The sequence below is a fragment of the Ovis aries genome, chromosome 2 (genome assembly GCF_016772045.2).
Source record: "Ovis aries strain OAR_USU_Benz2616 breed Rambouillet chromosome 2, ARS-UI_Ramb_v3.0, whole genome shotgun sequence".
Classification (NCBI taxonomy): domain Eukaryota; kingdom Metazoa; phylum Chordata; class Mammalia; order Artiodactyla; family Bovidae; genus Ovis; species Ovis aries.
The window spans coordinates 111,151,416-111,295,009 of NC_056055.1; the positions used below are offsets into that span (position 1 = coordinate 111,151,416).

The following is a 143,594-nucleotide window of genomic DNA, read 5'->3' on the forward strand; positions in this document are numbered from 1 at the left end:
AACTTTGAATATAATAAGGTCTTTACTGCCCACTGAGCTCATGTGCAAAATATTAAGGTTGCATCCAATAACCTCCCAGGACCCTACTGGTTCTAAGCCTCCGTAAGCAGACACTCTTCATGCCAATCACAGTTATGTGTGGAACTGTGTCCCCCAAATTCATACACTGAAGTCCTGAAGGACCCCTTCCCGGAGGGACAATGGTCCTGCTGACTTACACCTTGATCTTGGGTTTCTAGCCTCCAGAACTAAGAGACAAGTTTCCCTTTAAGGCACTCAGTTTGTGAAACTTTGTTACCACAACCCTAGCAAACTACTAACACTCATCACCTAAATTTCACTACCTTTATCTCAATATATTTGGTTATGTATAAATACACACAGTGAGACCCAGCAGAAGTAAGCAGAAGGAGTCAGCCATTAGAACTGCAGATGGTGGGCGGGGGAGGGGGTAACTGTTTGTGAAGAGGCTAGATCAATTCAGACTCTGGGTGAGCCTCGTTCGCTGTCTTAAAACCTAGCCTGGCTGCCTGTGGAGACCAGTGAAACAGTCGAGAGGTTGGATGAGCTCACAGATGGGAATAACCTGGAAATTTTTCTTTTTTAATTTTTATTAACAAATTTTAAGGTTTTTAAAAATTTAATAATTTTAACAAATGATTTTGCAAGAAAATTTTAAAAGAAAAACTCAGAATCCAAGAGTTTCAGTGTGAACAAATAAATTATACACCTCTTCTGTAAGAGAGCTTTTGAATTACCGTAAAGCCTTCCCTGGTAGTTCAGATGGTAAAGAACCTAACTGCCAATGCAGGAGACCTGGGTTCGATCCCTGGGTCAGGCAGATCCCCTGGAGAAGGGAAAGGCTACCCACTCCAGTATTCTTGCCTGCAGAATCCCATGGACAGAGCAGCCTGGCAGGCTGGAGTCAATGGGAAGACAAAGAGCTGGGCATGACTGAGTGACTGACAGTGTCTCAAAATGAGCAAGATCCAGAACCAGTTCAGAAGTTGGATCTAAGGCCCCTGCACTGGAGTCACAGGCCCATAAACACCAAGTGCAAACAACCCCACAGCAGCGTCTGTGCTAAGGGCGACCCGAACGCTGCCACCCCCATAGCTGGCCTCCCAGTGGCCCTGCTGTGAGCTGACGGAAAGACCATGTTCGAGACAAACGTCCCCTGGAAACCATCTTATCAGCCTAAGCTGCTGTCACAGTTCCCCGGGCTGGGAGCTTAAACAACAGACATTACTGTCACAGTCTGGGGGCTGGGAGTCCGCGGGTCAGCTTCTGGCAGGGCTGGGGGCAGTGTTCCCAGCCTGCACAGCCGCCTCTGCTGCGTCCCCATGTGAGGAGGGCCCTCTCTGACTCTGCTCACAGGAGTACCAGTCCAGGAGAGCTCACCCCCAGCACCCATCCACCCTTCCTAAGACCAGCCCGATGGGAGTTAGGCTCCCACGTGGGAAACTCGGGGGGAACAGGACTCCATCCATGGCACAGGGAAGGATGGACCCAGCCTGCCAGCCTGTGCGGACCAGCCCATGGCGCACAGTTGGCACAAGCCCAGCAGGACTTGTTAGGGGAAGCACTCTGACTGAAGCCGCCCACCCTGGCCAGGCACCATAGTAACCATCTGCATGAGTTGTTTTACAACAGGAGCTCCTGGTAAGGAACTCGGAACTAATAAGCCACCACCAACCGGAAGAGTTCGGGAAAGGTCAAAAGGAGACACCACATGTCCAACCACCTCCCAGAATCCTTCTCTCTGGCATCAATCTTGGCTGAGCAAGGTGTGCACCACCAGGAAGGACTCTGAGTCAGAATGACTGGGTAAGAACAACCCGGAAACTAATTCTATCACCATAAAACCCAAGACTGCAAACCATATGGCAGAGCTGTTCTCCTGGGTTTCCTTACCCTACTGTTCTCTGCCCGGGTGCCCTTTCCCAATAAAATCTCTTGCTTTGTCAGCACATGTGTCTCCTCAGACAATTCATTTCAGAGTGTTAGACAAGAGCCCGGTTTCAGGCCCTGGAAGGGGTCCTCCTTCCTGCAACAGACTCACTCCAATGAGCCTGGGGTCTGCCCCCCCCCCCGGGTGCTAGGACCCAGGGACACAGTACATAGGGCCAAGCAGGGCACACCCCTGGACACAACATCACAGCACGTCAGGGAAGGGCCAGCTGCCCTGGTCAACGCAGGCAGCTCGGATGGCAGGACTGCATGTGCTGGAGAGAGACCCCATCTGCAGGCCGGCCAGGGGCCACCGGCTGGACAGGCAGGACATGGAGCATCCGATGTCTAGGGAACTGAGTGCATGGACCCAAGCTGCTTGGCCCCCAGGGGACACCAGGCTGCTGGGAAGTGTTCGTTATGGGAAATATTAAACACTGCTGTTGCTGTTTAGTCCCTAAGTCAGGTCCTACTCTTTTGCAGCCCCATGGACCGTAGCCTGCCAAGCTCCTCTGTCCATGGGATCCTCCAGGCAAGAATACTGGAGTGGGTTGTCATTTCCTTCTCCAGGGGATCTTTCCAACCCAGAGATTGAACACGTGTCTCCTGCTTAGCAGGCAGATTCTTTAGCCATCTGGGAAGGCCACTATTAGATGCAATTGTTATTAAGTTGAATGTAATTACTAATAAAAATGAAATTTAACTGACAAAAACTAAATGTACTTATTCAAGATTAAATGTACTTTAATGAGAAGACAACCAAGTCATAGAGCTCCTGGAATGCACAGCCTCCGTGTGCAGTTCTTACTAGGTATGGGGGCGCCCTCAGGGCGGTGGCCCCAGGGAAGCTTCCTGCATGTGGTACCCTCACGGCACTGTCAGCAGGCATCTCACTGTAAGATAAGCCATCATGGTCCCTGGTCCTGGAGCATAAACTGAACTGAAATCCCTGGCGTTTAGACCATCAGGTTGTTTCAGGATGAATCTCACACTGGCTGTGATCCCCCAGACTCCTTAACAGATTACAAACAGGACTCTGACGGCAGTGAGATTAGCAAGGTCCCTATTAAAGGAAAGGTCAAGAAACAAAGGGCAGATGGAGAAACGCAGTCACACAGCTAGAACAGAAATACTGTACCTTTGGTCCAAAGACAATATTGATGAACTTCAGACCATTCGTCAGATCTTACAGGTCATCTCTGCCTTAAGCAACCTCCTGTGATGGTCTTAAACCCAAAACAGAGTGAGACTAAATTCTAATCATAAATAATACTCTGGTTTTACTGTCACATGTCCTGTGATCTGAGAGCAGTAGCCAATCAAGCAGGCCTCCCTTGAAAAGTTCAAGCTAGATCAAAACCTCTGTGCATGGTCAGGCTGCTGAATGGCTGCCCCTCAAATGACACACCTCAATGAAAGATCTGCTGTGATCTCCAGTCTCCTTCACATCACAGAAACCCTCCTTAGAGGACAAAAGGGAGTGTGGTCTCCAACTCCTGCATCTGACCCTTTCTTGCATGAGATGCAGAAAATGTGACTTAAGTCTAATCCTTATAGTAAAATGCATTGAAGCATAAACGTTTTGGTTGTTTGTTTTTTTTTTTTCTTTTGGCCACTTCGCATGGCATGTGCGGATCCCACTTCCCTAATCAAGGACTGACCCTGTGCCTCCTGCATTTGAAGCCTGGTCTCCTAACCACTGGACCACCAGTGAAGTTCCTAAAGGTTTAATACTAAGGCAGAACAGATTATATCCTGTGGGTGAGCAGGGGCCCTGGGCTGTCTCCCGAGCCACCAGCCACCTAGGAATTTGAGAGATTTCTTCAATACAGTGCTGTGGATCTTACTGCCCAGACATGAGCGGGTAACAGGCAGGAAGGCCAGGGGTCTCCAAACGGAGGAAGCTGGCTGCAAGTGTCAGACATTTTTTTCTCTCTCTCTTTAGCTGCAGGAGGAAATAAACAACAAGTCCTAGATTTTTCCTTTTTCTACACAAATTTAAAAAGAGGTTTCTTTTAAAGTTCCGTGTTGCCATGACAATACCTGGCTCCACCTGAACATAATTATTCTCAAACCTGGACCTGACCAATGCATTTTCCTTATGGAAATGTTTGTCTTAAGCTATGTTAATGAACTATATATTTACCAAAGACTCTCTTCAAGTCCATTCCACCCAAGACTCAGAAGCAACTTGACAAACCAGTACTTTTTACTCATGCAAATGTTCAGTCACTCAGTAGTGTCCAGCTCTCTGTGGCCCCATGGACAGCAGCCCACCAGGCCTCCCTGCCCATCACCGACTCCCAGAGCTTACTCAAACTCATGTCCATTGAGTTGGTGATACCATCCAACGACCTCATCCTGTCATCCCCTTCTCCTCCTGCCTTCAATCTTTCCCAGCCTCAGGGTCTTTTCCAATGAGTCACTTCTTCACATCAGGTGGCCAAAGTATTGGAGTTTCAGCTTCAACATCAGTCCTTCCAATGAATACTCAGCACTGATTTCCTTTAGGATGGACTGATTGGATCTCCTTGCTGTCCAAGGGGCTCTCAAGAGTCTTCTCCAACACCACAGTTCAAAAGCATCAATTCTTTCGTGCTCGGCTTTCTTTCTTTATAGTCCAACTCTCACATCCATACATCACTACTGGAAAAACCATAGCCTTGACTAGACGGACCTTTGTTGGCAAAGTAATGTCCCTGCTTTTTAATATGCTGTCTAGGTTGGTCTTAACTTCTCTCCCAAGGAGTAATCATCTTTTAATTTCATGGCTGCAGTCACCATATACAGTGATTTTGGAGCCCAGAAAAATAAAGTCTGCCACTGTTTCCACTGTTTCCCCATCTACTTGCCATGAAGTGATGGGACTGGATGCCATGATCTTCATTTTCTGAATGTTGAGTTTTAAGCCAACTTTTTCACTCTCCTCTTTCACTTTCATCAAGAGGCTTTTTAGTTCCTCTTCACTTTCTGCCATAAGGGTGGTGTCATGTGCATATCTGAGGTTATTGATATTTCTCCTGGCAATCTTGATTCCAGCTTGTGTTTCTTCCAGTCCAGCATTTCTCATTATGTACTCTGCATAGAAGTTAAATAAGCAGGGTGACAATATACAGCCTCGATATACTCCTTTTCCTATTTGGAACCAGTCTGTTGTTCCATGTCCAGTTCTAACTGTTGCTTCCTGACCTGCATACAGATCTCTCAGGAGGCAAGTCAGGTGGTCTGGTATTTCCATCTCTTTCAGAATTTTCCACAGTTTGTGGTGATTCACATAGTCAAAGGCTTTGGCATAGTCATAGAAATAGATGTTTTTCTGGAACTCTCTTGCTTTTTCAATGATCCAACAGATGTTGGCAATTTGTTCTCTGGTTCCTTTGCCTTTTCTAAATTCAGCTTGAACATCTGGAAGTTCATGGTTCATGTACTGTAATTTTGAGCATTACTTTGCCAGCATATGAAAGAAAGAAAGTGAAGTCACTCAGTCGTGTCCTACTCTTTGCAACCCTGTGGACTGTAGCCCACCAGGCTCCTCCATCCATGGGATTCTCCAGGCAAAAATACTGGAGTGGGTTGCCATTTCCTTGTTAGCGTGTGAGATGAGTGTAATTGTGTGGTTTGAGCATTATTTGGCATTGCCTTTCTTTGGGATTGGAATGAAAACTGCCATTTTCCAGTCCTGTGGCCACTGCTGAGTTTTCCAAATTTGCTGGCATACTGAGTGCAGAACTTTCACAGGATCGTCTTTTAGCGCTTGAAATGGCTCAGCTGGAATTCCATCACCTCCGCTAGCTTTGTTCGTAGTGATGCTTCCTAAGGCCCACTTCACTTTGCACTCCAGGAAGTTTGGCTCTAGGTGAGTGATCACACCATCATGATTATCTGGGTCATGAAGATCTTTTTTGTACAGTTCTTCTGTGTATTCTTGCCACCTCTTCTTAATATCTTCTGCTTCTGTTAGGTCCATACCATTTCTGTCCTTTATTGTGCCCATCTTTGCATGAAATATTCCCTTGGTGTCTCTAATTTTCTTGAAGAGATCTCCAGTCTTTCCCATTCTGTTGTTTTCCTCTATTTCTTTGCATTGATCGCTGAGGAAGGCTTTCTTATCTCTCCTTGCTATTCTTTGGAACTCTCCATTCAAATGGGTATCTTTCCTTTTCTCCTTTGCTTTTCATTTCTCTTCTTTCCACAGCTATTTGTAAGGCCTCCTCAAACAGCCGATTTGCTCTTTTGCATTTCTTTCTCATGGGGATGGTCTCAATCACTGTCTCCTGTACAGTGTCATGAACCTCAGTCCATAGTTCATCAGGCACTCTATCAGCTCTAGTCCCTTAAATCTATTTCTCACTTCCACTGTATAATCATAAGGGATTTGATTTAGGTCATACCTGAATGATTTAATGGTTTTCCCTACTTTCTTCAATTTAAGTCTGAATTTGGTAATAAGGAGTTCATGATCTGAGCCACAGTCAGCTCCCGGTCTTGTTTTTGTTGACTGTATAGAGCTTCTCCATCTTTGGCTGCAAAGAATATAATCAATCTGATTTCAGTGTTGACCATCTGGTGAGGTCCTTGTGTAGAGTCTTCTCTAGTGTTGTTGGAAGAGGGTGTTTGCTATGACCAGTGCATTCTCTTGGCAAAATTCTGTTAGCCTTTGCCCTGCTTCATTCTGTATTCCAAGGCCAAATTTGCCTGTTACTCCAGGTGTTTCTTGACTTCCTACTTTTGCATTCCAGTCCCCTATAATGAAAAGGACATCTTTTTGGGGTGTTCAACTTCAGCTTCTTCAGCGTTACTGGCTGGAGCATAGACTTGGATTACCGTGATATTGAATGCTTTGCCTTGGAAATGAACAGAGATCATTCTGTCATTTTTGAGATTGCATCCAAGTACTGCATTTCAGACTCTCTTGTTGACCATGATGGCTACTGCATTTCTTCTGAGGGATTCCTGCCCGCAGTAGTAGATATAATGGTCATCTGAGTTAAATTCACCCATTCCAGTCCATTTTAGTTCACTGATTCCTAAAATGTTGACATTCACCCTTGCCATCTCCTGTTTGACCACTTCTAATTTGCCTTGATTCATGGACCTGACATTCCAGGTTCCTATGCAGTATTGCTCTTTACAGCATCGGAACTTGCTTCTATCACCAGTCACATCCACAACTGGGTACTGTTTTTGCTTTCACTCTGTCTCTTCATTCTTTCTGGAATTATTTGTCCACTGATCTCCAGTAGCATACTGGCGACCTACCGACCTAGGGAGTTCATCTTTTAATGCCCTATCTTTTTTGCCTTCTCATACTGTTCATGGGGTTCTCAAGGCAAGAATACTGAAGTGGTTTGCCATTCCCTTCTCCAGTGGACCACATTTTGTCAGACCTCTCCATGACCCATCTGTCTTGGGTGGCCCTACATGGCATGGCTCATAGCTTCATTGAGTTAGACAAGGCTGTGGTCCATGTGATTAGATTGGTTAGTTTTCTGTGATTGTGGTTTTCAGTTGTCTGCCCTCTGATGGAGAAGGATAAGAGGCTTATGGAAACTTCCTTATGGGAGAGACTGACTGAGGGGGAAACTGGGTCTTGTTCTGCTGGGTGGGACCATGCTCAATAAATCTTTAACCCAATTTATTGCCTGGAGAATCCGGACAGAAGAGTCTGGAGGGCTATAATCCATGAGATCGCACAGAGTCAGACACAACTGAGTACACACGAGCACATGTGTGTGTGTAAGTGTACATATATATATAGATGATTCACTTTGCTAATATATATACACACACACACATATATATACATATATATACATATCAGCAGCAGACACCAATACATAATTGTAAATCAACTATAGTCCAAAATAAAAAAACCTTACATTCAGGTTTGACCCAGCAGACACTGAGCCAGTACCAATCACACACAGAGTAAGACTCTGGATGCAGAGGCTGCATAAACCAGAGACAGGCTTCTGTCCCCAAGGAGTTTCAACTCGTTTGGGAGGACAGGCAATGTGTGTTCAATGCAGTTTGCTTGATAAAACAATTTTAATGTTGTGCCAGATAAAAACAAAATTAATTAGCTGTGTAGTAAAATTCCTTAGACTGATTAAAAATGTAAAATTTGTTGCTATTTATTGTGATATTTATTCCTGCTATAATCCTGTCATTGCAAGTACATTCATTATGCTTAATGTTTTTATTAATCTTCTGCCATAAATCACTCATGGGATAAGAGTCACTCTCCACTTTGTTTTATGACTTAAAAAAAAAAAAGATATCCTAATTCTTTCGTAAATGAACTGTCACTATAAATTATGCAATGTCTCTAAACTGTTAGACAAATTTGGCATATTTATTTTGTAATAAATTAAAATGCATACATTAGACTCTATTTCCCCACTTATGTGCAATATTACTTTCACTGGCCCAAAATATTGCATCTAATCCTTTCTAAAAGTCACAAGTTCTGTGACTAATCTCTTGTGCTGACATTAAGAGCAAATTGTCGTGATGCTCATATATCACTGCCCTGACTGTTTGCAACCTCATGGACTGTAGCCTGCCAGGCTCCTCTGCCCATGGGATTCTCCAGGCAAGAACACTGGAGTGGTTTGCCAATTCCTTCTCCAGGGGATCTTCCCAGCTGAGGGGTCAAACCTGCATCTTTCATGTTTCCTGCACTGCAGGTGGATTATTTACCGCTGAGCCACCAGGGAAGCCCAGGTGTTTAGGAGGATGTAGCTTGACTCCTGGTGCAGCAAACAAAAAATACTCTCCCTCTAAAAGTATAAACATGCGCTTATAGATATTAGACATACAGAGTCCATAAAAACATCGTACTCCACTGACAAGAACATGAAGTTCAGACACACATCCCCTCCTTAACTCCTGTTTCCTGTCTCTCCACCTCTAAACCCTCAAGGAGCCATGGTCCTTACCGTGACTCTAGGTCCAGCTGCAGCTCAGACAGGCTGCTGGCTCTGAGGGGCTAGAGGAAACCCCAGGGGGACTTAGAGGATGCCAGAATCTTCCACAGGGCTGGGTCAGGGTTCCAAAGTCCAGTCCCAGAAAGCGGCAGGGGACCAGCTGTGCTGGGGGAGGGCGGGCAGAGGTGACAGGAGGGTAGCGGGAAGGTCATCCAGCACCAACGCCGGCCTCCAGTGGGTGCCGCTGCAGGGGGTGGAAGGGTGGGGTGCTGAAGGCAAAGGACCACCACCTTCCTCCATCACCCCCAACCCTGAGGTGCCCCCCAGGAGGTGCCCATCACCCTGAGCTTTCGGCCTTCAGCCTCCTGGCCCCCAGGCCCTGCAGCAGAGGCCCACGTAGACACAGGCTACTCCCAGAGGAGGTGAGGCCCAGGCAGACCCAGCAACGGGAGGGCTTTCGGTGAAGCTGGGGCTGCAGTCCCGCGATCCTAACCGTTTCCTGACAATCCAACACAGCAGATCGCACACCCCGACAAAGGTATATTTCCAGGGGGTCTGAAAGCTGGCAGGGCTTGAATTGTATAATTCAATGCTCTTGACTGGCCTGTCAGGTCACATTCTGAATCCTCCAAGTTAGGTAACAACTACTATTCAAGGGAAACCTGAGCCAGAATCTCATTAGAGATAAATCAATTCAGCACGCCCTGCATGCAGTCTTGGGAGCTGTCCTGGATGAGAGGCCAGGGAGACGGCCGTTGGGGGCTGCAGCCTGGCCTCCCCCCATCCAGGGGGTCTCAGCACTGATGTGGCTCCTCCTTTTCCGGCAAGTCTTCTCAGGAGTCATCCCACAACAGGACAAAAGGAAAGAGATGACACCCTCAAGGAGAATGAGAGGGGTGAGAGTCAATACACGCGAAAACGAGAGACAGAAAACCAGGCCGGACCTTCAGAGCCAAAGCCCCGCAGGCTGGGAGGCAGATGTTGACCCTGCCCACGGAAACGACTCCAGGCTGCAGCTGGGCTAGTCCGAGGCTCAGGACACCTTCAGAGCTGCCTGGCTCTCCCACTTCTCTGGCGCCAGAGGACTGCAGGCCCAGTGGCAGGTGAGTTACACATCGATAAGAGGCCAGCAGATGACAGGCCATCATCTCCTCTGTCTCTTACGGGGAATAAGCGACATATTCGCTTTTAACATAATTAAATGCTATATTCATGTACCAGCCAGAGGTTCCTGAAGACCGGCTGGTTAGCTCAGCCCATTTGCAGTCATTAGGACTACAGGCCAAGCACAGACACATGGACTTGTAAATCACTGAAGTCAGCCACGTGGACCCAGCCTTGCAGAGCACTCTCCTAGCTCCACTCAGATGGCTCTGGACATCACCAGCCACTGTCACTGGGTGTGTCAGCAACTTTTGACTGCCTTTCTCCCTGATCCTACAGCCCATCATTTCCATTCAACATAAGCAAACTGGCGCATTCGTCAGTTCATACGCACAGTCACAACATTCCCCAAGGAAGGGCTGATTCCAAGACATTTTAGGATTCCTATTAAAGCAAAAGGAAAGGTTCATTGAAATTAATAGCGGAAATGCTGATCTATCACAATAGAGGGCCCTTGAACCATGATGCTGAAAAACCAGCCACTTAGTAGTCTTTTGCAAAAATTTACATGAATTCCGTCCCACGCTCATCCAGGATTTATTTGCAGCTCTGCCTTTTTGCCAGCTGCCCCAAATAAGGGAGAAACACGCTGGTAACAGATCTAAAACACTTCACCAGAGAGAAAAACCAAATCAACATGACATAGACGGAGCCCAAAGCCTGGATGGCATTTCTCACTAACCAACTGAATGACAGATTTTGTATTTTTACACGCCTGCCTCCAAGATCCTCCAACATGTAGTTCTAACACCAATTCCAATATGTTATTCAGCAAAATTTATTGGCCTGGCTTACATGCCAGAATCTATATGCGATGAGATTGAAATGCCTGCTGAAGAGAAGGTGCAGAGTTTGTGTCTGCCTGAAACTCGGGTGTGGTCCCGCCAGGAGGAGACTCTTCTGTATTGGGTCGGATGATTCGGCGGGGTCAACCCCTGCATGGCTGCAAGCAGTGAAGAATGATTCACAAGCACACTTGCCCACCATGGAGAACACACCCCACAACTGTTCCTGTAGCAATGGTAGACGCTGCACTTGTTAGGGAGATGGGGCAGGGATCAGAGTGAAGCCTGGCACACTTGGGTGTGTCTCCTGTGATGGGGAAGGAGTTTCAATCTATTGGGAAACTTAATTTCCTTGACAAGGCTCAAGTTACAGTGGTACCAGCATCAGAAGTAAGTTCAGCCGCATCCCATCACTGTGGTGATAATCCCTGTGTAGCTGTCCAATGCCCCCATGCTGCTGACTGCAGAACCTGACCCCCCCAACCCCCACCACCCACCCTCGCCGCCCCAGGGCAAGACCTGGACTGCCAGCTCCCTTGACTGGAACCTGGCAGAGGGAAAGGCCCAAGAGGAAGCCAGTACCCATGGAAAGCAGGGCCTCTGGGCCTCCCAGTCCTCCAGTTCTCCTAGACCAGCTCTTTTCGCCTTTTGCAGGGCCAACACCTATTCTCCCCACTCCCTTTGTTCCTCCTCACCAGGCTCCTCTCCCCTGCCGTCCACCTGGGCCGCTGCCCACCAGGTTCAGCTGCACCTGGGGGCTCCCCTCAGCCTTCGTCCCAGCTGGAGCCACTTGTTATCATAAGCACCCACAAGATAAACAGAGGACAGAATTCCTTTCCTTCCTTCCTGTGTGTGCTTAGTCGCTTCAGTCATGTCTGACTCTCTGGGCTCCCATGGGCTGGAGCCCACCAGCTTCCCCTGTCCATGGGATTCTCCAGGCAGGAATACAGGAGTGGGTTGCCATGCCCTCCTCCAGGGGTTCTTCCCAACCCAGGGGTCTAATTGGAGTCTCTTATGTCTCCCGCATCAGCAGGGGAGTTCTTTACCACTAGCACCACCTGGGAAGCCCCTTCCTCCTTAGTTCTAGCACATAATTGCTAAAAAATGAGCGAAGCGTGGAAATCACCAGCACAAAAACCACACCCCGACTCTCTCGCTTCCCCTTGGAGTTCTCAGGTGCGGGGTCCACGGTCCCTGCCACCCAGGTCTGCAGGCTGCAGGTGCCCCTCTAGGCAAAGTCCAGGGCAGAGTGGCACTCGACAGGGGCACAGGGTCTCCCGACTGGAGCTCCCGGGGCACCTCTCTGCGTCTCTGTTTCTCACTTGCCGATCAGCGACATGGTTGTCAGTTTCATTACACGGGTCACCCAACTTTGACCCACGGTGGGGAAGGGGATGTCTTCCCTTCCTCCTTCCAGAGGTGACTGTAAACTCAAAGACCAGAACAAAGGCTACACACAAGAGATCACTTTCTCAGAATCCACGGGAAACACGGCTCTGAAGTCCAGTTTTAGAAAGCCCCCACCACCACCCACCTTCCTGAGATGCCCTCCCCGACCTTCCTGCACCAACACCTTTCCTCTGGGGAAGACCCTGTACACAGAGGCGACTCCTGGATTCATCCCTCTCCTGCCCATAAACCACGTCCCTAATCCGAGTCACAGTCCGGAATGAAATCCCGGGGCAGCAGGCTCAGCTGGAAGGTGACCAGGGCTTTGCCATGGCCTCAGAGGGCAGCTGGAGAGGGTGTGAGGCCCAGCGGGGTCACCAGTCCTGCAAGAGTCACAGGCAGCCCCTTGCCCTGCCGGTGTCCGGCTGGCTGGTCCAACCACATACGTGCACACACCCCTCAGAGAACCAGCATCAGTGCTCCGTCTCCATCCAGAACAAGGAAGGGAATGCTTCCTAACACTGACTCAGGCTTCCCCCACCTGCCCCATGCCTGTTCAGGCTCCCAGGAACAAGGACACTGCCTAATGAGAGTCACGCTGCACCTCCCAGACTCTTCCAGGAAGGGGTCAGGTCAGAGCACCCACAGCCCCCAACCCCCTTCAAGGGGGGCTTCCCTGAGGACATGAGTGCTGGGGACTCACACGTGGCCTAACAGCCACCAAGTAAAGCACACAGAGGAGCAAGCAGCTGCCTTATCTTGTGCTGGTGAGGACCCCCAGACTCCCCAACACAAGCCCTGGTTGATCAACAAGCATACACACGGGTAACACTTCTGAGACAGCTGACCGGACACGCTTCCCGCCCACATGCAGCTCTCCATCTGAGAAAACCATGACAGGGGCAACCTGAAGTTCTGGGAGTCAGTGTTTTTCTTTTACCCATATGACATACAACTGTGTTTCTCAAATGAACCCAGGTGTCACCTGGACGGCCTGTTGGACTTGCCGGCTCTGGTCCACTCTGCCCAGGAGGTCTGGGCATGCCAACCAGCCCCAGCTAATCTGAAGCAGGGGGCCAGTCCCACCACAGTCAGCTCCAAGCGCTAGTCCTGCCAGGTAAGCGACGAGATCCAGGAGAGACTCAAAAAAGTACGTTCCTTCTAAATGGTTAATCTGCCCTCCCTGGTGCCACACTCCCAACAGGAAAAAAACAAACACAATCTATCCTAAGAGTAACCTGTAATTAGAAGGCTACGACTACGCTGTAGAAGGAAACGAGGGGAGAGGACAAAGGAGTTTGCGGATTAATGAGCAATACCACGCGGAACTCTGCAGCCACAGACTGATAAACAAGGACCTGGGACTGGCTCAGCAGACACGCCCTGACCTCTGAAGCTGAAAAAAATCCACTGGGCCAAAGGTCAGATCTGAGGTCTCACTGACATCACTCGGAGGAGCACAGCCATTCAGCAAATTGCATATGATGTAACTTTGTTCTAGTATTTTTCCTTACAATTCTCAGAAAGGATATTTTTTTGGCAGCATTATTTTTTTACTGTCATTTTTTTAAAATTATGAACATATGACAACACATTTCCAGGAGGCTTAGAAAACACAGAACAAAGTCACATATAGTTCCACCATATATTACAATTATTTTTAAGTAGATAAATTAAGATTTTTAGTTGGAGTTTCAATATAAAAATCTCAAAAATTAAGAATGAAAATATAGAAAAGTAGAAGGATACAGTAGACCTGAAAAGTACCATGAACCAATTCAATATAATAAAGATTTATGCAATTTTCACACAACAGTGTAATACAAATTCTATTCAAGTTCCCATAGACTGTAAACTAGGAGACACTGGAACACATCCAGGGACGTAAAACCAGGTGCAAAAATTTCACGGGCTAAAGGTATTGAAATCATACAGAATCTGTTCTATCACTGTGGAGTTATGCTAGAAATCAATGTCAAAAGATACTTGAAAATAACTCACATGCTTTCAAGTGCAATGTGACAAGGAGAGATCTTTGACTTAATCATCAAAAGCCTCAATAAAATTAGAAGACTGAAAAAAACACAGAGGGTGATTACAGAGAAGAAAGCATTTAAAGGAGAAATTAATATTAAACATACTTTAAAATCCCCATGTATTTGGAAATTAAATGTCCACTTTTAAATGATGAGTGTATTTAAGGAGCTGTATTTATGGGCTTCACAGGTGTCACAGCGGCAAAGAATCTGCCTGCCACTGCAGAAGATGCAGGTCCCATCCCTGGGTTGGGATGATCGCCTGGAGGAGGAAATAGCAGCCAGCTCCAGTATTCTTCCCTAGGAAATCCCATGGACAGAGGAGCCTGGTGGGCCACAGTCTCTGGTGCCACAGTCAACTGAGCACATACAAGACCAAGAAGCTGTAACAAGGAAAATTAGAAAATATTTGTACCAGAATTTGTTGCATGCAGCTGAAGCTGCTCAATGCAACTGAACACAATGTGGAATCTGGAAAAGAATTTTTTAAGTTAATGAAGTTGAAATATTATAGAGGTGCATAAATTTATCATTCACTTATTAAGCATAGTCTTAATGAGGACAGAGAGTGTCCACAGGAGCTTGCACAGCCATGCTGCCTGGGTTCAGTGGAGATGAAGGAAAATAAATCAAGGTCAGGTGTGTCAGATGGAGACACAGCATATGGAACAGGCAAGGTGCCCACAAGGAAGCGCTGAGAAAGTCAGAGAACATCCAACCTGCAATGGGTGTTGAAGAAGTAAGTCTGTAAAGGGGTGAGCAAGACGAAAGGAGGCACAGGAAAGCTACAGGAACACAGAGGTGTGACTCTGCATGGTAAGTCACTGGGATGGGGGACACGCTAATTCAGAGAGGGAGCTGGGGGCCAGTTCATGCTTAAACTCAGACTTTATCCTGAAGGCACTGGGAATCCATGTAAGAATTTTTAGCAGACATATTGAAATACAGTTTGCTTAGAAAGAAGAGTGTGTGGAGACAGGATGGATTGAAGAGATCACTAACGGAGTATCCCTCTAGAAGGTCATTACTCTGGTTGATGGCCAAGATCATGTGACTGAAGAGGGTGGGGCAGGTGGTGGGTCTGCCCCAGCGAGGTCTACCGGCAGGTGAGTGGGCCAGCAACTAGCTAGACAACAGGGGAAAGTGGATGAGGGACTCCTGGACGACGTCTGTAAGGGTGTACAGCCGAGAAGAAGCGTACTGGTCACTGAGCTAGGACATGCGGCTGAGGGGCAACCACAGTTCAGTTTTGCTGGGGACAGGCCGGTGCAAATTCTCACCCATCCTCTCCCAGGCTAAACTCTTCGCGCTGAGGACCGCCAAGGAGCCTGGGCAAGCTCAAGAGCGGGGCTCAGGAGGCAGGGACATTGACGGGAGAGAGAGGCGGGGACCCCAGCACAAGGCAGGGCTCTGAGAAGTACCAGAGTAAGCTTTCCAGGAAGTTCTTTGCCTGTGTGACCTTCCACGACAGGTGGTGTCCCCCAGCACGCTGGCGCTGCCCTGGGACCAGACGAGGGGAAAGTGATGCCACCCCATGTAGGGGATCCCACCATAGCGTAGAATCTGGTGGGCCAGCGCTCCCCGCATCCCACCCCAGACGGGAAACAGGCCTCACCCCACTGATCTGAAGGCATCTCTCTGGGGTCTTTAGTTGACGCCTCTCCAGCCTGCAGACTCTCCTTGCTGGAAGCTCTCCATTCCCGTCCTCTCCTCGGTGACCGTGACCCAAGAAGTTCCCACGCCCACTTCAAGTTCGTCCAAGGTGGCCGAGCGCAGTCCTGCAGGGCTCTGGAGAGTGTGGGGTCTCAGAGGAAGCCCTGTTTGAAGACAAAGAGGACTATCATATTGCAAAATGACCTGAGAGTGAGGACAAGGCCTTAAGGTTTGAAAAACCAGGTGACAATGTCGTGTCCTCGTGCGGTTGTCAAAGATGCTTCCTACCCTGGAGACGGGAATGAAGGGTTCAGGCTTCCTGAAAGAAGAAAACAGCTGAAAGTTCCTGAGCTCATGAAAGTAATGTTAAAATAGGGTTTCTAGGTCTACTCGCTCGTGAGCCAGACCCCCTCCACGCCCGACGCGGCCGCTTCCCGCGCACCTGCGCCCGGACCGCGCACCTGCGCCGCCCCTGCGCGGCCCGACCCAGAGGCCCGGCTGCGTCCAGACGCGGCGGCGAGCGGGCGAGCATGCTCAGTCGGGTCCTGACCCGCTTCTGCGGCCGGGCCGGCGGCGGGGGTCGGCACGCTCGCCCGCGAGGTTCACAGAGGACGGGGAGAGAGCGGCGTGGGGAGAGCCGAGCAGGGTCAGCCTGCCCTCGTGCGGCTCCAGCCCGGCGAACGACGGCCCCCGCGGCGCCGCGAGAAGTCCGCCGCGCCGGGTTTTCGCCGCAGCCCTGGGGGCGGGACCCGGGAGCTGGTGTGGGCGTGTCTGGGCGTGGCCGCCGCGGTGGGGGCGGCCCTAGAAAGAGCCGGGTGCGGGTCCCCGCACCGCGGGGTCCGGCGGGTCTGCAAAGAGGCTCGCTTGCAGAGCGAGGCCGGGCCGCTCAACTTCTGCAGGCGCCTGGGAAAATGTCTTTTCTTACTGAAAAAGCCCCGCAGCGGTCTCTAGAGAAAACTTGGAAACTACAGGTAGTCTAGAAGGAGCTCTAGAATCCCGAGGGCCGGCTCAGAAGCCGCCGGCTGACGTCCCGCTCCTGCGGCTCCTCGCGGCCGCACTGGGTCCCTGCAAGGGTAGGTGCGGGAGCGGTGCAGCGTCGCGAGTCCAGAGCGGGTCCCCAGCCTTGAGGGCGGGAGCCCGGGACTCCCCCGGCACTGCCAAGGCCGCACGGAGCGGGCGCTGGCTGGGGACAGCCGGGCGCGGGGTCCCGCCGCGGGGCCGCTAGGACCGAGGGGCCGCGCCCCACCTCCCGGCCCTGGTCCCACCCCCGCGGGCCGGCCCACCGCCCCCAGCCCCGCCGCTCGCCCCGCCCCGCCGCGCTGCAGCGAAGACCCGGCGGCGCCGCGGCGCGCGCACTGGGCATGCTCCGCCCGGCCGCTCGTCTCCGCTCTGCTCTGCTCGGGGAGGCTGGGCTCCGGGAGGCTCCGCAGCCCGCACATCAGCCGGCGCGGGGGCAGGGACAGCCGCCGAGAGGCTGCGGGCGTCGGCACGGCGCGGCTCCCGGGCTGGCCATGGCGAGGAGCGCACGGCAGCCGCCGGAGTGGCGAGGCGGCGTCAGGTTAGCCGGGTTAGCTGGGCGCCGGCGGGTGGGGCGCGGGCGGTGGGGAGCCCTGCACCGCGTGGTGGCCGAGTCGCCCCGGTCGCGGCCGCGCAACTTTGGGGCGCTGGGGCTGGAGGAGCCCGCGGCTGGGGCTGCGCTCTGGGAGGCGCCCGTGTCCCCGCAGTGGGCTCCAGGGTCGCAAGATGTTACGGGATCCCAGAGCAGCGGTTTGGGGACACCGCATCCCAGGCTCGTGTCTTAGCCCTCCCACGGCGAGGAGCACGGTGTGCACCGCGCGCAGCCGAGGAGCCGGCAGGTCTCGGAGGAAAGGGGACGTCAAGCCACCGCGGGGCCTTCGCCGATTCCGGGCCGCCCGGGTCACCGGACCTTAGTGACCGGGATGAGGGGTGTGCACTGTCCTGGGCCCCGCAGGCCCCGAGTGCTGGCGGCTCATCCTGGTGCCGCAGGAAAGCGGGGAGCTATGTGCTCAGGGAGCCGCCGCCTCCGCTGGAGCTCCCGGAGTTTGTCGCATTTGACTCCATAGCAAGTTGACATCGAATTGCTTCATGGCGTGGAATGAGAAAACGTTTCATCGGCTTAACAAACAGTAATTGCAAAGCCGATTTATTTTAAGCTCGACCATTAACCCGCCTTCCCGTCCAAAAAAAAAAACAAAAAACAAAAAACTTGAGCCTGCAAGAGTTATAAAGAAAACTAGCAAAAAGGAAAAAAAAAAATGTTTGTAGGTGCATTATCTGCTCACGGTGTAGAAAAGAATCTGTTATGGTTGAATTGTCATTGTTTTTCAGAAGTTGGGTTACTGTAACCATCTTTATTGTACGGTATTTTATATGTATAAGAATTTGGAAATACCGTGTGGCAGAAGCGCAGTGTTTTTTTGATGAAGTTTTCTCACTTTTGCTTCTAAATGAAACATTTTTTCTCAGTTGCTACTATGCTGAACATAGTAAAATTGTTCAGGATGAAATGGAAGATGGAAAAAAAAAATGTTTTCAGAAAGGAGTAAGTTAGAACAATGCAGTTCTATTGGGCTTATAACTTTCATGACAAATGCAGTTTGTAGATCCCACCACAGTTTTTGCTGGTTCTTGAAACATTTAGCACCATTACCACCCTTATGATTACTGGATTTCGGGAGCAAGGGAAACAATCCTTATTCCAGCGGGGAATAGTTAGTTCTAATTCTCAAGCTGGTGTCCAAAAGCACCACTTAGTGGATACAGTTGTTTTATTTATTAAGTGTGTTATAAAACATCTGCTTTGTGCTCTTTATAGACTCTAATAGACTTTTGAGGTATATTTGCTTTTCATTGGGTTGTGAATAGCTTTTAATGTTTGTTCGTGGGTGAGATGGTGCCAGCTCTCATTCCAAATGCTCTAAACCACTTCCCCATGTGGGCTGTGTGCCCTGCCTGTAGGTGACTGAGGTTTAATAACAAGAGCATTTGACTCCATAGCAAGTTGACATCGAATTGCTTGCTTCCTGGAATGGAATGGGAAGAATGGGAAAACAGGTTGCACGTGTCCAGACAACAAGAACAGCAACATGCTGACTCTTTCTGAAAATTAGACCTGCAATTCTTCATTTTAGTCAAAAAGTTTGGTTGGTGGTGTTCATTGCTCCTAAACATTTTTCTTAATGTATTTATAGAAAATTTTAGAAGTCTGAGAAAGAACCAAGTCAAATATTGAGAAAATGGGTTTCCCCTTTCTGTAGAAGTGCATCCAGTTCAAAATCTCCTGTGTATACTACATACATGTAAAGCTTATCTGGTATGGTGGGACTCGTGTTCTCAGACTGCTTCCTAATACCAAATAGTTACTGTGGCGAAGTTGCTTTTAACCCACAGCACAGTAGTCAGCTGTGGTCAAGAATCATTTCTTAGAATTCAGAAGTAGTGCATGCACCCAGTCACTAACTCGTGTCCGACTCTTTGTGACCCTGTGGACTGTAGTTCACCAGGCTCCTCCTCTGTCCATGGGATTTCTCAGGCAAGAATACTGGAGTGGGTTGCCATTTCCTTCTCCTGGGGCAGAAATAGTGCAGATAATAATTCCCCAATGCAGCATCTAACCAAGCATTTGGTGTGTGGCTCGCCCTTTTCTAGCCAAGCCCAGGAGGACATTTGACAGCACTTTGTGATCTATGGCAAATCACAGAAAAGTTAGAAAAGGGTTTCCCTGGTAGCTCACTGGTAAACAGTCTGCTTGCCAATGCAGGAGACACGGTTCGATCCCTGATCTGGGAGAATCACATGTGCCGTGCGGCAACTGAACCTGTGCTCCACAACTGCTGAAACCCACGTGCCCTAGAGCCTGTGCTTTGCAACACGAGAAACCTCTGCAATGAGAAGCCTGTTCGCTGCAACTACAGAAAAGCTTGTGCAGCATGAAGACCCACCAGAGCCAAAAAATAAATGAATAAAATTATAAAGTTAGAAACAGCCTTAGATGCAAATGGTTGATTTTAAGTTCGCTGAAAAACCTCCCTGGAATGGTTACAGGATTAAAGGGCTTGGTTGATGATGTGATAAGGACCAGAGAAAAGCTGTCAGAACTAGTTTCTAAGTTATACTCAGCACAGAAGCCCTGTGTGTTTATTGGTCTTGCCTCTGCCTGAGGTCTTTACTCATTAAAACATCACATTCATTTTTCCTCCCCACCATCTTTATAGTCAAGCCCCTAAGGCTGCAGAAATGAGTAAGACATGGTGATTCACAATCTAGTCAGAGAGACAGGCTTGAGCACAAATAACAAGGTAAGTGCCGCCCAAGAGGCATCTGTACCAGGAACGGAAAACCTGCAAGAAGGCCCTTGGGGTGGGAGGGAAGGGGGCCTCATGATAATAGTGATAATAATAGGAATGCCTGAGGAATTGGATAGGCGTCTTCTGACAGGAAGTGGGCTCTCCAGACGGACCACCATGATGGTAGTTAAGCTAATAATGCCCTCGCTCCCTGCCCAAGATGTCCACTTCTGGACTTTGCAGATGTGATTAGATGGAGGGTCTGGAGATGGAGAGATTGTTCTGAGTTATCCAGTGGGCCTCACGTCATCACAAGCGGGCTTACAAGTGGAAGAGAGAAGCAGAGTGTGTGTGTGTGTGCGTGCTCAGTCACGTTCAACTTTTCTGTGACGCCCATGGACCTGGTGGCTCAGAGGGTAAAGCGTCTGCCTGCGATGCAGGAGACCCGGTTCAATCCTGGGTCGGGAAGATCCCCTGAAGAAGGAAGTGGCAACCCACTCCAGTATTCTTGCCTGGAGAATCCCGTGGACAGAGGAGCCTGGTGGGCTGCAGTCCACAGGGTTGCAAAGAGTCAGACACGAGTGACTTCACTTTCACTTTTCACTTTCATACATTGGAGAAGGAAATGGCAGCCCACTCCAGTATTCTTGCCTAGAGAATCCCAGGGATGGGGAAGTCTGGTGGGCTGCTGTCTATGGGGTCACGGAGAGTCAGACACGACTGAAGCGACTTAGCAGCAGCAGCCTTAGGAGGGAGCCTGAGAAAGGTCATCCGACCGTACACAAGGAAAGGTCTGGTGTGATGGGATCGGGAGCTGGGGCAGAGGAGTTTGGATTTCATCATATTCTTGATAAATAATGGAACATCACCTAAGGACTTTTACACAAGAGCCTGTGATAGACAAACTGCAGCTGTTTTATCTCCCTAAACCCCAGGATTCACCAGGCAGTTTGACAAAGGGTGTGTACCCTGAGGTGGTCCGTGGCAATGGGGAATCTGGAACCAGCGTGTCGTATAACTCAGTTCTCCTCTTTAATCTGAAATGACCTTCTTCTGCATGTGTGAAATTAACAGCTTAAGACAGGACTTCCATGGTGGGCCAGTGGCTGAGACTCCTTGCTCCCGACGTGGGAGGGCCTTAGCTTCACTCTCTTGTCCAGGGAACTAGATCCCACACGTCACAGCTGAGAGTCGACATGCTCCGACTGAAGATCCCGAGTGCAGCACAGAAGATGGAAGATGCCATGGGCTGCAGCTAAGACCCAGTGCAGCCAAAGAACTAATTTTTAAAAAGAGCTTAAGAAAACTTGCATTCTCAGTTCATCAGTACAGGAAGAGCGGAGATAGTAAAGCAGTGGAGTGGTCACATTTTGACTATTTTGCTTCTGTTCGTTGTCCTCTTTTTTTATTAAAGTATAGTTGTACACTATTATATAAATTACAGGTATACAGTACAGTGATTCACACCTTTTTTTAAGGTTGTACTTCATCTGTAGTTATTGTGAAATTTGATTGTGTTCCCGTATTTTACAGTATATCCTTGTAGCTTATTTTGTTATTTAATTTTTACAGTGTTGTGTCTCTGCTTAGAACAATGCAAATCAGCCATAATGATACATATTAATACATCCACTCCCTCCTGAGCCTCCCTCCCCTCCCCGCTCCACCCCTCTAGTCTGTCACAGAGCGCCAGACTGAGTTTCCTGTCACTGTCCTCCTAACAGACAGCTGCTCTGCTGAATATGCACGGAGCGCAGCAGACGTGAACACGGGGCGAGTCTGTGGGCAAGTCAGGTTGCACGTGCTACCTTGAGGCGATGCCAGGTCACTGGGCCAACTCTGACCGGTGGGCAGGAGCTGTCTGTCGTGTCATGGGCTCACAGGGACTCAACTGAGAAACTGCCACCCCCATCAGCAGCGTTTGCTGTAGGCTCCGTATTTGCTGGGGGGCAAGTGACAGTTACCATACCAGGCACCCTAACTTACGGGTTTAAATGTTAAGAAATCCAAGCATTCTTTCCAGTCTCTTTGACGTACAAGGGCTTAATATCAGTCCTGTAAAAACCTGTAGTTGGGGTAAGTTTACATCTCTGTGTGTCTGGAAAACCAAATCTGAAGAAATCTTCTACCTTAGGTGTGACAAGAGTAGCTCCAAGCTGAAATGGAACTACATGTAGAAAGATTAGTAAGGGAGAACAGGTTTTTCCAACAACATGGTAAAGGAAGCCCTGTGCTGAAAAATCCAATCCTAGGAACAGCACTGAGACGTGATCAAAACTTACCTCAATGAAAACACAGCTGTGAATCTACAGTTTAGCTTCCGTCTACATAACTTTGGAAGGTTTATACCTAGACTTCCTTAATTGAGTATGAAAATGCAATAACTATTATTTTACACTGTACAGGACAAGCTCAGTATAAGCCGTTCCATCTTGAAGCTCCTCTCCCTTAGGCTCTGGGATACAGGTTTGCCGCACTCTAAGGGTTTATCTTTCCTTTCCTGGTTTCTAACCTTACTCCTCTCATCATGAGGTCCATTGTGTTCCTTCTGGGTGATCCCTTTCTCCATGACCATACCAGTCACCCACACACCAGTGTCCCCAAATCTCTGCCTTCAGATAAGCCTGTCTCATCCATTCACTGATTCATTTCAGCAAATATTGATAACCTGAGAGCTTATAATCAAGGGGAAGGACAGCTGTGCACAAAGACGATTACAGTGAAACTGTGAGGTTCTGGGTGAAGCTTAGTGAGTGGAGGAGTGTCTGGGGCTATCTGGGAGGTCCTGGTTGGCTTTGAACCACGACTTGAGGTGTGAGACTGTGGAAGGCAGCATGTCTAGAGGACAGGGGTGCTGCGAGAGCTCTGGAATGAGGCTCTAGAGGCTGGCGGGCAGGAGTCCGAACGGAGTGTGTCCTGCCATGGACTTCAGTTTTATGCTGGTGGCAGGGTGAGGAGCTGGAGAACGTCTGAGTCGGATCTCTCAGAGTCAGCCCGCTTCAGCAGCCCCTCAGCGTGGGGGCTGCAGGCGGGCCGGCAGGGCGGGACCCGCGGGCAGTGCTAGTCAGGAGTTAGCACTAAACCAGGCAGAGCCCTGCCTGCGACAGCCGCAGGGGCGAGGAGGGGAGAGGAGGCGCCTCTGTCAGGTGTGTGGCGGCCGCTTCTAGAGGGACCCTGGGCCTCGAGACCGGCCTAACCAGAGGGAACTGAAGCTGACGGGGGCGGAGCAGGAAAGCCCGGGTTAGTCAGTGTCGCTCCGTCATGCCCCACTCTTCACAACACCAGGGACTGGAGCCCACCAGGCTCCTCTGTCCCTGGGAATCTCCAGGCAAGAATACTGGAGTGGGTTGCCATTCCCTTCTCCAGGGATGGAACCCTGGTCTCCTGCATTATAAGCAGATTGTTTACCATCTGAGCCACCAGGGAAGCCCCAGGGCTGTAGTCAGAACTGCACTGCTGCAGGGCACAGACTTCCTAAGCCAGGCAAGGGAGAAAGAAAGAAGGGATTAATTCTCTGGTGATTATCCAGCTTGGTTGGTCAGTTTTCATTCCACTGCCAAAGAATGCTCGAACTCCTGCACAATTGCATTCATCTCACACGCTAGCAAAGTAATGTTCAAAATTCTCCAAGCCAGGCTTCAACAGTATGTGAACAGTGAACTTCCAGATGTTCAAGCTGGATTTAGAAAAGGCAGAGGAACCAGAGATCAGATTGCCAACATCCGCTGGATCATCGAAAAAGCAAGGAAATTCCAGAGAAAAATCTACTTCTGCTTTATTGACTACACCAAAGCCTTTGAGTGTGTGGATCACAACAAACTATGGAAAATTCTGAAAGAGATGGGAATACCAGACCACCTGACCTGCCTCCTGAGAAATCTGTATGCAGGTCAAGAAACAACAGTTAGAACTGGACAGGGAACAACAAACTGGTTCCAAATTGGGAAAGGAGTATGTCAAGGCTGGATATTGTCACCCTGCTTATTTAACTTATATAAACAGTACATCATGAGAAATGCTAGACTGGATGAAGCACAAGCTGGAATCAAGATTGCTGGGAGAAATATCAATAACCTCAGATATGCAGATGATACCACCCTTACGGCAGAAAGTGAAGAGGAACTAAAGAGCCTCTTGATGAAAGTGAAAGATGACAGTCAAAAAGTTGGCTTAAACCTCAACACTGAGAAAACTTAAATCATGGCATCCAGTCCCATCACTTCATGGCAAATAGATGGGGAAACACTGGAAACAGTGACAGACTTTATTTTGGGGAGCTCCAAAATCACCACAGATGGTGATTGCAGCCGTGAAATTAAAAGACGCTTACTCCTTGAAAGAAAAGTTATGACCAACCTAGAGAGCATATTAAAAAGCAGAGACATTACTTTGCCAACAAAGGTCCATCTAGTCAAAGCTATGGTTTTTCCAGTAGTTGTGTATGGATGTGAGAGTTGGACTATAAAGAAAGCTGAGAGCTGAAAAAAATGATACTTTTGAACTGTAGTGTTAGAAAAGACTCTTGAGAGTCCCATGGACAGCAAGCAGATCCAACCAGTCCATCTTAAAGGAAATCAGTCCTGAATATTCATTGGCAGGACTGATGCTGAAGCTGAAACTCCAGTGCTTTGGCCACCTGATGTGAAGAAGTGACTCATTGGAAAAGACCCTGATGCTGGGAAAGATTGAAGGTGGGAGGAGAAGGGGACGACAGAGGATGAGATGGTTGGATAGCATTATGGACTCAATGGACATGAGTTTGAGCAAGCTCCAGGAGTTGGTGATGGACAGGGAGGCCTGACATGCTGTGGTCCATAGGATTGCAAAGATTCAGACAGGACTGAGTGACTGTACTGAACTGAACCGATTATCCAGCTTCTGGTCAGAAGTCTGGTGCTTGCCAGGGAGACTGAAAGGAAATCAGTGTGGGTAGAATTCCTAATTCTAGATTTAGAAGGTGACTCTTTTAGAAACTGGGAAAAGGAAATGCCAACCCACTCCAGTATGCTTGCCTGGAGAATCCCATGGACAGAGTCTGGCAGGCTGCCGCCCACTGGGTCGCAGAGCGTTGGACACGACTGAAACGAGTGCGCACTGTGCTCTGTTAGACCCTGGGCTGAAGTTGCTTCTTTGTCATCAGTGGGAAAGAGGAAGCTTGCTGGGCAGATATTTAAATAGCGGCCCAACCCTTTCCTTCCACTGAGGATTTGAGGTGGTTGATGGTTTGAGGAAGAGTGTAAGGGAATCGTTTGCTCCTTAAAAAAAAAAAAAAAATCAATGAATTGGGGTCGGTACCCATTGACAGAGCTGGAGGTGGCAGACTGGGGTTCCTTAAAGCAGTAAGTCTCCTGTACAAGACGGGACATGATTATTTCCATGCCTGTCCCTTTACAGAGGAGCCTGGTGGGCTACAGTCCACAGGGTCACAGAGAGACATGACTGAGCAGCTAACACTAACCTGGGCTTTCCAGCCCCCACCTCCCCCTCCCGCCTGCCGCTTCCATCTCTCTGGTTAAACGTGTGTGGTGGACAGTCTCTCAGCCCTCAGTCCCTCTGGAAGGGGTCGTCACACAGCTGTCAGGTGCTCCAGCCACGCAGGAGTTGTGATGCCTCTTCTCCCTTCTGCCCACGTGGCTGCTGTGTCCAGGGCTGTGTCTGATTTAAGTGTTTTTCCCCTTTGATTAGCACTTTCCCCCTACTTTCTTGAATGTGCCAAGAGCTCTGTGATATTTGTAGCAGTGGGGGCCATCCACGTTGGCCCACTGACTCCTGTGTCCACTCTAAAGGGGTAGTTAGGTATATAGGCCCTGTGCTTTCTTAAAGGTAAAGAGCCCACTTTCTGTGGCCCTCGGCAGGAGAAGGCATTGGAGTGAAGACGGCCATAGGGTTTGGCTCCAAGCTTCACCCAGGTCTTCACTCTGGGTCTGCACACCCCAGGATGGCCGTGAAATGGCTTAAACTTCCAGCAGCTGTGGAGCTTTCTCGCTTCTCAGATGCTGTTGTTAGTTTCATCCTATAGATTTCTGTTCCTGGACTGGGTGGAAGGAAGGTTTTTGTCCTTCAGGGTTTGGACAGCCCTAGATGTTGGTCTCTGAGTGAGTCTAGCTCTCATTAGACATCCCAAGATAACCTGGCTTTCGAAATCCATTTTAAAATGATTTTGAGGAACTTGAAATTAATTTCCAGAAAATGCTCGAATATTACTAATCCTTTGCTCTACTGGGGACTGGGCTTTCCCCCCTGTACGTCTGACCCCAGGACTTCTGGTAGGCTTGGTCCTTCTGCCTCTGTAGCGGATCCATCTCTTCCTTTCTCTGGGTTCTGGCTATCTCCTCTTCCTCCACTGGAGTAATAGATCTCTGTCCTGAAATCCTCTTTTATCATTGCGCCTAAGAAGCCCTGGACTGAAGGAGTGCCCGGATTCGCTGGCATTCTCAAGATGAGCACACACAGCAAATGCATTGCATGCTGTTGGTGCTGGTTCAGTGGCTAAGTGGTGTCCGACTCTGTGACCCCATGGACTGCAGCTTGCCAGGATCCCTGTCCTTCACTTTCTTGGGGAATTTGCTCAAACTCATGTCAGTTGAGTTGTGATGCCATCCAACCATCTCATCCTCTGTGTCTGCTTCTCCTACCGTCAATCTTTCCCAGTATCAGAGTCTCTTCCAATGACTTGGTTCTTGCTGCCTGAGTCCTGCTAAAATGTACTGTGAGGAAGATTTTTGTTTTTAATGGGTGGGCCATGCCCTCCTGGCTAAACCAAGCCATTGCTCCTGCTGGAAAACTCTTCCTGTCTCCTTTTCTTGCCCTTCAAGTCCCGGCTAACCCCAGTGAACATTCTGGGACCTTTTCAGCTGGCCTTCCTCTAAATTTCTGCTGTATTTACTCAGTTTAGTGCTTAATTATGTATTGCTCTGTATACAGGTATCACCAAGAATATAAGCGCCTTGAGTGTAAAGATCTGGTCTTAAGAAATTTCCTAAGCCCCAGAGCAATATGAACTAAACTGATAATAGTGGGCCTCCTAAATACTTTGAGTTCCAATTAATTGAGATGACTGAGTCTTAATTGTTTTTATCACTGAGAGGAATCTAACTGCCCACCTGAGAAATCATCGGGAACACCTGGAGAGTGTGCTCAGCCTAGCAGGGCCTTCTCCCGTTAGAGCCTGGAGAGAGGCAAAGCTTCCTTCAGAGAGTGCACTGTTGCTGTTCAGTTGCTCAGTCGTGTCTGACTCTGCAACGCCAGGCTTCTGTGTCCTTCACCAGCTCCCAGAGCCTGCTCACACTCATGTCCATTGAGTCGGTGGTGCCGCCCAACCATCTCATCCTCTGTCGTCCCTTCTCCTCCTGCCTTCAATCCTTCCCAGCATCAGGGTCTTTTCAAATGAGTCAGCTCTTCGCATTAGATGGCCAAAATATTGGAGTTTCAGCTTCAGCATCAGTCCTTCCAATGAACACCCAGGGCTGATCTCCTTTAGGATGGACTGGTTGGATCTCCTTGCACTCCAAGGGACTCTCAGGAGTCTTCTCCAACACCAGGGTTCGAAAGCCTCAGCTCCTCGGCACTCAGCGTTCTTTATGGTCCAATTCTCATATCCATACAAGACTACTGGAAAAACCTTTGTTAGCAAAGTAATGTCTCTGCTTTTTAATATGCTCTATAGATTGGTCATAGCTTTTCTTCCAAGGAAGAAAAGCATTTTTTAATTTCATGGCTGCAGTCACCATCTGCAGTGATTTTGGAGCCCAGAAAAATAAAGTCTGTCACTGCTTCCATTTTTTTTCCTTATCTATTTGCCATGAAGTGATGGAACTGGATGCTGTGATCTTAGTTTTTTGAATGTTGAGTTTTAAGCCAGCTTTTTCACTCTCCTCTTTCACCTTCATCAAGAGGCTCTGTAGTTCCTCTTCACTTTCTGCCATAAGGGTGGTGTCATCTGCATGTCTGAGGCTATTGATATTTCTCTGGGAAATCTTAATTCCAGCTTGTGCCTCATCCAGCCTGGCATTTCTCATGATGTTCTCTGCATATAAGTTAAATAAGCAGGGTGACAACATACAGCCTTGACAAACTCCTTTCCCAATCTGGAACCAGTCTGTTGTTCCATGTCTGATTCCAACTGTTGCTTCTTGACCTGCATACAGGTTTCTCAGGAGGCTGGTAACGTGGTCTGGTGTTCCCATCTCTGGAAGAATTTTCCAGTTTGTTGTGATGGAAAACACTAAATCCACGTTTTCAACTTTCTTCTGGTGTTTTTGCGAAGATAATTTTCCACAGTGTCACATTGAAACACACTTAAACTTTACGGAAGATTGACCTTAAGATATATGCATTGAACTCAGCTAGAAGGTTATTCTGGTTCAGTCACATTTTGGAAATTATTGCTCTATATCCAAAATTTTAAAACAATAACTTAAAAAATATGAAAATTTTTAAAAATCGCCATCTGAAAATGGCAGTTACGGCAGTTTGGCCGTTAGTGGCATTAGCCAGTTTGCCCTGGCCGTGACATCCAACCCCCAGTCACTGTGGCCAGGTGACAGGATCCCCAGCCAGGGTCACAGGGTCCTGTGGGGCCTCCCTGGTATGGGCGGGCAGCTTGGGCTTGGTCTCTTTCGTTGTCAGTGTAGACAGATCTACACGGTCCTTCCCATGTCATAGGGTTGTGGCAAGGCTCTGAGAGGTAGTATCCCCGGGTGTGTCTTGTAAATCATAAATGCCGGATGAGTATAAGGGATGTTGTTTTCGTGCTGTGAACAAGAATTGAATCTAGTAGAGTTGGAATTACAGGATCTCTCCTGTCTTTGTTAAGATCTGGTTCTTAGAGAGAGCCTGTTAAGAGCACTCATGTGACCACTTTGTGACAGCGGGGCTGGTAAGGAGAACAAAAGCTTTCTAACTGCTCTCTGCAGTTATGAGCATATTTTCTCAAATAGATGAGATTTTATTCTGATGAAGGAAGACTCCCCAGGTGCTCCAGTGCCTCTGCAGTAACTCTCAATGGCACTAATCAGACACCAGGGAGACCAGGAGTGAGGGATGGTTTCGACTCTGTGAAATATAAATGCCATTTCCGCAATCATAGGTACGTACCAGAGTCCCATAAACCTCACTCAGCTCGCAGGCCTGAGTCCTTGGCCCTGCCCACGCCCTGGCCTCTTTGCCCAGGGGCTCGTGGGCAGTGCCCTGCCTCTCCTGCAAGGATATGTCGACGGCTGAGCCCTAGGGAAACCGCAGTTTATGTTTTAAACTGAGATTTGTGGTAAAGAATGGACACAGTTACCTAGAATTCCTAAGAAATTGATAGAATTTGGAGGAAAGCAGGGTCTGCGTGGATGACCAGTAAGGTGTGTGTGTGTGTATACTTACTTGTGTGTGACCCTTTGCAACCCTACCCCATGGACGGTAGCCCACCAGGCTCCTCTGTCCATGGGATTTCCCAAGCAAGACTGCTGGAGTGGGTTGCCATTTTCTATTCCAGGGATCTTCCCAACCCAGGGATCGAACCCGCATCTCCTGCATTGCAAGCAGATTCTTTACCACCGAGCCATTTGGGAAGCCAGTAAGGTAGTCTATGTAAAGAAAGAGCTCAGAAGCAGCTGGCAATCTGGTCTTCCGTCCCGCTTAATTTCCTGCAGGAGGACCTTCGTCTGCAGGCTGACACCTCCCAGCTCCCTCCCGCCATAGCACAGCCACACCCCTGCTTGTTGTGGTCACAGAATGGTGAGTTTGGAGAAGAAGTAACCAGCCATGCACCCCAGTCAGTGGAGAAACCGCCCCCCACCCCAGCCAGTCCACACGGGGCGTCACCATTGACCAGAGGGAGGTCGTCCATGTACAGGTAGATTGGGGTGAGAAAGGGGCTTTCTCTGCCACGGCCTTAAGTGCTTACCATGTGTGCCAGAATCTGAGAAAATCTAAGTGCACAATCGCTTCCAGCCTGAACATCATATTTAGGAAGCAGGTTAAGAACGTTGGTCTCTGGTTTATGCAGCCTGTGGGGGGAGAGGCTACCCCTCCCATCGAGACAGAGCACCAGCCTCGTGGGCAGGGCTCAAGATCAGCACATCCATCACGCATCACTCCAGAACGTGGGCGCCTCTGCCTGCTGTTCCAGGCGGGAAGGCAGTGCTGGTCTGTGGAGACGTCGGGGCTCCCAGGTGCACCCCAGCTCCTGCCCGGTCTCACTTTGCACGGAGGAGCTTGTTTACCAAATACATCATGAGCGTCTTGGAAATGGACTCACAGTGAAATTAACAAGGAAGAATGGAAGGTCAGCTGAAGCTATGCTGTAGATTAGCCAGTAAGAGAAAATTAATTGCTCTAGAATGAAAATTTGACTCTCCCTATAGCAGCATGCATGCATGCTGAGTCATGTCTGACTCTGTGCTACCCCATGGACTGTTGCCCCCCAGGCTTTTCTGTCCATGGGATTCTCCAGGCAAGAATACTGGAGTGGGTAACCATTTCCTTCTCTAGGAGAACTTCCCACCCAGGGATCAAACTGACGTTTGATCGAATCTCCCTATATACACTCTCCAAAGAATAGGGAGAATGTTTTGAAAGGACGTAATTTAGTTTCAGTTGCTTTTTTTTCCTTACTAAATGGAAGGAGAATCTGGAAAAACACCTAGTGATAGAGACAGGAACAGAAAGTGAGAAACAGCTCAAGGTGCTTCTGTACCAGCTTTAAGTCTGATACATAATCTGATCATCACAGGGTCAGAGCTGAGAGAAAAATGCCAACACAGCATCCTCACCTTCTGTCTGCCTCCTGCCGTGCTTCGAGATCAGGTTTGGCAGCACAAAGGTACCCCTTCACCAGTGGTTGCATCCCATTTGTATTCAGTCTCCAGGGTTGGTTTATTCCCTGAACTGTCAGATTTCTGAGGAAGTATCTCTCTGATCAAGTAAGGACTTTCATTAATTGGGCCCCAAACTGTTTTAGCCTGTTCATTTAAAATGAGAATTCAAAGATGTAAAATACAGGCCAAAACGTCAATAAACTCTTCTGAAAGGTACTCTTGTGATTAGAACAGCCCTCAGTGTCTGTCTCAGCTGCCAGAACAATGAAAAACTGCCTTTGTGGAGCCAAGAGGTTTTAATATGATATCAGATCTGAAATGGGCATGACTTTTTACCCTGGTTTGAAGCCACTGAACTGTGTGTCCCCAGGCACTCTGTTACCTTCTTTGTTCTCTCTGTCTTCAGTTCAGTTCAGTCGCTCAGTCGTGTCCGACTCTTTGCGACCCCATGAATCGCAGCACGCCAGGCCTCCCTGTCCATCACCAACTCCTGGCAAACTCATGTCCATCAAGTCAGTGATGCCATCCAGCCATCTCATCCTCTGTCGTCCCCTTCTCTTCCTGCCCCCAATCCCTCCCAGCATCAGAGTCTTTTCCAATGAGTCAGCTCTTCGCATGAGGTGGCCAAAGTATTGGAGTTTCAGCTTCAGCATCAGTGCTTCCAATGAACACCCAGGACTGATCTCCTTTAGAATGGACTGGTTGGATCTCCTTGCAGTCCAAGGGACTCTCAAGAGTCTTCTCCAACACCACAGTTCAAAAGCATTAATTCTTCGGTGCTCGGCTTTCTTCACAGTCCAACTCTCACATCCATACATGACCACTGGAAAAACCATAGCCTTGACTAGACGGACCTTTGTTGGCAAAGTAATATCTCTGCTTTTGAATATGATATCTAGGTTGGTCATAACTTTCCTTCCAAGGAGTAAGCATCTTTTAATTTCATGGCTGCAATCACCATCTGCACTGATTTGAGAGCCCCAAAAATAAATTCTGACACTGTTTCCACTGTTTCCCCATCTATTTCCCATGAAGTGATGGGATCAGATGCCATGTCTTAGTTTTCTGAATGTTGAGCTTTAAGCCAACTTTTTCACTCTCCTCTTTCACTTTCATCACGAGGCTTTTTAGTTCCTCTTCACTTTCTGCCATAAGGGTGGTGTCATCTGCATATCTCAGGTTATTGATATTTCTCCCATTAATCTTGATTCCAGCTTGTGCTTCTTCCAGCCCAGCGTTTCTCATGATGTACTCTGCATGTAAGTTAAATAAGCAGGGTGACAATATACAGCCTTGACGTACTCCTTTTCCTATTTGGAACCAGTCTGTTGTTCCAGGTCCAGTTCAAACTGTTGCTTCCTGACCTGCATACAGGTTTCTCAAGAGGCAGGTCAGGTGGTCTGGTATTCCCATCTCTTTCAGAATTTTCCACAGTTTATTGTGATTCACACAGTCAAAGGCTTTGGCATAGTCAAGAAAGCAGAAATAGATGTTTTTCTGGAACTCTCGTGCTTTTTCCATGATCTCACGGATGTTGGCAGTTTGATCTCTGGTTCCTCTGCCTTTTCTAAAACCAGCTTGAACATCTGGAAGTTCATGGTTCACGTATTGCTGAAGCCTGGCTTGGAGAATGTTGAGCATTACTTTACTAGCGTGTGAGATGAGTGCAGTTGTGCAGTAGTTTGAGCATTCTTTGGCATTGCCTTTCTTTGGGATTGGAATGAAAACTGACCTTTTCCAGTCCTGTGGCCACTGCTGAGTTTTCCAAATTTGCTGGCATATTGAGTGCAGTACTTTCACAGCAGCATCTTTCAGGATTTGAAACAGCTCAACTGGAATTCCATCACCTCTACTAGCTTTGTTCACAGTGATGCTCCCTAAGGCCTACTTGACTTCAGATTCCAAGATGTCTGGCTCTAGGTGAGTGATCACACTATCATGATTACCTTGTTTTAAAAAGCCAAAACAAGCAGAAAACCCCACCAAAAACAAAACAAAACAAAACAAAACAAAAACACCTTTGAGAAGAGACGCCCAGGGTTTTCCAGACCTAACATTCTTGTTCTGTGAACAGATACATGCAGTAGACCTGTTTTTATCTTGCCTGACAATAGTCTTAGGTGAAGATCCCTGGAGAAGGGAATGGCAGCCCACTCCAGTATTCTTGCCTGGAGAATCCCATGGACAGAGGAGCCTGGTGGGCGACAGTCCACGGGGTCGCAAAGAGTTGGACACGACTGAGCGATTAACACGAGCAGAAAACCTTTTAATACTGTTCCTTTTCTCTTTCTCCTTTTCTAAACATTATATTTATAAGTTTTATTTTATATGATTCCTACTGTATTCCTCTTTTTAAAATATGTATTTATTTTAAATGTATTTGTTTTTTAATTGAAGGATAATTGGTTTACAGAATTTTGTTGTTGTCTGTCAAACATCAACAGGAATCAGCCATAGGTATGCTTGTGTCCCCTCCGTCTGGTACCCACCTGCCACCCTGCAGGTCCAGCTCGAGTTCCCTGAGTCACGCAGCAAGTTTCCATGGGCTCTGCTTTACGTGTGCTTCCATGCCACTCTCCATGGAAAAGGGGAAGAAGGTGGCAGAGGAGTAAGATGCTTCTTACTTTTAATCAGGAAAGGCACAGCATGTGGAAAAAAATGAAGATCCAAGAAGGGTTTCTTTCTATGCTGGATCCATTAAAAAAATTATTACAGAGATGACATCTTGGCGCCTCTCATTCGTTGTTAGGTTTGAGAAACAGTGATTTAAAACATCCATTTTTGAAAAGTTTGGTGCCTTTTGTGTTTCACAAAAATAACCAAGCGTACAGTGCTGTAGAGGCCTGAACGTCAGTGTCGTTCATTGTGTAGAATGAGACCTTTTGCTCTAGCTCCTTCTGAATTGTTCAGTGACCTTGCCAACCTCATCTGGGGGTCACTCCCCCGTTACCTGTGTGCAACTCATCCTCGATGTACAAATTTGTATAATGTTGGGGCTTCCCTGGTCGCTCAGTGGTTTAAAAAAAAAAAAAAATCTCACCTGCCAATGCAGGAGACACAGGTTCGTTCACTGGGTGTGGAAGATCCCCTGTCCCCTGGAGGCGGAAATGACACCACACTCCAGTACTCTTGCCTGGAGCATCCATCGGACAGAGGAGCCTGAGTGCATGGGGCTACAGTGCATGGGGTCACAAGAGTCAGACACGACTTAGTGACTCAGCCACCCATCACCGTCATATACATTTCCCCACGTGCCAGGTCCTGTCCGATCACTGTGGTCTCTTTGGCCCCTGGCCCCCTTGGCGAACTCCTTTGTCATTGGATCCCAGGGTCACTTCCTGTAGCAGGTTCTTCCTGGACCCTGAACCACTGCAGCCTCCTGTCTGGGACCACGTGGCTCTTTGACCGCTGTCTGATGGGGCGGTTGTCCCACTGTCCTGTGACTGGAGCTTTACCCTCTGTGTCCTCCTTCTCGAGTCTGGAGGACTAGGGTAAGGACCTGTCCTCCCCGTGTGCTCCACACCCCAGCAGTGCGCCTGGCATAGGGAATCTCCTCAGTTACTGCGCAGCTGTGTGGACGGATGCTGGGTGCTTCCAAAGATGCTCTTCCTCCTTTCAGGTAACCTTCACATCTCTGTCTGGGTGGGGAGTTAGCTTTGTGTGAGGAGAGGCGTCAGGATCTCTGCACAAGCAGATTCCAGAGTGCATGTCAGGAAGAAAGAAGGACCACATGACCCTCTTTCTCTAACATGACTTTGGACATCGAGACAGAACTCTGCTGATTGAGGACTTAAATGCTGGGGCTGGGCTGCAGTTACCCATGCAGGAACATGCCTGCTCCACGAAACTCTTCGTCTTGGCTTTAGACGCCCTTAGCTTGTGTTCGGGCATCTCCCTTGTAGCTCAGTCAGTCAAGAATCTGCCTGACCTGCCTGCAGTGCAGAAGACCCAGGTTTGATTGCTGAGTTGGGAAGATCCCCTGGAGAAGGAAATGACAACGCACTTTAGTATTCTTGCCTGGGAAATCCCATGGACAGAGGAGCCTGCCCGGCTGCAGTCCATGGGGTCACAAAGAGTCAGACATGACTGAGCAGCTAAGCACAGCACACAGCACAGCCCGTGTCCAGACGTCACCCTCACTACCTGAATACTCGAGTGATTGGAGAAAGAATGGACTGGTAGAATTTTGTCATTTTTCTTTAAAATTGCAAAGGAAAGTCATTTTTAAACCATGTTTGTAAAAGAAGGCTTGTTTTTGTTTAGTTGCTCAGTTGTGTCCTACTGTTGGGACCCCATGGCCCACCAGGCTCCTCTGTCCGTGGGACTTCCCAGGCAAGGATACTGGAAGTGGTTGCCATTTCCTTCTCCAGGAGATCGTCCCAACCCAGGGATCGAACCTGCATCTCCGGCACTGGCAGGTGGGTTCTTTACTGCTGAGCCACCAGGGAAGCCCAGGTTAAAAAGGTTAGTGTGGGTGTTTTTCACTGATTATAAGACACAGGAAAGGAAGTTCCAGGAAGATAGCCAAACTAGGGTGGTGGCAGCTGGCTGTCAGTTGTTTTGTGTTTTTTTATTTTGTAGGTTTTTTAAAATTCAGTCTACTCTTTTTTTAAAAGTCTTTATTGAATTTGTTACAATCTTGCTTCTGTTTTACAGGTTTTTCGGGGGGAGGTGGCGGGTGGCTGTAAGGCATGTGGGATTCTAAGCTCCCCAACCAGGGACTCAACCTGCCCCGCTTGCCTGGAAGGCAGAGTCTTCACCGCTGGACTGCCAGGGAAGTCCCAAGGCTGTCAGTTTTCAATGTTAGCATCTACGACGTACTGAGTTGTGTCAGGACCTCTCCATTCCACAGGAAGCTGAGATTTCCCACCATACCTGAGGAGTAGGGACCGATCAAGAATGTGTCTTATCTAAAGGGTGGCCTCTGTGCTGCTTACATCACTTATGCACAAGTGAGAGCCAGTGAGAACTCTTTGTAGATGCTGTAACAAAACGCCGTTGTATGAAGTATAAAATTATTCATCACAGTTGATGGGGAAATGCCAGCATGGACCCTGCCAAGAAAAAAACAATCATGTACATTCATGTAGTTCAGAACACCCTGACACAAGAGGCCCTTTCCCTTCCAACTCCAGAGCTTCATGCTCAATAGTCATGTTTTATTATAGGTGAAGAGACAGCAAATACGACTCCACAAAGCATTTTATTAAAATGCATTTAGATAAAATGCGGTTGTTTGGAAGTAGGGGAAGGGCCAAGCTGAAGAAAGGACCTTTGATGCTTGCTAACTCTTTTCTCTTTTGTTGCATTTATTTTTAAAGTCAAGTATTCTGTGAAAGTTTTCCGAGCACACCCATGAACCTCAACAATTTGTCCATTGTGGCCATGGGTAAGCCTGGTTTGGGGATCTGTGGCCTTCCTTGTTGTATTCTGAAGGACTGTGTTTTAAGCTGGTGGATTTCAGCCCTCATGGTTTATCCTTCAGAGGCTGCAATGTCTTTCCAAATGTGATAGTGATATTAACTGAACTCCTCACGATGCCATGTGCAAAGTCTGACAAGCTGAACAAAGTCCGTTTGTGGAACGTTTTCCCAGCGTGCAAAGGGACGTGATGTCTTTCTGTTCTTTTGGCAACTCCTGCCTCTTGAGCAGCTGCCTGGGGCTTCCACCCCAGTGTGGCTGCAGAGCAGGTGTGGAAGGAAGGAGGCAGGACCTTGGGTGCTGGGGAGGGAGGAGACTCTGCTGAGCTGCCCCGCGTCCCTGGGAAGCCAAGGTCTTGTGTGGGAGGGGTGTCAGCGAGTCTGGAACAAGCTGTACCTGCCCTGGGACAATTAGGACCTGCGTCTGCACCACCACGGGACTCCCAGGGTGGGGGCAGAGCTGGAGTGGGGCGGGGTACTGGGGAGGCCAACAGCAAATACCGATTCCCAGTGTCGCCAGCCCACCCCCATGCCCCGGCACCGGCAGAGCACGCTGAACTAACTGCTGGCTCTCACCACAGGCCGCTGTGCGTAGACGCGGCCCATAACTGCATTCTATGGCGTGTTGACCCTGCAAGTCTGTGGCAGTGCACCTGGCACAGAATAGATACTTTTGTAAAAATCTGAACTTGAAAGGACATGGCATGAAATAGGGTGAATTCTTAATTAAAAACTGTTAACTCATTCACATGCATTAAATGCTTTCTTTTCAAAAATAAACGTTCACAGACAGTTTTAGAGTAAAAACTCCTGGTTACAAACAGCCCATCAATGGTACATTCTGTTCTCTAAGTGCCTCAGTGACTTTTCAGATGGGGAAGGAGGGGAGGGATGAGTCGGCTCCCTACTTGGCCTGCGTGGGAGTGGGGGGATGCCTCAGCCCCTTACCTGGTAAGGTCTCTGAGGGAACCAGATGCCAGTCCAGAACAGTTATGTGTTTCTAGCACGGAACACTGATGGACATGATTGGAAGATGATTGGACAGTAGTCTCCTCTTTGTCCTCGCCGGCACAGTGTGTTGGAAAGTAGAAACCAGGTGGCCAGCCTTTGTTTGAAAGTACCTCTGATTTATGTATCTTAAAGCCTAGTGCGGTCTCCCATTTACTGTATTCTCCCTAATTGCAGGGGAGAAAAAAAAATGTCAGTGTGCTTACTACACATATGCATGAAAACCTCTCTCCTATTATGTCTTCTTTCTGTTTCTCTCTGAGGTCCTTGGTCACCGTCTGCACAGGCCTCCCCACACTCCAGGAAGTCAGAGCGACCCCAGGCTCTGTCCATGGTGCTCCTGCTTCTCAGACCCGTGGTTGGTCATTTGCTAAGTCTTGTCCAACTCTTTGCAACCCCATGCACTGCAGCATGCCAGGCTCCCCTGTCCTTCCCTGTCTGCCAGAGCTTGCTCAAATTGGTGTCCATTGAGTTGGCAGTGCTATCCAACCATCTCATCCTCTGCTGCCCCCTTCTCCTTTGCCCTTGGTCTTTCCCAGCATCAGGGTCTTTTCCAGTGAGTCAGCTCTTCATGTCAAGTGACCAAAGTATCGGAGCTTCAGCTTCAGCATCAGTCCTTCCAATGAATATTCAGGGTTAATTTCTTTTTGGATTGACTGGTTTAATTTTCTTGCAGTTCAAGGGACCCTGAAGAGTCTTCTCCTGCACTGCAATTTGAAAGCATCAGTTCTTTAGTGCTCAGCGTTCTTTATGGCCCAGCTCTCACACCTGTACATGACTATTGAAAAAACCATAGCTTTGACTATATTTAAAGACTGCATTTACTGCATTCTCTCTAATTGCAAAAAAAAAAAAGTCGTGGTGTATTTACAGCACATTCATGAGAACCTGTCTCCTGCTATGACTTCTTTCTCATTCGCCCTGAGGTCCTTGTCAGCATCTGCCCTCGCCTCCCTCTAGGGAGTTAGAGTGACCCCAGGTGCTGTCCACGGTGCTCGCACTTCTCAGATCTGAGCCCCTTCAAAGGAATCATAGCTGGAAATCATGATCATGATTTCCAGTGGTGGGATGGTAGTCACAATGTGTTCAACAGAACTGAAAACAAGATGTGATATAACTTGGAGTAAACTCAAGAAGCATTAATTTCAGTGAAGGATTCTTTGTACATTGTATTAGTAATTTTTATTTATCGAGCCAAGCAGTGCATGTTTGACATACATGTGATCATAAATCCTTCTAAGTCTTAACTAATAAGTCTGTTACCAGTAGTAACAGACAGCCTGGTTGTCAGGGGGGTTAGACCTGGGATCCTCGCCTAGTTGCTCTCAAACCTGGCCCATGTCTTAACTGTTGTGTAAGGAGCAGGTCAGCTTGATAACTCCTGCTGAAAGAAAACCACAAGATGAGCCACGTAGAGAAAACCGTAGTCTCAGGGGGTAACGTGTCATGATCCTGGGCCCCCTAGTTGCTGCTGGAGAGTCACGTGTGGGCTGTCCAGGACAGGAAGGCACCCAGCCCTGTGGGGAGTGTGTGTGTCTTTCCTACTGAAGAAATCTGTGACCTGAAGCTGCCTTATCATCCCCGGTACCTCTTCAGTGTTTTTATCCACACAGTTAGAATGATAATTTCTGCTTTTGAAGACAGATTCATCCATTCAGCAATTCACTGGGCATCTAAAGTGTCGGGGAACATGTCAGACTCCGCAGAGACACAGATGAGGTTGACAGTACGGTCTGGAAGGTATTGGCCTCAGGAAAGACATCAGCCCTAGTGGAGCAGAAAGAGTGTAGAAACAGACTCATTGTGTTTGACAAGGGGGCAAGGCCAGCCACTGAAAAAGGAGGGTATTTTCTATAGATGGTGCAAACACGGCCGGATGCCCCTATGGGGAAGAAATGAACCTTGGTCCTTCCTCACACTGCGTACAAAGTAACCAAAGTGGGTCTGTGGAAAAGCTAAAACTGGAAGGGGCGTGAGAGTGCTTCTGGTCATGATGGAAGCATTCCGCATCTCGTGTATTGTGGTGGTTACATGGCTGTGTAAATCTGCCCAAACCTATTAAAATGCATACCCCATTTTGTTAAATTTGTCAATTGCAGCGCAGTAGAGTTGATTTCTGGCTTCCCCGGAGGCTGAGCAGTAAAGAGTCTGCCTGTCAGCGCAGTATACGCAGGAGATGTGAGTTTGATTCCTGAGTTGCAAAGACCCCTGGAGGAGAAAATAGCAACCCTCTCCAGTATTCTTGCCTGGAGAATCCCATGGACAGAGGAGCCTGGCAGGCTACGGTCCAGGGGTCACAAAGAGTCAGACGTGGCTGAGCACGGGCAAAGTTGATTTTTAAAGAGAAATCGCATCCTCTGTCTCCCCTGCTTAACGTTTTTCGGTGAACGTCTGATGAAATCCAGGTTCCTTACTCTGTCCCCTAGAGCCCTAGGAGGTCTGGACCCGTCCAGTTCCTTGACACACCTGGCAGTACCCCGTTCGCTTGAGTTGTTGGCTCTTCCTGGAATGCCCTTTTCTGGGGCCTGGGTGATTCCCAAAGAGCTCCAAGGCCACCCCCTCAGGGAAGTTCTCCAGGATTGCTTCATCTGGCACTCAGGTGCATCATGGTGTGTTTTTCAAAGCACGTGTGGTTATCCGAAGTTCTTACACGCACGGGATTTACTCTGCTTTTCCCCATGAGGATGTCATCTCCATAGGAAAGATCTGTATTGTCTGTTCGTCTGTCTCGGGGACCTAGAATAATGTCTGCCCATAGTAGGTATTTCCTGGCGGCTCAGAAGGTGAAGAATCTGCCTGCAGTGCAGGAGATGTGAGTTCAATCCTGCGGAGAAGGAAACGGCAGCCCACTCCAGTATTCTTGCCTGGGAAACCGCACAGACAGAGGGGCCTGGGGGCCTGCCGTCCATGAGTCACAAAGAGCCGGAGCCGACTGACCCACCAACACCTTCACTTTCGTAGTAGATGTTCAGTAATTCTTTTTGAATAGAAGGGATAAGGAATCCAGATTGTATAGCACAGCAGTGCAAAGATGCAGATTCTTACTACAGAAAGCAGGGGTGCCGTGTGGCTCGTGTTTAGAGCGGCTCGAGGGGTCGGCCTGGAACCTGGACCAAGACTGAAGGCCGGCGGTCAGCCCAGAAGGCTCCCTCCCGGCTCCTAGGGGAGGGACACGGAGGCCCCCAGGGAGGGCCCTCAGAGGACACAGACACGGGGGGCCCGCCCAAGCAGTATTCAGCAGGTGGAGTTCACGGTGTGGTGTTAGGGTCGTTCAGAGGGGAAGAGGATGGTGGTGGGGTTGAGAACTGTCCCTGAGCCTTCCTGCATAGACGGTGCCGCAGCCTGTTTGGCAGATTGACCAGCTGGTCTGAGGGCACTGACACCAGTCCCCGTAGGGCATCCTGGTGAGGAAGTGCATGGGCTGTGGGTAGTGCTGGTCGCAGGGTGGGGGTCAGAACCAGGAATCTGGCCCAGAGGGTGCTCGGGTGGGAGGTGGCAGGACCGGCTGCAGGGGGAGGAGAGGGACTGGGGGAGAACGGGGAGCACCGTCCGTGCAGGCTGGGGCACAGAGACCCCACAGGAGGAGAGGATGGGGAGAGCCGCTGTCACAGGGACAGCTGCCACGGGTCTGTTAAGGAAGAGACTGGCGATGTGAGCAGGATCCGCTTCAACAGAGAGCAGGGGGACACCGAGGGTCCCCATTAGAGGAGCTGATGGCAGCTGACGGCTTGCGGCTGAGAGGCAGGAGGCCTCCCCAGTGGGTGGGGGGCGGACGAGGGGACTCAGCCCTGCACCCTGTGGGGGGCAGGCCGTACCACCACTGGGCCACAGTGTTGGTTCTGTAGCTGGAGAGACTGTGGAGGGAAGAGGGTGGTGGACCCGCAAGCTGGGATCCTGGCTGGGCCGGCGACGCGCCGTGTTTCTGCGAGCATGCCGTGGGTGCAGTTCATCCCCAGTTCTGTGCGGGCCTCTGCGGTGGGGGCCAGGACGTCCCGGGCGGGTTGCATCCCGCTGGATGCTGGCAGGAGGACGCGGTCTTGTGGGGGGCAGCGGGTCCTGTGTGCCCGGGTGCTGGCCGGGGCAGTGGGGGCAGCCTGAGGGGAGTCGGGAGACCAGGAGCCCCAGAGGGGCACTGAGCAGGTGGGGTGCAGGGCAGGACGGCTACTGAGAACCTCAGAATGACCTGGAACTTCAGAATTCAGAATGTGGAGAGGAGAAAGGCCCCGGGGTGTGGCCATGTGCTTAGTGGGTGAGATGCAGGGGAGGGCAGTAGGCGGGGGTTAGATCTTGGGTGAACAAGTGCAGCCACCCACCATGTCACACCCTACATCCCAGGAGGCACGTGAAGATGGAGACCAAGGAGCTCAGTGAGTGACATGGGCCGGAGGGGAGGGTCGCAGGGGCAGAGGGCCTGGAGCGGTTGCCTGAAAGGGGGAGGGTGTCCCAGTCGGGGGAGGGGCACGCCAGCGGATGCTGGGGGAGACCTTCCACTGTGGCAGACCCCGGGGTGCGCTGCAGCAGGCAGAGGGCCTGTCCAGCGGCAGAGAGAGATTCTGAGCACCCAGTGGACCCCAGGGCCCACGAGGGGGCAGGTGGGAGGAGGCCTCGCGGTGCTGACTGAGGGGCCCTTTGAGCCCTGTAAGGTCGTGTGATATAAAATTACGCTGTTCTTGCTAGGAGTCTTATGTTTCAGTAGCAGAAGTAACAAACTCGTATATCCTGATTTCCATGAACATTTGAAACAACTTCATATTGGGTGTGCTATTTAAAAATTAGCCAGATGTGTGTTCTAACTGGGCTTCTAACATATTATAAATAATCATTTTAAAGTATGAATGCTAGTATTTATGCATTTTTTTTTTCTAAACAGGGTTTTAATCAGGAGCCAGCTCCATGGAGCCAGGCCAGGTTTGGCCCCTGGCCTGCTGTGAACAGAGTGCCACCCACTAGAGGATCCCCCCGGCCGGCTGGCTCTGCCGCCTTAAAGAACAAGCGAAGAAGATGGACGGAGTGAAGAGACATCTGCCTGTGTGCTTCCTGCCTCCTGTGCCCTTGTTAATCCTAGTGTCCACGCTGGCAACCGCCAGCAGTGTGACCAGCAGCACTTTAAACGGCACCGACGTGGCGGTGGGCTCCGCGCCCGTGGTGGTTGCCAGAACCGACCATATCATCGTCAAGGAAGGGAACAGTGCCTTGATCAACTGCAGTGTCTACGGCCTTCCCGAACCCCAGCTCAAGTGGTACAATTCGGCGGGCAAACTGCTGAAGGAGAACGAGGAGGATCGAGGGGGAGGTAGGCCATCCCGCTACTCCAGAGAGGTCGGGTGGGTGCCCCGGACGTCTCTGGTTCTTGCTCACATTGTTTCAGGATCTTCTTGAGCCTTGTTCTTTTCAGGCAACAGAGAGAAATAGATACCCTTAAGGATTCACAGCAGTAATGAATTCATTTTTTTCACTCTTGCCTCAGAAAACGAAAGGCAAGCATTAGTGTCTTTTAAAAAGCCTCTTAAAATCTCACAGTATAACGCATACTAATTGCTGTCGGGGTGGATGTAAAGTGGGTTTTCCTTACGTGTCTCATTCATAAGGGAGTCTTCCTTTGTTTCATGGGATGTAGCAGTTGTCTATCGTTAAGCGAGTTTAAAGGCCATGCTTTTTTAAAGCATTTTACTTATTTATTTGAGTTGTGCTGGGTGTCTTGCTGTGCGGCATTTCTCTGGTTGCACAAGCAGGGGCTGCTCTAGTTGCAGTGTGCACTCCTCGCTGTGGTGACTTCTCTTGCTCTGGAGCACAGGCTCAGGGCCCACGGGCTTCAGTAGTTGAGGCACGTGGGCTCTAGAGCTCAGGCTCAGTAGCTGAGGTGCACAGGCTTGGTTGCTGCGATGTATGTGGGATCTCCCTGGACCGGCGACTGAACCCATATCCTCTGCATCGGCAGGTGGATTCTTAACCACTGGACCCCCAGGGAAGACCCTCAAGGTCACGCTTTTTGAACGCAGGCTCTATGCAGCTTCTCGCTAGCAGCCAGAGATCATCTGTTTCCTGGCAGCCTGGCTGAAGTTTCTAGACTGTTGGCCAGGAGCTGGGGGGGAGGCTGCAAGAGGGAGCAGCAATGATGGGGCCACAGATCTTGCCCACTAGAAGGAGCCCTGGAGACTGCACAGGCCAAGCCCCTCTCTTACGTGGCTTTTCCCTGGGCCCGTGGTCGTTAGCTGTGACCAGAACCTTCCAAGCTGATACTACTCTGGTCACAGAGCTGATCCATACTGACGGTGGGCAGACGGAACAGCCCAGCCCCTTCCTCTCACCGCAGGTCAGGAGGAAGTGACGTCACACCTGTGAGGGGACGGTAACCATGGCAACGTGCACATATTCAAGTCCTGGACCCCAAGGGTTTTTCTTCAGGGCTAGGGATTCCAAGGACACTGAAGTGACCAGGGACTCCAGACTGAGTCTGCTGCCCCCTTAAGCCTGGAGCAGAGGTGGTCCCCAGTATAGAGGGCCATGGCGGGGACTCTGAGCCCTGTGTCCTGGTGAGAGGAGAGTATGGGCACAGAGTGGGCCTGGACTTCAGCAGCGATGTTTCAAGGTCTGTCTTGGAGTCGTACTGACCACTCCAAGGAGATCTCGATGGTGTCCAGTCGGTCTCGGCAAGCGGACCTGTGCCTCATGTCTCTGTGCTTTGGGTGGTTGAATGCCCTGGAGTCACCTGGGGTCACTTCCCTTCCATCTGTGGGCACCGGGGGTGGAAGGAGCAGACACCGGTGGCCTGGAGACAGAGGCTAGGTTCAAGGCTCGTCTTCCAGAGCCCTCCAGTCCTATTTGTAGCTGCGTTCGTGCTGACAAATCCCTTGGCTATTCTAAAGCCTCATGAGGAAAAACACTAGATTTTTTAGAAGAACTTGTGATGTTGGTACTTAACGTGCCAGCTCAGCTCTAGTGATTACCTCACATAATAACAGTCATTTCAGGACACAAGTAACACGGGGTAATATTCGGAACTGCCGAGCAAGACAGAGGAAGTGGAACGTCTGTCCTCGGCATCAAATTTGAGCATCATCGGTGTGCCAGTCGAGGAGCCAGGGTCTTGAAGTCTTCATTTATGACAGGAAGACGTCCACCTTCTGACCAGGATGTAGACTTCAGTTTCTGGGCCGATCAGCGAGGAGTTTACATGGAGTGGTATTTCATTAATAACCCAGCAGAGGTGGTTGCCACAGCGTGGGAACAGCACTAACAGCCTACAACGTTAGTTATGTGCCTGCACTGCACTGCTGCCTGGCGCTGTGCTCAGTACCCAGTCGTGTCCGACTGTTTGTGACCCCAAGGACCCTGCAGCCTACCAGGCTGCTCTGTCCATGGGATTCTCCAGGCAAGATTACTGCAGTGGGTTGCCATTCCCTTCTCCAGGGAATCGTCCCAACGCAGGGACTGAACCCCATTTCTTGCATCTCCTGCAGGCAGGTTCTTTACCACTGAGCCACACACACACCACTGCTGAAATCAAACAAGATGAGCGTAACTCCCATTAACAACCACGCCTTTTGACTAAGGCCCTGTACGTGTTGCCCAGTTTGTTTCTGGTCCTTACAGTGGGCGTGAGGTTTCGTGGCCTTGATCCTCACGGGTCTGGATTGAGAAGCAGGGGGATGGAGGAGACAGTACTCAGCAGGGTGTGCCCAGGTTGGGCTTCATTCTCCCTCTGTGCCTCTCTCCTCTCTCCCATGCCTACCAGCACCTGCTTCTCCTCCAGGTCTCGGCAGGCAAGGGGTGGTGAAAGCCCCTGACCAGACAGAACAGATGAGAGGCTGGATGGTCGGCGCACCAGCCCCATCACCGTCACCAAGAGGCAGTGCTAGGGCCCCACCGTGATGCACATGTGAAGCATGCATACACCCAGGTGTGTTCAGAACCATTTGATGAGTTGCCCACCATGCGTGCTTTGGGATTCCAGGAGTATTTAATACTTCCATTTCTTGCTGGTGCTGAGAAGGTGACATAGCTGTTCCTGGTGCCAGCCCTGCGGGTCCTAGAAGGAACGGGTTGTTGCCCCTTGCTGGTGGGAGCAGCAGCTGGCTTGCTTTGTGTCCCTCGTGTTGTCACTTCAATCCCACAGATCCGGAGAGGCCACTCTATGATCTGTTTCTGGAGGACTCCTTTTTTTTTTTGGGAGTTCACCGAAGGACACATTGGGGCTTCCCAGGTGGAGCTAGTCACCTGCCAACACAGGAGACGTAAGAGACCCAGGTTCAATCAGGACAATTCCCTGAAGGAGGAAATGGCAACCCACTCCAGTATTCTTGCCTAGAAAATCCCATTGACAGAGGAGCCTGGTAGGCTACAGTCCATGGGGTCACAAAGAGTCAGATATGACTGAAGCAACTTAGCAGGCATGCAAAGGACATGTTTGAGGTGATCCACCATTTTACAAAAATAACCCAGAGCTCCAATAATGTGAGCAAGCACAAATGGCCACAAAATGTCCTTTTTTCTCAGTTTTTCTTTCGCTACAGGTGAGTAGCCATATATAAGTGCCAGAAAGTGTTATAAAAATGCCCCTGTTATTTCAGGTATGAATTATCCAGTGTATTTTTGCTGTAGTTTCTTACTCTGACTTTAAACCATGAAAATGCACATTGGCACCTTTATCAGATGATAAATAACAAGCATTTCAAGAAAGTTGGCTCCGGTAAAGGTATAAGCCTGGCAATCATGCCTGGCGCAATTATGTTGGAAATTCTTACTTCAAGTGAGGTTTTAGGTTTCCCCATGGATTTGTTCTCCATTCTTTTGTAGCATTCTGTCACCAAAAATAATTAAGAATTATCTCTGAAAATAAACACGCCCAGAGTTATCTGAGCTGAGTTATATGAAGCTCACAGCTCTTTCATGGCTGCCCCACCTTTGAAGAATTCATCGTTATGAATTTTGGTTTAGTTTACATAGCTCTGGTGTTTTTATCCTCTGCGCCTGCAGATGTTTTTAGTAGCCTATGAGATGCTTTGGAAGGAATGATGCTAAAGCTGAAGCTCCAGTACTTTGGGCACCTCATGCGAAGAGTTGACTCTTTGGAAAAGACTCTGATGCTGGGAGGGACTGGGGGCAGGAGGAGAAGGGGATGACAGAGGATGAGATGGCTGGATGGCATCACCGACTCGATGGACATGAGTCTGAGTCTGAGTGAGTTGGTGATGGACAGGGAGGCCTGGCGTGCTGCGATTCATGGGGTCGCAAAGAGTCGGACACGACTGAGCAACTGAACTGAGCTGAACTGAACTGAGATGAGATGCTTTTACCTCCTCCTGCCAAGGGACCATAGGAAACTGTGCTGGTCACGTCTTCAGACCTGAGTGAATCTCCCCCACCCCAGCGTATCCAGGAGGGAGCCAGTGCCCAGCAGCAAGTGTACATCATTGTTTGCCTCTCTGATGAAGCGTGGAATAGTGTGTGAACCCATAAAAGTGCTACACTAAATTCTTCTTGAAGTAAGTTAAATATTTGAGATTTTAAAAGTTGATTCCTCAAAATTAGACAAAATTTGTGTAATTGTGAATATACCACTGGAAATTCAGCAGAACCAAACAATGACGGCTCTTTGAGCAAGTTCCTCCACTTTTTGGAGTCAGTTTTCCCATCTGTAAAGCAGAGATAATCCTCTTTTACCTCTAGGCAGGGTTGTGAGCCTTCTATGATGTATTAGATGCTCAGTATGGTACCTGGAGAGGCTTCCCAGGTGGCTCAGTGGTAAAGAATCTGCCTGCAATGCTGGAGATGCAGATTCGATCCCTGGGTCAGGAAGATCTCCTGGAGAAGGAAATGGCCACCCACCAGTATTCTTGCCTGGAAAATTCCACGGACCAGGGAGCCTGGCGGGCTACCGCCATGGGGTCGCAAAGAGTCGGACATGACTTAACAGCTGAACAACAACAGTGGTACCTAGAACACACCACGACATCGGCAAATGGCAGCTGTGTCACTGTTACCGGTCACTTCACCCTTGTTCTGTACAGTCAAGATCCCGAGTGTTTCTATCTCTGCTTCATAGGACAGTGTGTTTTGTAAAGAAAGGAAATAATTTTCTGAGCAATTTCTTATTCACTCTCTCAAGTTCTCAACCTAAAAATAAAAAATAAAAAGCATGTCTATCCCTGAAGTGTCATTTAAAATCTTGAGATGACACCGTAATGGCAAGGGAGGCACCTTCTCTTCCATCAGCCATCTCCCCCCTCCCGGCACGTTCCCTCTGTGTGCAGAGGCCCACTGACCCCCATGTGGTCCGGCCGTGGAGAAAGCAGTGCGTGTGGATGCTTTAGGGGATGTTCTGCACACAGTATTTCTTTTGGCCAGAGCCAGTGATTGTCTCACCCAGAGGGTACCAGCCAAGTCTGAAGGCATTGTTGGTAGTCGTGGACAGGGCAAGAGAGGAGGGAGGGCGAGATGACGCTACTGGTATCTAGTGGGTGGAAACCAGGAATATTCTCAACATCCCACAACACACAGGACAGCCCCCTACAGAGAAGTGGTGTTGCTCAGTCAGGTAGTCATGCTGACACTTTGAGACCCCAGGAACTATGTAGCCCGCTAGGCTCCTCTGTCCATGGCATTTCCCAGACAAGAATACTGGAGTGGGTTGCAATTTCCTTCTCCAGGGGATCTTCCTGACCCAGGGGTTTGATCCCGTGTCTCCTCCATTGACAGGCGGGTTCTTTACCCCTGAGTCACCAGCGAAGCCCTCCAAAGAATTATCTGACGCAACATGCCAGCCCAAGTGGAGAAACCCTTAGTTCAGTTCAGTTCAGTTCAGTTGCTCAGTCATGTCCAGCTCTTTGCAGCCCCGTGTACACCAGGCTTCTCTGTCCATCATCAACTGGAGAAACCCTGGTCCCACCTAAAGAAGCCTCTTAGCCAGCTAAAGAATCATTCCACAGTCAGTTAAGTCATCTGTGAGAACCCGTAATATAGTTTCCCGTAAGAGCAGTACTTTGGTTCGTTTTCCAGAAGGAATCATGTCAGAGGCCAGCCTGCTAACGGGCCACCGTTTGTAGTGTTTCTTCAGAGTGGTGCTCCCTCTGAGCAGTGGGAAGACCCTTCCCTATCACTCTCAGATAAGGATAGCCGAGATACCAAAACGGGAAGTTATTTCTCTCCACCCAGTGCTGGGCACTCTCAGAAGAGACTCTTGCCAGCCTGCATGCAGTGGTGTGTGGGCACTTTTTTAAAAATGAAGATTATCAGGTTGAATTAGCTGGCGAGTCAGATGTTTCCTTTGACAGGAAATGAAAAGATGGCTTCCTTTCAGGTATTCTTGATTCTTTAAAGCAGAGCACAACAGCAGGCTGTGTATACCCTGAGCCTTCCCCTGTTCCCCCCCTTCCTGAGCAGAGAGCTGAACTAAGCCGGGATGATCCCAGGCTCCTCAGCCCCACGTGATGTAGGAAGCAGCTTGTTAGCAGCCCCAGGACTGGCTGAAGAGGCCGCTCAGGAGGATGGGACCCTGGGGCACGGGGGCCTGGCTGCTGCGGTGTCTATGCCCTCGGTCTCTGCAGTGGCTGGGCTCTGGAGAGGTGGGAAGGGTGGCTCACACCTGTTGCAGAAGCCCCGTGACAGTCATGTGGGGCTCCGTTCACATTCAGTTCTGTTTTGTAGAAAGGCTGGATGCCTTCCCTGAGTCTCCTCTATTTCACAAACTAGAGAACAGGCCCCACACTTACAGATAAGTGTGGACTCAGTGTGGCGTCATTTGACTGAGTGTTTGCACTTCCTTTCTCTCTGTGTAAATGTTATCAGGACCCTCACCTCCTGGAATGTCTCAGTTGATTTCATGAAAATAACCTTGTTTGGACAGATCCCCCATGTCTAAATGAGGTTGTGAGCAGAAACTTAATCTTCTTGTACCACCTATCAGTGGTAAAGAATCTGCCTGCAGTGCAGGAGACGCGGGTGATGTAGGTTCAGTCCCCAGGTCAGGAAGATCCCCTGGAGCAGGAAATGGCAACCCACTCCAGTATTCTTGCCTGGAGAATCCCATGGACAGAGGAGCCTGGCGGGCTATAGTCCATGGAGTCACTAAAGAGATGGACCTGATATGCAGAGTACATCATGAGAAACACTGGGCTGGAAGAAACACAAGCTGGAATCAAGATTGCCAGGAAAAATATCAATAACCTCAGATATGCAGATGACACCACCCTTATGGCAGAAAGTGAAGAGGAACTAAAAAGCCTCTTGATTAAAGTGAAAGAGGAGAGTGAAAAAGTTGGCTTAAAGCTCAACATTCAGAAAATGAAGATCATGGCATCTAGTCCCATCACTTCATGGGAAATAGATGGGGAAACAGTGGAAGCAGTGTCAGACTTTATTTTAGGGGGGCTCCAAAATCACTGCAGATGGTGACTGCAGCCATGAAATTAAAAGACGCTTACTCCTTGGGAGAAAAGTTATGACCAACCTAGATAGCATATTCAAAAGCAGAGACGTTACTTTGCCGACTAAGGTCTGTCTAATCAAGGCTATGGTTTTTCCTGTGGTCATGTATGGATGTGAGAGTGGACTATGAAGAAAGCTGAGCACTGAAGAATTGATGCTTTTGAACTGTGGTGTTGGAGAAGACTCTTGAGAGTCCCTTGGACTGCAAGGAGATCCAACCAGTCCATTCTGAAGGAGATCAGCCCTGGGTATTCATTGGAAGGACTGATGCTGAAGCTGAAACTCCAATACTTTGGCCACCTCATGCGAAGAGTCAACTCATTGGAAAAGACTGTGATGCTGGGAGGGATTGGGGGCAAGAGGAGAAGGGGACGACAGAGGATGAGATGGCTGGATGGCATCACTGACTTGATGGATATGAGTTTGAGTAAACTCCGAGAGTTGGTAATGGACAGGGAGGCCTGGCATGCTGCAGTTCATGCGGTCGCAAAGAGTCAGACATGACCGAGTGACTGGACTGAACTGAACTGAGCTAAGGACTAAACCACATCTACTCCTATCCATGAGTAGATGAACCATACATTAGTGGTTTACCCTTTCACAGAAAGACCTCTCCAAGGAAAAAGAGAAATCCTTTCCTTCTAAGAAATAATTTAAGGGAACTTCTAAGAGCTTTGTATTTTGTCATGATGTTAATTTTTTTAATTTATTTTTAACTGAAAGATAGTTGCTTTACAATATTGCTTGATTTCTGCTGTGCATCAACATGAATTAACCATAGGTGTACATCTGTCCCCTCCCTCTTGAACCTCCCTCCCTCCTCCCCCTTTCCCACCCCTGTAGGATGTTACAGAGCCCTGCTTTGAGTGACCAGAGTCAAAACAGCAAATTTCCATTGGCTCTCTGTTTTATACATGCTAGTGTGTATGCTTTTCATGTCAGTATACGTCAAGGCTGTATATTGTCACCCTGCTTATTTAACTTATACACAGAGTACATCATGAGAAATGCTGGGCTGGAGGAAGCACAAACTGGAATCAAGATTGCCAGGAGAAATATCAATCACCTCAGACATGCAGATGACACCACCCTGATGGCAGAAAGCGAAGAATAACTAAAGAGCTCTTGATGAAAGTGAAAGAGGAGAATGAAAAAATTGGCTTAAAACTCAACATTCAGAAAACTAAGATCATGGCATCTGGTCCCATCACTTCATGGCAAATAGATGGGGAAGCAGTGTCAGACTTTATTTTCTTGGGCTCCAAAATCACTGCAGATGGTGACTGCAGCCATGAAATTAACAGACGCTTGCTCCTTGGAAGAAAAGTTATGACCAACCCAGACAGCATATTAAAAAGCAGAGACATTACTTTGCCAACAACCATCTAGTCAAGGCTATGGTTTTTCCAGTAGTCATGTATGGATGTGAGAGTTGGGACTATAAAGACAGCTGAGCACCGAAGAATTGATGCTTGTGAACTGTGGTGTTGGAGAAGACTCTTTAGAGTCCCTTGGACTGCAAGGAGATCCAACCAGTCCATCCCAAAGGAGATCAGTCCTGGGTGTTATTTGAAGGACTGATGCTGAAGCTGAAACTCCAATACTTTGGCCACTTCATGTGAAGAACTAACTCATTAGAAAAGACCCTGATGCTGGGAAAGATTGAAGGCAGGAGGAAAAGGGGATGACAGAGGATGAGACGGTTGGATAGCGTCACCAACTCAATGGACATGAGTTTGAGTAAGCTCCAGGAGTTTGTGATGCACCGGGAGGCCTGGTGTGCTGCAGTCCGTGGGGTTGCAAAGAGTCGGACACAACTGAGCTACTGAACTGAACGCTTTCCTGGGCATGATAATTTTTGATGCTGAGTGGTCCTCAGGATGGCTGGACAGATGGGGGTTCTGGCAGGCATGGGTTTGGAGGAGAACTGTGCTTGCAGCATCTCCGTGGCTGTACTGTCACCTTTCTCAAGCTGCTTCACTTCCGGGAGAGGCTGGTACTCTGGTTCTGTCCAGCGGTCACTTGACTGGGAGGTGCTGGCATGGGTATTGTCCCTGACCTGTCTTGCCGAATCATGGTATCCCGTGTACTGTGGCATTTCTTGGGTTTAGCTGTCGCCACACGTTGCTTTGACCTGCTTCTCTAGTTGCTGGACTGGTCCCCTGACGCAGTTCTGTGGATGTGAGCTTGTGCCACCCTGAGTGACTCGCCCTCTGTGTGCCCAGGCCCCAAGGTGACTAGCAATACAAAGTCAGCCACTTTCCCGGCCTGGGACCCAGATGTCGGCTTTGCCCAGAGGGTGTCAGCTGGGAGGAAGTTTCCAGAACTGTGTCCCCAAGGAGACAGACGCTAAAAAGATGTTTCCACGCCCTTGATTTTCTTACATTCAGTAATATTTTCCTGATCAGATCTAGGCCTGCCTGATTTGAAGCATTTCAAGAATCCTAGAAGTGGGTAACAGATACATTCATCTTGAACTTTGGTAGATTCCAGAAACCAGCCTTGCAGCAGCGTCCCCACGGCAGCCCCATCTGTGGGCAGTGTGTCTTTCTCATCCTCCCGTGACCCGCCCCCCCGCAAGGTGGAAAAGTTACCTGTTTTAAAAGTTACTCGAACTTCTTTAAATTTTGCTATGATTTAACCACAAGTGATTTTGTGTACTTAGGCGCTACCTGCATTCCATTTTTTGGTGACTTATTCATCCAAGTCCTTTCCCCCCACCTCTTTTTTTTTTTTTTTTTTTTCCTTCTGGGTTATTGCCTTGATTTTTAGGCATTCTTCGGGCTTACCAGGTGGTTCAGTGGTAACGAACTCACCTCCAGTGCAGGAGGCACAGGAGATTTGTTGGATCCCCGTGTTGGGAAGATCCCCTGGAGGAGGGACTGACTACCCACTCCAGTGTTCTTGCTTGGAGAATCCCATGGACAGAGGAGCCTGAAGGAGCCTAACGGTCTGCAATCCATGGGGTCACAAAGAGTCAGACATGACTGAGGCAACTGAGCACACACACTCGGAGTTCTTCATGGTCTCTAGTTACTAAGCAATTGTCAGATATTCTAGAAGTTTCTCCTGCTCTATCATTTGCTTATAACTTTAGTATAACATATATCATAGTGTGGAACTTTTAACTGGGGAGAAGTCTGATCCATCAGGGTTGTCTGTTGGCAGTTTCTGGGATTCTTGAAATGCTGAAAAAGGCTTACCTGTCCCAAGGCCATGGAAATATTTTCATGTCTTCTTGTTATGTTTTACATTTGGATCTTCAGAGTACTTGGGATTTATTTTCATGTGTCACTAAACTAGGAGTTTAACTTTATTTTTTTTTTTGAACAAGCCATCAGTTGTCCCACTGTTGTTTGCCTCCTGATCTGAAATGACATCTCCCTTAATTTAACCCCCCCCCCCATGTGCCGCCATCTGCATCTGGACCGCGAGGTCTTCTCCGCTGATTGAACCAGGGCTCAGAGCCAGGGAAGAGGTGGGGCGGCCGGGCCTCTGCCCGCAGTTCTCTGCCCCTGCAGCAATGGGCTCCCCTCCTTTTCTCACATGTCCCATCATCCCCTCTGGCCTTGGAGGGCTTTCTCCTCCTGTTCCTCTCCCCACAGCCCCAGCCCCACCCAGGACCGCACCCTCCCGTCCAGCAGCATCCACTCAGGGCACGTGCCACGCACCCCGGTTTGGCAGGGAGTCTGCGTCCCTCTCGCCATATGACTGGTCTCTGCAGCCAGGGGTCGTGTCTGATTCATCCTTGCATCTGCATTCTCTGTCAGGGAGCCTGGTGACAGACGATGTGTAAACTAAGGCTTGTTGATGGAATGCATGAACAAGATAAAAAAGACAGCTGTCCTTCTAAAGACGTCAACTTTATCACACAGTGAGGCTTCAGCCTTCAAGAATAAATGAAGTTCATTATTGGATAAAGTCTACAATAGGTGTTATTCTAAGGACCCATTGTTCTGGGCTAAGAAGCAGAATATACACGAAACTAACAATTTATGCACTGACTATCCCACTGGTTTCCCCCAAACGAACCACAAGTGTCACCTAATTGTGTTTACTGCAGACAGGGCCTGTTTTGACCTGTGACTAGGAACTTCTGACATGTTTGAGTCTGTATCTGCATTGAATCTGTTGGGCCCAAGCTAGATAAATACATGTCTGTGGACAGTTTCCAGGCAGAGCTGTGGTTTTTCCAGCGGTCATGTATGGATGTGAGAGTTGGACTATAAAGAAAGCTGAGCACCGAAGACTTGGTGCTTTTGAACTGTGGTGTTGGGGAAGACTCTTGAGAGTCCCTTTGGACTGCAAGGAGATCCAACAAGTCTATCCTAAAGTCCTGAGTGTTCATTGGAAGGACTGATGCTGAAGCTGAAACTCCAAAATACTTTGGCCCCCTGATAAGAAGAACTGACTCATTAGAAAAGACCCTGATGCTGAGAAAGATTGAAGGTGGGAGGAAAAGGGGACGACAGAGGATGAGATGGCTGGGTGGCATCACCGACTCAATGGACATGAATTTGAGTAAGCTCCAGGAGTTGGTGATGGACAGGGAAGCCTGGTGTGTTGCTGTCCGTGGGGTCGCAAAGAGTCGGACATGACTAAGCGACTGAGCTGAACTGAACTAGACAGTTGAACACATCCCTGAAGATAACTATGAAATCCAAGTTCGGAAACGCTTTGAATAGTCAATAAAGTGTTGGTGTCTTGTAACTAGTATGCATTTCTGTGCTTCACTTTTCTATGACAGAATACAGCCATCTCTAAAAGCATAGCTGAGATATTTCGAGAAAGCCATTTATGTTCCCGTCAGGCGCCTGCCTCCTGACTTCAACACTCTCTTCTGCTCCTCCTCTTCTACACCCAGGTTCCTCCTTCTCTGACCTTGAACTCGTAGATAATTCCTCCACGGATGGAGTGGGGATGAAAGGGTAGGAGGTGAACAGACTGATCCCAAGTGTTCCCCATGCAAATAACCTCACCTTCTCCCGTCCTGCTGCTGTACTTCCTACCAAAGTGAGAGCGGTCAGTGTGAGAAGTTCCCACAGATAGATTCTGTAGTTCTCTTGAGCTCAGCACCTTCCCTGTCTGTCATAAACCTTCAGTCAATGAGACATGTTCTCTTTTGCTGTGCCTGCTGTGGTCTGGTGTGATCCCAGGCGGTACAGTTGGTAAAGAATCTACCTGCCAGTGCAGGGGGACACAGGAGATGTGGGTTTGATCCCTGGGTCAGAAAGATCAAATTGATCATTTCCCTTGCTCAGATGATTTTATATTTGGATAAATCTGCTGTATCACATCTGAAGCCTGATATTCAAGGAGTGAACAGACAGGGTAGGAGGCTGGCCCCTGCCCACGTGGACAAGGGGAGGCTTCACAGAGGGGGTACAGGTTGGTCTGTCCACTCACGCTCACAGGAGACTGAAATCCACCAGATTTCCCGCATCTTCTACTCTCAGAGAGAGGACACTGGCTAAGTTGTTAGAAGCTGGGTGCTCAGGGACACCAAGAGCCCCTCTCCACAGATGTTGCTCCAGAAAATGTGACAGCGCCTTCTATGGCAGGCTTCCCGCCAGGTTCCCCAGGCCGACGAGGGGTGGGGGTGCTGCAGGCCCCCACGACTCCAGCCAGCTTCCCTGAGGACGGTCCCTGAGGCAGAGGACCTGGAGTGATGCAGGCTGTCTCCTGTCTCACACTCCCTGGGGACCCTCATCACTTTAATGCTCACAGATTGTTTTTTTTTTTTTTTTAACAGTTTCTAGTTGCTTTGGGGAAATATCAGACTTCTCATTAGGCTTAAGTTTATGCCAGAGGGGGATGAAACAAACAAAAATGCAATGTGATAAGACACTTGGAAGGAAACTATAGTTAAGTTGCCCCATCTCTCAGGAGAGCTTCTCTGGCTCACTTGGGGACATGAGTGCTTTTACGGAAATATCCGCCAGCTCTCAGAACTCCCCCAGGGCCAGGCCCAGCCTTGTGTCTCTCAGGGCCCCTCTTGGGGAGATGGCGTGGGCTGCAGAAGGCTCAGACCCGAAACCTGAAAGGCAGACATAGGGTCATGTGTCCCGGGGCTCTGGGGTCAGGTCTTTTGACCGGCGGGTACACAGGCAGATTAAGGATGAACCCCTGCTGCTGCTGCGGCTAAGTCGCTTCAGTCGTGTCCAACCCCGCGCAACCCCATAGACGGCAGCCCACCAGGCTCCCCCATCCCTGGGGTTCTCCAGGCAAGAACTCCAGAGTGGGTTGCCATTTCCTTCTCCAGTGCATGAAAGTGAAAAGTGAAAGTGAAGTCGCTCAGTTGTGTCCGACTCTTCGTGACCCCATGGACTGCAGCCTACCTGACTCCTCCGTCCATGGGGTTCTCCAGGCAAGAGTACTGGAGTGGGGTGCCATTGCCTTCTCCTAGCAAAGATTAATTCAGATTAAGAACCTGATTCCCAGGGCAGTGCTGGATCCTTTCCGGGCCAGACAGGGAAGAGTTCGTCTCTGTTACAGCATTCTCCATGGGGTGAGGCCTGCTTTCAACCTGATTTGTTGTTCAGTTGCTCAGTCGTGCCTGACTCTGCAACCCCATGGACTGTAACCCACCGGGCTCTTCTGTCCATGGGATGTTCCAGGCAGGAATACTGGAGTGGGTTGCCATTTCCTTCTCCATTCAACCTGATGGGTCTATTGTTTATTTGCAAAGCCAAACCAAATTGATATTTATTCACACCCAGCTTCTGGATCTCCACAATGTAGCTCATTGTAGAGTCTAAATGAATAAGTCATGTTTCCATCAACTGAGGATAACTTCAATCTCAAATATGAGAAACCCAGGTAAACAATTATAATTTAACTGATTTACTTCCCTGGTAGCTCAGATGGTAAAGAGTCTGCCTGCAGTTCAGGAGACCTGGGTTCAATCCCTGGGTTGGGAAGATCCCCTGAAGGAAGGCATGGCAAGCAGTATTCTTGCCTGGAGAATTTCATGGACAGAGGAGCCTGGGAGGCTACAGTCCATGGGGTCACAAAGAGGCGGACAGGACTGAGTGACTAACGCTTTCACTCTAGTTCTCAGGTTGATCCCAAAGTACTTTATATTCTTTATACTTTATAAACAAGAACTTTCCAGTGAACGTATATTCTGCAGTGCCTGCGGTGCCTTGCTCACAGGCAGGTGAGAAAATCAGATGCCACATTAAGGAATTCCCTAGCGATAATAGCACAGTGCTTTTCCAGACTGTCTGTGTTTCTAATTTTTCTCTAGAGTGTGGAATTGCACGGTATGATTTGGTGTTCAGAGTCCAACGTGTTGGGCTTGAACTCTCGCATCTAGCCCAACTGATTCCTAACTGGTGCCCTTGAGAGGGGGTTAGAGGGCCCCTCCCTCAGTTTCTCCATCCTATAAAATGGGCTGGTGCTCATGACTCTTTCCTAAGTCTGTGGATTAAGTGGGCTCTTCCTCTCCCCATGTGTCGAGGTCACCATTCACTGTCCCCATCGTCAGCCGCAGCAGATCTGGTGGTGGGAGGTGTGCTCAGAGCTCACCGTGCACACCATCAGTGGTGGAGGGAGGTGTTCTCTGTTCACCGCCAGCCTCGGGAGTGGTGTGAGGCGCACACGGTGCCATGTGGAGCGGTCACTGTGCGGAGCAGAGGGCCCGGCTGACCCTGTCCTCCTTCTCCTGCAGGAAAGTGGCAGATGCATGACGGCCTCCTGAACATCACCAAGGTGTCCTTCTCGGACCGAGGGAGATACACGTGCGTGGCCTCCAACGTGCACGGCACCGTGAACAACACGGTGACGCTGCGGGTGGTCTTCACGTCGGGCGACATGGGCGTGTACTACATGGTGGTGTGCCTGGTGGCCTTCGCCGTGGTGCTGGTGCTCAATGTCACCCGCCTCTGCATGATGAGCAGCCACCTGAAGAAGACCGAGAAGGCCATCAACGAGTTCTTCCGCACGGAGGGCGCCGAGAAGCTGCAGAAGGCCTTCGAGATCGCTAAGCGCATCCCGATCATCACGTCAGCCAAGACGCTGGAGCTGGCCAAGGTCACGCAGTTCAAGACCATGGAGTTCGCCCGCTACATCGAGGAGCTGGCACGCAGTGTGCCGCTGCCCCCGCTCATCATGAACTGCAGGACCATCGTGGAGGAGCTCATGGAGGTGGTGGGCCTGGATGAGCATGGCCACCAGAACTTCGTGCGCCACACGCCCGAGGGCCAGGAGGCCGCAGCCGTCGACGGGGACGAGGTCTACACCATCCCCGACGCTGACTCTGATGCCTCGTCGCTGCACGAGCAGCCCCAGCAGATCGCCATTGAGGTGTCTGTGCACCCCCCAGCCCACCGGGAGCCCTCGGACGACCAGGCCGCCGGGTCCCTGGAGGCCGGAGACGAGGAGGAGGACACCGAGCCATCGGCCGAGCGCTCCCCGGAGTCCGCGGCGCCCTCCACCGAGGTCACGTCGGCGGCGCTGACCTCCGAGGAACCAACGCCCGTTGAGGTGCCGGACTGCGTCCTGCCGCCTGGTCTGCTGGAGGCCGCGGAGCCAGCCAGGCCGCGGGACGGGAGCACCCATGTCGTCTATGAAAGCCATGTCTAACAGTGTAACCCCACCCCCACCCCGAAGCTATGCACACCCCGAGATTCAGGGCCACCCCTCGGGACAGATGCAGGCCGCCCTCGCCGCTAAGCCTTACCGGAGACGCAGGTCGTAGGTAGGAGTCTGGCCCCCGCACGCACGCACGAGTCAGGCCCCTGCACGCATGCCCCGGTCGACCCCCAGCCAAGGGGGATGCGAGCACCATCTGGGGAGCGGGGGTGGTGACCTTGGGCAGGTGTCTGTTCACGTGACACGAACCTCAGAGGCTCTTCTCCGCCAGATGACCTTAACCGCTGCTGCCCCTTTGGCAGAGAACACTGACTGTCAGAGACTCTGAGTTCACAGCCCTGTCCGGGGCACAGGGCGCTGCTCTTCTGTTGAAAAAGGGGTCTGCCAAGGGAGCAGCTGTAGTCCATCCCTCCGCGGCTCTGTTGCACTTTCTTCTCAGTTTTGCCCCATCACTGTCGCTTTATAACCCAGGCGTTGTGACTGGAATGCTGACTGTTCCTGCGGGTCCGCTCCCTTGACCACTCTGTCCTTGTTCTCCCCCCTCCCCCGCACGCCCCAGACTTTTACCTCGCAGGCTTTGGTGTCAGGGCCGATTCCCACGAGTCATCTTAACATTCCAAAGCAGCTAGCTACCAGCCTCCTGATGTTTGTCGTTTCCCAGGCCTGTCTCCATCGGTTGCTTTTTTTGTGACTTCATTTCCAGTGAAGCTGCTCTTGTGAAACTGAGAGAAGAAAAAAAAAAAAAAAAACCTTGCCCAGGAATAGCACTTTAATAGCCAAATAAAAATAGGTTTACCCGTCCCATTCTGAGAGCCTTTGGGTGAGCTCAGCTGAGGTTGGAGGGAGACCATGAACTTGAATCTGCCCAGACTGCCCGTGGAAAGCCCTGTTCTTATGTCTAAACAGTGTCCCCCTCCAAGCCAGCTGCTGCTTCGTCTGGAAGGCATGTCACCTGCGGAGACAGAGGTGCCTGAGGAATCTGTTTAGGTGGGGAGCGGGGGGCTCCTGCCGTGGCTGCCATGGACCATGGACGTCAGGGGGCCCCAGTGCTTGTGTTAGGGCAGCAAGCATGAGGGTCGTGGGGGTCGCCCCACCAGGCCCACTCCTGCTAATTGCATGGCTGACTTGTCCATCCTTGAAGGGGGCAGAGACGGGTTAGGATAACGGCATCATCATGCCAGCATTCTTGAATTCATTTTCAGCCCCCACTAGAAGGCGGCTGTATGTGAGGCCAGAGTGATGTTCTTAGAAGCCGAAGCTCGTTGCCTCAGGCCCGCCCCTCATTGGCCTGTGCTGGTAACCACTGTGGGCTTTGTGCCAGTGGGGCACCCCACGCACTCCCTGGCCCCGTCTCAGTGCTTTCCTTGCCCACATAAGCCAGCCAGCATCATCACCCTGCCCTTCTCCACAATCGCTTGCAGGGTTTCACTGTCCTCGCTGGTTCATCTAACACTTTTTACGCTGAAAATCGGCACTGTTGCAAATTCAAGGAACCAGCTTACAAAACTCAGAGCTTTTTAAGACAGTTGTGGATCTTCCACCCCCAAAAGCATTAGAGCAACGTCCGCAGTTTAGATGTAACCATGAAAAGAAGAGGTATAATTTCCTTGCCATTTACGAGCAGGAGTGCCATAACCTTGAGGTCGTCATGAGTGTCACAGCCACGTCATGGGTCCACAAAGGTCCCTTGGGCTGCACGTTTGGTGAAGAGACCCAAGGCTTAGTCCTCAAGTCCTGACTGTCTGCGTGAGTGAGCCTTCACCACGTCCCTGGGTTGAATCTTTCTCATCTGCCAAACACGGAGGTGGTACTTGGGTCCCCAGATCCTACCTGGTTCTGACATTTAGAGTTTTGTAGAAAGTTTGTCATCTCCCATGATGCCCCCCCTTACACGAAACAAGGAGTCTTGGGAGCAGAAATGGGCCCATGATGTTATTACATGCTTTTGCTGCCAACTTCTTCAGAAAATTCATCTGGGTCTGGAGCTGAGAACGGAGGGCTTGGAGTCAGTGGTTTCTCTGTGTAGAGATAACTGATGTGAAAGGTGGTCTGACTGGACACATAGTTGGGTCAGATTCCTCTTGGCCTCAGATGACCCATTCCCATCAGTTTGGAGTGTTTTGGGTGGTCACATAAAACATGAGAAGTGAACAGTCCAGAGAAACCTTGACCCCCGCATGGGCTCCCTGGAGAAAGGTTTTCTGTATTTGGCCTGCGGAGAAGTTTCATCACCACGTCTTAGAATGTAAACTTTTTTCCACTTGTGGAGGCCAGCGGATCCTTACCATGGATCTGTGCACCCAAAGCCACAATAAGGGGGTCCCCAAATGAACTTTTTCCCATTCTGTCCCCTTCTCCCTCCAGCGAAACCCACATACAGGTTTCCACGTGGAAATGACAGGAGAAGGCATCTCCCACGTGGATGTTGGATACAGATAGTTAAACACAGGCAAACTTTTTTAAAAGCAGGAGCAGAACTGAGTGACCAAAGAATGTTTTCATGTTGGTTTTAGCTTCTTTAGACTGGGGAGACTATGTAGATTTTTAACATGTTCCCCTTTAAGGCATCAGAAAGCTCTTGATAGAATAATATTAGTAGCCAACCAGAGATGAAGCTGGGTTACTACAAAGATGTCTCTGTCTCTCCCTGTTTATGCTATAGCTTCTTTACGAAATAGAAACGCTCTCCCACTAGAATAGGGGACAGAGACAGTTTCATGACTTTCGCCTGGTTTTTCAAAGATAAATGTTCAGCTTCATAGAAATTGATAGAAGTATGGCTACGTATGGCTCTTTGGGGCAGTTTTGCAGCTTAACACTGAATCCCAAGCCATGTCCCTTGGGTCTTAGGTCATTCTTCTCAAAAGCAAGCAGTTTCTGGTTTCCGAGTCATCTGGTCATATCTATAACAATTTTTTTTTCTTGAAGTTCCGAAAATGATTCAGATATGTGTGCATATTTAATTCACTGCAATGACCTGTAAACTTGGATGATATTTATTCTAAATGGGGGAAAAACAATTTTATATTGCAAATCTATGTAATTTATAATGGTTTTGTTTTATATATATTTTCATATCTTTAGGGCACATCTACTATTCTCATCTTTTTGTATATCATACTTGACAAAAAGAGATACTAATACTTGACTAAATCTCTAGGAACCAAATGTGACATCTGTAACGTATAGAAATCGCTCTAGAAACACCTGAATGTCCTCGCTCGTCCTGAGCATTATTGTACTGTCATTACACCCAGAATGATTGCTGATGGGAGTTTGTGTTTTTTTCCCCAAAGCCAAGGCCAAAAGTCCTGACCTCCCACACAGTGGAGTCTGGAATCCTTCGCTTCTTTATTGTGTGTTTCATTTTTAACTGTAGACATCTGTGTTGTTCAGACTTCCTTTGAAGGGCACATGTGATAAAGCAGTTTGGTGGAGACTGGGCTTGAACGATGGCTGTGTAGCTTATTCACTGGACTGATAACATTTCAAATATAATACGTGGATTGTTACTTATTGGTAACCTCGAATCTGTTCAGCTCTTTAGCCTATGAAGAAAACGTAAGGCAGAAAGAATGTTTACCTGTTTTGAATAGATAGCCTCTAAATGTAGTGCCACCAACATAAACCAGCTCAGCCCTAGAGACCCCAATCCCTGCTGGCTGAGGAGCTGTTTCAGAAAGGCAAACCAGCCCACCTGTATGTGCAGGGTAAATTTCAGTCTTATACCAGGGCTTCCCATACAGTAAAAAATCTGCCTGCAACACGGGAGACCTGGGTTCATTCCCTGGATGGGGAAGATCCCCTGGAGAAGGAAATGGCCACCCACTCCAATATTCTTGCCTGGAGAATCCCACAGACAGAGGAGCCTGGCAGGCTTCAGTCCATGGGGTCACAAAGAGTCGGACACAACTGTGTGGCTACCACTTTCCCTTTTTCACCAGTGCTAAAACTCCTCATAGCCCCAGTGGTTCTGTGAACAGGGGTTTCATCTCAGTGTTTCTTTGGGTGAGAAAACAGAGCATTTCGCTTATCTTTCAGATACTCTGTTTTATACTCAGCACAGTTCAGTGACTACCCAGTATCCATCTTCACACACCCTTTTTGCATTCTCTTTACATCATAATCCCTGTTTCTGTTCTGGCTTTTTGACTAATTCATTGGTACTCTTTAAATAGCCACCAAAGCTCATTGTATAGTCACCTACATATTTTGATCTCTGTTGATTCCAAGGTTGGGTGTCTCTAGTGGCTCAGCAGTAAAGAATCCACCTGCAATGCAGGAAAGGCAAGTTCAATCCCTGGGTCAGGAAGATCCCCTGGAGAAGGGAGTGGCAACCCACTCCAGTATTCTTACCTGGAGAATCCCATGGACAGAGGAGCCTGGCAGGCTACAGGGGCAAAGAGTTGGATACAACTTAGCAACAAAACCACCACCATCTTCAAGGTATTAGTCATTTTTACATTCACCTATTTATTGACTTCAGTTTCACTTTTCACTTTCATGCATTGGAGAAGGAAATGGCAACCCACTCCAGTGTTTTTGGCCTGGAGAATCCCAGGGACGGGGGAGCCTGGTGGGCTGCCGTCTATTGAGTCGCACAGAGTCGGACACAACTGAAGCGACTTAGCAGCAGCAGCAGCAGCAGCAGCAGCAACATTCATTGTAAAATCCTCTAATAGATAACAAAGTTCATCTTCCTAATGACTTATAGGGTTTCTACAGTGATTAGCAAGATCTGGATTAAATCAGTGGTGGGGTGAAAAATCAAATAAAATAGAATTGCTTATTTCGCTTTCTGAAAGACTGAGTGTCTGTTATACAAGAAAATATAATTAAGACTTTTTTAGAGATGTCATTTGTAAGAGGTCTAATGCTCAGAATGCCACCACCGAACTTAAAGCTCATAGAGAATGTAAAAATAAAGCCAATGGGTCTAAGAATGTTTCTGCATAAATTGTCTTTATTTCATGAAGAATGTAAACCTTCAGTGTATCTCTCAGACACCCTGGCGCTGCTCACAGAAGGTGCTGCCACTTACGTTTGATGTGCTATCCCTCTAGTTCTGAATGTCCATTGTTAAAACTGGGAAATAAGATGGAAAAATGTATCTGGGTGGAAATGTCACTCTGTTGATTTGTGAGCTATAAATGTTCACCTTTTTAAAAATAATTTAAATGTATAAGCAAATGATTAATATTTAAGTTGATAGAGCAGCAAAAAAAAAAAAAAAAGTGAGCCATCCTGTACTTTGGTTGTTGCTTTAATAAAGGATTTGCACAGGTGTGCAGAGCGTGTCACGTCCCTGGTCGAGGCCGTGTGCATGTAGCCTGGTTTACTCTTTACTTTTGTAGGAAGTATGTGGGCAGTGCGCGTCCCTACCTTTTGTATCTGTGGCATATCTTAGGGGAAAGGGGGTAAAGGAAGTAATTTTTATGTGAATCTACAAACTTGATCCAAAGTCAAAAATCTTAACTCTGTCCTAACGAACTTGATGGCCATGTATTTATATCAAGAAGGAATTTTAACATGTAACATCAAGCTTATTGCAGAAGGTCCACAAAGACCAGGAAACTCACCCAAGAGAAGGTGTTAGTTGCAGACCTCGCGGAGAAACCTGAGGCCAGGCCAGATTGCTCTGAATGTGCCCGCTGAGAGTTCTCAGAGCTGGGTTCCTCTCAGATTAGCTGAGTTGGTTGTTCAGCCGCTAAGTGGTGTCCGACTGCATGTCCTTCACTATCTCCCAGATTTTGCTCAAATTGATGTCCATTGGCTCAGTGATGCCATCCAACCATTTCATCTTCTGTCACCAGCTTCTTTTCTTGCCTTCAGTCTTTCCCAGCATCAAGGTCTTTTCTAATGAGTCAACTGTTCGCATCAGGTGGCCAAAGTATTCAAGCTTCAGCATCAGTCCTTCTAGTGAATATTCAAGGTTCAGATAAGGCTGTGTATATGAGACAAGACTGAACAGCACCAGATGGGAAAGAAACTAAATTTTGCTGCAGTCTGAAGAGGCAAACAAAATTATTGAGTAGGTTGCCCAATAAACTATGCACATAACTAATATCTGTAAGTTCTTCAAACTAAAAAAGCTTTAAGAGTGCTGCAGTGGCATTAATGGAAACTTTAACAAATGTGCCATCAGGGAAGAGAAAATAGGAAAGTTTTCTCCTAACTGTGTAATGTTGACTGGTAGATATTTTCAGACTCAGGACAAACAGCTGCTGATTTTTGTGCTTATATTTTTAACAGGTTTTGGAATAATCCATTCTTTCATGGGCCTTAATCAAAAGAGCCTAGGTAAGGCTTCCTCTGAGGGATTTTCAAGTGTGTAGTCACAGAGTTGGAAATTAAGTGTCAGGTTTTCTGATTTCCCTGTCTTTTAAGGCAGAGTCGCTAACACACACGGTTGCGCTCTACTTGAACACTTCTGGTGAAGCGGAGCCTGTGACCACATGGAGGACATGCTCTGGTGTTGGTAGGTTTTAAGTGCCAAGTCAAAAATCTGAAAAGTGGTCCTACACTGGTCCTTGTCCAGCCATTTGGAACAGAAAGCATGAGTTTGTCCTGCCGCAATAAACTCAAACTTTTACCACCAACCTGAAAAGATGTTATAAATGTATTTGTGTCGAAGCAAGGATTACCAAAAAATGTGGGTGCTCCTGACACCACTAAGGCTTCCCAACTGGCCCAGACGGTAAAGAATCTGCTGGCAGTGCAGGAGACGCAGGTTCGATCCCTGGGTCGGGCAGATCCCTGGAGAAGGGAATGGCTACCCACTCCAGTACTCTTGCCTGGGAAATCCCACGGACAGAGGAGCCTGGTGGGCCACAGTCCATGGGGCTGCAAGGAGTCAGACACGACTGGGCCGCTAGCACTTTCACTTCACTGGCACCACTATGTTAATTACAGATCACGCGGCTCACACTCTTGAGTTTAGATGGTTTCTGCCAGCGGGGTGTTGGAGGCAGAAGTCAGACGATTCTGGTGCTCCCCTGGCCCCTGAGATACCCTGAGGCTGCAGTTCACTAAATAAAAAGACAGTCCAACAGCTAGAAAAATGAAAGAATCAGCAGATGATTGAAATGAAAGCTCAGTAGATGAGTATATTTTGGAAAGACCATTAGAACTGATGTACTGAAAGAAATGTGGGCTTCCCAGGTGGCTCAGTGGTAAAGAATCTGCCTGCAATGCAGGCTCAGTCCCTGGGTGGGGAAGATCCCCCGGAGGAGGAAATGGCAACCAGCTCCAGTATTCTTGCCTGGGAAATCCCACGGACAGAGGAGCTGGTGGGCTACAGTCCATGCGGTCACAATAGAGTTGGATGTGACTTAGCAACTAAAGAAACAAAAATTGAATGAAACATATGTATGTGTTTGTGGCTTATTGAGGTATTTTTAAATAACAGGTGAAGTAAAGCCGGTACCAACTGCATTTAACTATTAGGTAACATGAAGATGCCAAGAGTAAGAATTTTCCTAAGATATTAACTCATATTAAATAAGCTAAAAAATAAGCACAAAGGTTGATTTTTCAACAAGCAAATTTCTCGTGATGTTTTTCTTATAGAGTTTTCTTATAATGAATTTAATTTTAAAGCTCATTATGGAATAGAGATCCCCATGAATCATGCAAAAAATCACCTATACATTGACCTCTAGCTAGATTAAGGGATTTTTATTGTTGTTCAGTTTACATGCTGTACAGCATCTATTTCTTGAAAGTTCTCATGACTCCTATGAAGCTCAGGTGCATTGGAGACCCCGAGAGGATCCGTGTCTCTGACTGTTAAGTCTGATAGATTATTACACCTGCTGTGGCACACTTATTCCTCCCAGCCATTTGATGAGGTGAATAAAGTTGTCCCAAAGCTTTAAAAGTACTCTTAATTCTAAACATCAAGGTTTTTACATGAAGTGGGGAAAAAATGACAAGTTCGTTTGAACAAAGAGAAGTCTTCAGTTCCAGCTGGTCACGTGGCCCTCACTGTTGGATGACGTTTCCTGTCTTTGCTGCTAGCATTCCTTACGCTCTGGGCCAGAGGACAAGGCTGCTATGCATGAGGTAAAAGGCTTGATTACGGATAGAGACTGTGAGAAAATTCATCCACCAGGTATTAGACCCTTGAACATAGAAGAGGTACATTTTAATGTTGGCTCTATTTGAAATTATTTTAAACCTGAAGCTTTACAAAAATTAGAACCTGGCACCAGATGACACAACCCTTATGGCAGAAAGTAAAGAAGAACTACAGAGACTCTTGATGAAAGTGAAAGATGACAGTGAAAAAGTGGGCTTAAAAGTCAACATTCAGAAAACTAAGATCATGGCATCCAGTCCCATCACTTCATGGCAAATAGATGGGGAAACACTGGAAACAGTGACTGACTTATTTTGGGGGGCTCCCAAATCACTACAGATAGTGATTGCAGCCATGAAATTAAAAGACGCTTGCTCCTTGCAAGAAAAGTTATGACCAACCTAGACAGTATATTAAAAAGCAGAGACATTTACTTTGCCAACAAAATATGGTTTAAAGCTATGGTTTTTCCAGTAGTCATGAATGGATGTGAGAGTTGGACTATAAAGAAATCTGAGTGCCAAAGAATTGATGCTTTTGAACTGTGGTGCTGGAGAACTCTTGAGAGTCCCTTGGACTGCAAGGAGATCCAACCAGTCCATCCTAAAGGAAATCAGTCCAGAATATTCATTGGAAGGACTGATGCTGAAGCTGAAACTCCAATACTTTGGCCACCTGATGCAAAGAACTGACTCACTGGAAAAGACCCTGATGCTGGGAAAGATTGAAGGTGGAAGGAGAAGGGAATGACAGAGGATGAGATGGTTGGATGGCATCACCAACTCAATATACATGAGTTTGGGTAGACTCCGGGAGTTCGTGATGAACAGGGAAGCCTGGCGTGTTGCTGTCCATGGGGTCGCAGAGTTGGACACAACTGAACTGAACTGAACCACATCTGTGGGCTTCCCTGGTGGCTCAGTGGTAAAGAATCTGCCTGCCAATGCAGGAGATTCAGGTTCAGTCCCTGGGTCGGGAAGATCTCCTGGAGAAGGGAATGGCAACCCACTCCAGTATTCTTGCCTGGAGAATCCCACAGACAGAGGAGCCTGGCAGGCTACAGTCCATGGGGTCGCCAAACAGTCAGACACAGCTCAGCAACTAAACAATAACAACAACCATATTTGTAGATTAGATTACTTCTATTACTAGAAGTAATTGTGAAAGTGTTACAACCTTAGAAATTAAATTTGTAGGAGAAAAGAAAGATGACAGCTGATGTGAAGAATCTGGGATCATTACATTTTTTTTATGCGCAGAGTATAACTATCCTAGCTTTTTGTTATTAGAGTAATTATTAAGATACATTAGTGATATTTATGAAATTCTGCTGGGCAGGTCTTAGGAAAAAAAATTTTTTTAACATGTCTTTAAAAATTCTTATAGATGGATAATTCTTACATCATGCTATTTTATGTTACCTTCTCCCATCCCATAATGGATTAGAGGTGATTGAGTTAAACATATTTTACTTTCTGTGCATCCTTTGAATTTTGGAACTGCTGTGTCTGACACAGGCTCACTAACTCAATAACCCGACTACCATATTAATCAAAGATTTTACTCCCGATCAGTTTGAATCAGTAAGACTTTAAGAATGAGTCTAGAAGCAGGACAGCTGCGTAATCATCTTATGCTCTTGTCGGGAGCTGAAATGGAAGGTTTTGTGCTACAACACGAGCAGAAGATGATGACGCCATGCTCAGAGACGGGATGTTTGGATCCCCTCAGAAACCGGGGAAATCCCAAACCCCAGGGTAACGTATTTGGCCATGAGGCCTCTGGAGAGTAGTGAGGTTGTGAGGGTGGAGCCCTCAGGAATGGGGTTTGTGTCCTTAGAAAAGAGGCCCAGAGGGCTCCAAGGACACAGCGGGAAGACAGCCGTCTCTGAACCAGGAAGCCGGCCTCAGCAAACAGTGCCTCTTCAGAGCCTTGGTTACAAACTCTGCAGCCTCCAGAACCGTGAGCAATGAATGTTTTTTGTTTAAGCCGCCAGTGTGTGATAATCAGACTTTCTATGCTGAGCATTCTGGGTGCCCGTGGGGTTGTAAGAAACAGCACAGAGAGATGGCATGTACACTTGACCAGGTGCCCCAGGGGCCACCTCTTAACAGCAGCATCGTACACCATCACAGTTGGGGCCCCAACACTGGACCAGTGTCTCCAGTGTCAGCCAGGTGGCTCCGGTTTTACACACCGTGTGTGTGTGCATGTAGTTCTGTGACATTTCACCACGTGTACGTCTGCACACCCACCACCACCACCTCCGAGACACGGACCATTCCAGGAGGTCAAGGATCCCTCAGTTACCATTTTATAACCACACCTTCCTCCTTCCCACCCAGAACACAATTTTTTTTTTAAATATGCAGTAAACTTAATTAGATAACTGAAGTTTCTCTGGAACCAACTATAATCAGTGTGTTTTTCCAATAGTAGTTGTTCAGTCTCTCAGTCATGTCCAACTCTCTGCGACCCCATGGACTACAGCACGCCAAGCTTCGCTGTCTTTCACTATCTCCCTGAGTTTGCTCAAACTCATATCTATTGAATCAGTGATGCCATCTAACCATCTCATCCTCTGTCACCTCATGCCCTCAATCTTTTCCCAGCATCCGGGTCTTTTCCAGTGAGTCAACTCTTCCCATAAGTGGGCCAAGATATTGAAGCTTCAGCTTTAGCATCATATTTTCCAATAGAAATAAGTGTGCAGATTTGTTTCTTGGTGTCTGAGTTCCTGTTGCTTTAGAAGTTCTGGTACAAGGCAGGCAGACAGGTGTGGTTTCTGAAACCAAGGAAAGACCACCAGACACGTGATTCCCTGGAAAGCCCTTGAAAAGGAGGGGCTCGAGGCAGGTGTCTTGTTGGCAGGGTCCTCAGACTCCCAGATCACAGCCTACACCCAAGTGCAGGCGGAAGATGCAGAGCAGTGAACAGAGGCGTGGGGGCTCTGTGCCTTGGAGTCTCAGAGATGATGTCCTCCCTCCACAAGGGCGACATCCACTCCGGAAGTGCCACAGCTAAGGCACAGAGTGGTAACGGTCAGTGGGAAAGACTCAGACACCCTCTGACACTGCTGATCTCATTAACCTCCCCAGGGTAAGACAGGAGCCGGAGCCTGTCACTGCTGATGCCATGTTAGGAAAGCATGAATGCCGCTTACCATCTCAGGTGTTGAGACCAGGATAGCTGGCCACAGTTAAAGGTCCTCTGCCCAACCCAGTAAAGTGTAGGAGACAGCTTCCAGAACAGGATCATCTGATGAGCCTTGAAGAGTCCTCATTCAAAGCCACTGAAATGGCACCAGGAAAGATTCCTTCCTTCCAGATAACATTGTTCTACTGTGCAAATACCCGGACTTGTAGTCACATCAGGCATAATGGATAGGTGGTCTGGATTGGTTTACTCCAGTGATTCTACCTACCAAGCACTGAAATCTGAGTGCCCAGGAGTGATGAGCATGGAGGGGAGTGGGGAGGAGGGATGAAGGTCCCAAGGGGACTTCTGGGAGGCCAGCCATGGCTGGAGGCCCTGAGCAGCCTGATCTGGACGCCAACCTCTTGAAAGCATCAAAGGAGCTGCCTGAGGGAAGCAGAGGGAAACTGAGAAACTGCTCTCTGTACTGTTAGCCAGCCTGGATAAAAGTGAATTTTTAAAATATGCCAGCTGGTAAGTGCATTAGCTTGTGTGAATCCACTATTAAAATTAAGGAAATTATACTTCTTGGCTTCCCTGGTGGCTTAGATGGTAAAGAAACTGGCTGCAATGCAGGAGGCCCGTGTTCGATCCCTGGGTTGGGAAGATCCCCTGGAGAAGAGAATGGCTACCCACCTAATTTCTAGCCAAGAAATCTTCCCTCCAGTTTAGGTCCTGCTCATCTCCTCAGTGACACGAACCTCAATGCCCAAAGTGTTTTGTGCTAAGCTAAACACAGTGGGCTCCTGTTACAGAGGTTATTAAACCATTTATAAGAAATGATGCCCTGTGGTACTGGGGAGGGCAGACTTCCCTTTAAGCAGCAACACTGAAGCCTCTTTCAAATATTTGTTTATTTTGACTGTGATGCATTCATTGGAATACCTTGTCTCCATCGAGATCAAAAGTGTCTTTTTCATAACTGCCGCTGCAGTAACCTTGCTGTTGTGTTTTCCGCTCCAAACTCTGGGCAAAACACCAAGTCTGCACACCTCAGTCTAACCATGATGTTCAGATGTGTTCAGGACTACCTAAGTTTAGCTGTGTTTCCTATGCACAGGCTGTTACATCACAGCCTTATGAAATTATTTATGCTCATTTATCAACAGTGAGATGGAACATTTCCTGTCAATTTTCATGTCAGACTATTTAGATAAAGCTGGAAAGAAAGTGAAAGTGTTAGTCGCTGAGTCCTGTCCGACCCTTGGCAACCCCATAGACTGTAGCCCACCAGTCCCCTCTGTCTCGGAATTTCCCAGGCAGGAATACTGGAGTGGGTTCCCTTCTCCAGGGGATCTTTCCCACCCAGGGATCAAACCCGAGTCTCCTGTGTTGCGGGCAGATTCTTTACCGTCTGAGCCACCAGATAAACCTGGGTAAACCCTTAAGTCTTTTCTTTGGTTTCCCCTTTATAACAGGACACACCCCTCTTCCTCCCTGTCCTATAGGCAATGTAGCCCAAAAGATGGTCCTATGTTCTAAAGAACAAAATGGTTGAGTCATTTTCCCAGAGACTATAAGAGATTCTCCAGCTACCAGACAGAGCTCTGTGCAGATAACAACCACGTCTGACCCCCCACAGTGCTCTCAGCAGAAGCAGAAAGATGCCAAGCCTCTAGTCAACATTAAATGAAAACAAATACGTCTTGCAGCTAATTAGGATCTATTGGTATTGGATTAAATGTCTTCATTCACAGGGCCCAGTGAAGGGTAAAATGTACATTTTGAAGAATCTCTTTGAAGCTAAAACCATGCTTGTAGCGTCTTCCCCCATCCTCAGGATAGGGTAGATTTCTTTTTCAAGGAATGGAATATAACTCTTTCCTTTCTGTCAACTTTAACCTAATATATATTTTTTAAAGGGATGTTTAAAGGTCTTTTGTCCACTCTGGGGCTGTCTTGGTGAGACCGCTTTCCACAAATAGAAACCTGCAGTGAATTCAAGACAAAGGAACAGTGACACTGAAATCACCTCTGTGTTTTCATGCCGTGTTTTCTGCAGGCACTTTTCAGATCCTGGAGGGTTAAGTAAAATAAAAATGCAGCCTTTCGGCAGCTCAGAGATTGGCGGGGACAGCCCCTCACCCTGGGGAGAGGTTACAGCTTAACCCCCCAGGCTGCCCTGACTGCCTCCTGGGTTTCTTGTAATCTCAAACAAAATTCGCATGGAGGATCCCATTCCAGAAGCCCATCCTGCACTCTCCTTCAGCCTTTGCCAGGACAGACCCGCCCGGGAAGAAAAGGAACCACACACAACTGAGGGCTTTAAATGCTCCTAAACAGCCAGGGGTGTGTCCCCCTCCCTGATCTGCTTCCAGGGCACAAACAGGGCAGCCGTGCCCGCTGGCCTCGTTGGAGGAGCAGGACGACAGGCCTTATCCTGTGAGGAAATAATTTCAGGGCTGAGGAGGCCCCGGGCAGGGCACAGCAGGCACGTCATCCCAGGGCCATAATCCCTGCTGATCCCTCTCAGAAACAGCAGCCCCACTGGGGGCTCAGTGGTTGAGAATCCGCCTGCCCATGCAGGAGACGCGGGTTCGATCCCTGGTCCCGGAAGACCCCGCCTGCGCTGCAAGAACTGAGCCTGTGCTGTGGAGCCCCCGGGCCCTGGAGCCCGTGCTCCGCAACAAGGGAAGCCACTGCATTGAGAAGCCGGAGCACCGCAATGAAGAGCAGCGCCCGCCAGCCTCAACTGGAGAAAAGCCCCGCGAACAGCGAAGACGCAGCACCGTCTAAAACAAATGAACGCAGTCATCTTTCTTAAAAAGAAGCAACCGTGGAAAATCAAGAGGATGGTCCTGTAACGGCCGAGCCGCGTCACCACGGGGCACATGCGCGCACTTGCTGTGGGGAGGCTGACATTTGAATTGTGAGAATCCCTGTCAACGCCCTCACCCCGCGTCACCCACCTGGGCAGAAACGCGCCCACGACTGGATCGGCCAGGTCTCGGTCTTGGTCCTAACGCCAGCTTTCCATCTGACGGTTGAGTAACAGCCCGGAGGCAGTGGTGAACGGGGAATTCCTGGCCAGATTCCACACGTTTCCGCCAGGCTCCAGGGCAGCCACTTGGCCGCACTCCCCTTGGCCACAGTCGCCTGGCTCTGTAATCGCTGCCGCCGGCATCCAAGACAGGCTCGGATCCCGAGCTCTGTCCGCCAGTCATCCCTGCCCTACCCCTTGGTAAGTCCCTTTCCCGACGTTTCCGGTCATGGAGGCTAACCCCTAGGTGTTACTCAGTTACGGGGCAGAAACCCTTTTGACCCTCTGTAACTCAACTTTCCTCTGCTTCTTGACTGTGTGTCTCTGAGCTGCCTTTATCCCCACCGGATGAAGGGCCTGTTCCATCCTGATGTGGATCCAAGGTAGACCCAGCTGGTTTTTACTTTTATGTAAATACTGTGCAAATAAAATTTTAATTGCTCTTACTGAATACTAGGAGTTCTGTTTTGCCAGTTATCAACTTCTTACTTCGTAAATGGTCCCTAAACTGAGTCAAAATAAATCCTACTCTATTATCTGGTTACATTCTCTGCTTGCCCAATAAGCAGTAAATTCATGGAAATGAATAGGGTTTATTTACTCTACAGTTTTCCTGATCTGATAACCTCTGGATCTACTTCTGTTTTATACTGTGTATTAAATTTAAGCTGACTCTTGTGACCGTATGGAATGTAGCCCACCAGACTCCTCTGTTCATGGGGATTCTCCAGATAAGAATTCTGGAGTGATTTTCCACGCCCTCCTCCAGGGGATCTTCCTGACCCAGGGATCAAGCCCACATCTTCTGCATTGCAGGTGGATTCTTTTACTGCTGAGCCACAGAGAGGCTGCAGATTGAAGCTAAATAGCAGGGGAAAAATTAAGGGTAAGATGTGGAGGATTATCCTAGAGGTGTCTCAGAGTCTCCCCAGCATGAGCCTGGGGTGCATTTTTCCTGCAGATCAGCTGAGTAGAGGTTCCTGCGGTCCAATCAGACCTCCTGGTGTTAACTGGTAACTAGATAACATGCATCTCATCCTCTCATGGTGCCTACAGATAAATAGCAGAGTATCACCTTCATCAGTAGAGAAGTCCACTCAGCAAAGAAATAGGCATCTGTTTAAAAGGATCCTTCATTTTGATATGGGTATCTACAACCTCTTGAAAAGTGGTATTTTTCACTAAAGCAAAACAGTCATTTTTTGGTAAAGTTCCAGTGATGATCTTCAAATGAAAGGCCAAAAGTACTTCTAAATGTGGCGAATCATCCTGAAGTATGGATATTATTCAAGCTCTCTTTCAGATTAAGAATGTCTCTGAAATAGAAAACAAAGGTATCTCTCCTAGTTTGCAGTTAACATGATTCTGAATTCATCTCCCCTTAAAGAATGCTTCCTGGGACTTCGCTGGTGGCCCAGCAGCTAAGACTCTGCACTCCTAATGCAGGGGGTCTGGACTTGATCCCTGGCCAGGGAACTAGGTCTCACTTGCTGCAACTGAGATCTGGTACAGGCAAATAAATAAATGAATAAATGAATATTTAAAAATCATTCTCCCTCATTTAGTTGATTGGTGACCAGCTGAACCTAATAATGTTCCTTTTTTTCCCAAAATTCTATTTCATTTTAATCAGATAATACAAGGTTTTGGACCCACGAAACAGAATTCAGCAGAAAGCCAACCCATCCTTACTAATTTAGCTTTCTTTATCGGGTGTTAGTAACAGTCAAAGAAATACTAGCCTCCAAAAACATGAAAATGAACAAGACCTGGTTTCTGTCCTCAACACTTCATCTTTTTAGAAAGTGAATAAGATACAGAGTAAATATCTACAATAGACGGTGTTTCAAAAAGTCATAAATGCCTTCATTGGTAGAGAAATGAAATCCTAGTAAGTCAGGGGAGGAGTGCCATACTTTTGACTGGGAGAAGTCGGGAGAACTTTATGAAGAAAACTACAGTTTCGGGTAGTCTGTGAAGAGTAGTTGGGATTTGAGCAGATGGAGATGGACTCGATGTGAGGTGAGGGGTGGAGGCCATAAAGGGGTCCTGGGGCCTCCTGCTGGCTGGAGAATAGAAGGGGAGGCACGGGGGGAGCGGCGGGGGAGCTGGGGTCTCCTGGAGGGCAGGACGGACTCCTGCTTTGGAAAGATGCTCAGGAGGGAGTGAAGCTCCCCATGGGGACTTCAGAAGGCTCCAGGTGAGGGTCTGACCCAGGGGAGTGGTAGGAATGGCAGGGCGATCGGAAGGGATATGAGGTGTTTCTGAAGGTGTCATCAGGGGCTTGGGCACAGTTCTGGAGTAAGAGGGTGGGAGGGGGGCAGAAATAAATTGGGGGTTTAAAAACTAAAACCTGATGCCTGAAAGAATCACACTGACATTAGAGAAATGCAGAGGAGAAAGTGAGGGATACAGGACACGCCAGCAATTAGCGCCATGACTGCTGTGGTTTTCACAAGTTGTTTTCAGCAACTTGAGACTGACAGATGTGTCTGTAAACACGGAGTCAGAACTGCTTCCTCTCGGTACCTCTGAGTTAGGGAGCCTTGCTCACGGGACTGGACTTGAGAGTGTGCAGTGGAGCCTTGTGAACTGAAAATAGAACACAAATAACACTGAAAAATAGAATCAATAATTTATCTTCAGTTGGAAAGAGAGGCTCATCTATTTCATATATTGACATTCCGTTCAGTTCAGTTTGCTCACTCAGTCGCTCAGTCGTGTCCGACTCTTTGCGACCCCGTGAATCGCAGCACGCCAGGCCTCCCTGTCCATCACCAACTCCCGGAGTTCACTCAGACTCGCGTCCATCGAGTCCATGATGCCATCCAGCCATCTCATCCTCTGTCGTCCCCTTCTCCTCCTGCTCCCAATCCCTCCCAGCATCAGAGCCTTTTCTAACGAGTCAACTCTTCGCATGAGGTGGCCAAAGTACTGGAGCTTCAGCTTTAGCATCATTCCTTCCAAAGAAATCCCAGGGTTGATCTCCTTCAGAATGGACTGGTTGGATCTCCTTGGAGTCCAAGGAACTCTTAAGAGTCTTCTCCAACACCACAGTTCAAAAGCATCAATTCTTTGACCCTCAGCTTTCTTCACAGTCCAACTCTCACATCCATACATGACTACTGGAAAAAGCATAGCTTTGACTATACAGACCTTTGTTGGCAAAGTAATGTCTCTGCTTTTTAATATGCTATCTAGGTTGGTCATAACTTTCCTTCCAAGGAGGAATTTCATGGCTGCAGTCACCATCTGCAGTGATTTTGGAGCCCCAAAATATAAAGTCTCTCACTGTTTCCAGTGTTTCCCCATCTATTTGCCATGAAGTGAAGGGACTGGATTCCATGATCTTCGTTTTCTGAATGTTGAGCTTTAAGCCAACTTTTTCACTCTCCTCTTTCATTTTCATCAAGAGGCTTTTTAGTTCCTCTTCACTTTCTGCCATAAGGGTGGTGTCATCTGCATATCTGAGGTTATTGATATTTCTCCCGGCAATCTTGATTCCAGCTTGTGCTTCTTCCAGCTCAGCGTTTCTCATGATGTATTCTGCGAATTACTATAAAATCCTTTGTGGTGACAGTTGTCGTACAGTCTCAAAGTCATGTCCAACCCTTTCGACCCCATGGACTGCAACACGCCAGGCTTCCCTGTCCATCACCATCTCCTGAGCTTGCTCAAACTCATGTGCATTGAGTTAGTGATGCCATCCAACCATCTCATCCTCTGTTGTCCCCTTCTCTCCCTGCCCTCAATCTTTCCCAGCATCAGGGGCTTTTCAGATGAATCAGTTCTTCGCATCAAGTGGCCAAAGTATTGGATTTTCAGCTTCAGCATCAGTCCTCCCAATGAATATTCAGGGTGGATCTTCTTTAGGATTGACCAGTTTGCTCTCCTTGCAGTCCAGGGAACTCTTGAGAGTCTTCTCTAGCACCACAGTTCAAAAGCCTCAACTGTTCAGCGGTCAGCCTTCTTTACAGTCCAACTAAGTAGAAAATTCTACTGTTGTTCAAAAGTCCTAAACCAGGGGATTTTTAAGACATGTTGAGCAAACAGCTGGAATCCAGCAGCTTAGATAGGGTGCTTTTGGGCCTCTAGAAGGTAGAAAACCCAGCTCAAAGTAACAAGCAACATTAGGATTCTTTTTCACTCTCACATGACAAGCGCTCTGTCAGTGGAGAGTTTCTCAGAGTGATTAAACCGTCAGGGTCAATAAATAGCGAGGTTTCCTCCAGGCTTCAGCAATCCTGTTTCTTCTGGTCCTTCACTGCGTTCCCTGATGATCCCCAGGTGGAAAAGCGAGTGTGGACATTGCTGTTCACACTGGTCATTTGGAAACAGAAAAGATGAAAGGGCAATTTCTTATTATTCTTGTTTGTTTTTCTTGTTTTAAGGAAGGGAACTCTTTTTCATCAGTATACCCGGCAGATTGATCTCACATCTCTTTGTCCTGGATTTAATGACAGGCCTGTCCCTAAATCAGTCCCTGGCTTGTATCAGCTCTGATGCACAGCCTGCGGACAGGGCCAGTCTCCTGTGAGTTCTAACCACACCAACTATGAAGTGGGGCAAAGAGGGCCGAGCAAAATCCAGGTGATACTAGAGAGGAGGCAGTGGAAGCAGATGGAGGCTGGGAGACCACGTGGCCTTTGCTCTAATCCCAGTGGTAGGTACGTAGGGGATGACAGAGGATGAGATGGCTGGATGGCATCACCAATTCAATGGACATGCGTTTAAGCAAACTCCGGGAGATAGTCAAGGATAGGGGAGCCTGGCGTGCTGCAGTCCACAGGGTCACAAGCAGCTGGACACAACTTAGTGACCGAACAACAGCAACAGTTGTAGGAGGGAGAGAGGGAGAGAATGAACAACTGGAGGGTAGATTTTTAAAAAACATTTTATATCAGTGCATTTAGAAAGTGAGAGCAATCTGCCCTTATTTTCTGCCGCCCAGGGAGCTCTTGTAGCCATAGAAACGAGGACTGATTGGAATCTAGTTCTCCAGCCTCAGTCACGGTTTGGGAGGAACTGGTACACCTGCAGGGAGCTAGAGCTCTTCTTAGGTGGGTGTGGGACCCGGGCTTCTGGGCTGGATGAGCAGTTTGGCAAGGAGCATGCTCACCCAGCCCAGGGAGAGGGCTTCCAGCTCCAAACACCCTCTGGGAGCAGAGAGGAGACAGCCAGTGGGAACCATGGACAGGTGCTCTCAGGAAAGGAGAATCACTGGTTCTGTCCTGAATACCTAGTGGTCATCATGCTGTCAGACAGCAGCTCTTCAGCTTCTGATGCTCCATTTACACTCGCCTGACAAAAGCAGTACAACATGTCAGACTTTCTCAGGTTCGTGTAAACCCATGTCTCTCAGGTTCCTGAGGGTATTTGCTGGTGAATCCAGCTCGCCTTTCTGTTTGTCCTGCCTCTGGGACTTTTCTTACAAGACTGGGGATGACTGATGTGTGTGTGAGGTATGGGTAAGATGCAGAAGGAGCACCCAGCTGAGCTCTCCGCACCTTCATGTCAGTCTGACAGATGTGTGCATCAGCCACCACTGGTCAATAGGAAAGCCTGGAAAAATGCATGCCCAGCTGTCCAAACTCTACTGCCTGGATACCTGTCTTTACCGTCAGGGTAACAGCCCACCCTGTCTACACTTGTTAGGTCACAGACAGTCTACCACTGCCAGGTGATCCAGGACACCCTTGCTGGCTGGGTGTCCTGCCACTCTCTTATAAATCAATATGAAGAATATCTGCCACTCTATCTATCTATCGCTCTCTCTCTATCCCAAAAATGAAATATGATAGAGCAGCAATGATGGGGATGACCGCTGTTGTTCATTTAACAAATGCTGTTACTCGCCCACTTGTGTGTCTGCCAGATGCTGCCCTGGGTGTTGGAAACCAGCAGTGAACAGGAAAGGTCCCCATTCTTAGTATTTTTGTTTTCTTATGTTTTTTTTTTTTGTTTTTCTGATATTGTGTCCAGGGGTGGGATTGCTGTAGCATACGGTAGCTCTATTTTTAGTGTTTTGAGGAGCCTCCGTACTGTTCTCCATGGTGACTGCACCAACTTACATTCCCACCAACAGTGTGGGAGGGCTCCCTGTTCTCCACACCCTCTCCAGCATTTATCACTTACAGACTTTTTGATGATGGCCATTCTGCCAGGTACAGTGGTATCTCATTGTAGTTTTGATTTGCATTTCCCTGATGATTGGTGATCTTGAACATCTTTTCATGTGCCTGATGACCATCTCTGTGTCTTCTTTGGAGAAATGTCTGTTTGGGTCCTCTGCCCATTTTTGAATCAGGTTGCTTTTTGTCTTGCTGTTGTTGTTGGTTTTTTTTTTTTTTTATGTTGAGTTGGAGGAGCTGTCTATGTATGTTGGATGCTAACCTCTTATCAGTCAAATCATTTACAGATATTTTCTCCCATGCAGTAGGTTGTGTTTTCGTTTTGTGAGAGGTTTCCTTTGCTGTGCAGAAACCTTAATTAGGTCCCGTTTCTTTGTTTTTGCTTTTATTTCCTTTGCTTTAAGATGCAGATCCAAAAATGTATTGCTGTTGTTTATATCAAAGAGTTTTATGGTTTCAGGTCTTACATTCAATTCTTTCCTTCAGTCTGAGTTGAGCTGTAGTCTAAGACAGTGGTCCAGTTTCATTCTTTTGCATGTAACTATCCAGTTTTCCCAGCATTTTATATTCCTGGGTCTTTTATCATTACCTAGTTGACCAGATAGACATAGAAATGACTTGACATCTCTAAATCTAAAACTTCACTGTTATCATCGCTAAAATCAGTCCATGGACTTTGTAAGCATAGAACCTTGTGTCTATAAAAATGACATTCATTTCCTTTTCTTTTCTCAGACCTGGCATTTTGCTGCAAAAAGGAAAGATGTTCCCAGCCATGCTGGCCAGATCTGAAACCTCCACGAATCTTCAGTATATCAGCGCACTGAGTGAGCAAGCTGCCTCCCTAGAGCCGTCAAAGTGGAAGTGAAAGTGTTAGTCACTTAGTCGTGTCTGAGTCTTTGTGACCCCATGGTCTGTCCATGGAATTCTCCATGCGAGAATACTGGGGTGGGTTGCCATTCCCTTCTCCAGGGAAACTTCCCGACGCAGGGATCGAACCAGGGTCTCCTTCACTGCAGGCAAATTTTTTACCATCTGTGCTACCAGGGAAGCCCCAGAGCCATCAAAGGACAGTTCTTTTCAGACTAGTAGGTCTAGGGGCCTGACTCTGGCCATTAACTGAAACCACAGACAAAAAAGAAGAAGAAAGGAAATCAAGGATACATGCTGTACATTTTGGCTAGTCATGAAATTTAGAAGTTGAAGTTCTCACGTACAAAAGAGGACATTTTATAGGTGGGCTCAGCTGTTTGAATCCTACCTTTGCGTGTGCGTGTTAGTTGCTCAGTGGTGTCCAACTCTTTGCGACCCCATGGACTGTAGCCCCCCAGGCTCCTCTGTCCACGGAATTCTTCAGGCAAGAATGCTGGGGTGGGTTGCCATGCCCTCCTCCAGGGGAGCTTCCCGACCCAGGGCTCCAACCTGGGGCTCTTGCAGGCAGATTATTTACCACCTGAGCCATCGGGGAAACACGTCATATACAGAAGAGAACATTTTATAGGTGGGCCCAGGTGTTTGAATCCTGCCTTTATACAGATGTATTATTTGTGAGTACCTGATAAGACAGCCCAAGTTTTGCCTGGAAATAGAATCTTGCCTCTACCGTGTACTTCCCAGCAGTCTTAAGGATCAGTAGCAAGTTCATCGCAAGCTCCACAGAGTATTCAAGGTACATAATATTATCAGCCAAGATTTTGGCCATTAATCCAAAATTCTAGAAAACATGCATTTTTGTTTGTTGGTTGGTTTCTTTTTGTGTTTGCCAATGAAAAATAAAGGGCGGCTTCCCTTGTAGCTAAAGAATCTGCCTGCAATGCAGGAGACCCAGGTTCGGTTCCTGGGTTGGGACGATCCCCTGGAGAAGGAAATGGCAACCCACTCCAGTATTCTTGCCTGGAGAATCCCATGGACAGAGGAAACTGGAGGGCTGTAGTCCATGAAAAACAAACACCAAATATCAGAGGAAAAAATGAACTGATTGACCCGGTTGAAATCTCTCAGAAGTTGAAATCCATTTCCAGTGGTTTCCCACGTAACTATTTTCAACCAAAGTATTTCTACAGATTGGACTTGTGCCAAATCATACAATCAAACTGCTTCAACCACCCAGATGCTTATGGGCAAAAATAATAACTCCGCATGAAGTTATTATTAGCTTTTTCTGCCTGAATCATGGCTAAGATCTATTTGTCTTTAGAAGGTAATCAAATTACAGTCCGTCTGAGTATCTTCTTCCTAGCTTGTGCCCCTATTAGCAGCTCTCGGTCAGAGAGCCTCTCATAAATGAACAAAGGGCCTTCCTTACGCTGAGTCAGTTCACCCATAAAACTTGAAACTCTAAGGAAGTCTGACCTACTGTGTATGTTATGGTAGCAAGCTTTTTACTTATGAAGCACTGGTATTGGATGTAGCGGTCATGTACATATATGAGAGTTGGACCATAAAGGAGGCTGAGCACCGAAGAACTGATGCTTTCTATTTATAGTGCTGGAGAAGACTCTTGAGACTCCCTTGGACAGCAAAGAGATCAAGCCAGTCAATCCTACAAGAAATCAACCCTGAATATTCACTGAAAGGACTGATGCTGAAGTTGAAGCTGAAGCTTTAATACTTTGGCCACCTGATGCAAAGAGCCAATTCATTAGAAAAGACCCTGACGCTGGGAAAGACTGAAGGCAGGAGGAGAAGAGGGAGGCAGAGGATGAGTTGGTTAGATAGCATCAGTGACTCAGTGGACATGAATTTGATTAAACTCCGGGAGATGGTAAAGAACAGGGAAGCCTGGCATGCTGCAGTCCACGCGGTCACAAAGAGTCAGACACAGCTAAGCAACTGAACAGTGACAAATTGGATGCATCTACTATTCTTTTAGGTCTAGGGCTGCAAGACAAGCTAGTCACCCTGAAGGAGGAAGGATTCTGAAACAATGAGAATTACCTATAACACAAGGTATTATGATCAGGATGGTCAATCAAGTCATTGGTATAAGTCGGCAACACCCTTTCTCTAACAGGGAGCTTGAAGAACAGGGACCACAGTACAAGTAAGATATGTATGTATGTGTATTTAACTGGAATGATCATTTGAGAAGTTTTATTTCACCTGGTTTTCAATAACCTTCGAGTCTTAGCCATCTAAAATCCTCTCTATTAGTGAACATAATACAGATATATTCATTTGAAATATAGTTGTTTCATAATTCAGATTGTATGAATCAAGTATCACTTTTTTTTTTTTCATTTAGTTTTTGACCACACTATGAGGCATATGGGATCTTAGTTCCTTGACCAGGGATCGAACCCACACCCTCCTGCAGTGGTACAGATTCCTAACCACTGGACCCCCAGGCAACTCCCAGGTTTTACTTTTAAAGATAGAATTTGGTGGTTTTCTAGACTAGCAGTTCAAGTTTTAACATGAGTTACAGGCCTGATTAACTCTTTTGTGAAGTAGCTCTTTGAGGAATTAGGACCAAATTATACTTGACCTGGGCAGGGGTGGGGAGGGGTCCGTGACCTTGATTTTGTCAGTTTCCCTTCTTCCCCATCTGCGCCCCCACTCTCTTCCCCGCTTTCACTGAGTGCTGGCTCAGCCCACCCTTCCTTCAGACTTCATTCTCACCCGGCTATTCAACAAATCTCCAAGGAAGTTGGAATCTGGTAACTGCTTAAACAACATCAGAGAAATGTCACCAGTGGTGTGATTCCAGGGGGTCGGTGATAGGCACTTGGACCCAGGAGGGGTGCTCAGAAGAAGTCTGAAATGGGCGTTGTGAATCTCTTCTTTTTCTTGGGTTCCAAGAGTCAGAGAGGAAGGCTGTTAAGGATAGCCCAGCACACCTGTCTGTCCACCTCAGCCTTTTCCAGACCAACCCCCAACCAGTGCCCTTAAAATAGAAAGGCCAGAACCATTAGCTCACTCTGACCTACCATTCTTGTGTCAATAAAATATTAGCAACTATAAACAACTAGGGTATTACTGGGGAAAATGACAAAGCAAAAAGCTCATTCTACAGTGAAAGAGAAAAGTAACATTTTAAATCGTATCAGATTGAAGCATTGACACTATTTAATGAAATGTTTCTAAGCAACAAGGTAGGAGAATCAAAGAGCTTCAATAGAGGTAACATTCATAGAATCAGAAGGAATCCAAAAATAGCCTCTCTTTCTTGTAAGCAATTCAGGTTGGAAGATAAAACAAACTCCTTCCCCAAGCTCAGCCAACTGGATAATTATCTCTTCCCAAATATCCCATGTATGGTTTGTTTCAGCATGGAATAACCACATACATAGCCAAGTAATGGGCTTCCTCATAGTTCAGTTGGTAAAGAATGCAATGCAGGAGACCCTGGTTCAATTCCTGGATTGGGAAGTCCCCTGGAGAAGGGATAGTCTACCCTACCCACTCCAGTATTGTTGGGCTTCCCTTGTGGCTCAGCTAGTAAAGAATCTGCCTGCAGTGTAGGAGACCTGGATTCAACCCCTGGGTTGGGAAGATTCCCTGGAGAAGGTAAAGGCTGCCCACTCCAGTATTCTGGCCTGGAGAATTCCGTGGACAGTATAGTCCATGGGGCTGCAAAGGGTCGGACATGACTGATCAACTTCCAGTTTCAGCCAAGCAATAATAAGTATGAAAACCTTGGAGAGGAAGTAACTGGGGAATGATTTAAATCCCCTGGGTATGAGATACATCCTCTTCAACTCTTTTCATCAAGATAACTAACAAATAAGAAAATCTCCTGGAGGAGGAAATGGCAATGCACTCCAGTATTCTTGCCTAGAGAATCCCATTGACAGAGGAGCCTGGTGGGCTACAGTCCATGGGGTCTCAAAGAGTCGGACACGACTGAGCGACTGAACACACACACAGAGAAAGAACACTCAGTACTCCCTCTTATGTGTGTTTTAGGTCCATAAGTGAAAGTTTTGATATTCCATCACCAATGACAGCCTAGCTTTGTCAGCAGGAAAGATTTTCTGAAGAGAAATTTAAGTGTCTCTATAGACCCAAATATGGAGAAGGAGATGGCACCCCACTCCAGTACTCTTGCCTGGAAAATCCCATGGACGGAGGAGCCTGGTAGCCTGCAGGTCATGGGGTCACGAAGAGTCGGACACGACTGAGCGACTTCACTTTCACTTTTCACTTTCACGCATTGGAGAAGGAAATGGCAACCCACTCCAGTGTTCTTGCCTGGAGAATCCCAGGGATGGGGGAGCCTGGTGGGCTGCCGTCTATGGGGTTGCCTGGGGTTGGACACGACTGAAGCGACTTAGCAGCAGCAGCAGCATAGACCCAAATAAGTACTCAGTGGATTCAAGTTAGAAGAGAATATGAGATCTTTTCACGTCACCTTAATGCACAAAGCCAAGAATGCTTTAATATTTGTAGATTAATTTCCCCACCACTGTATGTTTGAAATGACAGCTTAGAAATCCACAAGTATTTTCATAGCTTCCCCAAGAGACAGCTACAGTGTGTGTGAATGTCCTTTTAAAATAACAGTCTGTGCAGGAGGCTTGCGGCATACAAATGGGTGTTCTTGGCTCACTTTTACTCTGCACCAAAAACATGCATAATGGGCTCAAGAAAGAGGAAAAGGAGGCCCTTTCCTGGCTGTTGGTTGGTTGACGAGCCAGTGCTGGTTGCTTTGACTGCTCTGTTTTCTGCTGCTGCTGGAGGTTAGTCCAGAAAGTCAGGGAGGGCACCAAGCAGATTGCTTCACTAGAGAGAAAGATACTTAGTGAGATCCATCCATCCATCCATTCATGCAGGAAGCACAATTTTCAGAATGGCTTACTTAATTAACATGTTTTTAGAAAGCTCACCAAAAAAATGCATATTTGGGGTTTTTTTGGTTTTGTTTCTTCCTTTTGTTATTGGTCTATTTCACCTACTATGTGTCTTTAAGCTTGATCCTTGTTTTAGCATGTATCAGAATTTTCTTCCTTTTTAATGATGAATAATTATGTAGATTTTTAAAAATTGAAGTATAATTAATTTACATTGTTTCAAATGTACCACAAGAAGTCATTCAGTTATGTGTACACATACACACACACACACACACACACACACACGCACGCACACGTGTGTGTATGCAGTCATGTCTGACTCTTTGTGACCCCATGGACTGTAGACCTCCAGGCTCCGCTGTCCATAGAATTTTTCAGGCAAGAATACTGGAGTGGGTTGCCATGCCCTCCTCCAGGGGATCTTCCCAACCCAGGGACTGAACCTGTGTCTCTTACGTCTTCTGCCTTGACAGGCAGATTTTTTACCACTGGTGCCACCTGGGATGCTGTATATATAAATTCTTTTCCAGATTCTTTACCATTAAAGGTTATTACAAGTATTGAACATAGTTCCCTGTGCTATACAGTAGGTCCTTGTTATTTGTTTATTTTATATATAGTATTATATATTATAGTAGGTATCTGTTAAACCCAAATTCTCAATTTATCGCTCCCCATGTTTCCCTTTGGTAACCATAAGTTTGTTTTATACATCTGCAAGTCTGTTTCTCTTTTGTAAATAAATGCATTTGTATCACTTTCTTAAGATTCCACATATGAGTGATGTCATACAATATTTTGTTTGTCTGACTTACTTCACTTGATATAATCGTCTCTAGGTCCATCCATGTTGCTGCACGTGGCATCATTTCATCCTTTTATGGCTGAGCGATATTCCAGTGGGTATATGCACCACATCTTCTTTATCCAGTCATCTGCTGAGGGACATTTAGGTTGTTTTCATGTCTTGGCTATTGTAAATAGTGCTGCTGTGAACACAGGTGCGTTATTTTTTCTCACTGCAGTCTTCTCCAGATATATGCCCAGCAGGGTCACACAGTAGCTCTATTTTTAGTTTCTTAAAGAACCTTCATACTGTTCTTCATAGTGGCTGCACCAGTCTATACTCTCACCACCAGTGTAGGAGGGTTCCCTTTTACCATACCCTCTCCAGGATTTATCATTTATAGACTTTTTGATGATGCCTATGCTGACCAACGGAGAAGGCAATGGCATCCCACTCCAATACTCTTACCTGGAAAATCCCTTGGACGGAGGAGCCTGGTAGGCTGCAGTCCATGGGGTCGCTAGGAGTTGGATATGACTGAGCAACTTCATTTTCACTTTTCACTTTCATGCATTGGAGAAGGAAATGGCAACCCACTCCAGTGTTCTTGCCTGGAGAATCCCAGGGATGCGGGAGCCTGGTGGGCTGCCATCTATGGTCACACAAAGTCAGACATGACTGAAGAGACTTAGCAGCAGCATTAGCAGCATTCTGACCAAAGTGAGGTAATATCTTACTGTGCTTTTGATTTGAATTTCTCTAATAATTAGTGGTATTGAACATCTCTTCATGTGCCTGTTGGCCATCTGTGTGTCTTCTCTGGAGACAAGTCTGCTTAAGATTATCTGCCCCTTTATTTCTGATTAGGTTTCTTTTTTTTTTTTTTAATTGGACTGCATAATTTCTATTTTGGAAATTAATCCCTTGTCAGTCACATCATTTGCAAATATTTTCTCCCATTGCATAGGTGGTCTTTTCATTTTGTGTATGGTTTCCTTTGCTGTGCAACAAAAATACATATTTTGTGTGTCCACTGAAGCTCACTGGGGTGATTTGTGAGACTGAAGGCACACAGCTCTGGTCCCAGCTAGATCGAGCCCCACAGTCACACACCTTCTGTCAAAACGAGCCTGACTTCCCTCCCAGGTCCTGTCTTCAGACTATACAATTTTTAGAACCGTTGCTTTGCTCCTTTAAACCACCTTCAGTTTCAAAACCATCTATTTCACTTGCCCCAGTCTTTTTCCATGAGTCTGCCTGGAGGACATTTTTGAGCCAGGGGCTTGATGTTATGTTTTTTGTTGTTTTTATTAGATGTTTTGATGTTGAAATTTGATTTATAATATTGATATATTAGAATTCTTGCCACATTCTAATATATCTCGGTGAAAGTGTCAAGTCACCACAAAGTAACCGGTTTAAAAATTGTATTGATGATGAGATTAGCACAATGTCCATTTAAAACTTCCACAAAACCCAAAATGGAGCTGCCAGCTGCTTCCATTGTTTTTCTGCAGTCACGCCATGCCCCCTACCACGCTCTTACCCATTGTGCATCTTAGGTTCTACAATAAGCACACAAGGGATGCTAACACCACAGTGCTTTCATTCAGGCCTCCTTCCCACATGAGGCTGTCTGTCCTGTATCATCACATGCGCCTGAATGGCACCACACACAGCTCAGCAAAGCATTAGGTCGACCACAGCTCACGGCGGTAACACCAGTGCTGAGTTGATGGGGAAATGAAACTGCTTTAATATATTGCATTCCATCTGTGCAAGTCAAACCGCAGATAAATGCTTGGTCTTGTTCTAGATTAGAATCAAAACAGCCCAGGCTTCCACTCGTATGCTGTTGGCTGGAATGCACCCCTGTGAGGCTGTGGGCTAAGTCCTCGCTCAAGAGAACCCCGTTGCCGGTTTCTTCTGGAGTCGAGATTCTCACAGCATTACTGGAGAGATCAGAAGAGGTGCTGGACCAGAAGGTACTCTCTTGGGCCTGCAAGCTTTAGCAAAGAGTGAGGAACACTGGACGCAGAATCCAGAGACTTGTTTTACCTGCATCAGCCAAGAACCAGCCCTGTGAGCTGCGTGCACACAGCGTAGGTCACATTCATTGTCCTTTCAGGTGGCCCTAAGCAGCTCCTGGTCGCACACAGATCAAGTCCAAGCTCCCAGGCTGACCTTCAGTTTCAGCCCGTATGCGGCCCCAGGTGTCTGAGGGATGGCACCATATGGGGTCAGGGGTCCAGACCCTGTGGTCAGGCTACCTGCTGTGAATCCCAGGTCTGCCTCTGTCCAGTTGGACATGTAACCTCACCTTTCTTGACCTCAATGCCCATTCTGTAAGCAATATAGTAGCAAGGGCTGTCTTGTAGGGCAGTGGGGAAGATTAAGTGAGTAAAGATAGCCCTGTCCTTGGCATGGTGCCCACAGGGCATACATATGCTGGTGGTTTAGTTGCCAAGCCGTGTCCGACTCTTTGTGACCCCGTGGACTGTAGCTCACCAGGTTCCTCTGTCCATGGGATTTCCCAGGCAAGAATACTAGAGTGGGCTGCTACTTCCTACTCCAAGGTGTTTGCTAATGAAAAACTGTGCCTTCACTTTCGAGTCTGACTTTAAACCCACCTTCTCCACAGCACTTTCCCAGGCACTGTACATGTTTAGGGACCAGTGAGCAGCATTGAGTTAGCAGTTCAGACACATTGAGGTACTCGGAGAATGACAGAGCAGTGAGACTGAGTTTCCGCCAATGCTTGTCCCTTTCATGGTTGTCCCTTAGCTTCATCTTTCTCGTATTTCTACGTGTCTGCAGGCATGTGAGCCTGGGCTGCTGTTCTTCACACCTCTCCACTTCTCCTGGCGAACCTCCGCTCCTCTCAAGGTGCAGCCCAAACATCACCGCTTCTGTGAACTCCTCCCTGATTTCCAGCTGGGAAGGCACTCTCTCCAGAGCAGTTTTTATAAACAGCTGCATAATTCTTCTCCTTTCCCTGCACTGAGAGTTCAGGTCCACATTCCTCCCCTTGCTTCTGGGTAACTGCTTCACCCCAAAGAGTCTGTGGCAGGAGTAACACTGGCGTCTCAGGAGCCATGCCGTGTGTGTGTGTGTGTGTGTGTGTGTGTGTTCAGTCGTGTCCGACTCTTAGTGACTCTGTGGACTGTAGCCAACCAGCTCCTCTGCCCATAGAATTCTCCAGGCAAGAATACTGGAGTAAGCTGCTCTCTCCTCCAGGGGATCTTCCCAACCCAGGGACTGAACCCGAGCCTCTCACATCTCCTGCTTCGGCAGGTGGATTCTTTACCACTGCACCACCTGGGAAGCTGGGTCCTAAAAAGATGACATGGCGTCCATGCTGTTGGCTGGAATACATTCCCTTGGAGCCATGAGGAAGCCTGGCTCCATGCAGAAGCCACTTGACACACCTGGTGGGCAGAGCTGGTTGCCCTGTTTCCAGGTGGCACACACACAGCCGCCTCCTCTGTGCCCCCCCAAATCTGTGAGGATACAAATACAACAATCCCTTCATGTGCTTACGTCCTGAGCTAGTTAATTATCATCCAGCAGAAGGACCTGGAGCAACTTTCCATGAGCCCCAGTGACTGAGGATGTTCCAGGGCTCCAGCACTCAGCTACCTCCCAGGATCCTCATGTTTGACATGCTCACTGGACTGCAGGCTCTGCGAGGTTTGAACTCTGTTCTCCTCATCTCTGTGTGCCTGGCAGCCGCCACGGTGCCTGGAACATGGGAGATTCTCAATATGTGAGCTGAATAAACCACTACTTAGAGGGTCACTCTTGTCCTGTCACTCAGCTGGGTCTGCTTCTTTTGCAACCTCTTGGACTGCAGCCCGCCAGGCTCCTTTTTCCATGGGATTTTCCAGGCAAGAATCCTGGAGTGGGTTGCCATTTCCTCCTCCAGGGGCTCTTCCTGACCCAGGGATCAAACTCCCGTCTCCTGTATTGACAGACGGATTCTTTACCACTGCGCCCCCCTGGGAGGCCCTTCCCTGAGCTCAAAGCCCTCCCTGCAGCCGTCGCATGGAACACGACAGAGGGCTGGGCCAGGCGTGTGACCATCAGGTTCTCAGCAGCCTCCTTGCCTGTAGGCTGAAAGCACAGCCCCTCAAGCAGGGCTCACACACTGTTCTTTCTGTGCAGTTAAGTACGCCAGCAAAGTACCGAGCTTGTGTTGTCACTGCCAGCCTCAGCGGACTATTTATAGACACGTGTTCCACGCGCTCTGTGACATGCACATGTATAGCCACACCGAGTTTTTGTCAGGTTAGCAGCTGAGTTGGCTCAGAGCTCCCGGTGACGCTTCCGGAGCCGCTGTTCACTTGCTCCCCCGTGTACTTCCCCAGGGGGGCTCCCTGCCAGCCTGCTCCGTGCCAAACAGGAGACTCGTGCTGGCTGCAGTTATTTTGTTGGGTCTGAGGTAAATCTTTGACGCGGCATCTGCATGCAACCAATTCTGCCACTTCTCCAGTGCCTATTTCTACGACTGGAGTGGTGAGAAGCAACATGCGCCAACAAGCCTGCAAGGGGCTGGGATTAGAGGGTGCTTGAAATTGACAGCAGACTCTGAGACGGGGGCTGACGGAGGGAGGCCAGCCTGCGGGCTGCGAAGAATGCATGGCAGGGTTTTCTGCCGTGAATGGCACCTGCAAGACCACGGATGGAAAGCAGTGGCCTCAGGGAGTAGATACCGTGGCCTGAAGAGTGTCCATGTTCAAGGACCTGGTAAATTACATAAAGGAAGACAAAAGAGGGCTCAGACATTTCCTGAGCACCAGTGAACTGTGTGCCAGAAAGGCGTCTGGGTACTGTCCTTACTGGTCCACGTACTTTGCGCCATCCTGGTGGCAGGTCTTGTGATGTCTCTGAAGCTGTTCTCTCCTCTATGGCCACACTCCCCCCCCATCCCAGCCAGGCTATCCCACCCACTCCCACCCCTCACATTCCACAACCTGCCCCCTTCACCGCCATCAGGGCTGTCTGGTGAACTCACTCGACCTCCAAAGTGCTCACTATCGGTTTGCTATTTTTCTCTACTGACTTCAGAAAAACTTTCCAATGCCCCATCTATGATCCCTGTTTTCCTCTCTTGTATCTTCCAATATTCTCTCTATTTGGCCTATTTCCTTCAGCCCATTGCTGTTGTTGTTTAGTTGTTAAGTTGTGTCCAGCTCTTTTGTGACCCTCATGGACTGTAGCCCTCTAAGCTCCTCTGTCCATGGGATTCTCCTGGCAAGAATACCGGAATGGGTTGCCATTTCCTTCTCCAGGGGATCTTCCCGACCCGGGGATCAAACCTACATCTCTTGCATTGGCAGGTGGCTTCTTTACCACTGAGCCACCAGGGAAGCCCTTCCTTCAGTCCATAAATGTTCCTAAATCTCAGACCGTCTCCATTAACTGTTTTCTCCTCCAGAGGTGGCCTTAAGATTTGATCAGACATAGAGATGAATTCAGCATTGCTGTATGAAATCCAGGGTCGTACTGAGACACATAACATAGGTGGTATGTGTGTGCCAAGTCACTTCAGTCATGTCTGATTCTGTGTGACCCTATGGACTTCAGTGCACCAGGCTTCTCTGTCCATGGGGTTCTCCAGGCAAGAATATTGGAGTGGGTTGCTATGCCCTCTGCCAGGGGATCTTCCCGACCCAGGGATTGAACCCGTGTCTCCTCTGTCTCCTGCATTGGCAGGTGGGTTCTTACCACTAGTGCCACCTGGGAAGCCCCCTACATAGGTGGTAATCAATGTCATTTATTAAATTGCAGTACTGCCAGGGCTGTGTAGGAACTTGGACTAATTTTTGAGACTGAAATAGGACTCTGAAAATAGCCCTGTTTTAATCAGAGCTGGAGAGCTCTGCATACATCAGGGCTGGAGAAAGCGTGGAAGACAAGTAGATAAAGGAAGGCAGGAGACTGAGCATCAGCTGAGAAGCATGACAACCTCCATCTGCTCCCAGAAGGGGTGAGGTTGAGTCTCATTCCACTGCAAGGAAACAGAATTCTATGTGGCAAGGTATTGGATTTCTAGGGCTTCCCAGGTAGCTCAATGTTAAAGCATCTGCCTGATGACTCCCAATGCTTGGGACTGTTTTAACTCCAAGATCCATCCATCCATTCAACAAATATTTACTGAGCAATGACAATGAACCAGGCCCTGTGAAAGACACTGAAGGTGTGAAACAAGGAGGACAGCTGAGTGGTGGAGATGAACCAGAAGGTGAATCCTGCAGAATGTGCTGGGAACATGTCTCATAACAGAGACTGAATCCAGGACATCACGGGGCTCCTGGAGGTGGTTTCAACCTGGGCCCTGATTCATAAAGGGTGAGTTGGCATGAGCCAGGTGAAGAGGGAGGTGCAGACAAAGAAGAGGCTGGAAGGCTACACTGGGACCAGGTAAGGAAGATCTGCAGTCTTCCTGCCGAGGGATTTGTGGTTTAACATGTATCATGTGCGTCCTCGTGCTCAGCACAAAGAAGTCCCTGGTCTATCTTATCGTTTATTATTTATTCTATGGGCCACAGGAAGTCAGAGGATTTTAACTGGTGTGAGTCAGTCAAGATGGGGGGTATTGACATAATAAGATTTGCATTTTGCAGGTTCCCTTTGGCGATAGGGAAGAGAATAGAAGGTAGGGGACCACCGCTGGAAGGAGTGAGGCAGTGGAGGAGCCTGAAGGGGTGACCTGACAAAACATGACCGTAGCTGGGGTGGGAGGTGGCCACAGGGAAAGGAGGAAAGTGGTGAAGTGTTGCAGATGGGAGGGGAGAGGGTGGAGAACGAGAGGGAACCCTCGTCAAGCAAAGAAGCTGTGTCGGTGCCTTTCCCCAACACAGGAAACCGCAGAGACGGGGAAAAAGGATGCCCTCTGTGTGTGAAATGTCCAGCTTCAGGGCCTGTGGGACATGTCGGCAGCTGGGCATGGGCTGGAACTGATGAGAAAATCTGGACCAGAAATCTAACTTTGGGAAGTCGGCAGCCCTTAGAGAGGAATTAAATCCACAGCAGTGGATGAAATGGTCCTGAGAGAAGGGGAGCAGAGTGGGCCCCGGGAGCAACCCTGAGGAGGAAAGGATCAGGGATCTGGGCACAAAAATGATATATACATGTATATTTTTTAAAGAAACACTCTTAAGGTTGTTTGTTAATTAGCAACAGATAACTAAAACACTGGCAATACCAATCTTTTTCTCTGGTGAAGCTGTTCCTTTAAGGATCAACAATGATCTCAGTTGAGACTTCAGGGGCCTTCTCGAAGTCTTTTCCTTTCTGGACAGCTCCAAGGCACGTGGCGATTCTGAAACTCCTTCTGTTGGTGCCTCTGTCTCCTTTCAGGTCTGGCCTCCTGTGGGGCTCAGTACTTTTCCCTCCTCCGTTAAATGTAGGGGCTCCACAAATGATGTGCTCCGACGTTCTCTATAAACTCTGGTCTCAGTGTTTTTTATCCAATCTCATTGCTTTAAATATTGCCCCCACCCAGATAATGTCCAATTCCTGGCAGAGGCACAATGATTAGAGGCTCAAAGTCTGGAAATGGGCCAGACAGGGCTTTAATCCTGCATCTGCCAGTTCCCAACCAACCGTGTGACACTGATGTGAACCATTAAAGTAGTTCAACCCCTCTAAACCTCCACTTTCTCCTCTCTTAAATCTGGATAATAATAGCATCTAGCTCACATGGACATTGGTTTAGCTGCCCCAGAATGAAGACTTAATTAATCGCAGTTTTCCCATACCACTGCTTACGTAAGAAAAGAATGGTAATATTGAATGTCTGTATGTGTGTGGGGTAAATGGAGGTGATCAGTAAGAACTGGCCAGAGGGCTCTGGCCTCTCCAGCCCCTGCCCAGCCCCCAACCTAGGGGGTGAGGGCCTGGATAGTGACCATCCCAGATCAGACAGGGCACCCCCACCCCCACATCACACACGGATCCCACAAGCCCCGGGGAGGGCGAGGGGAGAAGGGGGGCAGCTGAGAGTCCAACATTTCCCAAAGAGAAGTTGTCGTCTGGAAAAGGCCATTTAAATCTGCAGAGGCAGAGTGGCCCTGACTGCCCATCACCACCCAGAGGGTGAGGGTGGAAAAAAGGAGAAAAGAACTGTGTATCTTAGGATCTCTATCCAGTCTCCCCGCTCAGCAGGAACACCCAGAAGAATTCAGTGCAATGTCACAGCCAGCACGCCAGCACAGACACACCCACTGGTCCTACTCAGGTCATGTGTTCTCGTGTGTGTGTGTGTGTGTGTGCGCGCGCGCACGCGTGCGCACATTTAGTTCTGTGCAGTTTTATCACGCGTAGGTTTGTATACCCACCACCACAGGGAAACAAGGATCCAGAACGTTCTCACCACCACAGGGATCCTCGGTGTTGCCAGATACAACCACACCCACTGACCTCCCACCCCAGCCCTCACCCTGACAGCTGAGCATCCATTATTCATTTCTACAATTCCTTTCGTTTCAAGAATACCCTAGATGGAATCATCCAGCCTGCAAACTTTTGGAATTCGCTTTTATCATTCAGCACAATACCCCTGAGATCCACCCTGGTTCTTGCCTGGGTCACAGGTTATCTGTTTCAGGGCTGAAAGCAGCAGCTCTTCACCATCTGGATGCACTCCAGTTTCTGTGACCACTCACGGGTTTTAGGAGATATGGGTTGTCTCCAGTCTGGGGTACTATGGATTCTCCTGCTGTTGTATTGACATACAAGCTCTGGTGTCAATTCTTACTGTACTTTTAAGATTAATTTCCCAGAAAACTCCAGTTAAATATCTTCTCCTTTCTTTACAGGCTATTTAAGTTTTCCTGTCTCTGAAATTTGTTTTGACCATTGCTCTTTCTGGTTATTTATCTTTCTCATTTTGATTCTCGGGGATTTTTTATAGATTCTGAATGCTAATCTTTTGTCAATAACATATGTTATAAATATCTCCCAAACTCTGGTGTCCTTAGATAAACATAAATTTTTAATCTTAATGTGGTCAGACTTATAAGTCACTCTTTTGTTTGCGCTTTTTTTGTGTTCTGTGTAAGAAATTATTCCTTACCCCAAGATCACAAAGATAACCGGCATGGTCTCCTCAAATTTTAGGGTTTTGCTTTCCACATTTAAGTCCTTCATGTACCTGGAGTTTGGTTTGTGTTGCATATTTAGATAGGGCTGCAATATCAATTTTTGAACATGAATCTCCAGCTGTCCTATGACCACTTAAAGTCTGTTCTTTCCCCAGTGACCCCAAAAGCCATCTCTTTTGCATATTAAGTGTCTATATATTCTCAGCTGTGTTTCTGGGTTCTCTCCACTCAGCGGTGAAAAATGAGAACGTTCCCCTTGGGAGGAGTGGGGGAGATGGGGCAGGCTTACTCCTGGCTCCCTCTATGCCCTTAGGGGGTCCTAGCCTGTGCAGGTGGTCAGCATCTTTTAAGAAGCCATGCTCTTCAAAGACCTGGTCCGTGTCTGGTCTCTGACGCCTCAAGCTTCGGGGCCCACTCCCCCTCTTGGGAACCTGGCCACTCATTAGTCGACCTTCTTGCCAGTTCAAGTGTTTATGATTTTTCTTTCTTCCTTATCGGCTCTTTTCACGAGGGCATCACTCAGCATCTTCTGGGGCCAGGAAGGGAAACAGGAAATTCACGTCAAGCCAAACTGACAGCTTAATTGACTTCAGGAGAACCGGAGTTTGGGCGAACGGCCTTCCAGCCCTTCTTCACTTCCTCGTGGTGCCCACTCTGGGTGTTTGAAAGCCTCCAAACTCATCCCCCAGCTCCAATCTCTCACCAGACCAACCCACCTCCCTACGGCTGCCAGAGCCATCTCCTCGGAGCAGATTCCTGACCAGGACAAAACCCTCTCTGCCACCCTGTCCTCCCTCTTGGCTGTTCAGCAGCCACACAGCTCGAATAGGTCTCACCACCTGTGAAGAAAGGTCGAGGACCCCAGCCTGGTCCTGGAGTTCAGGCAGTGCGGCTCTGCGTTCCCAGGCGAGCACGACTTAGCAGCTGTGATCGGAAGAATGCGCCTCGGCGTGGGGGAGTTTTCCTGTGATTGGAGGAACGTGCCCCAACGTGGGGAGAGTCTCCCTGTGATTGGAGGGCCGAGCCTCGGCGTGGAGAGAGGTTCCCGGGTGATCAGGTGGGCCCTTGCTGCACGCATGCACATTGATGAACAGGGCAAGTCATCACGCTCTAGGCCGGCGGCCGCGGGTTGAGAGGGGCCAGCTTTGATCTGGTGAGGGCCAGGAGCCGAGGGCAGCGGGCAGCTCCAGAATCCGGGAGTGACCCTCAGCTGACCGCAGCAGCCCGGAAGCAGGGTCCTCGGTCACAGGAGAGCCTGGACCCGAATCCTGCCCATGAACGAGGCTAGAAGCCCATCTCCCCAGAGCTCCCGGCAGCGCCCCACTGGCCGCGCCTGGATTTTGGCCTTGGGCAACCCGGATCTGAACACCAGGTGAGCCTGCACAGACGGTTGACTTGAAGAACGGAGGTAAGAAACTTGGGTTGTTTATTTAAGTATGTGAGAATTTGTGAGGCTGGCAGTAGGGACTGAATGCACGCGCTTCTGAGCTGGGGGGGCGGGAGGGTGCTGCGGTCAGGCGTGTTCGCATCATCTCTCTCAGGTACGGCTCTCCAGCTGTCCAGCCTCTGTTCTGTTTGCCATTGGAAAGGAGTGTAAATCCGGATTGGCTTACTGCACGGGGGCTCCGGGGGAACTCGGTGTGATAACGTACACCCAGGGCCCCGCGTGTGGTCATTCACACTCGGTCACCTCCTCGCACGCTCCATCCTCCCCACGGCCACACCTTCCTCTCGCCTCTGATGCTGTAATCTCTTCACACCAACCTGCTGCCCATTCTCCAAGGCCCAACTGTGCTGTCGCCTCCTACACAAAGCTGGGATCCACCCCCTACAAGTAAAGCCCTTCTCCTCCGAATTCTTACAGTTTGCCATCTTCACGTCTACACTAGAACGAGGTTGGACCCCAGGCCGCTTCTTTCTGTGGAATCTCAGGAAATAGCTGAACGGAGATGGAGGACTTTAAAAACTCCCACCAGCTCTCCTGTGTTTCGTTGTGGGACTCTGGGAGCAGGGGTGAGGTGCCTCCCCAGGCCCAAGAGCCAGCCCTTTAAGGGGTCTCTGAGTCCCACCCACTGCCTCTCAGGGCCAACTGTATATTAGGACTGGGAAGTGTGACTGACCGAACTGTGTTCCCCCAAACTCCAGATGTTGGAGCCCTGACCTCCAGGGCTTCAGAATGTGTCTGTATTTGAAGCTAGGGCCTTTGAAGTGGTGATTAAATAAAATGAGGCTGTTAGGTGGGTCCTGATCCAACCTGTATCCTTATAAGAAAGGGAAATTTGGAGACAGAGAGAGACACTAGGGGTGGGAGCAGTGAAGAAGAGCCACAGAGGACAGCCATGGGCTTAGGAGACACCAAACCTGCTGACACCTGACTCTTGGACTTCTGGCCTCCAGAACGGTGAGAAATAATTTGTTGTTCAAGCTGGCAGCCCTAGTCAATAAATACAGGCAGAACAGAATTGTGGAGGAAAACCTGATCATAGTTGATTGTTCAGTAATCCGCACGGTGTACCAGGCTGTGTTTAGAGCTAACTTTGCATTTAAGAATTTACTTTTTTGAATGTACCAGTATATTATAAAAATAGGTGTTTATAGGTCACCATAACATAGTAAAAGGGCAATGCTCCGGGAAAAACCAAGAATCAAAATAACCAGGGAGTGCTGAAATCTACATCTCTTGATAGAGTTAACAACTGTTGAATTCTGGACCGAGGTGCAAGGGAGAGGACCACCTTGAAGCCAGAACATTCCATCTCTCTAAGAAATCTCTTGTCAGAACCAGGTCACTGACCAGTTAGTGATTGCCCGTGGCTGGCAGTGTCTGAGAGGAGGCAGTGACCACTCCTCTGTGAATTGCTCTGTTCTCATCATGAAAGTTGCTAAGTAGCCACTCTCTATGTCTGAAGTCAGTGAGTCAACAGCTTGCACCTGGCACTGGCCTCCGAGCTGTTAACAGTCATGCTCACGGTTCCATCCCAATTTTAGACACTGCTGCCAGATACAGGTTGACCAGACCTTGTCCATACCTTGCATGTTTTTACATGGCTGTGATTAAACTGGCAGAGATGTCTGAAGGCAGGCGGGAGAAGAAGGAGCAGAGGCTCCAAGTGGGCCCCTCGCAGCTACTCTGTGGATGTTTCAAAATGAGTTACCTTGTTGCCAAACTCAAGTTCAGCTGCTTGTGGCTCAAGAATCCAGTATGGAGAGACAACTGTTGGGTGAGAGGAGATTGCTTCCTTGAGGAAGCCAGCAATCCTGGGGAGAAGGTGGACCCATGTCCCAAAGGGCCAGCTCCCCCTTGCTGATTGGGGACACGGACTCTTATAGGGGAGGATCAAGGTGCACAGTGGGGGTGGAGGGCTCTGTGTAGAAGAGCAGTCAGCTCTTGACTGTCATCTTGGAATTGGTCATCAGTGGTCTGACTAGTGTCATCTTGATTGTTTTGTTGTTCAGGCGCTAAGTCATGTCTGACTCTTTGCGACCCCATGGACTGCAGCACCCCAGGCATCCCTAACTGTTCTAAGTGCAGTTAATCTTCAGTTCCAAGACTGGCTTGTTCCCATTTGTTTGAGGACAGTTCTTGCAGCTGTGGCAGCTTATGTCACCGCTGCAATCTGGGCATCATGTAGTTAACTTCTCCTATCTGGTCGGGTTTTCAGTATCTATAAGAAGCTCACAGGACATGGCTCAAATTATTATCTATAGCCCTTGAGGAACTTTGTCTAATGGCTAAACTGTTATTATTTGATGTTGTTTGACTATTTCCCTTCTCTTCTGCATTTTCTCAACTCTCTGATTAAGTTTGTTCTTCAGCTAAAGTTTTTCTACAGACAAGAGGCAGGAGGAGGACTTTGTGGGGGGTGGGTCCTGCTCTGTTTCAGCCTCACTGTCCTTTCATTTTTTTCGTTATGTGTGTCCTGATCACATGGGCCTTGTATGTTTATATTGTTTTTTTTAATTGAAGTATAGTTGCTGGACAATATTATGTAAGTTACAGGTGTGCAGTATAGTGATTCACCTTTCTAAAATGTTATATTCCATTTATAGTTACTATTTTAAAAATTGGCGGTATTCCCTGTGCCGTACATTATATCCTTTTGTTCGTTTATTTTACACCTAAGAATTTGTACTTCTTATTCCCCACTCGTACGTTTCCCCTCCCCACTGATGACCACTAGCTTGTTCTGTGTATCTCACCTCACCATCCCTTCTACAACACTGTGGTACAAACAGCCTCCCTGATAACTGTGAATAACATCTTCTTTCTCTCTGTCTTCCCACATGACTAGCATCAAAGAGATCGCCTGAAACACGGAATTTAAAAAGTTTACTTCCATCATTATTTTGAATGTACCTGTGTCCTGTTGACCTCCTTGGACTTCTGGCACAAGAACTGTGACCTTTCATTCCCTGTGGAAGCCCGTCCACGCACAAAGTGCCTGGTACCTGGGAGGCGAGTAATGACTATTTGTTTAACAAATGAACCGAAGTTCTCAAGAAAAATACCACCAGTGCCTTAGAGAGGAAAGATATGCCTGAACAAATCACCTTCCACCCCCATCTGTCTCTCTCTGAATTCCTTTAGACAATAAATATTTGAGCATTCTAAAACACACAGTTTGAGCAGAATCTAATCAGTCTCTTTAGGGCTTCCTCAGGGCAAACTCTGGGCCCAGCCAGTGCGCCCCCACCCCAGACCTTTTCTCTCATCTACACCCCTTCCCTGCCTGCAAGCCTGCTGCTCCTGTCTGTCTTTTCAGATTCTCTGACTCCTTTGGTGAAGCTTAGCCCAACCACTGGGTGTCATGCCAGTCTTCCCCTCTTTAAACCCGGTAGATGCGTTATTGGCATCTAATCCTCCTTCTGTGGATTCATGTCGCACGCACTTCCAGACCATGCGGTGAACTTCCGGAGCTCAGCGGTCGTGTCTCTACAGTCACTTCCAACCTGTGCCCTTGCTGACTGCTCTGCTCGTGCTCACTGTCTGTCGCCCACCTTCTCACATCTTCCCAGGACGCCGAGATGCCCCATTGGTTGGTCTCCTTGCAGAACACTTGTGGCCACATTTACTTTGGGGAGGATGTCTTCAGAGTCATTTATTCAGCAGTTGCTTATTGAGAATGTGCTGAACAAGCTTTGCAGACACTGCTTGGGTCCCTGGAGATGTGTCCATGAAGTGACAAGGGGACCCATCACAGAGGGGGTGATGAGTCCCTCATCAGTGAGAGCATCTTAGATGCAGGAACGCTGAGGGTAGGGCAGACAGAGCAGGGGGGCTGCGGTGGGAAGGCGATTTATTTAGTGTAAGGCTTTAGGAAAGACCTCTCTAAGGAGGTGACAGTTTCGCCCAAATCAAGACAAGGAACCTGTTAAGCAAAATGCAGATGAGTCAGGGTAGCAGGGGGTGGTCAAGAGTAGGTGCCATAAGTGGGGCAAGTGGACAGCTGCCAGTGGTAGGGACCCTGGGGGCTGGCTTGGGCTGGAGGCAGAGTTTTTAGTCTAGATTCAGTGGGGGCCACCAGGGGGTTATGCTTGGGAGGAGATGGACAGATGGGCATTTGGGCCTAGATGCTAGGTGCTGGCAGGAGGCAGGGGAGACCTGGACAGGCCTGGACTCTCATAGGTGCTCTCCTGTGAAAACAGTAGGAAGTGAATGGATTCTGATGACATTTTGGCAACAAACCAACAGGCCTTGCTGCTGGGTCAGATGTTGTGGGTGGAGGATGGGAAGAATTTAGAGGGAACCGTGGATTGTTAGCCCAGCAACAAGTACTGGTAACTGAGATGGGACAGATGCAGGCTTAGAAGGGGTCCTGGGTATGGACGTTGGGCATGAAATGGCTGGATGCCATCACTGACGCGATGGACATGGGTTTGGGTAAACTCCGGGAGTTGGTGATGGACAGGGAGGCCTGGCGTGCTGTGATTCATGAGGTCGCAAAGAGTCGGACACGACTGAGCAACTAAACTGAACTGAAGTCCTAAGTCGTGTCTGAATCTTTGCGACCCATGGACTGCAGCACATCAGGCTTCCCTGTCCTTCAAATCTCCTGCAGTTTGTCCAAATTCATGTCCATTGAGTCAGTGATGCCATCCATCCTCTGTCATCCACTTCTCTTCCTGCCCTCAATCTTTCCCAGCATCAGGATCTTTTCTAATGAGTCAGCTCTTTGCATCAGGTGGCCAAAGTATTGGAGCTTCAGCATCAATCCTTCCAGTGATTATTCAGGGTTGATTTCCTTTAGGATTGACTGGTTGGATCTCCTTGCAGTCCACGGGACTCTCGAGTCTTCTCTAGCATTGCAGTTCTAAAGTGTCAACTCTTCAGTGCTCAGCCTTCTTAATGGTCCAACTCTCACATCCATACCTGACTACTGGTAAAACCATAGCTTTGACTGTACAGACCTTTGTTGGCAAAGTGTTATCTTTGCTTTTTAATATGCTGTTTATATTCTTTCTGTTTCACACCCCCGTCTGGATGTAACATACTATTCAGAGAAGCTGGGAAATTCCCATTGGTTGTATAATTTGCTTCTGACACTTGTTTTAATATTGTCTCACTCTTCTAGTTGATGACCCTGGGAGGTGCAGGTAGTAAACTGCTCCTGCGATTAAAATTTCTAAAGTTACCTGAATCCTTTGTACTCATTGTTAGCAAACATTTCCATTCAGTGAAACTATTCATGTTGGAGAGAGTGGATGGTATCATGCTTTAACCTAACTCTAAAAGTTTTTTACAAAAGCAAATCACTATTCTTGCTTATTATTTCTCTGTATGTGAACAGCTCCTATGAGAACCTCGTAAGAGGAGACGTCCTCTGTCTAATTGCCATCAGATAATACCCAGTTGCTAATGTCATCCTGGAAAAGAGCTGATGCTACTCTCACATAAAAATCACACTATTTTCATTAACATACATCACGACTAAGTGCCAGTAGGAAAGAAGGTATTACCAACTATGGAATGAGGTTCGTGACATTGTACAGGAGACGGATCAAGACCATCCCCATGGAAAAGAAATGCAAAAGAGCAAAATGGCTATTTGGGGAGGCCTTACAAATAGCTGTGAAAAGAAGAGAAGCGAAAAGCAAAGGAGAAAAGGAAAGATATAAGCATCTGAATGCAGAATCCAAAGAATAGCAAGAAGAGATAAGAAAGTCTTCTTCAGCGATCAGTGCAAAGAAATAGAGGAAAAGAACAGAATGGGAAAGACTAGAGATCTCTTCAAGAAAATAGAGATACCAAGGGAACATTTCACGCAAAGATGGTCTCGATAAAGGACAGAAATAGTATGGACCTAACAGAAGCAAAAGATATTAAGAAGAGGTGGCAAGAATACACAGAAGAACTGTACAAAAAAGATCTTCACGACTCGGATAATCATGATGGTGTGATCACTCATCTAGAGCCAGACATCTTGGAATGTGAAGTCAAGTGGGCCTTAGAAAGCATCACTACGAACAAAGCTAGTGGAGGTGATGGAATTCCAGTTGAGCTGTTCCAAATCCTGAAAGATGATGTCAAAGCATTGCGCTCAATATGCCAGCAAATTTGGAAAACTCAGCAATGGCCACAGGACTGGAAAAACCACTACAATATTGTAAAGTAATTAGCCTCCAATTAATTTACAAAAAAAAATTTTTTTTTAAAGCAACTAGCAGTTAAGGAGATCAAACCAGTCAATCCTAAGGAAAATCAACCCTGAATATTCTTTGGAAGGACTGTTGTAAAGCTCTAATACTTTGGCCACCTGATGCGAAGAGCTGACTCATTGGGAAAGACCCTGATGCTGGGAAAGATTCAGGGCAGGAGGAGAAGGGGACAGCAGAGGACGAGATGGTTAGATGGCATCACTGACTCAATGGACATGAGTTTGAGCAAACTGGGAGATGGTGACAGGGAGCATGGCTCACTGCAGTCCGTTGGGTTGCAAAGAGTCGGACACAACTTAGCAACTGAACGACAAGCAGTTAATCTATGTTGTGGAAAATAAACACAAGTGTAATTGTCATTGTAAGAGCTCCTAACAGCCCTTTGTAAAAACATCAACCACTGAGTCTCTGAGGCTGTGGACGGAAACTGGAAAAATCAGAGGATGTCTATGTGGTAGTTTCCTGGTCATTGAAGAACATTAGGTGTAGACTGACATCCTCCTGGGGTCGCAAAGAGTCAGACACACCCGAACAACTGAGCATGACGTTCTCGCAGGTCCTATACGTGTGTATTCCGAGCTACACACCTTGATCTCCGTTTTGAATACCTGCTCCAAGCAAAAGAGCCTGCTTAAAGCACATTGAAATTCCCTTCCTTTGTCTTACAGTAGACTCTAAGGCCTAAGGCCACTTTTGAGTCAAAGCTACCAGATGACTTAATGTTATCCAGAAAAAGAATGAAATAAGTGTCCTCACCTCCCTCTCATGGGAAACGGAGTGATATGGCAGTCTTCCCCAAAGGAGGCCTGGCGCCTCCCTCAGCAGAAGTCCTGACCTTGTCCTCCCATCGGGCAGTGCAGCCACTCTGCATGGTAGCTCAGGAAACCGGAGACTTTTCTGCTTAGAGTCTGGAGGGGCACGGAGTTGGTGTGAACCCCTCCAGGGCGAGAAGCTGTTTTTCCCCGGGCTGTCTTATCTGGGTCCCCTCTTGAGCCCCCTCAGAACACGAGGAGGTGGCCCTTGTCATGGGTGCTCCAGCCTGGTACCCTGAGTCCTGGGGCCTTCACACGGCTGGTGTCAGCGGCTTAGCATCGTCTGGTCTTGAACCGACTCCACCCTCATGCTGACTTTTCTCCTTTTTCTGCTATCAGTCACTGATCCAAGTGTTCTATTATTTATCGCATGTTATTTCTCACTGGACAGAGCATTTTCCCCTTAATGTTTAAATTGTGGAGGAATTCACTCAACTGGAATGCCGCTCTCTGCACCTAAATTAATTATTTAAAGAGAATTTCTGAGATCGCGTGTGATTTTCAAGCTAAAGCCTGATTCAGTGAAAGGAAAAGAGTGAAGGGCTTTCTCATGTTTTTGGTTTTAATATTCAAATTCAGCTGGGCAGAATGGGAGGGTGGCTGTAACATAGAAAGCCAGCCAGGCAGCCGCTATTTATTAGGTGGGCGGCATTTTTGGGTGCCGTGTCCATCTCTTTTCTTTCTCACACTATATTGATTAAAAATAGCCTCTTGCACGTCAGCTTTGTTCTGGGGTGTTGCACAGGGTTGTCCTCATGGAGTTTGTGTAGAAGGGTAATGATGCTCTGGCCATCAACCCTGGTTCATCGCCGTTCATCATGACTGAGGGCTTGCTGGTCCTGGTTTGCCACTGCAGGCGAGGGCTTGCTGTTTCCATCAAGAGAAAGAATTTATGAAAGTTCGCCCCTGACTTTGATGAAGCAAAGGTCTAAATGCCATCATAACAGAAACGCAGGCCACATTTTTTAAAGGTACCCTAAGGGGAACCGAAACAAACACACAGCAGCCGCTATAACAAATCTCTGAGGATTTAAGCTGTAAATGTTAATAGTGTCCTTGACCTGTAGAAGCACTTTATGGTTATAAAGAGGTTCTCGTTTATTCCCCACAACACCTAGGTGACAAAGGAAAAAAAACTATTAATTTTTTTTCCATTTTGCAAATGGCACAACCAGAGTTCAGAGGCCCAAGGTCATGGGGCTGGTGAGTGGCCTGAGCTCAAAGTTGGGTCTAGCCCCTTCTCACTATGTTGTCAATAATGTGCTATTCTTCACGTGAGGCCAAGGTCTCTGTGTTGCTTTTTGCAGTAATCGTGATGGGCAGACATGCCATAAACCTTCTGTAGCCCTGTCATCTTAAATCTAGGCATGCACATTGCTTAAGAGGCAGTTCTCAGCTGGGGGTTCAGGCTATGAATGTAAATTAGACTGTTGTATTTAGTCAGCTTTTGTGAAGGTCAAAATTGTGATCACACTAGTGTCAGAAGATTTTTTCCAATTGCTTAAAGAGCTTTATCGGTATATGGCTCAGGCAGTAAGGCATTTGCCTGCAATGCAGGAAACCTGGGTTTGATCCCTGGGTCGGGAAGATTTCCTGGAGAAGGAAATAGCAACCCATTTCAGTACTGTTGCCTGAAGGATCCCATGGTCAAGGAGCCTGGCAGTTTAAAGTCCATGGGAGCGCAAAGAGTTGGACACAACTGAGTGACTAATACTTTCACTCTTCCTCCACACTCCCGCTGTGATGCAGATTTCAACAGAAACAAGAATGCTAAGAGCTGAGCCCGGAGTGGAGACCCATGGCACTTCGCAGAGTGCAGTAATTGTTCCATATGTGTGATGTTCTGTTGCGACTGGGCCTGTGACACTGCACTCTCTTATCATCACCCTCATTAGCCAGAGAAGTATTTTACAGCCATTCCACCTGCTTGGATAACCCACGGTGGAGGACGCACTGATTGGAGGCGCTACTAATAAGAGGCTAATTCACGGATGGAGTTGGGATGAGCAGGTCTCTCCCTTGAACGGTGCTTTTACGGATCCTCTCACCAGATAGGATGCTTACCATCTGCACTCAGTCTCACCCGCAATGTCGGTCTTCAACCTTCCCTGTCTTCTGTATGGAATCTGCACGGGTTTTTTTTTTTCTGACACTGGGGCTGTCCATTAGGGGAAAATTTATGGATCCAAATGGTATCCTTGATCCCTAGGTGTTCTTGGGTCCACACCCAACATTTCCAGAGCCCATGAAGGAGGTTCTAGGTCACAAGATGTCTGGAGAAGGAGAGGGGAAGATTACATAGCCCCTGAATCCAGGACAAACAGTTTGTGTCCAGGCTGACTGCTCCCGTCTGTTTTGACAATGACTTAATTTTTATAGTCATGAGGATGGTAGGACTGGGGTGGGCATAGGTATTTCTATGAGGGGAATGTTTTATTTTAGAAAACTTGGTCAGAATTATATTTTGAACCTGGCATAGACTGCACACTGCAGGTCCCTTGATGCCAGTGGACATCAGGAGGCCAGTACCTGTTCCCACAGCCCCACAAGACGCAGGAGAGGTTGTCTGCCTTCACTGTTTGCCCTGGAGTGCACAGAGCAAGCTAGGCGAGACTCCAGGGGTGGGCAGCACTTCCGCCAATGGCTCTGGGACAGGGGATGAGAGAGTTGTTCAGGATGGGATGCTGGTGGGAGATGCTGGAAGGTTCATCTGTGTTCTGGAGCAGCCCAGAACCAAGGTCACACCTTGCGGTTCTGAATCTGGAAGCGGGGCAGTGAAGCAATCAAACCACGGTGTGTGTCCTTCTCAGCTGATGCTCTGAGCAGTCACTGCATCGCCACGCAGCGCGGTGCATGGATCCCTGCACGGAATCCGCCCCCCACACCGCCTTGTGCCAGTGTGTGCTCACCCACTCAGGAAGGCAGTGTGTGTAAGGAGGCTGAGGAGCCTGCCCAAGTTATGCCTGTGCCGATCCCCACCCTGCCTCTTCCAGATTCTGGGTCTGCACGGGCCCCAGGGCGGGTTTGGTGAGACACTCCTGCTCTGTGCGGCCCCGGTAAGTTGCCCTAAATACTGAGACCGCTTCCCAGGACTCAGCTCTTCTCAGGGACGCTGGTGCAAGGCAGCCGGTGTCACAGAAAGAGGCTGAACTGAGAGAACCTTCTTCGTAAGACCAGGAGCCTGAGCTCATCTTTGGGCCTCAGATACAAAGTGGGGGTGAGGCTTTCTCTTGCAGCCACAGGGGCCCCCCAAATGTTTGACATTGATGTGAAATAATAGGGGAAAGGAGAAGGATCAGCCAAGATCATAGCATCAGCTGGACGAAGAGGACAGAGACCCACACTGGGTTGTGGTGGATGTGGTTCCTTAGCAGCCTCCCGGCTCTGGCGTCAGTGAGGTGTCCTTTGAAGCTGTCTCCAGGATTATTCTTCATGCTCATTTCACTTTGTGATGTATGACATTACATCACATAAGAGCTTTGTTCAAACTTATGGTTTATTAAATATATGTGCATATATTTTGGGCTTCCCAGGTGGCTCAGTGGTAAAGAATCTGCCTGCAATGCAGGAGATGCGGCATTGATTCCTGGATCAGAAAGATCCCCTGGAGGAGGGCATGGCAATCCACTCCAGTATTCTTGCCTGGAGAATCCCACGGACAGAGGAGCCTGGTGGGCTACATTGCATGGGGTCTAGCATACTAGTTAATTTTATTGCTTAAAATTAATTAATGTACTAAGGAATTTATTAAAATTAAAAATTAGGTTTATTAAACTTAATGAAGTTAATAAAATTACATTTTATTAAACTCAGTTAAACTTTATTGATTAAAATTAATTAGTAATAAATTTAATGAAGTTAAACTCATGAGCTGCGGGAAACATTTAAACCAGTAACTTATCTCTGCTCATACAGATTTAATTTGTAAGGAAAGAAAAACCTAACAAGGTGAGACCGTCTGCTAGTGACTTAACTTCATGTTTATTCAGACAGACATAAAGATGATTAAATCTCCAGTGAATCAGAGGTTAAGCTGGTCTGAGGCATAACGTTCAGCCCTGCAGGTCAGTTTCAGTTTTGTCTTCCCTTCTGCTGACCGTGTGCTTTCCCTTCCAGTGAGTGATGCTGGCTTGAAATTGGATTTTGCTACTTCGTGTTTTTTTCTAGCACATCTCCTGATGATGAGGTTCAGATTTTACCTAAGTGTTCTAGCTGCTGAACCATGAAGCTGGTACAGTTCTAAAGCAAAAAAAATTTTTTTCCAGATAAATAACCCCGCAGAACAGTATTTAGCTGTCCCTGTCTGGAGCCCAGGGGGCAGGAGACAGAGTCCGAGGCAGAGGTGGGGGCTTTGCTGGCCCAGACGCGAGTACCTGGGCCGTGCTGTCTGCAACATGGCGTGTGCTTGGGCAGGGAGGTCACGATGGTGTTTCGGGAACAGCTTCAGGCTCCAGCAGCAGCAGGAGCGCCTGGCTTCCTGCTCCCTGTCTCACAGCCTCACTGTTGGCACCGTCATTTACTTTCATGCTCCCGAGCGACGCTAGAGCCTGGATTTGGCATGGCGGTCACCAGGCCAGAGTTGGACTGGGAGAGCTGTTGGTTCTGATTCCAGACAGTGACTTCATCCCTTTTCTTCTTCCCATCCTGTCACCCTGCACTCTCTGCGGCCTCTCTCTCCCCTTCCCCCTGCATCAGCTCCACCGTCTCCATCTGCACTGTCTCAATCATCTGCATCTCCAGCCCCTTCCCTGCCCCACACCCCCGCCCCGTTCCCACAGCAGCAGGACTGCAGGCTCCTTGGACCTCAGGAATCCGAGTGAATAGCTCGGGCGGTTTTGAAGCACCCCCCATGCAGGCAGGTTTGTGTGCAGCACCACTCTTTCCCACCAAAGAAAAGACAGAGCAAATTCAAGAACATTCAGAGGGAAAGTGGAAGGATTTTTGTGTTTGGTTTCTTCCTCTAGGGTTGCGAGTAGTGTCTTTAAGCCATGACCTTCTTAGGTGTCTTGCCCGTCCGTTTGAAATATGAAGTGTAGGCAGGACAGCATGGCTGGGACACATCGTGACGAATGATGACGATAACAAGCTTCCTCGCGTGCCCTTAGTGCACGTGGTGTGCGTTGCACAGGGTCCTCTCTGAGCCTCCAGCATACCTGCTGTTTCTCCTGCTGCCTGCTGAGCGAACAGATGCGCTCCATCCTGTGACAAGCTGGTATGCGGAGGCAGAGCACGCGTGATCTTCAGGAAGGGGCTGAGAAGCTGAGAAATGCGTGTGTGCAAACATGACCTGGACTTTGGGAGGCAGAGGGAGACGGCCTAGCCGGGCTCCCTGACACCAGGGGAGGTGCGCGGGTGGACATACAGCTAACAATGGTCTAAAAGTGGTCTTCATCCTGTGTCACTACGCTGGTTCCCAGATTGTCCTCGTTCCTGGAAGGAAGCAAAGTGAGGCTGAGAGAGGGCAGTGAGGGTCCTTCCAAGGAACCAAAGAGAACACACCTCCATCCTGGCCTTCACTCCGGGCTCAGGCAGGGCTGGTGTTGAGGACCGAACCAGAGCCATGGTGGAAGCCTGGCTGGGCCCATGGGGTGCACGCATGACACTGGGGTCCCCCAGACAGCACCTCGCTAACCAATACAGCCTGCGATTGCATTCATACCAAGTGTGAGCTTTAGGATCCAGACGCAGACTTTTAGTTAAAACTGTGGTAAACCCTCAAACTAGGAGCCTGAGCAACATGTGATGGTCAGAGATGGGAGGAAGGTGACGGGAGGCATGTCTTTGCCCCATTCTGTTCTACTGGGGAAACAGACGGCCCAGACCGGTCACACCAGCTGTCTTCTGCGTCGCTATGCCATTTGCATTAAACACACCTGAGTGGGCAGAAAGCCTCTCTGTATTTGCTCTTACATGTCATCAGAGACTACTGTGACCACTCTGATCACTACCATGAGCCCAACAGTCAATTCAGAGGCCATGATCACATGTGTGTGGGGTGTAGATGTGCAGGGAGTCAGACACAGCAGAGCAGGAAGTGCCTGTGAGGACTTCACAAAAGTAATAAGCGCTGACAGTTAATTTCCGTAAAGGGACAACTTCTCATGGAATATCTGTAACTTAGTGGGTTCTGCAAAGAAGAAAAACTGATAGAAAAGCAGAAAAACCTTACACAGTACCTTGATGTTTCAGATTCCACTATTAGAAATAATGTACATGATGGGGACTTAAGACTCATCTCCAGTTAGATCATTAATATCTCTGGATGAGGATGTGCATGAAATCCTGGAGTCCATTACTGTGGGGCCGCTCTGTGTGCATTTCTGTCATAAAGCAGAGGTGATGTGTTGAAAGATGCCTTTCTTCCTTTTTCCTCCTCATTTTCTTGCATATGACATTTCCCTCTTCAACCATCTCCATCTGCCTTTGGGAGAAGTAGAATAGTTACTGTAGAAAAACAGAGAGAAAGCTTTTGACTTGCAGAAGAGGATTTTGAAACCCACAGAAACACAGTAGTCTTGAAAACCTAAGTGTGGGAGAGAGAGCGGGAACGTCAGCCCAGGGTGCTTCCTTTACTTCTCGCAAGTGAAACTTGATGACTGATGGTCGGCTCGCTCTAGGCCCTTGGCAGGGAGTGCGTAGGATGTGCTGGAGAAAGTTCCAGGCAAAAGGAGGAGTTTGCACTGACATGCTGTTGTAAGGTTGTGTGTGTGTGAGGGAGGAGAGAGCGTGACAATGATTGAGACAGCATGCCTGGCGCTGAACACACTCCAGTGGATGCGGCAACACTCATGTGCTGGTTACAGACAGTTAACACCCACGACATTACGCACCATGGTGACCCCTCTCCTCGTCTGCTGCCCTCCCCCAGGCTACACGTGCATTGAGCCCGGGATGGTGTTTTATTTGTCATGGTGTCCTCAGCCCCTGTCACAGAGCTCAGCACTTGCTGAGAGAATAGTTTCTAATGAAGAGCAGAGGTAAGAAGGGGGAGGTGCCCAGAACTGGTCCTTGGTCTACATGACACCATCACTGCAGCCATCCGTTTGCGGTCATTGGCGGGGGAAAAACCCCACGAATCTAAAGTAATCATCTGAGCCTTAGATAAGATAAGGATGTGAGTTTTTTTAATTCTGAAACTGATAAAGTAATCATGGGGCCACCAAAAAATGTGGAGGCCTCTATCTCTAGTGATCTCTTTGAGATGCAGAAAACACGTGCAGCGGATGACTTTCAGTTCAGTCGCTCAGTCGTGTCCGACTCTTTGCGACCCCATGGACTGCAGCATGACAGGCTTCCCTATCCATCACCAGCTCCCAGAGATTACTCAGACTCAGGTCCATCGAGTCGGTGATGCCATCCAACCATCTCGCCCTCTGTCGTCCCCTCCTCCTCCTGCCTTCAGTCCTTCCCAGCACCAGGGTCTTTTCAAATGAGTCAGTTCTTCCCATCAGGTGGCCAAAGTATTGGAGTTTCAGCTTCAGCATCAATCCTTCCAGTGAATACCCAGGACTGATTTCCTTTAGGATGGACTGGTTGGATCTCCTTGCAATCCAAGGGACTCTCAAGAGTCTTCTCCAGCACCACAGTTCAAAAGCATCAGTTCTTCAGCACACAGCTTTCTTTATAATCCAACTCTCACATCCATACATGACTACTGGAAAAAGCATAGCTTTGACTATACTGACCTTTTTCAGCAAAGTAACATCTCTGCTTTTTAATATGCTGTCTAGGTTAGTCATAGCTTTTCTTCCAAGGAGCGAGTGTCTTTTAATTTCATGGCTGCAGTCACCATCTGCAGTGATTTTGGAGCCCAAGAAAATGAAGTCTGTCAGTGTTTCCATTGTTTCCCCATCTGTTTGATATGCAGTGATGGGACCGGATGCCTGATCTTAGTTAATGGTTTGGATCTGCCTCTGTCTGAAGACGGGGCAGGGCCAGGTCATCTCTACAGGTGGCTTCAGCTCTGCTATCCTGTGCTCTATTGACCAGTTAATATTTTCCTGTGATTTGCTCTTAGCACCTGCCTGATAACATTATTGTTTCTTCCATACAATGCAGTGATGTGACATTCACCTAATAGCAGTCACCACTCTCCCTGCCCTTCCTCCTTACCAGTGTCACTTGCTCTGTGACAAGGACACCTCCTTCTTTCCTTTTCTCCAGCAAACAAGACCATACTCAGGGCTTCCACTAGTACCTGTCGCATCCTCAGTGCTTAACTAAAAAGCTACCTGGACTTTCAAATCTCTCATTTACCCATGCTTATGTTACTGTTTCTTTCTTACATCCTATCTAAATTATGTTCTTTTAAAATTGTTATTATTTTATTTTTAAAATATTTTATTTTATATTGGAGTATAGTTGATTTAGACGGCTTTCCTGGTGGTGCTAAAGAACATGCCTGCCAATGCAGGAGATGCAGAAACAAGGGTTTGATCCCTGGGTTGGAAAGATCCCCTAGAGGAGGTCACGGTAATCCACTCCGGTATTCTTGCCTGGAGAATTCAATGGACCCAGGAGCCTGGCAGGCTTGTCCATAGGGTCGCAAAGAGACAGACACAACTGAAGCAGCTTCGTGTGTACCTAGCACACATGGCTGATTTGTAATGTCACGTTAGTTTCAAGTGTACAGCAAAGTGATTTAGTTACACATATATCCATTCTTTTTCAGATTCTTTTTCCATGTAGGTTATTGTAGAATATTGAATAGAGTTCTCTGTGCTGTACAGTAGGACCTTGTTGTTTATCTATTTTATAGATAGTAGTGGAGAAGGTAATGGCACCCCACTCCAGTACTCTTGCCTGGAAAATCCCATGGGCGGAGGAGCCTGGTGGGCTGCAGTCCATGGGGTCGCGAAGAGTCAGACACGACTGAGTGACTTCACTTTCACTTTTCACTTTCATGCATTGGAGAAGGAAATGGCACCCCACTCCAGTGTTCTTTCCTGGAGAATCCCAGGGACTGGGGAGCCTGGGGAGCTGTGGTCTATGGGATCTCACAGAGTCGGACACGACTAAAGTGACTTAGCAGCAGCAGCAGTGTATATATGCTAATCCCAGATTCCTAGTTTATCCCCTCCCCTACAGGCCGGCTATGCCCTTTGCTAACTGTAAGTTTGTTTCTAGGACTGTCGGTTGTTCCTGTTTTATGAAGTTCACTTGTATCATTTCTTAGACTCCCCAGAGCAGTATTGTGTATTTGTCTTTGTCTGGTGTATTTCACATAGTATAATAATCTCTAGGTCCATCCATGTTGCTGCAAATGTCATTAGTTCATTTTTTTTTATGACTTAGTAACATTCCATTTTTCCTGCGATCCAACAGATGTTGGCAGTTTAATCTCTTGTTCCTCTGCCTTTTCAAAATCCAGCTTCAAACATCTGGAAGTTCTTGGTTCATGTACTGTTGAAGCCTCGCTTGGAGAATTCTCAGCATTAATTTGCTAGTGTGTGAAATAAATGCAGTTGTGTGGTGGTTTGAACATTCTTTGGCATTGCCTTTCTTTGGGATTGGAATGAAAACTGACCTTTTCTAGTCCTGTGGCCACTGCTGAGTTTTCCAAATTTGCTGGCATACTGAGTGCAGCACTTTAACAGTGATGATCTTTTAGAATTTAAGATAATGATCTTTTAGGATTTGAAATAGCTCAACTGGAATTCCATCATCTCTACTAGCTTTGTTCTCAGTGATTCTTCCCAAGGCCCACTTGATTTTGCATTCCAGGATGTCTGGCTCTAGGTGAAGGATCACACCATCGTGGTTATCTGGGTCTTTAACATCTTTTCTTGTATAGCTCTTCCATGTATTCTTGCCGTCTCTGCTTAATATCTTGTGTTTCTGTTAGGTCCATACCATTTCTGTCCTTTATTGAGCCCATCTTTGCATGAAATATTCCCTTGGTATCTCTAATTTTCTTGAAGAGATCTCTAGTCTTTTCCATTCTATTGTTTTCCTCTATTTCTTTGCAGTGATCACTTAGGAAGGTTCTCTTATCTCTTCCTGCTATTGTTTGGAACTCTGCATTCAGATAGGTCTTTCTTTCCCTTTTTCCTTTTCCTTCAGCTTCTCTTTTCTCAGCTATTTGTAAGGCCTCTTCAGACAACCATTTTGCCTTTTTGCATTTATTTTTCTTGGGGATGGTCTTGATCTCTGCCTCCTATACAGTGTCACGAACCTCCATCCATAGTTCTTAGGCACTCTGACAGATCTAATGCCTTGAATCTATTTCTCGCTTCCACTGTAATAATCAAGGGATTTGATTTAGGCCATACCTGAATGGTCTAGTGGTTTTCCCCACTTTCTTCAATTTAAGTCTGAATTTGGCAATAAGGAGTTCATGATCTGAGCCACAGTCAGCTCCTGGTCTTGTTTTTGCTGACTGTACAGCGCTTCTCCATCTTCAGCTGAAAAGAATATAAAAAGCAAGAAAGTTCCAGAAAAACATCTGCTCCTGCTTTATTGACTACGCCAAAGCCTTTGACTGTGTGGATCACAACAAACTGTGGAAAATTCTTCAAGAGATGGGAATACCAGACCACCTTACCTGCCTCCTGAGAAACCTGTATGCAGGTCAAGAAGCAACAATTAGAAACAGGTGTGGAACAACAGACTGTTTCCTAATTGGGAAAGGAGTGCATCAAGGCTGTTTATTGTCACCCAGCTTATTTAACTTATATGCAGAGTTCAGTCCAGTCGCTCAGTAGTGTCTGACTCTTTGTGACACCATGGACTGTGGCACACCAGGCTTCCCTGTCCATCACCAACTCCCGGAGCTTACTCAAACTCATATCCATTGAGTCAGTGATGCCATCCAACCATCTCATCCTCTGTCGTCCCCTTCTCCTCCCGCCTTCAGTCTTTCCCAGAATCAGGGGCTTTTCAAGTAAGTCAGTTTTTTGCATCAGGTGGCCAAAGTATTGGAGTTTCAGCTTCAGCATCAGTCCTTCCAGTGACTATTCAGGACTGATATGCAGAGTATATCATGCGAAATGCCAGGCTGGATGCAACTCAAGCTGGAATCAAGATTGCTGGGAGAAATAGCAATAACCTCAGATATGCAGATGACACCACCCTTATGGCAGAAAGTGAAGAGGAACTGATAAAATTGAAAGAAGAGGGCGGAAAAAGCTGGCTTAAAACTCAGCAAAAGCTAAGTTCAAAAAACTAAGATCATGTCATCTGATCCCATTACTTCATGGCAAATAGATGGGGAAACAGTGGAAACTGTGACAGACTTTATTTTCTCGAGCTTCAAAATCACTGCAGATGGTGACTGCAGCCATGAAATTAAAAGACACCTGTTCCTTGGAAGAAAAGCTATGATCAACCTAGATAGCATATTAAAAAGCAGAGACATTACTTTGCCAACAAAGGTCTGTATAGTCAAAGCTATGATTTTTCCTTTAGTCATGTATGGATGTGAAAGTTGGACTATAAAGAAGTCTGAGCACTGAAGAATGGATGCTTTTGAACTGTGGTGTTGGAAAAGACTGTCCCTTGGACTACAAGGAGATCAAACCACTCCATCCTAAAGAAAATCAGTCCTGAATGTTCATTGGAAGCACTGATATTGAAGCTGAACTCCAATACTTTGGCCGCCTGATGAGACGAACTGACTCATTGAAAAAGACCCTGGTGCTAGGAAAGACTGAAGGCAGGAGGAGGAGGGGACGACAGAAGATGAGGTGGTTGGATGGCATCACTGACTCGATGGACAAGAGTTTGAACAAGCTCCGAGAGTCGGTGATGGCCCGGGGAAGCCTGGTGTGCCACAGTCCATGGGGTCGCATGGAGTCGGACATGACTGAATAACTGAACTGAACATCCATCTTTTTCATGTCGTCATCTGTCACTGGTCACTTAGATTACTTCCATGGCTTGGTTGTTGTTAATAGTGCTGCATTGGACACTGCGGTGCGTGTACGTTTTCAAAGTATGGTTTTCTCCAGGTATATGCCCAGAGTACAATCACTGAATCACATTGAGCTGCTGTTTTTGCTTTTATAAGGGAGCTCCATTCTGCTCTTTTTGCTGTGGTGATCTAAATCAGCTGGTAACCAGAAGGACTGGAATTAGAATTTTGAGTGGCATCACATTGTGAATGTCTGAGGATACCCGGGGCTGTAAATCTGGGCCCCTCTTTCCTCCAGCTGGCATCACCAACCCCCAAGGACAGACTCAAAAAGAGAATCTGTCACATTCAGAGGACAGGGGTTGGGGGCCGAGTATCTCTGTCCTTCTCTGCCTCCCCATCTCATATGACACAAAGGAGAGATTAGAACTGATTGTTTAAAGGAAATTTACTGAGAGAAGAAATGTTACAACTTTCCAAAGCAGCTGACTTGTCCTCGAGGAGAGTTAAAATCTGTGTGGCTCTTCAAAGCTTGAGCCAAACACTCAAGACTCCCTGCCAGCAAGTCACACACTGTTCCCCGGGGGCTCTGCTGGGCTTGTCCTCCTTCCTCTTGAAAAACCGAGAGCGTGGGTTTCAGGGACAGCATGTGTGGGTGCCTCCGGACCTGGCCCGCTGACTGGTCATCGTCCCGGGATGGCAGCCCCGGAGCCTGCAGCGCTGCCTGGCCCCACACCCACACCCGGGGCAGACCTGATAGCCCCCAGGAGAATTCTCATCTCCTTCAGATAGGAAACAGGCTCATGCTAACCATCTGGGGCAGAGCGAGGCTGAGACTGGGGTCTGGGACAAGAGGCCATGCCACCCTCAGGGCCCTGCTCCACGGCGTGGGGTCCAGGAGGCCTGGCCTCTCAGGATTCCGAAGCGCAGTGAGAGGCAAGGCCAGTGCATGTAAATTACACAGCAGTCAGATGATGGTTCAAGTCGAAAGCGAAAATGTGTCACGAGGCAGAGCATGATGAGCTGCTAACTGAACCATCAGGCCATGATTGGAGTGGGTTGCCATGCCCTCCTCCAGGGAATTTTCCTGACCCAGGGATAGAACCCACATCTTCTGCTTTGCCAGGCAGATTCTTTACCACTGAGCCACCTGGGAAGCCCACTCCATGTGTTGGGACTTTCTAAATAAGCCACTAACTGGAGGCAGGACAGAGGCAGGAAATAAGAGAAAATTGAGGCCTGCTTTCTTCTGCACCATGGCCTGGCAAGAGAAAAAATGGAAGACGTACTTTAGGGAAGGAAAAAGATAAAGGATTCCTGGCAAAAATGTCAAGACTCTGTGAGAAGGATTCGATGTCATTCGGTTTCCTTTTTTTGTTTGTTTTTTATTGAAGTCTAGTTGATTTGCAATGTTGTGTTAATCTTTTCTGAGTACAGCAAAGTGACTCAGTTGTATACATATATACGTATGTATTTTTATATTCTTTTCCACTTTGGTTTATCCCAGGACCAAACATTGAATTTAATATAGATCCCTGTGCTATATATCAGAGAAGGCAATGGCACCCCACTCCAGTACTCTTGCCTGGAAAATCCCATGGACGGAGGAGCCTGGTAGGCTGCAGTCTGTGGGGTCGCAAAGGGTCGGACACGACTGAGCGACTTCACTTTCACTTTTCACTTTCATGCATTGGAGAAGGAAATGGCACCCCACTCCAGTGTTCTTGCCTGGAGAATCCCAGGGACGGGGGAGCCTGGTGGGCCCCCGTCTGTGGGGTCGCACAGAGTCGGACACGCCGACTGAAGCGACTTAGCAGCAGTGCTATGTATACAGCTAGTCCCCAGGGCCTAGCAGTCCATCCATTCTCTGTGTCATGGTTTGCATCTGCTAACCCCAAACTCTCAGTCTGTCCCTTTCCGACACCGATAGAGAATTGGTTTATTTTAAAAGTTTTTATTTTAGACTTAGCTTAAGGCCTGGGGTGCTCGGTGTTTAAAATGTGTGAAAGCTCTTGTTTAATGTAGCATATGCTTTGGGCTTTATTTGTTAATTTCATGTAAAAATAGCTTAAACTATGGTTTTTTTAAAAGGACTTGAAGAACTTTAAGACTGACAAGAAAAACTTGCACCAGCAAAATCTAAATAGTAGCTTTCAGTTTAATTCTAAAGTTGCTGGGCGTGACAATTAAAGCCCTCTGTTGTTCCACTTTCCAGCGGGTAGATAAAGGAGATCTGACTGATACTGCAGTTTTCTCTGTAAATTGCACTGCTGGTAGTAGCCATGTGCATTTTGGACTAAGATCAAGCAAACTTGGGTTTAAAAGAAGCCTAGAAACAGAATGTCAGTTTAGGCCTGGGCACGGATTCTTTCCCAAGCCAGGATGGGGCTGCTTGTTTTGAATAGCTCCCCAAGTGGGCGATGAAGCAAAGCATGTTACAATTAATAGTAGCAAAACTACAAGAGTGGAAAAGTATGTCCCTACATGGTTACATGAGCAAAGAGGGACTAATGTTTTATAGAGCTCGGTGTGCAAGCATTTTACATGCATTGAATTCTCAAAACCGCCTCTGGGATAAGTATTACTATTGTTGTTTAGTCACTCAGTCGGGTCTGACTCTTGGGACCCCTTGGGCTATAGCCCACCAGGCTCCTCTCCCATGGGATTTCCCAGGCAAGAATACTGGAGTGGGTTGCCATTTCCTCCTGTAGGGTATCTTTTTGACCCAGTGATCAAACCCACATCTCTTATATCTCCTACATTGGGAGACAGATTCTTTACAAATGAGCCACCAGGGGAGCCTCCAAATATTACTATTAACCTCACTCTCCTGGTGGCTCAGACAGTAAAGAATCTGCCTGTATTGCAGGCGACTGGGTTTTATCCCTGGGTTGGGAAGATCCCTAGAGAAGGGAATGGCAGCCCACTCCAGTATTCTTGCCTGGAAAATTCCATGGATAGACCTTGAGGTCACAAAGAATCAGAAAAGACTGAGCAACTAGCACCTAGGTGAGAAATCAGTTCATAGAAGTTAAATGATTTATCTAGTAAACTGCAGACCCATGCAAACTCCTGTGTCCTAATTCCGACATTAAAAGCTGGTAACTAAGCATTGAAGGTGACTGACTCCCCATGCCAGGAAGATGCATGCCCCTTCATTTTTGTTGATGTCTGGGGGAAGTAATTAACCCTTCTAAGCCAGTGTGGCTTTATCATTTCAGACGTAAAGGATTCCAAGTGGGATTAGATAGCAATGCACAGCAAGAGTCAAAAGGAGCGAAATTAGGGACAAGCCAATAGTGGATAAAAGCACAGGTTTTAGAAGCAGAAGGCAGCTGACCTTGACCTCCACCTCTCACTGGCATGTGACCTTCAGGAAGTCGTTTAAACTCTCTGGGCCTCAGTGTCCTCATTTGTGGAATTGGGGGCTTCCCTGGTGGCTCAGATGGTAAAGAGCCTGCCTGCAATGCGGGAGACCTTGGTTTGATCCCTGGGTCCGAGAGATCCCCTGGAGAAGGGAATGGTGATACCCACTCCAGTGTTCTTGCCTGGAAAATTCCATGGACAGAGGAGCCTGGCGGGCTACAGTCCATGGGGTCACACAGAGTCTGAGTCGCACATGACTGAGCAACTACGCACACAGGACCGGGGCCATAGTGCGGTTGCGATGGCTAAAGAACATGCTGTGCAGTAAGGGCATAGTTAATACCTGGAGAACGTAATGTGTGCTCAATAGATGGGAAGGCTGCTGCCATCATTTAGTCAAAAAATACTGTGCTGAGTGTGGATCGGTCAGATGATGGGATTAAGGAAGGAGAGAATGTGGTTCCCACCGTACAAGTGATATGTTTTAGCACCATTGCCCCTGCAGTTTTTATCAGAATGTCATTATTTTAAAATTTCTGAGCACTATCCCCAATACACATGATCTATTATCATGAATGTTGATTTATAAATTATGGTGCATGCTACTGTATTAAAAGTCATGCCTTAATAAAGCATCCATGATAAATATTTGTGAAGAGTGAATAATTAAGATCCCCCTGGACTATCTCACACACCCCTTGGAGTGTAGACAGTCTACCTTGGAGACATTGTTCAGCCCTACAGTCAAACTTTACTAAAAATGGCTAGACATTAAATATTTATAGTTTTGCAAACTCTGTTGCATGGGTGTTTTTTTTGTTTTGTTTTTGCTTTTATTTTTTTATTTTTAGTTTTTGCTTTTAAAAAATGTAAACAACCCTTTAAAAATGTAAAGCAACTTTTAGCTCCAGAGCCATACAAGAATAGAGTTGGACCTAGTTTACCTATCCTGTTTCAGACGTAGATTTTCGGGAATGGATGATTCCAGACGATGAACCAGTCAGTGAACAAATACTGTAGTAAGTGCCCTGAATGAAGGGACCTGTAGAATGCATGGGAGAAAGAAGAGGCCGGCTGCAGCTCAGATGGTCAGGGAAGATGCCACTTCAGCTAGGACCTAGAGGGTAGGAGGACAGAAGGGAATCTTCCTGACGAAGGGAGGGACGTGGGGCCCAAGGTGCTGGGCTGGAAAGGGCTCGTGCTCCAGGACCGAGAGGCAGTGGGAGAGGGCAGGTGTGCAGTGTGACTCGGGGTCAGGCAGGAGGCAGCCGGGAGGCCCCCGGGGATGATCTCCACAGCGCGAAGCACGTGAGGCAGAGGTGGAGCGCGAGACGAGAAAGTGAGCGGCGTAGTCTCTGGAATGCAGACAAAGTGAAATAATAACCAGATCAAGGGCTGGCTCCTGGGGCAACATTTTCCTTGAGCTGTATAAGGCAATCATTAAACTCGAGCTCTTTATTGCTACTCAACTCTGAAATAAGCCACCTCTGAGGTTATGCTGTTCCGACTCTTATTACCCAGAATAACTGAGTTTGGAGCAAAATCCTAACGTTCCACATACTTTTGTTGCTCTTGTTTAGCTTTTTGAAATTAAAGTTGCGTTAAAATGCCTTGGAAGACTACCCGAGAAGCAGACAGCAATCTTGCTTCCCCCAGAGATGGAAAGCGGGGGAGACGCACTCCAGTTGTCTTACTGGACCCTGGAATTTTGAACCATGGGGTTCTAGTACCTATTCAGGGGTTCTAGTACCTATTCAAAAGGCAAATAAATAAAAATAAATTCAGATTTTAAAATTTTAAGCTTCATTAATGTTGTGCAGTCCGGGAAAAATGAAGTAGTCCTCTAGAAATTGATTTGACTGAGAGAAATGGCCAACTTTACCATAGTATATTCAAAACAGGACTGAGGTGATAACTCTGCAAAGTGTTTGTATACGTGTAACAGGAGTATGATGCCTGGAAATGTACACATTCATGTAAAAAAAATTAGTCTGAAAGAGAAGGGAAGTAGATGCATGTTGTGTTAAAGCCAGCTTGTACTTTGGAAAATAATTTGGCAGTTCTTCAAAAAGTTAGCATTTCCCTGTGACTCAGCAGCTGTACTCCTGGGCATCAACTCGAGAGAAATGAAACATGCGTCCACCTAGAAGCGTGTCCGTGAACGTCGGCAGCAGCATTGCTCGTGCCACAGAGGGGAAGCAGCCGGCCGTCCCTCAGTCAGGTGCCCACACACGGGTGGGTCGCCGGGGCAGTGCTCCCGCAGTGGAGGATCAGGCGATAGGATGAAGTACCGAGAAACGCCACAAGGGTAAACCTGGAAAATATGTTGTGAACTGAAAAAAGCTAGTGACCACAGATTGTGTGTTGTATGGTGCCATTGTATGAAATGTCCAAAAGAGGTGAATTCATAGAAACAGACAGCAGATGAGTGGTGGCGGATGGGCGGAAAGGAGGCTGGGGAGTGAATGCAGTGGGCATTGAGTTTCTTTTAAGGGAGACAACAAGGCTCTAAAATTCAATTTTGGTGATGATTAAATAACCCTGTGAACATGCTAAAAGCATAGAATTTTACACTTTAAGTAGCTAAATTGTATGCTATGTGAATTTCTATCTAAATAAAGCTGTTTTTCCAGAAAGTCAACTTATAAAAAGCTACTCAGATACATACATAACTAAAGGGGCAGCTAACTGCCAGTTAGAACTAACAGTGTCAACACAGGAACACTTGGACTTATAAAACCCGAGGCCAACAGGACACCGTTTGTTACAGTGGTTGACTCTGGTATCTTGCCAGCCATGCGGAAGGCCTGAGCCCCGTGGAGCTGGCAGTCCTGGACCACGGCGAGTCGCCCACGGCCCTGCTCTTCCCTGACTGCCCGCGACGGCGCCAGGCGGTGGGCTGAAGGGGGAAGACACTGCACAACTGTAAATAGTCCTGGAATCAGTGAGCGCGGCCTTCAGAAAGCATTTGACACGCAGACTCAACCTGTGAGCAGGGGCTGCTGTTCCCTCCTGCCCGCAGAGGAAGCCACACGTCAGGAGACGGCGGGAAGCCTGCGGACTGTCAGTCTTGGGGAGCACAAGGCCTGTGTGCGTTCAGCTGATCCCTGTCAATTGCCCGCCGTTCCTCACAGGTCTTCTGCTGACAGATGCGAACGATAGATTCCTTTGGTTGTTAGAGTTCTGCTGTCTTACTCTGTCTAGTCTTGTTTTCCTGGTTTTACATACTCCAAAATTGACATTAGAGAGATCCATGTGGTAACTGATAAGCAGCATATACTGATCGCAGTGACCTTTATTCTTGCCATGAAAAATAACTCAAAAGGAGCGATCACATATGGTCAAATTTAAATTCCCCCTGAGAGAGTGAATTAAGTCAAAAAAAAGAAAAATACTGAATAATATTGTTTATATGTGGATCTAGAAAAATGGTTTAAATGAACACATGCAAAGCAGAAACAGTCAACAGATGTAGAGAACAAATTTATGGTTAGCCACGGGGGAAAGGCAGAGTGGGGCAGATTGGGGGCCGGGGTTGGCCTATACACACTATTATGTTTAAAATAGGTAGCTGATGGGAATCTGCTGTGTAGCACAAGTAACTCTAGTCAGTGCTCTGTGGTGGTCTAATGGGAAGAAAATCTAAAAAAAGAGGGGATATATGTGTACGTACAGATGAGATGATTCACTGTGCTGTACAGGAGAAACGAACACAACATTGTAAGGCAACTCTACTCCAATAAAAATTAATAAAAAATAAAATATTTTAAAATAAAAAATACAAATTGCATCTGAGAAAACTCAGCAGGTATCAGGGAGAAATCTCTTCTCTCTACTCTTCTCTCTGAAGATAAATTTTTAAAAGTTGGACTCAGTCATAATTATTTAAGAGCAGTGTTTTCAATCATAATTTGTTCAAAGTACTTTTTGCAAGCTTTTTAGGGGCAGAATTGCAAGTGAAAACCAATGCAATTCAGTTCACATGAAAAGGCAGACAAGTGTCAGATGGGGAGGAACTCGTCACAGACATTGGGTGGAAGTCACAGCCTTTACAGGCCAATGATGGCTCACAGTGTCTCCCATGAAAAGTGCACTGTGTATCTTGAGTCCGGGTGTCTTTGTTGCACTCACACCCCCGTCACCAGTGCCCGTGTCCAGCTCACTGCTCCTAACCTTGCCTCCAGCCCAGCTCCTTCTGAGGTCTCCCCTCCCAGGTGAGGACAGCTCAGTGCTTCCAGAAGCCTATGACAAAAGCCTCGGGGGCCGTCTCGCCTCACACCCCGCATCTGGTCTGTAGCAAATCTTTCAGCTCTGGTTTGAAAATACATACAGAACTCAACCTCAGATTGTCCCCCATTTCTACAGCCACTCTCCTAATCCTAGCCACCAGCAGATCTTACCCGGATGTCTGCAGAAGCCTCTAACAGGCTCGCTCTTCACCGGTAGGGTCCCCACTGGCCCAGACCGTGTCTTTGTGCAAGTTAGAGAAAGACGTCTTGCTCCATCTGCCAAACTGATGTGAGAATGAGCATATAAAGCCATGATGTGCGCCATGTCACCTCACTCCCTCAGACACGGGACCCTTGTGCAGAGCGCAGCCTGCACAACTGTACAAGATTCCTTGCTTCATTCTTATTTTGATATTCTTATTAATGATAGCCTTACAATTAATAATATTGTTATTAATATTCTGATATTCTTATTTAATCTTATTTATTGTCTGTTCCCCCCTATAAATTCAGTCTTTGTGACAGCAGGGATTTTTGTACCTTGTTCCCTGTGGTATCCTAGCACCTAAACAGTGCCTGACATGTGAGAGGTAATCCGTGAACCTTTGGCAAAAGCATCCAAAGAACAGAAGGATCACCGCCCCAAAGCCCTGGGAGTGAGCTGCCAGCGGGGCAACTGAAATGTCCTGGAATCATTTGATCAGATGCACATCATCAAGCACTATTTCCATGGAGAGACTCCTGGAAAATAGGATTTCTTTTGAGTTGTTTGTTCTTTATAACCAACATTGCCATAAATAAATTCTGTATGCTTTTAGTAATTTGTGGGCCCCAACTGTAAGAAGCAAAGTGCAATGGAAAGGTCCTGAGGCTGGGAGCTGCACAAAAGTTATTTTGGGAAAAGGAGGAATGCTTAGTAAATGCTTTAAAAAAAATCTGAAGTATAGTTGATTTAAAGTGTTGTGTTACCAATACAGTATACTAACACATATATATGGAATTTAGGAAGATGGCAATGACGACCCTGTATGCAAGACAGGGAAAGAGACACAGATGTGTATAATGGACCTTTGGACTCAGAGGGAGAGGGAGAGGGTGGGATGATTTGGGAGAATGGGAATTCTAACATGTATACTATCATGTAAGAGTTGAATCGCCAGTCCATGTCTGACGTAGGGTGCAGCATGCTTGGGGCTGGTGCATGGGGATGACCCAGAGAGATGTTATGGGGAGGGAGGTGGGAGGGGGTTCATGTTTGGGAACGCATGTAAGAATTAAAGATATTAAAATTTAAAAGATAAAAAACTAAAAAAAAAATAATAAAGTGTTGTGTTAGTTTCAGGTATGCAGCGAAGTGATTGAGTTATATATTTTTCAGGTTCCTTTCTACTGTAGATAATAACAAACTATTGAATATTATTCCCTGTGCTATGCAGTAAATCCTTAGTGTTTATCTCTTTTATATATAGCAGTGTGTATCTGTTAATTGCAAACTCCTAATTTACCCCTCCCCACCCCTCTCCGCTTTGGTAACCATAAGTTTGTTTTCTGGGTCTGTGAGTTTGCTTCTGCTTTGTACATAAGTTCATTTGTATTATTTTTCAGAGTCCACATTTAAGTGATAGCATATGGTATTTTTCCTTATCTGATCTACTTCACTTACTATGATAATCTCTAGGTCTATCCATGTTGCTGCTAATAGCATTGTTTCATTCTTTTTTATGGCTAAGAGGAGGACAGAGGCATCTGGGATGCTTCAGCCCATGGGGTTGTGAGGAGTCGGGCGTGAGTGAGCAGCTGAGCAAGAGCAGCAGCCATTCCTTCGGGTCTGCGTGCCACATCTGCTTTACCCATCCATCCGCTGATGGACGCCTAGGTTGCTTCTGTGTCTTGGCTCCTGTGACATAGTGCTGCTGTGAACATGCAGTGCATGTCTCTATCAAACTAGAGTTTTTGTCTTTTCCCAGTATGCACCCATTAGTGGGATTTCTGGATCATATGGCAATTCTACTTTTCGTTTTTTAAGGAACCTCCATACTCTTCTCCAGAGCATAAGTTGACATTCCCACAAACAGTTTAGGAGGGTTCTCTTTTTTGCCACATCCTCGGTAGCATTTACTATTTGTAGACTTTTTGATGATAGCCATTCTGACTGGTTTGAGGTAATACTTCCTTGTGGATTTGATTTGCTTTTCTCTAATGATTAGTGATGTTGAGCATCTTTTCTGACTGGTTCCAAATAGGAAAAGGAGTATGTCAAGGCTGTATATTGTCACCCTGCTTATTTAACTTATATGCAGAGTACATCATGAGAAACACTGGACTGGAGGAAACACAAGCTAGAATCAAGATTGCTGGGAGAAATATCAATAACCTCAGATATGCGGATGACACCACCCTATGGCAGAAAGTGAAGAGGAGCTAAAAAGCCTCTTGATGAAAGTGAAAGAGGAGAGTGAAAAAGTTGGCTTAAAGCTCAACATTCAGAAAACGAAGATCATGGCATCCGGTCCCATCACTTCATGGGAAATAGATGGGGAAACAGTGGAAACAGTGGCAGACTTTATTTTCTTGGGCTCCAAAATCACTGCAGATGGTGACTGCGGCCATGAAATTAAAAGACGCTTACTCCTTGGAAGAAAAGTTATGACCAACCTAGACAGCATATTCAAAAGCAGAGACATTACTTTGCCAACAAAGGTCCATCTAGTTAAGGCTATGGTTTTTCCAGTGGTCATGTATGGATGTGAGATTTGGCCTATAAAGAAAGCTGAGCGCCGAAGAATTGATGCTTTTGAACTGCGGTGTTGGAAAAAGACTCTTGAGAGTCCCTTGGATTGCAAGGAGATCTAACCAGTCCTTCCTAAAGGAAATCAGTCCTGATTCATTGGAAGGACTGATGTTGAAGCTGGAACTCCAGTCCTTTGGCCACTTCATGCGAAGAGCTGACTCACTGGAAAAGACCCTGATGCTAGGAAAGATTAAGGGCAGGAGGAGAAGGGGACGACAGAGGATGAGATGGTTGGATGGCATCACCGACTCACTGGACATGAGTTTGAATAAACTCTGAGAGTTGATGATGTACAGGGAGGCCTGGTGTGCTGCAGTCCACGGAGTTGCAAAGAGTCAGACGTGACTGAGCGACTGAGCTGACTGACTGACTGACTGACTGAGCATCTTTTCATGTCCCTGTTAGCTATCTGTTTGTCTTGTTTGGAGAAATGTCTATTTAGGTCTTATGTTCATTTTTTTATATTGGGTTGAAGTTTTTTTTACATTAAGTTGTATGAGCTTTTGTATATTTTGGAAATTAGTCCCTCGTCCATCACATAATTTGCAGATATTTTCTGCCAATTCATAGGTTATCTTCATTTTGTTGTGTAAAAACTTTAAAGTTTGATTGGGTTCCAACTTGTTTATTTTTGCCTTCTTTTTTGTGGGAGACTAATCTAAGAAAATGTTGTTACAGTTATGTCAGAATGTTTTGCCTGTGTTCTTGCCTAGGAGTTTTATGGTGTCTTATATGTAAGTCTTTAAGTCATTCTGGGTTTATTTTTGTGTGTCCTGTGAGGGTCTGTGCTAAATTCATTGATTTATATGCGGCTCTGCAGCTTTCTCAGCACCACTTGCTGCAGAGACTGTCTCTTCTCCGTTTTATGTTCTTGCCTCCTCTGTCAAAGGTTAATTCATCACTAGTGTGTGGATTTATTTCGGGGCTGTCTATTCTGTTCCATCGACCCATATGTTTGGTTTTGTGCCAGTGCCATGCTGTTTTGATTACCACAGCTTTGTAGTATTGTTTGAAGTCTGGGAAACTGGAGGGTTTCCCGGAAAAGGCTTTGCTCTTTTTCCTTAGAATTGCTTTGCAATTCTGTATCTTTTGGTGTGCCGTGTGGATTTTAGGATTACTTGTTTTTCCTTTTGTGGTTTGATGGTTTTCTTTGGTATGATGCCTGTGTTCCTTTATTTTGGGGTTTTGTGAGTCTGTTGTATGTTTTTGATTTGTGGGCACCCTGGTTTTCAAGACTGTTGACCCATAAGTTTATCTGCTTACTCTAGACTGGAAGCATATAAGTTCAAACATGTTCTGAAAGGTCTACATTTTTAACTCCCCTCCCCCCACATTTTGTGATTTTAATGTCCTATTTTACATCTTCATGTTCATCCTTTTGCTGTTAATTATAGTTATAACCTCTCATCAATTTTTTGGTTGTTTTTAAATCTATATACTGACATATTTAAGTGGTTTTCAGTCGTTTTATAAATTTACCTTTCCTATTGTGATTTTCCCTCTTTTATAGAATCTTGTTTCTTTTCTGTTTAGAGAAGACCTTTCAGTATTTCTTTTAGGATGGGTTTGGTATTGCTGTATTCTTTCAGTTTTTTTCTTGTTTGAGAAATTCTTAGTCTCTCCTTCTGTTCTCAGTGATAATCTTGCTGGGTAGAGTATCCTAGGTTGCAGGGTTTTCCCTTTCAGGACTCTGAACATACATTGCCACTCTCTCTGGCCTACAGTGTTTGTGTAGAGAAATCAGCTGATGGCCTTATGGGGGGTTCCCTTGTAACTGACTCTCTGTTTTTCTCTTGCTGCCTTTAAATCCTCTCTTTAACTCTTTCCATTTTAACTCGGTGTATCCTGATAGCTCAGTTGCTAAAGAATCTGTCTGCAATGCAGGAGACCCTGATTCGATTCCTGGGTCGGGAAGATCCACTGGAGAAGGGATAGGCTACCCACTCCAGTGTTCTTGGGCTTCCCTTGTAGCTCAGCTGGTAAAGAATCCGCCTGCAATGCAGGAGACCCTGGTTTGATCCCTGGGTTGGGAAGATCCCCTGAAGAAGGGAAAGGCCTGGAGAATTCCATGGACTGTATAGTCAGTGGGGTCACAGAGAGTTGGACACGACTGAGTGACTCTCACTTTCACTTCACTTTCATGTCTCAGTGTGGATCTGTGTGGGTTCACCTTGTTTGGGACCCTCTGTGCTCCTGTACCTGGTTATCTGTTTCTTGCTTTAGGTTTGGGAGGGTTTCAGCCATAATTTCTTCAAATATGTTTTTGGTCTTATTTTTCTTTCTTCTCCTTCAAGAACCCCCGTTATGTATAGTTTGGCACACTTTATATGATCCTATAGATCTTGTATGTTGCTTCCATTTTTTTTCATCTACTGTCTACTGTCTGATTGATTGATTTCCATTATTCTGTCTTCCTGATCACTTATTTGTTCTCCTGCATTATTTAGTCTTCTGTTCACTGCTTGTAGCTTGTTTTCATCTTGGCAGTGAAGTTGTCCAATTTTGATTGGTTCCTCTTAGTAGCTTCTAGTTCCTTGTTACAGTAATCTGTATTTCTACCAATAATCTTTCTTAATTCCTTCAGCATTTTTATTGCCTCCATTCTGAAGTCAGCATCTGGTGGACTGGAGAGGTCTGTTTCATCATTTGGACTTTCAAGGGATTTCTGTGCTTTTAATTGGGAATAGTTCCTCTGCACCTACATTTTCCTTAAATCTCTGTATCTGTGAATTTAAGAGAGGCAGTTGTCTGCTGTGGTCTTGACAGGCAGTGTTTATGTGGGCAAATCCTGAATCCCTGTGTAGACTAAGCGAGCCTGGTATTTTTGAGGTGAGGGCTGTGCTTGTCTTTTCTCAGCATGCGCTAGTCCTTACCCCCTTGATAAGGGTGTGACTGGTGCAGTGGTGGCCAAGCCTCACTGGGTGTTTGGGGGCCTCTTCTTTGCTCTGTGGCTGTCACAGCCCTGTTGGGGAAGGGGGTCTGAGCCCTTATTGGAGGAGAAGCCCTGAGGGTCAGGTTTAATGAGGCTCCATTGCCCTTGAGTGCGTGCTCTGTCCCCAAGGAGACGAGTGCTGAAGCAGGCAAGGCCCCTGTGGTCACAGCCGATGTACGCACCGCGCGTGTAGGCCCCTGTGGTCACAGAAGATGTATGCATGTCACGTGTAGGCCCCTGTGGTCACAGCAAACTTCTGCACCACGTGTGTAGGCCCCGGTGGTCACAGCTGGTGTACACACTGTGTGTATAGGTCCCTGTGGTCACAGCAGATGTATGCATGTCACGTGTAGGCCCCTGTGGTCACAGCCGGTGTACACACTGCGTGTATAAGCCCCTGTGGTCACAGAAGACGTATGCATGGCGCGTGTAGTCCCCGGTGGTCACAGCTGGTGTACGCACTGCGTGTATAGGCCCCTGTGGTCACAGCCGGTGTACACACTGCGTGTATAGGCCCCTGTGGTCACAGAAGACGTATGCATGGCGCGTGTAGTCCCCGGTGGTCACAGCTGGTGTACGCACTGCGTGTATAGGCCCCTGTGGTCACAGCCGGTGTACACACTGCGTGTATAGGCCCCTGTGGTCACAGAAGACGTATGCATGGCGCGTGTAGTCCCCGGTGGTCACAGCTGGTGTACACACTGTGTGTATAGGCCCCTGTGGTCACAGCCAGTGTACACACTGTGTGTATAGGTCCCTGTGGTCACAGCGGTGTACACACTGCGTGTATAGGCCCCTGTGGTCACAGAAGACGTATGCATGGCGCGTGTAGTCCCCGGTGGTCACAGCTGGTGTACACACTGCGTGTATAGGCCCCTGTGGTCACAGCTGGTGTACACACTGCGTGTATAGGCCCCTGTGGTCACAGCTGGTGTACACACTGCGTGTATAGGCCCCTGTGGTCACAGAAGACGTATGCATGGCGCGTGTAGTCCCCGGTGGTCACAGCTGGTGTACGCACTGCGTGTATAGGCCCCTGTGGTCACAGCCGGTGTACACACTGCGTGTATAGGCCCCTGTGGTCACAGAAGACGTACGCATGGCGCGTGTAGTCCCCGGTGGTCACAGCTGGTGTACACACTGTGTGTATAGGCCCCTGTGGTCACAGCCAGTGTACGCACTGCATGTATAGGCCCCTGTGGTCACAGCTGGTGTACACACCGCGTGTATAGGCCCCTGTGGTCACAGCAGATGTATGCACCGCATGTGTAGGTGTCCCTGGTTCTGCCCAGAAGCTGCCCAGGGTCATACCCCATTCTCCATTGTCTTCACCCCAGGTCTGTAGCTGGGCTGGCACTGGGGGCTGCAGCATTGTGACCACAGGAATCGAGGGGGTCGTGCCAGCTGTCTTGAGACCTGGGTCTCCTCTGTGCGAGGGCACCCCAGGGCCTGTCCCCCAGAGCCGGCTCCATGCTGTGGTGTGAGAGGACAGGACTGGGACGCTCCCACTGGGACAGGAGCCGCCACATACCCCTCCCTGGGGCTGTCCGCGGGGACAAGCGGTTCTGTAGTGTCGTCCAGCGCCCCGTGTGCACACAGTCAGGGCCTCCGCATTACTCAGAGTTCGCCACAGGCACAGAACCAAAGGATGTGTGCGTGGAGAGAGATTTGTTTCAGAAACTGACTAGGGGAGTTGAGGAGCAGGTCAGCAGACAGGGGCCTGGGGCAGAGCTGGCCTTGCGGCTCTCCTCTGAAGGTAGGATCCCTCTTCCTCAGAAGACCTAATCTCTGCCCCCAGGCCTTCAGCTGATTAGACCAAGGTCTCCATGTTATGGAGGATAATCTGCTTTACTCAGAGTCTGCTGACTTAGATGTAAATTCAGTAAAAAAAAATAAACTTCCACAGTGACATGAAGCTGCCATCTGACCAAGTGTCTGGGTACTGTGACCTGTCCACGCTGACAGTAAATTTACCGAGCAGCCTCCATGTCCAGCTAGAGGAATAGCATGGAGCCTGGAAGACCATGCTGAGCTGGGTGGACATCCCAGGTGTCACGTGGAGACCAGCAGGGAAGGAGAAGCATGCGTAGGTGAGGCCCTCGCCAACCCCTCTCAGGCCTTGAGGAGTGTCTTCATACCAAACCATGACCCTTCAGAAGGCATTACTGCAGGTCTGGTGAGCAGATTTACTTAGCACTGCTGATGCCAACACTTAAGTCCCTACTGAGTTCTCAGACTAGTTTACCCTCCATCACACGGATACCTCTGAAGCCCCACATAGCAGTCAAAGCCCAACTCCGTGAGCACCCAAAATATTAATATAAAATGTTTCTCTAACAATTCAAATGCCTATTTTTGGATTATCTTCCCCAGAACAATTGACAATAGAAACAGTCAACCCTTCCACATAAAACCCCACCTTTTATTTGGAATAACATGGATCAAATGAGACCCAAAATGGTGTCCATAGGACACTTCTGAATACCTGAGTGATTGGTTTTAAGGACCACCGGGAGAAGGCAATGGCAACCCACTCCCCATACTCTTGCCTGGGGAATCCCATGGACAGAGGAGCCTAGTGGGCTGCCGTCTATGGGGTCGCACAGAGTTGGACAAGACTGAAACGACTTAGCAGCAGCAGCAGCAGAGGATACCAGGATCCCATCTGGGCTGCACTGCACTTCTCTGAGTCCTTCCCCCAGAGTGGCTCAAACAGCATTTTTCTCCAGCCGTGATCAAGTTGCAGGCCTTACTTTCACATGCAGACGCTCAGAGACAGTACCCAGAAGGGATACCCAGAAGGGAGGAGAAGAGGGTGTCATGGACTCTTCAGGGACCCCGCCCCCACCTAATGTAACAGGATAAGAGCACAGACCATGCTCATCAGTGTGGGCTCTGCCATTATTCCACTTGGACTGAAATCCCAGTTATGTTCTTCAGCCTTTCTGGGTCTCTGTCATCAGTAGCAAGGGATGATAAAAGGGTTATTATGGGTATCAAATGAATTAATACTAAAAGCTTAGGAGAGTGCCTGGCGCTCAGGATTTTGCTCAATAAATTTCAGTCGTACGTATTACCTTATTAAATAGGCCATTTAACGTCTCACTCGGCAGCATTTTCTCTTGGGGTGTCTCATCAGTTCCATCCGCAAGAATAACATTTGAGTCGTTATTACTTCTTTTGTTACCTCTGCATAACCGAAGGTCACTGCCGTAATGGTCGCTCAGAACAAAGGGATTCCCCACAGATAAACTGCAGTCTCTCGCCCTAGAAAGAAAGAGCAAGCAAACAAAACACACCGTCACCAAAAGCTGCTGGCAAGCCTCCCAATTACATGCTCCAAGTTCAAGCAAAATAAAGACCAATCCTCACTGGACACCTCCTTAAGAAAGGGTATTAGTCCAGTGATGAGGGGCCAGTGCAGAATTTTCAGAACAGTGGGTCTTGGTTCAGCTTGTGTTTGTGAAGATCACTCCAGCAGAGTGCAGAGGACAGAGGGGAGAGCTGTGGAGACAGAGTTCCAAGCAAACGGCCTTTGCAGGGGCCAGACAGGAAATAACGAGAACAAAACCTTATCTGTTTTGTTCCAAGGCAAGGGCTGATGGAATTGGGCAAAAAGACCTTCTTCAGCAGCCATCACACCTGCGAAATACAGTCGGCACGTTCAGTAATTATCTGCTTTTAGTTTGCTATCGTGGCGTTTGACTTGCATCAGGGCAAGATGGGATGTTCACTGCGTGGGTGGAAACTCTTGGCTTCCAGAGGCTACACAGGAAAAGATGAGCACACCCTGTCTGTTTATTTCTCTTCTGTTTCGTGCTCATGAATTGCCTTGACTTTCCACAGTGACAGCTGCCCTGGAGTACAAGTTACCACTGAAAATTGAAAACTGTTAGATCACAGCCCCTTCCTTTGTCTGAAAACACCTGGGACTGGGGTTCTGCCAGCGGAGTGCGGGCCTGAGCAGAAACCTCCGCCAGAATGAACCATCATTGCTGGGTCCGTGGGCACCCACCTGTATCTTCTGGGGGCCCCAGCAGTCAGCCTAGAGCTGCGCTGTAGTGCAGAACAGAATCCAGCTGCCGAATCCTTCTTTTATCATTCTTTGACTAAAACAAGTACAGGGTCAAGGAATTCTCTTTTTCGGTGATTTGCTGTATTAGCATCTTTTCACTGGGGGCTACTCAAGTGCTTCTTAATGAATAAGTTCGTTAGCTCTAATCTCATTCCTGTGGAAGAAATTATGGAAGAGGAGCAGGGGCTTCTCGCCCAGAGTCACAGGCCAGTCAGCCTCCAGCCTGACCGTCTGTACACCAGCAAGCCGCCCAGTGGGCAGATGCTCAGTGTGTCCTTGAGCTTCAACCCAAGGGTCATCTTCATAAACGAGAGACAAGCCAGTCCTACCTTTCAGGAGACAGAAAGCATCACAGAAAAGGAAAGGTAAAATTAGATAACCCAAGAAGTGAGAAGTAAAATTTTTTAATGCAGGCCTGAAAAACATTATACTCTTATATATCCGAGTACCTTCATTAAATAATGTTCTCACTGGTGTTTCATAAAAACATGAAACTCCATCTCCAGTATTTCTCTAGTTTCAAGAAATTTTGTAGCTCGGTTATTTATAAGGCAGTGTTTTCTACAGCAAGCCTGTCCCTCTTTCCCTTGTTTTTGCCATGACTATATCTCCAAGATTTTCTTCTTATCTTTTATGCTAAAAGAAGTGACTAATGGCCCAAGATGTGAACTCTCAAATAAATAAACACAGACAATGCAACACTGCATGATAGAAGACGCTTTTCAGAAACAAAATATTAATCTTATCTGGGATATCCTCACATATTTGGGGGCCATAAATCTTGCTTTATTCATCCATCAGGTTTGCTTTATGAGTCTCTTTTTTAAATAGACACACGGTGGTTGAAATAAATAAACCAGTTCTCCACAACCTCAGTTTCGAGGATTGTCCATCTGTTTAGAAAAAGTGCAGTAAGGTTGATCTAGTTCTTTCTGTTCTTAGATTTCTTTCTTTTATGGTTCCCAACTGCCACCATCCTCCAGCACAACCAAGAAGCTAATAAAGCAGACGTAAGCACCTGTCCCCGAGGCATCTACCTGGGAGGGGCTTGTTTTCAGAAGGGCAGAGTGGACCACAGAGCAGCATCCCCAGGTCGATTAGAGAGGAGTCTGGAGACACACAGACTTATGCGTTCTCCTCACAACGTGGAATGATGGGGAGGAGGGTCAGATGTCTCCCCTGGGGAAGAGGGACTTATTTTTTAAGAAAAACTGAAGCTTGTGGGTTTTGTTTTTTTCCCTGTCCTTTGAGCTTCTCAAAACCAACCTTTCCATCCTGCTTGTAAACAGGAGCTTCACCCCGTCCTGTACTACATGCTCAAGCCAAGTCACAGAACAGGATTTAAGCTAGAAGACCCTTCAGAGCTCTAGACAGCAAAGAGCTGATTCTTTGAGATCCTACACCAAGATGAACTCCCAGCCCTCATTTTGGGGACTCGTGTTACGTGACAGGCACCACGCTCAGGGCTCCTGTGTGCTGTACCCTCCCCACAGCCTCCTGTGATGCATGTGGTGGTGGTGTTCAGACACTTGGTCATGTCCGACTCTCTGCAACCCCAGGGACTACAGCAGGCCAGGCTTCCCTGTCCTTCACCATCTCCAGGAGTTTGCTTAGACTCCTGTGATTGGTGTGACCTGCGTGATTCACCGGAGGCTGGCGTCCTGCCTGGCACTTCAGAGAGACCTGTTGGAGTCAGTTGTTTTCACAGCATTGCCTGTAAGGGGAAGACAACACCTCCCCCTCGCCGCCCCCCTCACCCCATAAAGACCCCCTGCTGTTTGTTTCTTACCTCTTTTCAGAAATAAAACATTACAGAGAAAGCCTTCTGGATCTCTACATCCCTGGGCGGACGGAGGGGAGGGGGTGACTGGGGAGCCTCTGACCTGGGCCATGGGGAGGTGACGAGGTGGAGAACAGCCCCCCCATGCCGATGCCTACTCGGTGTCTCCCCTAGCAGCACAAGTGTCCCCCAGCCACTCCTGCCAGACCAAGTCCAAGAGGAGGGTGGCTCAGATGTGCAAAGACAAGGCTGAGACAGGTTTAAATGAGGGCGTATTTAGCAGCAGCTGTGAAACACACGCACTCCACCCTCTCCCAGGGCAGGTGAAAGGCGTGGCAGCATCGCAGGGGGTGGGGGTGGGGGTTGGGGGGTAGAAGGGGCGACCCCAGCTGAGTCTCCCCGCCTGTCTGCATTCCTCCTCGGCCCCCTGGCCTTCCGCCTTCCCAGCAGGGATTGTTGTGCACACTCACTGCACACTCACTGAGGGACAGTCCTCACCCCACGTCTCCATGCTTCCTGCAGTGTGCCCACCAAGGACGTTTACCAGAGATGTGGTCCCAGACTCGAGCTGCCGACTGTCTCAGTAGAAAATGAAGAGAGAAACAGCATCCATGCAGTAGCGATGCAAAGGCGTCCAGAGATGGGTGGGTCGGCTCTGTGGAGGCGGGACGCCCAGGCTGCCTGGGAGAGCAGAGAGGTGCGTCTTGCGCAGGTGTGGCTCGGAGGCCAGCGGCAGGCAGGTCAGGGAGCGGGCGTCTGGGGCCATCGGAGGCGTCGTGTCCGTCCAGTTGTTAACATCCGCCCATCGGAGGCCTCTCGTGTCCGTCCGGTTGCTAACATCCGCCTAGTGCCCTCCACGCCCTCTGTGGAGAGAGGCGAGGGGCGTGGCATGATGCCGAATGGCACGCGGCCCCTGGAGGAGCAGGCGGGGTGACGGGACACAGTTCTGTCCTTCTCCCGGAGGAAGACCCTGGAAACTCCTCCGAGTGAGAGATGAGGGAGCATGGGACGCGCCAGCAGGCTTCTCCCCGGCTCGCCCGTCCCAGGAGGCACTTCTCTGGACGCTGGCCCCTCTCCTCACCCGCTGTCCCCACCTCCCCTGAGCACAAGGCTGCTCTCAGTCTGCTCCCCTTTCTCCCGCTCTGTTCCCCCTGGTCCTGTGGCATCTCCGTGAGCCAGGTAAACTCTGAGCCCCAGGGACGCGCACCCACGGGGGGACCCTGACTGCCACGGGCACCCGTGGTCGGGACGGTGGGCTGAGCCCAGGGCGGCCCGGGTTCCCTGTGACCCCGATCCGCCCCTGCGCCTTCCCTTGCTGCGGCAGACTGCCGTCCTCTGCTGGGCTCCGTGCCTCATCCCGCACCCGGGTAGATGGAGTCTGTTCATTAGAGAGACTGAGGGGTGGATCTATAAACTCCAGACCACAAAGAACCCCTAACGCGGCCCAGGTGCCCCCCAGATACTTTACTCTCAGACCCGGCTGGCGGCTGCCTGCCCCAACTTGAGGCACTTTGCTTGCTGGTAAATGCTGCTGCACCACCCTGGCCGGGGTCACTCTGGGGGCGTCAGTCCTCAGCAGAGAGAGGAGGAATTCTGCCTGGCAGGTAATTAACAAAGCTGACAGGAAATCGCAATCGGCCTCTTTGAAGGTGAACTGCAGTTTGTAAAAGATCATCTAAACTTCGTTTCCCAAAGCCCCACACAGCAGAGCACTGAGCCGCCTCGCCTTGGTGCTGGACTTCCGCGAAATAAATCTTTACCGCTCTCCACCCTTTACAGTTTACCTGGGGCGTGGGAGGAAGGCGCGGAAGCTTTGCAGGGCTGGGTCCTGAAATGCAGCAGTTCCCCAGGCACTGCTGAAAGATACCAGGGAGGCGCTGATGGGCTCGGAGCTCCAGCTTGGAGCGAGGCCACGCTGACCAGTGCCCCGGGCCAGTGTGGGGGTGCGGGGCGAGGAGGGAAGGCTGTGCCTTGCGTGCAGGGCAGTCGGGTGGAAGCGAGTACCTCATTCTTCTGTGTGAAGATGGCCTTCTGCAGAGTGTGATGTTCGTGTGAGTTCCTGGACCACAGGGCTTGGGCCGTCAGGAAAGGCACTGATTTCAGATCTCCAGTACTCTGGATCCAGGCTCTGGGGGGAGGGCTGGGCGCTCTCACAGGTAAGCAGGGCCCCCTCTCCCAGGCACAGTCCAGAGACCCCTTCCATCCATGGTAATGGTGTCATGCCCCACGCAGTACCCAAGAGACCTGGGCACGGTGCCTGGGCTCCGAGGCCACCCATGGCTCTGCTCTGCCCTCCTGCGTCTGCTCTTCCCCTCCAGTGGTCTCCTGGCACATGGAGGGCAGAGACCTCACCCTTCTCTGCCCACTCCAGGAAAGTGACGCTGAGCACAGTGAATCCACATTGTGCACCTACCTGGGAGAACTTGCCTGTCATAACAGGGAGGTGGCAGGTTACAAAGGGCATGTGTAATGAGACCAGATGTCTCTTCTCTGCGATGGCCTTGTGGGAGAGCCAGCTGTCAGCAGGGTTTGAGGAGCGGCCTCCCAAGTTGTTACAGGTGCCTGGCTCTGAGCAGCATGTGGGGCTGTGGCTCCCTGTTCCAACACTGATGCTGGGACACCCATCATCACCTGTCCTGTGCACCCCCCCCAAGAAGAGACAGAAATCGGGGCACCTCCCAGACCAACCCCCTGAGTCCCTAAGTCCTCACAGAAAAGCGAGGAGCTCTGCAGAGGCCAGATAGTTCCTCTCTGTCTCCCCGAAATCCCCCACCTCGAGGTCTGCCCCAGGTCCCCTATACCTCTGACAGCCGTGCCCAGATGCTCCTTATCTCCGGGGCGTGTGGGGTCTCCTTACCCCAGAACATGACGGCAGACCTCCTGTGGTGGCACCATCCAGCCTATCTCCCTGAGTGCAGGAGCTGCTCCTTGCTTTTATTATTATTATTATTAAAGTATAGTTGATTTGGGACTGGAATGCAAAAGTAGGAAGTCAAGAAACACCTGGAATACATGCAAATTTGGCCTTGGAATGCGGAATGAAGCAGGGCAAAGACTAATAGAGTTTTGCTGAGAAAATGCACTGGTCATAGCAAACACCCTCTTCCAACAACACAAGAGAAGACTCTACACGGACATCACCAGATGGTCAACACCGAAATCAGACTGATTATATTCTTTGCAGCCAAAGATGGAGAAGCTCTATACAGTCAAGAAAAATGAGACCAGGAGCTGACTGTGGCTCATATCATGAACTCCTTATTTTCAAATTCAGACTTAAGTTGAAGAAAGTAGGGAAAACCGCTAGACCATTCAGGTATGACCTCAATCAAATCCCTTATGATTATACAGTAGAAGTGAGAAATAGATTTCAGGGCCTAGATCTGCTAGATAGAGTGCCTGATGAACTATGGAATGAGGTTCATGACACTGTACAGGAGACAGGGATCAAGACCATCCCCATGGAAAAGAAATGCAAAAGAGCAAAATGGCTGTCTGGGGAGGCCTTACAAATAGCTGTGAAAAGAAGAGAAGTGAAAAGCAAAGGAGAAAAGGAAAGATAGAAGCATCTGAATGCAGAGTTCCAAAGAATAGCAAGAAGAGATAAGAAAGCCTTCTTCAGTGATCAATGCAAAGAAATAGAGGAAGAGAACAGAATGGGAAAGACTAGAGATCTCTTCAAGAAAATTAGAGATACCAAGGGAACATTTCATGCAAGGATGGGCTCGATAAAGGACAGAAATGGTATGGACCTAACAGAAGCAAAAGATATTCAGAAGAGATGGCAAGAATACACAGAAGAACTGTACAAAAAAGATCTTCATGACCCAGATAATCACGATGGTGTGATCACTCATCTAGAGCCAGATATCCTGGAAAGTGAAGTCAAGTGGGCCTTAGAAAGCATCACTATGAACAAAGCTAGTGGAGGTGATGGAACTCCAGTTGAGCTATTTCAAATCCTGAAAGATGATGGTGTGAAAGTGCTGCACTCAATATGCCAGCAAATTTGGAAAGCTCAGCAGTGGCCACAGGACTGAGAAAAGGTCAGTTTTCATTCCAATCCCAAAGAAAGGCAATGCCAAAGAATGCTCAAACTACCGCACAATTGCACTCATCTCACATGCTAGTAAAGTAATGCTCAAAATTCTCCAAGCCAGGCTTCGACAATATGTGAACCGTGAACTCCCTGATGTTCAAGCTGGTTTTAGAAAAGGCAGAGGAACCAGAGATCAAATTGCCAACATCTGCTGGATCATGGAAAAAGCAAGAGAGTTCCAGAAAAACATCTATTTCTGCTTTATTGACTATGCCAAAGCCTTTGACTGTGTGGATCACAATCAACTGTGGAAAATTCTGAAAGAGATGGGAAAGCCAGACCACCTGACCTGCCTCTTGAGAAATCTGTATGCAGGTCAGGAAGCAACAGTTAGAACTGGACATGGAACAACAGACTGGTTCCAAATAGGAAAAGGAGTACGTCAAGGCTGTATATTGTCACCCTGCTTATTTAACTTCTATGCAGAGTACATCATGAGAAACCCTGGGCTGGAAGAAACACAAGCTGGAATCAAGATTGTTGGGAGAAATATCAATAACCTCAAATATGCAGATGACACCACCCTTATGGCAGAAAGTGAAGAGGAACTCAAAAGCCTCTTGATGAAAGTGAAAGAGGAAAGTGAAAAAGTTGGCTTAAAGCTCAACATTCAGAAAACGAAGATCATGGCATCCGGTCCCATCACTTCATGGGAAATAGATGGGGAAACAGTAGAAACAGTGTCAGACTTCATTTTTTTGGGCTCCAAAATCACTGCAGATGGTGACTGCAGCCATGAAATTAAAAGACACTTACTCCTGGGAAGAAAAGTTATGACCAACCTAGATAGTATATTCAAAAGCAGAGACATTACTTTGCTGGCTAAGGTCTGTCTAGTCAAGGCTATGGTTTTTCCTGTGGTCATGTATGGATGTGAGATTTGGACTGTGAAGAAGGCTGAGCGCCGAAGAATTGATGCTTTTGAACTGCGGTGTTGGAGAAGACTCTTGAGAGTCCTTTGGACTGCAAGGAGATCCAACCAGTCCATTCTGAAGGAGATCAACCCTGGGATTTCTTTGGAAGGAATGATGCTAAAGCTGAAACTCCAGTACTTTGGCCACCTCATGCGAAGAGTTGACTCACTGGAAAAGACTCTGATGCTGGGAGGGATTGGGGGCAGGAGGAGAAGGGGACGACAGAGGATGAGATGGCTGGATGGCATCACGGACTCGATGGACGTGAGTCTGAGTGAACTCCGGGAGTTGGTGATGGACAGGGAGGCCTGGTGTGCTGCGATTCACGGGGTCGCAAAGAGTCGGACACAATTGAGCGACTGAACTGAACTGAACTGATGGTTGATTTACAGTGTTGTGTCTATTTCTGCTGTATAGCAAAGTGATTCAGTTATACGCATATATACATTCTATTTATAATATTCTTTTCCATTATGGTTGATCATAGGATTTTTAAAGTATTTTGTTTATTCGTCTGTGCTGGGGCTAAGTTGCAGCCTGTGGGGTCTTTTAGCTGCGGCATGCAGACTCCTAGTTACCTCATGTGGAATCTAGTTTCTTGATCAGGGCTCAAACCTGGGCCACTTGCATTGGGAGTGGGAATCTTAACTACTAGGCCACCAGGGAAGCCCCTGTCTCAGGATGCTGAGGGTGGCTCCCTTGCTCTAGAGTGGAACCTTGTTGTTTACACATCCTGTGTGATAGTTTGTATCTGCTAATATCAAACTCTGAGTCTGTCCCACCCCCCGCCCTTGGCAACACAAGTCTGTTCTCTATTGAGGAACCTCTAGAGCCTTCCTTAGAACTCAGAACCCCAGGAAAAGTGGCACCTTAAATTACCATCAGCCATTTCGTTAAATGTCAGTTAACACATCAGCAGGGAAAGACAGTCAGCAGAAAGTAAGGGACTAAACAGCGTGGAAGGTATTGAGAAAGAAGAAAGGGACTTGGGGGGAGGAAGGAGCCTGGAGGAAGGCAGAGAGCGACTTCGCCCACCCCAGGGGTGGTGCCCAGGACAGACCCTGTGGGAGGTGATGGTGCTTGTCATGAAATCCTGCTAAAGGAGGAACAGGATAGTGTACGTCCTAAGGACTTTGAACTGCAGAATTCTGTGTCTGTATTGATAGATTTAACGAGGTTTGATTCTGAGACTGGCACTGCTGTGCTGTGCCTCTTGGGATTGTCTCACCCATCCTGCATCGCCAGCCTCTAACCTCCTGGAGGAAAGATGCCAGGTAACCTCAGGACTTGTGGTTATATACTCAAATATGCCATTATGGTACACAATCCTTTGGGCTAAGTTTTCTTTTATTTTTTAAATGAAATATATTTGTTTACATATTTATTTTAGCTGCGCTGGGTCTTCGTCGCTGCTCAGGCTTTTCTCCAGTGGTGGTGAGTAGAGGCAACCCTCCAGGTGCAGCCTGCGGACGTCTTGTCGCACTGGCTTCTCTCGCTGTGCCACACGACTCCAGGGAGGGTGGGCTTCAGTAGTGACACCACACTGTTCAGTAGTTGCGGCTCCTGGGCTCCAAAGCATAGGCTCAGTATTTGTGGCACACATGCCTAGTTGCTCCAAGGCATGTGGGATCTTCTGCATCAGGGATCAAACGCATGTCCCCTGCCCTGACAGGTGAATTCCTATCCACTGCACCACCAGGGAAGCCCTGTTCTTAATGATGAGAGTCACACCACTGGTCACACTTTCTACAGGTGGTCTCTTCTTCCACGTCTGTTCCCCAGAAACCGCACACAGCGTGAGAGCTGGGCCAGTGAGAGGCGTAGTGCAGGACAGGATGCAGTCAGGTCTGAGGAACAAAGTCTGTTTAACAGAGGACCACTGTTAGGGGCGTGGGCAGCAAGGGGCACCAGGGAGGAGTGATGGGGATGGGCCACAGCAGGAAGCCACCCCTGCCCAGGGCTGCGAGGGCGGGGCAGTGGGCAACTGGAGCGTAGTCACGGAGGGATGTGGGCCCTGCCACAGGCCGGGGCTAAGGCGCAGCAATGAGGGGCCCCGCGGCGTGTCCCCCCAGCTTCTCCTCCCCACTCAGACCTATTGTTGGTGTCTCCCATTGGATGAATCTGTTCAGAGCCTGTGACGGAGGAGCCTGGGGATGGTGCTGGGTGTCCACCTCCAGGGTCTGAAGCAGACCTAGGACGGGACAGACGGAGAGTAGCCAGCACACAGCACCCTCCAGACGTGAGACCCAGGGTCTCCACGCCATCAGTTTGCCTCATGGCGCAGAGCAGATGGGAGGATTTCAAACGCTGATCAGGCTAACATCCAGCACTGGGACGGCCAGCACCAGGTACCTCTTGGCATACTGCACCTTTTATGAAGTTCCATTGAAAACCATCACCAAACCTGACCAGACCCCGCCTGAGGGCCACCTGCAAAGTATTCTTCAGGGTTGTTAAGGTCGTGAGGGAGAGCAGAGCAGCCCCAGATTAAAGGAGACTAGGACATGGGAATGGCACCCCACTCCAGTACTCTTGCCTGGAAAATCCCATGGATGGAGGAGCCTGGTGGGCTGCGCTCCACGGGGTCGCTAAGAGTCAGACACGACTGAGAGACTTCACTTTGACTTTTCACTTTCATGCGTTGGAGAAGGAAATGGCAACCCACTCCAGTGTTCTTGCCTGGAGAATCCCAGGGACTAGGGAGCCTGGTGGGCTGCCGTCTGTGGGGTCGCACAGAGTCAGACACGACGGAAGCGACTTAGCAGCAGCAGCCGGACATGGGAACCACCTGCCGTCCATCCTGTGTGGACCTGGGTCAGGACTTCGTCCCTTTTACTCTAAAGGACGTCTGTCAGATAAGTGACAGAACTTGAGTAAGATCCATAGATTAGGTCCACATCACAATTCATTTTCCAGGTGTTGATAATCGTTCTGATCATGTCAGAAAAGAATCCTTTTCTTGTTTGAAGGAAATAAGATGCTGCAGTATCTTACGGTAAAAGGCACATCTCCAGCTTACTTTGATACAGTTCAGAAAAAAGTGTGGGGTGTGAGTGTGTGTATGTGCTTGTAGAGAGGGAGGGAATGAGTAAGCAAGAAAATAGGGGGAAATGTAAAAATATTGGAAGGTTTTGCTAGACACTTAGGTGTTCTTATCTTGTTCTATTCTGTCAACTTCTGTAAAAGCGAAGTTACATTCTAAGAGAGAGAGAGAGAAGCCAGGCAGTGACCAAGGCTGGTACAGACGAGACCCATTGGTTTGCATGTTGGGGACGGAGCCCGCAGGGTTTCACCAGGGTCCACTCTCGCCCACAGCACCCAGCGCCTTCTCCTCTCATTAGAGAGCCCCTCGGGGGGGTTTCTGTTCTGTTCCTTAGAATTTGTTCTGTTTTTATCTTTAATGATCTGGTCTCAGGGTTTCAGCATCGGAAGCTGCCCCAAGTCTTGCTGGAAGCCTAGGTTATCACTTAATTAGGAAGAACCCAAGTACATCAGAAAGCCATACCGTGTCTGCGTAGAGGGCTTGGCAGGATCCACAGAGTTTTATGTGAGAACGTGAGTGATGAGAGTAATACTTACTCCAGCGTGGAGATTGGGTTGTTTTTCTCCTCCACAGTAGACCTGCTGATACAGCGTTGGCTTTCTGGGAAATGGCAGCAATTTGCCTATTTCCCCAGTGCCCCAGCCCGTCCCGAGCAGTTGTTTGAAAAGACTGTAATTACGTGCACGGTCCACACATACTTCTTGGATGTCTTAGAGAAAACCAGTAACTGTGATGGTTTCAGTGTGGGAGACGCACAACATACGCATCACAACTTCAAAGAAGGTTAGAGTAGGATACAAGCTTTTAAAAACTTCTGTTCCTGACGAGGGTGATTGGTTTGTTTTGATGGTGATTACTTTTTGTTTGGGGTATTTGGGCTGTTTGGGAAATGCCCATCTCTTTCAGCCTGCCATCTACTTCAGCTCAAATGTTACTGCAGGAAATGAGCAAATTCTATGTTGCCGACTAAGGTTCGTCTAGTCAAGGCTATGGTTTTTCCAGTAGTCATGTATGGATGTGAGAGTTGGACTGTGAAAAAGGCTGAGCGCCAAAGAATTGATGCTTTTGCACTGTGGTGTTGGAGAAGACTCTTGAGAGTCCCTTGGACTGCAAGGAGATCCAACCAGTCCATTCTGAAGGAGATCAACCCTGCGATTTCTTTGGAAGGAATGATACTAAAGCTGAAACTCCAGTAGTTTGGCCACCTCATGCGAAGAGTTGACTCATTGGAAAAGACTCTGATGCTGGGAGGGATTGGGGGCAGGAGGAGAAGGGGACGACAGAGGATGAGATGGCTGGATGGCATCACTGACTCAATGGACGTGGTGAGTCTGGGTGAACTCCGGGAGATGGTGATGGACGGAGAGGCCTGGCATGCTGCGATTCATGGGGTCGCAAAGAGTCGGACATGACTGAGCGACTGAGCTGAACTGAACTGAACTGATGATGTCACTGCATAGAGTTTAAAAAAGGACACTCAGGTACTAGTTGTCAACATGGT

At 48.1% G+C, this 143,594-nt stretch overlaps 1 protein-coding gene and 1 long non-coding RNA gene across 5 annotated transcripts; one reads left to right on the forward strand and one right to left on the reverse strand.

Moving 5' to 3' along the window:
- Window positions 1-13,994: 13,994 nt before the first annotated feature.
- LOC121818677 (uncharacterized) lies at window positions 13,995-16,608 on the reverse strand. 3 transcript variants are annotated; one of them, XR_006058703.2, is made up of 3 exons: window positions 16,349-16,608; window positions 15,869-16,070; window positions 13,995-14,636 (listed from the first exon to the last, which is right to left on the reverse strand). It is a non-coding gene; the product is annotated as an uncharacterized LOC121818677 (long non-coding RNA). The 3 variants fall into 3 exon arrangements; XR_009599573.1 differs by having other exon boundaries at window positions 16,195-16,406; XR_009599572.1 differs by having other exon boundaries at window positions 15,869-16,406.
- A 130-nt stretch (window positions 16,609-16,738) lies between these two features.
- On the forward strand, window positions 16,739-63,770 carry MFAP3L (microfibril associated protein 3 like). 2 transcript variants are annotated; one of them, XM_042243559.2, is made up of 3 exons: window positions 16,739-16,979; window positions 42,320-42,742; window positions 57,548-63,770. In XM_042243559.2, exons 2-3 carry the CDS (start codon window positions 42,451-42,453, stop codon window positions 58,459-58,461), a joined length of 1,206 nt encoding a protein of 401 aa, XP_042099493.1. In that variant the 5' UTR covers window positions 16,739-16,979; window positions 42,320-42,450; the 3' UTR covers window positions 58,462-63,770. The 2 variants fall into 2 exon arrangements, with proteins under 2 accessions (XP_042099493.1, XP_027820436.1); XM_027964635.3 differs by lacking the exon at window positions 16,739-16,979 and adding an exon at window positions 17,240-17,464.
- Window positions 63,771-143,594: the final 79,824 nt, after the last annotated feature.

Bases quoted from the DNA above. Each gene is read 5' to 3' on its own strand.
- MFAP3L (XM_042243559.2), top strand. From the start codon at position 42,451: ATGGACGGAGTGAAGAGACATCTGCCTGTGTGCTTCCTGCCTCCTGTG. The intron at 42,743-57,547 runs GTAGGCCATCCC...CTTCTCCTGCAG, and splicing joins CGAGGAGGATCGAGGGGGAG to GAAAGTGGCAGATGCATGAC.